We start from the raw sequence: 136,549 nt of genomic DNA on the forward strand, positions 1-136,549 counted from the left end.
CCACATATAGCATAAGTATCTTGGGGTATCACTAACCAAGGAAGTGAAAGATATATTTGAAAATAACTTTAAGGCTTCAAAGAAAGAAATTGAAGAGAAAAATGGAAGGATCTCTCATGCTCTTGGATTGAAAGGATCAACATAGTGAAAATGGCAATCCTAACAAAGTCAATCTATAGATTCAATTCAATCTATAGATTCAATGCAATCCCCGTCTAAATCCCAACAAAATTCTTCACAGACCTTGAGAAAACAATAATCAACTTTATATGGAAAAACAAAAAATCCAGGATAACCAAAACGATCCTACACAATAAAGGAACTTCCGGAGGCATTACCATCTCTGACATTAAACTCTATTACAGAGCCACAATAATGAAAACAGCTTAGTATTGGCATAAAAATAGAGATGTTGACAAGTGGAATAGAATTGAAGACCCGGATATTAATCCAAAAACCTATGAACTCCTGATTCTTGACAAAGGAGCTAAAATTATACAACAGAAGAAAGAAAGCATCTTTAACAAATGGCTCTGGCATAACTGGATGTCAACCTGTAGAAGAATGAAAATAGATCCATATCTAACACCATGCACAAAACTCAAGTCCAAATGGATTAAAGACCTCAATATAAATCCTACCACACTGAACCTAATAGAACAGAAAGAGGGAAATATTCTTCAATGCATAGGCACAGGAGACCACTTCCTACATATAACCCCAGTAGCACAGACAATAAGAGCAACAATAAATAAATGGGGCCTCCTGAAACTGTGGAGCTTCTGTAAGCAAAGAACACTGTCATTAAGACAAAAAGGTAACCTACTGAATGGGAGAAGATCTTCACCAACCCTGCATCAAACAAAGGTCTGATCTCCAAAATATATAAAGAACTCAAGAAACTAGACATTAAACTTCTGAATAACCCAATTAAAAAATGGAGAATAGAAGCACAGAGATCATAAATTCAAGATTATGCTTGGTTACACAGTAAGTTCAAGGACAGTTTGAAATAAGTGAGAACTTGTCTCAAAAAAAACCTGAAAATCAAGTTTTCAGGAAAATCAAGTTGTCAAGAAAAATGGAAACTAAAAAGGAAATGAGGAGAGGAGAGAAGAGGAGAGGGAAGAGATCACTATAATGGAGCAGAGATGCAGAGTGAGCCTGGGATGGGGCATATGTGGTTAGTTAGGTTGAATCAGAGACTGAGCCTGAAGGACCATGTCCTTGGGCAGTTACTCACCTGTCACCACCAGCTCCAGACTGTCACTACTTCGTGAAGATTCATCTCCCCTAAAGTATTCACAGTAGTAAAGCCCAGCATTACTCTGTATTATATTCTTCAGACTGAATTCAAACACCTCCTGGGCTCCCTGTGGGGTACCATCATACCACACAGTACTGGGTGCAAGACGGGATAGGCGCACAATGGTCGCTCCTGCAAGGATCCTGCAGAAGATGGTCACATCACTACCTTTGGAAACCACAGCTCCTGGAACTGCCCAGATGGAAGGCTGGGGTGGTGGCCCTGGAGAGACACAGGAAAAAGTGCTAATAAACCAATATCAAGAGAGCCACATTCTCAAGGACTACAGAGTAACTCCCACAACAATTGTAATCAACAAAATGCCCCACAGAGAAGCCCACAGGCCAGTATGGTGGGGACAATTCCTCAGTTGATGTCCCTTCTTGCCAGAGGACTCTAGCTTGTGTCCTGTTGAAAGAAAACTAAACAGGGAGAAGTGTCGTCATTTTCAGAATTGTGCTCTAGCCTAGTTCCAAAGGACTAATCATCTTTACTGTTCCCAAACAATGCCAGAATAACCCTCATACCTTATTGCTAACAGTGGCTTCTCTACTTGTGTCCTATCAGCCCAGGAATGAACCCTGTGGGCTGCCATTCTTATCACCAAATCGTCCCATTTCTCTGGGTTATTCAACAAGAAATCCATTCAAATCAATGACCTATGTCTGACTTTGTCTCTTGTGTCCATGAAAAACCCAAATACTATTCCCACCTTCAAAAAGCCTGGGAGCCTCTGAAAACAAATGAATTTCATCTATGCAACACACACACTAAACAGTATTTTATTCAACTCTGTCTCATGGATGACAAGCCTTAACATGAGCAGAATCTGTAAGAGAACAAGGCAAAGCCAAGGAGGGAAGAGACAGGACGAAAACGGAAAACAAATTCAAAATCAAATATCTATATCGTCAGGAGGACACATGTGTGCAGGTGCCCCCTCCTCTGTGCCATTTATTCAATATCCTTCTGAGACACATATCATGCAGGCATTACTGGAGCACAGTCGAGAATCCCCACCCCAGAGATGGCTACAGTAATAAGTATGGATCATTAAGTAAGTGTGCCAGTGGCTGCCAGTGAAAAATCCCTTCTCAGGATCTGCACAAGATGCTTCAAGCTCCTCCCATGCTACTCCCAGCCAACTTAGTTCCCCAGGGATAAAACAGGAAACAGACTCACCATACTGTGCCCAGGTCCTCTGCAACATTAAAAACACTGAAAATAGAGCAAAAGACTGATGAGGGAAATCTGTCCTGAGTTAGATCCCAGAGCTCAGAACAAAAGACCAGGTCCCCATGGACAGGCTGAAGTCAAGGAAGACTCCTCGGCAACCACAAGACCAGGTCTTCACAGAGGAAGAGTTCTATGAGAGGAGCCCAGGTTATAAAACTGGGACTCTGTATTCACTACCACAATAGCTAAAAATGATGACCCATGGCACACTTACCAAGTCCAGGAAGAGCAGCTCCAAGGACCATGGCAGTGTCTCGTGCCCAATCTCCACAGAAACAGAACACAGAACTGGTGATAGAGTCTGCACAGTGGGAAACAACTACGAGATAGAAGAAACTGTAGCCCGGAATGCTGTCAGGATGAGGACACCCAGTACAAACAGAAAGTGAATATGCTCTTTCTCAAGACTTGACGCTGACTCAATTCGACACCAAAGCTCAGGGCTAAGCAACAGTTCCTCTATATACTTCCTGTACTGTTTTTTTTTTTTTATCTTTGGTGCATTTTTATTTTTTTTTTTGGTTTTTTCAGCTTTTTTATTTATTTTAATACTTTTTAAAAAATAACAATCCAAATTCCCACTCCCTCCCCACAACATTCCCCCCTCCCATTCCAATCCTAATGAGAACAAGGCACCCTTCTCTGTGACAAGTCAAACGTCCTTCCTACTACATCTAGGTTGAGCAAGGTATACATCCGAAAAGAATAGGATCCCAAAAATGCCAGTACATGCAGAAGAGACAAATCCCAGTGCCACTGTCAGTAGCCCCTCAGTCTGCACAAACAGGCAACCACATTCAGAGGGACTAGTTTGATCCCATGCTCATTCACTCCCAGTCCAGTTGGAGTTTGTGAACTCCCATTAGCTCAGGCAAACTGTGTCAGTAGGTGAACCCCTCATGGCCATGACCTCATTGCTCATATTCTCACTCCTTCCACTCTTCAACTGAACCTTGGAAGCTCAGACCAGTTCTCTGATGTGTGTCACTGCCTCTGTTTCCATCTGTTGTTGAACGAAAGTTCTATAGTGATATTTAAGATAATCATCAGTCTGACTAGAGCATAAGGCCACTTCAGGCTGCCTCTTTTCTATTGCTTAGGGTTTTAGCTGGGGTCATCCTTGTAGATTCCTGAGCATTTTACTAGGGTCAGGTTTCGTGCTAATCCAAAATGGCTCCCTCAATCAAGACATCTCTTTCCTTGCTCTCCTATCTGTCCTTCCTGAATCTCGACTATCCCATTCCCTCATGTTCTCATCAACCCTCCCCTTCTTCCCTTCCTTCTACCTCCCCCCATCTCTAAGCTCCCAATTTTGTCATGCGATCTTGTCGGTTTCCAATTCCAAGGAGCGTCTATATATGATTTTCTTTGGGTTCAACTTATTACTTAGCTTCACTAGGATCAGGAATTACAGGCTAAATATCCTTTGTTTATGGCTAGTATCCACTTATGAGTAAGTACATACTATATTCATTTTTGAGGACTGGGTTACCTCACTCAGGATAGGGTTTTCTATTTCCATCCATTTGCATGCAAAATTCAAGATGTACTTTTTTTTTTACCACTGAGTAGTACTCTAATGTGTAAATGTGCCACACTTTCTTTATCCATTCTTCAGTTGAGGAGCATATAACTTGTTTCCAGGTTCTGGCTATTACAAATAATGCTGCTATGAACAAATCGAACAAATGCTTTTGTAGTATGATTGAGCAATACCAAGAGTGGTATTGCTGGATCCTGAGGTAGGTTGAGTCCCAATTTTCTGAGAAATCACCATACTCATTTCCAAAGTGGTTGTACAAATTTACATTCCCACCAGCAATGCATGATTGTTCCCCTTACTCCACATCCTCTCCAGCATAGGCTATCATTGGTGTTTTTGATCTTAGACATTCTAACAGGTGAAAAGAGGTATCTCAGAGTTGTTTTGATTTGCATTTTCCTGATAGCTAAGGAAGTTGAACACGTCCTTAAGTATCTCTTGCCTATTTGAAGTTCTTCTGTTGAGAATTCTGTTTAGTTCAGTACACGGTTTTTTAATTGGGTTATTTAGAATTTTAATGTCTAATTTCTTGAGTTTTTTATATATGTTGGAGATCAGTCCTTTGTCTGATGAGGGGTTGGTGAAGATCTTTTCCCATTCAGTAGGCTGCCTTTTTGTCTTATTGAATGTGTCCTTTGCTTTACAGAGGCTTCTCAGTTTCATTGGGTCCCATTTATTTACTGTTGTTTTTAGTGTCTGTGTTATCAGGGTTATACTTAGGAAGTAGTCTCCTGTGCCCATGCATTGAAGGCTACTTCAAACTTTCTCTGTTTTTATGCCAATACCAAGCTGTTTTCATGTAGCTCTGTAATAGAGTTTGAAGTCAGGGATGGTAATGCCTCTGGAAGTTCCTTTATTGTATAGGATTTTTTTGGCTATCCTGGGTTTTTTGTTTTTACATATGAAGTTGATTATTGTTCTTTCAAGGTCTGTGAAGAATTTTGTTGGAGATTGCATTAAATCTATAGATTGACTTTGGTAAAATTGCCATTTTTACCATGTGGATCCTACCTATTCAAGAGAATGGGAGATCTTTCCATATTCTGGTGTCTTCTTCAATTTCTTTCTTCAAAAACTTAAAGTTCTTTTCAAATAGGTCTTTTACTTCCATGGTCAGTGTTATTTTGTTATTTGTGGTGATTGTGAAAGACGATGTTTCTCTGATTTCCCTCTCAGCCCTTTTATCTTTTGTGTATAGGAGGGAGACTGATTTTTTTGAGTTGATCTTGTATCCTGCCACATCACTGAAAGTATTTATCACTGTAGGAGTTCTCTGGTAGAATTTTTGAGGTCACTTATATACACTATCATATCACTGCAATAATGAAATTTTGACTTCTTCTTTCCTATTTGAATCCCCTTGATCTCCTTATGCTGTCTTATTGCTATTGCTAGACTTCAAGAACTATGTTGAAGAGATATGAAGAGAGTGGCCAGCCTTGTCTTATTCCTGATTTTAGTGGAATCTCTTTCAGTTTCTCTCCATTTGATTTGATGTTAGCTGTCGGCTTGCTGCATATTGCTCTTATTATATTTAGATATGATCTTTGTATCCCTAATCTCTCCAAGACCTTTTTTATGAAGGGGTGTTGGATTTTGACAAATGCCTTTTCAGTATCTAATGAAATGATCATATGTTTTTTTTCTTTCAGTTTATTTATATGTTGGATTACATTGATAGATTTTCATATGTTGTACCAGCTCTACATCCCTGGGATGAAGCCTACGTGATCACGATGGATGATTTTTCTGATGTCTTCTTGGATTTTATTTGCCAGTATTTTATTGAGGATTTTTGCATACATGTTCATGAGTGGGATTGATTTGTAATTCTCTTTCTTGGTTGAGTCTCATGTGGTTTTGGTATCAGGGTAACTATAGCCTCATAAACAAAGTCTGGCAATGACTCTTCTGTTTCTATTATGTGGAACACTTTGATGAGTATAGGTATTAGCTCTTCTTAAAAGTTCTGGTAGAATTCTGCAATAAAACCATGCGGCCCTGGCTTATTTTGGTTGGGAGGCTTTTGATGACAACTATATTATGTTGATTTCAGCCCTCAATTTGATTATTTCCTGTCTTCTACTCCTCCTGGGTGAGTCTGCTTCTTTTTTTTTCTAGAGCTTTCAGGTGTGCAGTTAAGTTGCTAATGTGAGCTTTCTCTGTTTTCTTTGTGTGGGCACTTAGTACTACTAACTTTTCTCACATTAGCAACTTAAAGCAAAATAGAAACACAGAAAACAATACAAAGAGTCAATGAAACAAAGAGCTGGTTCTTTGAGAAAGTCAACAAGATTGACAAACCCTTTTCCAAACTAACCAAAAAGCAGAGAGAGAACATTCAAATTAACAAAATCAAAAATGAGAAGGGAGACATAACAACAGACACTGAGGAAATTCAGAGAATCATTAGGTCTTACTACGAAAGCCTGTACTCTTGTTGATTTTTTTAATTTAAGTTTATTTTCTTTTATTGAGCTACACATTTTCCTCTAAACCCCTCCTTGCCTCTCCCCTCCCCTTCAACCCTCTCCCAAGGTCCCCATGCTCCAAATTTACTCAGGAGATCTTGTCCTTTTCTACTTCCCATGTACATTATATGCATGTAGATTATATACTCTTAGGGTCTTCATTGTTGTCTAGGTTCTCTGGGATTGTGATTTGTAGGCTGGTTTCCTTGTTTATGTTTAAAAACACTTATGAGTGTGTACATGTGATAATTGTCTTTCTGGGTCTGGGTTACCTCACTCAATATGTTTTCTAGCTCCATCCATTTGCCTTCAAATTTCAATATGTCATTATGTTTTCTGCTGTGTAGTACTCCATTGTGTAAATGTACCACATTTTCCTTATCCATTCTTTGGTCAATGGGCATTTAAATTGTTTCCAAGTTCTGGCTATAACAAACAATGCTTCTATGAGCATAGTTGAGCCCATGTCCTTATGACACGATTGAACATCTGGTGTGGGAGGTTCTTCTGTCTATGTGTTGCTTTGGAGCCTGTCCTGGAACTAGCACTTATAGACTAGGCTGGCCTTGAACTCGCAGAGATCCACCTGCCTCTGTCTCCTGAGTGCTGGGATTAAAAAAGGGTAAAGTCTTTAAAGACATAGTACAGACAGTCATAGATTAAAAGGAATAAAGAAAAATAAACCACAAAAGATGGAAAATTCACAGAGAGTCTGGATTATGTATATTATTGTGCTTTCTTTTAATTTTTTGTCTGTGTAGGAGCTAAATACAGACAGACATTTCATTGTATGGGCTGCTAAGCTAAACCAGCATGTATATTATAAAGGTATCACAAATTCCAAATTTGGGTCAAACGATATGATGCTTTGGAAAAAGCAGTTCTTCTCTTGTTTCCACAGAGGATGAGAACCTGTGGATTGCTTCCAGACTGGTGTGGTTTGATAGTGCATGACCCCCTAAAAGTTCACCATGAACACCCTCAAAAAATTATTTTGCCCAACTGCTGACTGAGAAAAACCTAACACACAGGATACATCATGAGAGACCTGATTAACAGTGCTCATAAACAGCAGGAAGCAGTTTGGAGAAATTATGCAAATATTCCCAAATATTAATTTTAAATATTTCTTTACATATAAAGGGGGTATGATATAGATATGAATAATTTGCTTTGGTATAGATCTTGGCTTATTGATATAAATTTAAGGTAAATTTTATTATATGGTCTATGTATATTTCTGCCCTTCATTAAGGTGTTGTGATTGTGTAGTTCATTTTTAAAATGTACTGTATAATGATATGCAAGATATTCGTCAGTATTGCTCTACAATAGGGTCATTTCAGGTTCCCAATCCACAGCTGCACAAGGAACTAACTGGGAACCTCATCTTGGGCACTTGGGAGCCCCTCTAGGGTCAAGTCTCTTGCCCACCCTAAAGTGGCTCCCTTAACTAAGAATTGTGGTTCCGTGCTCCCCTATCCACCTTTCCTTTATCCCAATTCTCCTGTTTCCCAGGTCCCCCCTCCTTCCCTTCTACCTTTTCTTTCCCCACCTCCCCTTACCCCCATCCCACCCCACCCCCAAGATCCCATTTTCTCCCCGGAAATTTGGTCTACTTCCCTTAGCCAAGAGGACAACTATATGTTTTTCCTTGGGTTCACCTTCTTACTTAGCTTCTTTAGGTTCACCTATTGTAGACTCCGTGGACCTTATTTATGGCTAGAAACCAATTATGAGTGAGTACATCCCATATTCATTATTTCCATTATTATGATCTACGTATCAGACTTCTTTGCCTATCATCCTACTATAGTTTACCCAAGCCTGAGTTGACATAAGCCAAAGTAACACCAAATACTACAGAAATCAAGTATTTGACAAGACTTACTACCATAGACCCATTAAAGATGGAGATGCTAAACAAAGTAATTTAAAATTGGACATTTATTGTACATACCCCTCAAGACTCACAGAACATTGAAGAGGAGTGAGATAAAACAGAGTCAGGGGTTGTAGGGAGGAGAGAGGGCCTGCTTTTTGTCCCGTCCACCCAGCTAGCTTAACCCCCAAAATAACCACCAGAAATTGTATTAATTAAATTACTGCCTGGCCTATTAGCTCTAGCCTCTTATTGGCTAACTCTCACATCTTGATTAACCCATTTCTATTAAATCTGTGTATTGCCACGTGATTGTGGCTTATGGGCATGAGTCTAACCAGCATCTGTCTTGGGCAGGATAATCATGGCATCTGCCTGTCTCTGCTTTCTTCCTCCCAGAATTCTGTTCTGTCTTCCCCACCTACCTAAGATCCACCCTATCAACTAGGCCAGGTTACCTTTATAAGTAATTTGTCCTTTTTCCTTTGCAGCTCTTAATATTCTTTTCTTATTCTGTATGCTTTGTGTTTTAATAATTATATGGCAACGGGATTTTTTTTTTTATCCAGCCTATTCGGTGTTCTGTATGCTTCTTGAACCTTCATAGGTATATCTTTCTTTAGGTTGGGAAAGTTTTCTTCTATAATTTTATTAAATATATTTTCTGGACCATTGAGCTGCACTTCTTCTCTTTCTTCTACTCCTATTATTCTTAGGTTTGGTCTTTTTATTGTATCCCAGGGTTCCTGAATGTTTTGTGATGAGAGTTTGTTGGACTTGCTGTTTTCTTTGATCAATGTGTTTATTTTCTCTATGGTATCTTCAGAATCTGAGATTCTCTCTTCTAACTCTTGTATTGTGTTGGTTATGTTTGTTTCTGTAGACTCTGTTTGTTTACTTAAATTTTCCATGTCCAGCCGGCCCTCTGTTTGTGTTTTCTTCTTTGCCTCCATTTCAGTTTTCCAGTCTTGAACTCTTTCCATTATCTGTTTGATTGTTTTTCCTTGGTTTTCTAGGGTATCATTCGCTGATTTATTCAATTCTTCAAACTTTCTGATATATTTCTCATCCATTTCTATAAGGGTGTTTTTTACATGTTGTTTAAGGGCGTCAATCACTTTCATGAAGTCAATCTTTTCTACTTCTTGATTAAGGTGTTCATGTCCTCCCGTTGTGAGGTCGCTGGTTTCTGGTGGCTTCATGTTGCTTTTCAGCTTGTTGGGCGAATTCTTGCCTTGGCGTCTGCCCATCTCTTCTTCCAAATGCTCCCTTATGGATCTTCTTTTACTGGATCAGGTCTCCTTGCCTACCCAAAGCTGGCTCTCCCCAATGTTGGCTCTCCCAATGCTGGCTCTCCTAGTGCCCCAATGCTGGCCCTCCTGGCGCCGAGAGATCAGGCCTCTGTGCTGGTTGGGTAGCTCGTAAAACAAAGCACCTACCTTGCTTGGTGCAGGCAGGCCATAGAAGCAAAGGAACTCCCACCCGCTTGGGTGCCCCAAGGATTCGGACCCAGTGCACAGACAGGCTGGGCTGGGTGATGTTATGTGCCAAAAGAGGGTGGTGGGGTCGAAGTGGGGAGGGTTCTGGATGGAAGCTGGGTGGGCTAGGAAGAAAGAGGCAGTATGCAGGGAGGAGAGGCCCTGCAGAGAGCACAGGAAGCATAGGGGGCCAAGGAACCTCTGAGCTCCCAAGTGTCCAAGATGAGGTTCCCAGTTAGTTCCTTGGGCAGCTGAGGATTGGGAACCTGAAATGACCCTATCCTAGAGCAATACTGACGAATATCTTGCATATCATCATAGAATCTTCATCTGGTGATGGATAGAGATAGAGACAGAGACCCACACTGGAGCACTGGACTGAGCTCCCAAGGTCCCAAGGAGGAGCAGAAGGAGGGAGAACATGAGCAAAGAATTCGGGACCACGAGGCGTGCATCCACCCACTGAGACAGTGGAGCTGATCTACGGGGAGCTCACCTAGGCCAGCTGGACTGTGACTGAAAAAGCATGGGATAAAACCGGACTCTCTGAACATGGCGAACAATGAGGGCTGATGAGACACCAAGGACAATGGCAGGGGGTTTTGATCCTACTTAATGTGCTGGCTTTGTGGGAGCCTGCCAGTTTGGATGTTCACCTTCCTAGATATGGACGGAGGGGGGAGGACCTAGGACTTAACACAGGGCAGGGAACCCGGACTGCTCTGTGGACTGGAGAGGGAGGGGGAGAGGAGTGGGGGGAGGGGGAGAAGGGTGGGAGGAGGGGGAGAAGGTTGGGAGGAGGGGGAGACGGGTGGGAAGAGGGGAAGGGAAATGGGAGGCTGGGAGGAGGTGGAAACTTGTTTTTTGTTTATGTTTTTTTTTCTTTCTTCTTTTCACAATAAAAAAATGTACTGTATTTTACTGCTGAGTAATACTCTAATATGTATATATTCCATACTTTCTTCATCCATTCTTCCATAAATAAAGGACATTGAGCCTATGTTCCTAGAGAAGCTAAATAAGGTGAATCCAAAGACAAACACATAGGCATCCTCAGGAATATTAACCTTCATCAGGCGATGAAAGGAGACAGAGACAGAGACCCACACGGGAGCACCGGACAGAAATCTCAAGGTCCAAATCAGGAGCAGAAGGAGACGGAGCACGAGCAAGGAACTCAGGACCACGAGGGGTGCACCCACACACTAAGACAATGGGGATGTTCTATTGGGATCTCACCAAGGCCAGCTGGCCTAGGTCTGAAAAAGCATGGGATAAATCCAGACTAGCTGAACATAGCGGACAATGAGGAATACTGAGAACTCAAGAACAATTGCAGTGGGTTTTTGATCCTACTGCACGTACTGGCTTTGTGGGAGCCTAGGCAGTTTGAATGCTCACCTTAGGAGACCTGGATAGAGGTGGGCAGTCCTTGGGCTTCCCACAGGTCAGGGAACCCTGATTGCTCTTCGAGCAGATGAGGGGGGGGGGGGGACTTGATCGGGGGAGGGGGAGGGAAACGGGAAGCGGTTGTGGGGACGAGGCAGAAATTCTTAATAAATAAATAAATTAAAATAAAAAAAAAAAAAAAAAAATGTACTGTATAATTAAGAAATATATGTTAATGGATAATCATCTATAATAGTCAAGCTTCTAATCATGTTAGTTAGATTTACTAGATGTATGGAGATATATTTCAGCTAGACAGGTATTCTTCAAATCTTTCAGAGACCTTCAGAATATGGCATTTAAATATTTTAAAAAACTTAGGACTTTTCATGACAATGAGACACATCTGCTCCTGGCTGCACCAAGCAACTTCAAGAGGAAGATGGACATGGTAGAGGCTCCATATGGAGTTTGCTATCCATTTGGGAAAGAAACTGCTCTTTCCTGGACTGCTTATGGACATGCAGTACCCACAGAAAAATGACTGCTGAACTTGCTTAAAGGTGAGCTGGTCCTTCAGGGTTCCTGCTTCATGAAAAAGACTACCACACATTCTGCAGGACACAGAAGAAAATGACTGACAAACTGCCAATATAGGCAGAACTATCTTTGAAATTTCCTGCTTCAAGGAAAAGTCTGCTGGATACTATGGATCAGTAGGCTGAAAATGGATGCCCGATGGTACAGAAAAATTTTGGGTGACTGTCCAGGCAGTGAGATGTCTATGTCAATTCTAGAGTTTTGAAAGTTGTTTAAAATGTATTTCCTGTTTATTTAGGTAATATCATATCCTTCTGGAGTCTTTGTTGGAGTTGAAGAATTTATAGTTATAGCTACAGTTTTCCTAGTTATGATAAAAGATAAAATAGATACAAATATTGTAACTGTAATTCTTTTTTCTATATTTTTATTTTACTTTTATTTTTAATTTCTTTCAAAATTTCTACCTCCTCTCCTCCTCCCATTTCCCTCCCACTTCCCCCACTCACCCTCCCTCTCCCCCTCCAGTCCTAAGAGAAGGCAGGGTACCCTGCCCTGTGGGAATTCCAAGGCCCTCCCCCCTTCATCCAGGCCTAGGAAGGTGTGCATCCAAACAGACTAGGCTGCCAAAAAGCCAGTACATGCAGGAGAATCAAATCGCAGTGCCATTATCTTTGGCTTCCCAGTCATCCCCCATTGTCAGCCGCATCCTGAGAGTCCAGTTAAATCACATGATCATTCAGTCCCAGTCAGGCTGGCTTTGGTGAGTTCCTATTAGATCAGTCACACCATCTCAGTGGGTGAACGAACCCCTCGCAACCCTGACATCTTTGCTCAACTTCTCCCTCGTTCTGCTCTTTATATGGACCTTAGAATCTCAGTCCAGTGCTCCAGTGTGGGTCTCTGTATCTATCTCCATCCATTACTGAATTAAGGTTCTATGGTGATATTCAAGATATTCATCACTGTGGCTATGGGACAAGGCCAGTTCAGGCACCCTTTCCTCTACGACACAAGGACATCCTCTTGGACACCTGGGAACCCCTCTAGAGCCAAGTCTCTTGCCAACCGTAAAATTGCTCCCTTAGTTAAGATATCTTCTTCCCTGCTCCCGTATCTACCCTTCCTCCATCTCAACCATCCTAGTCCCCCAAGTTCTCCCCAATCCTCCCCTTTTTCCTTCTCTCTCCCCATCTCCCCATACTCCTACCCAACCCCCACCCACCTACTCCCAACTTTTGCATGGTTATCTTGTCTACTTCCATTATCCAGGCAGATAAATATATGTTTTTCTTTGGGTTCACCTTATTACATACCTTTTCTAGGATCGCAAACGGTAGGCTCAATGTCCTTTATTTATGGCTAGAATCCACTATGAGTGAGTATATACCATATTCATCTTTTGGGGTCTGGGTTACCTCACTCAGGATAGTGTTTTCTATTTAAATCCATTTGCATGCAAAATTTATGATGTCACTGTTTTTTACTGCTGAGTAGTACTCTAATGTGTATATGTGCCACGCTTTCTTTATCCATTCTTCCATTGAGGGGCACCTAGATTGTTTCCAGGTTCTGGTTATTACACATAATGCTGCTATGAACATAGTTGAACAAGTGCTTTTGTAATATGATTGGGCATCTCATAGGCATATTGCATGAGTGAAATTGCTGGATCCTGAGGTAGATTGACTCCCAGTTTACTGAAAAACTGCCAATGACAACCCATACTGGAGAAGATGTGGGGTAAGGGAAAGACTCATCCATTGCTGGTGGAAATGCAAACTTGTGCAACCAGTTTGGAAATCTGTGTGGCAATTTCTCAGAAAATTTGGAGTCAACCTACCTCAAGATCTAGCAATACCACCCTTGGGATTGAGATTCTCAATCATACTACAAAAACATTTGTTCAACTATGTTCATAGCAGCATTATTTGTAAATAGCCACAACCTGGAAACAACCTAGATGCCCCTCAATGAAAGAATGGACATCTAGAATTTTGCATGCAAATGGATGAAAATAAAAAAACACTATCCTGAGTGAGATAACTCAGACCCCAAAAAAATGAATATGGTATGTACTTACTCATAAATGGATACTGGCCATAAACAAAGGATATTGAGCCTATAGTTTCTGATCCTAGAAAAGCTAAGTAATAAGGTGAATCAAAAGAAAAAATATATCTAGACCAACCTTGAAACTGGAAACAGACAAAAATCACATAAAAAAAATTGGGAGAATGCGGTGGGGGTAGAAAGAATGGGAGAAGGGGAGGGTTGAGGAGAACATAAGGGAATAGGATAGTTAAAATGGAGCAAGGAAAGATATGAGAGCAAGGAAAGAGATATCATGATTGAAGAAGATATTATGGGGTTAGCAAGAAGTCTCGCTCTAAGAAAATACTCAGGAATCCACAAGGATGACCCCAGATAAGACCCTAAGCAATAGAGGATAGGGTGCCTGAACTGGCCTTGCCCTGTAGTCAGACTGATGATTATCTTAAATATTACTATTGAACCTTCATCCAGCAACAGATGGGAACAGAGACAGAGTCCCACATCATAGCACTGGACTGAGCTCCCAAAGTCCAGTTGAAGAGTAGAAGGAATAAGAATATGAGCAAAGAGGTCAAGACTATGAAGGGTTCATCCACTGAAACAGTTTACCTGAGCTAATAGGAGCTCACCAACTCCAGCTGGACTGGGAAGGAATAAGTATAAGACAAAACTAGTCCCTCTGAGTATGGCTGACAGTTGTGTGGCTGGGGTAGACTGAGGGGCCACTGGCAGTACTGGGCTCTATCTCTAATACATGTACTGGCTTCTTGGGAATCTATTCTCTTTTAATGTATACCTTGCTCAGCATAGATGTAGTAAGTGGGGAGGGGAGCCTTGGCTGTCCACTGAGCAATGTGCCTTACTCTCTCTTAGGATTAGAGGGGGTTGGGGTGGGAAGGAGTGGGAATTTTTATTGGTTTTTAAAAAAAAATAATAATACTAAAGAACTCAAGAAATAAGATACCAAAAATCTAAATAACCCAATTAACAAATGAAATACAGAACTAAACAAAGAATTCTCAACAGAAAAATTTCAAATGGGCAAAAGGTACTTAAGGACGTGTTCAGCTTCCTTAGCTATCAGGGAAATGCAAATCAAAACAACTCTGAGATACCTTCTTTCACCTGACAGAATGTCTAAGATCAAAAACACCAATGATAGCCTACACTGGAGAGGATGTAGAGTGAGGGGAACACTCATCCATTGCTGGTGGGAATGCAAACTTGTACAACCACTTTGGAAATCAGTGTGGTGATTTCTCAGAAAATTGGGAGTCAACCTACCTCAAGATCCAGCAATACCACTCTTGGAAAAATACCCAAGAGATGCCCAATCATACTACAAAACCATTTGTTCAGCTATGTTCATACAGCATTATTTGTAAATAGCCAGAACCTGGAAACAACCTAAATGACCTTCAACTGAAGAATGGATAAAGAAAGTATGGCACATTTACACATTAGAGTACTAGCCAGCTGTAAAAGAACAATGACATCTTGAATTTTGTATGCAAATGAATGGAATTAGAAAACACTGTCCTGAGTGAAGTATCCCAGACCCAAAAGATGAATATGGTATGTACAAACTCATAAGTGGACACTAGCTATAAACAAGAAATACTGAGCCTATAGTTCTTGATCCTAGAGAAGCAAAGTAATAAGGTGAAGCCTAAGAAAAACATATATAGATCCACCTGGAAAGTCGAAACAGACAAGATTGCCTGACAAAATTGGGAGTATTGGGGTCAGAAAAGAATAGAGGGTGAAAGGGGAAGAGAACAGGAGAAGGGGAGGGGTGAAGAGAACCTGAGGGAATAGGATAGTTGAGAAAGAGGAAGGACAGAAATGAAAGCGATGAGAGTAAGGAAAGCGATATCTTGATTGAGGGAGCTATTATATGTTTAGCAAGAAACTTGGCTCTAGAGAAATTCACAGAAATCTACAGGATGACACTGCCTAAGACCCTAAGCTATGGAGGAGAGGGTGCCTGAACTGGCCTTGCCCTGTAGTCAGACTAATGATTATCTTAAATATCACTATTGAACCTTCATCCAACAATTGACAGGAACAGAGACAGAGACCCAAATCAGAGCACTGGACTGAGCTGCCCAAGTCCAGTTGAAGAGTGGAAGGAGTGAGAATATGAGCAAAGAGGTCAAGACCATGATGGCTTCACCCACTGATACAGTCTACCTGAGCTAATGGGAGCTCACAAACTCTAGCCAGACTAAAAAGTAACAAGCATAGGACCAAACTAGTCCCTCTGATTGTGGTTGATAGTTGCATGGCTGGGGAAGACTGAGGGGGCAATGGCAGTGATACCAGGATTTATCCCTACTGCATGTACTGGCTTTTAGGGAACCTGTTGTTTTTGAGTGGATACCTTGCTCAGCCTAGATATAGTAGGTAGGGCCTTGAACCTTCCCCAGAGCAATGTGCCTTACTCTCTTCCAAGGATTGGATGGGGGTGGGATAGGAGGTTATGTGGAGGAAATGGGAGGACAGAGGGAGTGGTACTTGGATTGATATGTATGATAAATAAAAGATAGTTTTATTTTGGCATTTATGGTATGGATATGCTCATGTCAACAATGCAATTCACTCACATTCTGAAGTAGCATATCCACAGGATAACGGAGAATGAAGAGGAAGATAATTATATGCAGAGAAATGAGAAATGAGGGATGAGCACACAAAGATGTCCCACAGAAGACCAAAGCAAGATATGGGAATCTGCTGCTTGGAAGATCTCTCTTACAAACACCACACAAAGAATTATGAAATTCCAGTCATATCACAGGTATTGTACCACATCTCCAGACACTGAATATTTAGCAGAGAAATTACAACTCCTTTTAGACTCTTTATTGTCAGCATTTTGATGTGATATGGGATTCCCCTCTGTATGCTGTGAATATCATTGGTTAATAAAGGAACTGCTCTGTGCCTATAGCAGAGCTATAGGGGAACAGAGGTAGGTGGGGAAAACTAAACAGAATGCTGGGAGAAAGAAGGGTTGAGTCTGAAAGATGCCATGTAGCCCCACCGGAGACTGATGTCAGAACTTTAGCTGGTAAACCACAGCCACGTGGCCATACACGGATTAATAGAAATGGGTTAAATTAATATATAAGAGTTAGACAATAAGAAGCTAGAGCTAATGGGCCATGCAGTGATTTAATTAATACAGTTTCTGTGTGATTATTTTGGTGCTAAGCAGCTGGGAACCAAAAAGCAGCTCCCTCCTCCCAACATTGATGAGGTGTAGGAAGGGGTAGCTGGGCTCTCAGGTTAGGACTCTCTGAAGGCATCATGGGCTCTCTCTGCTGTTGCAAGCATCCAGCAGTAGAACCCCAAGACCTAACAGGATGACGATAGCCAGGATGAGCCGAATGTGATTCTCTAATCTGCAATCTGATGTAGAAGATTCTGTGGAGAAAAAAGAATTTAAAGTGTTATTTCAACAATATCAATTTATTTGTGGTTGTTTTTTCTCTAATAACCACTACATTTGGTCTTAGAATGAAATACGCCTCTACGTAAGTTATAGAAAGACCACTTCTGCCAACTACACAGAACTGTATGGACAGCTAAGTGTTTTGGTTGGACGAAGCAGGGGCAAATTAGATTACAAAATTTAGCCACTGCATCACTTTCTACAATGTCAGACTCAAAATATTATCATATCTCTTCATGACAAAGAACAAAAGGAAATACATGTTGAAGCTATACCAAAATCATTACAAACTATCTAGATTTGAATCAGTGCTATGATAATGTCAATCTGGCATTTCTGGTTCTAGTATATTCACTAGAACTAGAATCTGTGCTGCAACTTAAACCATTAACTACCTAGGACCCAGTTTGTATTTGCAAAGTGAAAGTTCATACTTGTGCTGATGTGTCTCTTAGCTTCAATTTCACAATGCAAATAGCAATAATCTAGTTGGTTTGATCAATACTAGATGTCTCTCTGTACTTCATGCTTGGACAATGTAGTCTGATAACGCTGGCTTCCTAAACTTTCCTATCTCCATCCTGTCTCTCCACACCCTTATTTCCTCCATTTGTCCCTTTTCTATTGTGTTTGACATTCTTTAGTTTTGATCCAATGTGTTTAACCAGAGCCATCTGTGTGATCATGAGTGCACAACTCTTCATGGACGTCTAGTAGGCTTGCGAATGGTTACACAGCCATGCCAGTGATGCCTCAATTTCCAGAAGCTGTCAGTGTGATGAGTTCATCAGGAGTGTGTCAGCAACTCTTTAGTCTTTCTCTTTAGTTGATGAGCTCAATATGAGGCAGCCTCGGTGGCAAGTGCAATTTCAAGGAGTTCATAATGGATTGGGTATCTCATGTCCACAAGGGGCAGTATATACCCCTTCTTACCATCTTTCAGCTTACTTTCTTTTCCTGACAGCCTTATCACACATGACAAGAACATAAGAGCATGGGTTAAATACTAGTCAAATTTCAGGATATGCTTAAAGAAAAGCAGCACTTTGCACAATGAATATACACTAATAAAAAGTTTTATGTGCAGACAATGAACTATGGACAACTACATGAAACAGAGAGCAAGACAGGTGGTATTTTAGAGGGAAGAGTACATCAGCTGATTGTCCAGAGTCAGAGATCAACAGTGAAAGCATATACAAGTAACATTATACAGTGTTAGTGCTTATGTTTAGGCATATATATAAACAAAATAAAAATTGGTGAAGATAGAGGCCATGAATTTGAAAAAGGGCAGATGTAGGAGGGTTTGGAGGGAAGAAAGGTAAGAAAGAATGTTACAATTGTATTATAATCCAGAAAAAGAATAAGTTTTGCCTGAACTTGTTGTGTGATAAATGGACATGAGAGGCAAGAAGAAAGTGGAGAGATAACTAGTGACCATGATAGTTGGAGAAAGGTGATGTTGGCAGGATGGGGGAAAAGGGAAGTGGTCTAGGGGTGTTTTTAGAAAAGGAAATATGGAATGTGGTGAAGAACCATGTGGGAGCAATGCAAAAGAGAACCAATAAATAATATATGTAAGAGGACACATGAAATCTCCTGCAATCAAAACCTGAGGTCAAGAGGATGCTTGGATATTGGCCAACTAGGAGCTCTGTTGAGATGATACCAGACGTCTAAGCTGAATGATGTCAAATACTCCATTAGTTACACAACCCAGGCTCATGAAGGTGCTTTAGACTGTAGAAGTAAAATTAATGGCCCTCAGAAAATAATTTATTTGGGCAGATGTCTAATTATGCATATTGCTTTTTCTTTTTGATGCTGTAATAAAGTGCTTGATTTATCTTAGACTTCTAGGTCACACTCTGTCATTGAGGGAGACTGCTCAGAAACACAAGCAGGAACCTGAAGCTTTAACCATGTATGGATACTGTTTGCTGCCTCCCTAACACTGGGGTCTTCCTCAGCTAATGTTAACTGAGGTATTGGCAGTCATATAGGAGACTGCTAAAATCATTCAATGACACAAACAAAAAAATGAATGACAGCCAGGAACAGTAATGCCTACACCTTTAATCCTAGCACTTAGGAAGCAGAGGCACACTCACCTCTGTAACTTTGAGGACAGTCTAGTCTACTTACAAAGTTCAAAAACAGCCAATACAACACAGTGAGGTCATGTCTCTAAAAAATTTTGAATGACAGAGAAAGATAGAAGATCAAGCCTCAGAGAAAAAGAAATTAACAGGCTTACACATTCTGGATAAGAGAAGTCTAACGCTGGAAGTCCCTTAAATAGACACTGACTTGAGTATTTTATAGAGCCCCTGGGTCCTCTCTTTGCCCTTCTATTCTGTTTGCCTACCCACATATGCATTCCCACCTTCTTTCTCCCAATACCTTTAGAGAATAAGAAGCAACCATGTCAGGGAGCCTTCCCTCATTTCCCTTTCTACCATTGTCCCTCTAACATACATGGACATTCTGCCACCTCCTAATAAATGGACTGAGGTGTTTGTTCCCAACTTCCCAGACCCAAAATAATCACTCAGAAACTATAGTATTTAAATCAGTGCTTGGCCTATTAGCTCTAGCTTCTTATCAGCTAGCACTTACATCTTAGTTTAACCCATTTCTTTTCATCTGTATTTCGCCACATGGCTGTGGTTTACTGGCAAGGTTCCATCTGGCGTCTGTCTCTGGTGGGGCTACGTGGCTTCTTCTTACTCTGCCTTCTTTCTCCCAACATTCAGTTTAGTTCTTCCCGCTCTGCTCTACACTATTACAGGCCAAGGCAGATTCTTTATTCATTAACCAGTAAAAGCAACACATATACAGAAGGACTTCCCACACCACTTAGGGCATTAGGCTGGGCTCTCACACATCAGCTAATTGTTTTTGAAAAAAACTACCACACAAACATACCTACAAGCCAATCTAATCTAGACAATTCCTTACTCGGGTATTTCCTCTCAGATGACTCAAGACTATGTCAAGTTGCACCAGCTAACTAGTGCAAACAGCAGCCACTCCTCCCCTTGATGACTGTTTACACACAAGCTCACCACACACTTTCCCATTCTTGGCTCTCTGGGACATTCATATTTAGTGTTCTGTTGTTGTATTTAGCTGCCTGACTTAGTGCAAGTAAAGTTATGTACTTGAGTAAAGGAAGCATGCTATCAGTTTTAGTTTGGCTTAAATATTTTATCCTTGGAAATTCCATATGTATATTTTTTTCAATCTGCTTTTGTTCTTTTCATACTTCATTTCCCATTCTCATCCCACACCCAGCTGCACCAAACACCTTCTTTATCCAACAAGTCCAATTCCATCCTTCACGTGTTATTTCTTTTTTCTGCCTCCTTGTGTCCACCCTTTCATACTTTACCCGTAGTTCTTTGGAAATGTCTCTGTGTCCCTAGTCTCCATACTTACAAGATGTCAACTCCACTGAAACTCTGAAACATCCAAATAACTGGATGAGCTTAGGATACAGAACTGAATCTGCCCTCTTCCTACATAACCTTACAAAGTCCTGATTCAAATTCCCTTTGTTCTCTTCTGCAAATGTCTTTGTATCTTCTCCGCTAGGGTGATGGCTATTCATGTGCAGCACTGTGCTCACAAAGTATGATATAAGACAAAGATGCAAGTCTTCCTGCATAAAGAAGCTAGCACAGAACCTTTCAAATTCTCTATCACTATTAACTAGCAAGGTGTATATGTGTTTCTCTGTGTGCAAGTGTATAAACTACAGTATAAACTACATTTGGGTACATGGCCAACAACTGTGTGGAATACAGTGTGGGAGGGAGAACTGTGGTTGGCATATAAAATGAATTTTTTTAAAAAATAAATTTTAAAAGAGGAAAAGCAAAATTAACACACAAAAATTGTTTCCTACATTTTCCACTGGACTGATGACTGTTCAAAGATGGCACCATGATGTCCAAATGGTGGTGGGACAGGTAAGTGTAGTACTCGTTCCTTGTAGTGGGAGGATGCTTCTTTGTTCCCCGCTGCCCCAACCATGAAATAATCACACAGAAACTATATTGTTTGCAATATAGTTTGGCCAATAGTTTAAGCGAATTTCTGACTTACTCTTATATCTTAAATTAACCCATTTCTATTAATCTGTGTATCACCAAGAAGTCGTGGCCAACTGACAAATTTCAGTGTGCTTCAGGACAGGTTTTTGTCCCTGACAGAGGCTACATGGCTTTTTGTGACTCAACCTTCTTTTCTCCCAGCATTCAGTTTAGTTCCCTCCTCCCCACACCTAGCTCTACTCTGCACTATCACAGGCCAAGGCAGCTTCTTTATTCATTAACCAATAAAAATGACACATATACAGAAGGACTGCCCATACCAGTTCCTCAGCAAGGAAACTTCCTTATGTAAAAGATAAGACCATTAAAAAGTTACATTACATATAATATTACAAATACAACAAACCAAGATGCAGAGTTGTGGCGCTCAGTCACAATGGCTACATCTACAAAACAACTAGTGAATTGTGAAAGAAGGGAAAGAAAGATTGTAGGAGCCAATGGATCAGGGAGTTTGTTGTGAGATTGTGTCTCCTACTAATATCAGAAGCAATACCCATAAAGTTTCCCCAACATGGCAACCTAAACATGAGCTGGATAAGGACAACAAGATAGACATGCCATAGTGGATGGGAGAAAGCCCATGAGGCCTCAGTCTACATAAATGACTATAAAGAACCTGGAATTCTGAGAGTGGAGAAATGGAATTCCCCAGGGAAGAGAACACGAATTGGTTATTCAATATCAAATGCTCATCTCTATAAACATACATATAATAACATTATACAGACTAAGCGGGTTATGCAAAAATATATTCATGTATATGCATATACACTGATGTACATATAATTAATGTAAAAATAAGCCATGGATTTGAAAGAGAACAAGGAAGGGTCCATGGGAAATTTTAGGGAGAAGGAAAGGAGGGGAGAAAATGATGTATTATAATCAAAAAAAGCAAAAAAAAATTCATGATCTCCTGAGATCTAAAAAAAACTATCATCAGGACGGGCGGTGGTGGTGCACACCTTTAACCCCAGCACTCGGGAGGCAGAGGCAGGCTAATCTCTGTGAGTTCGAGTCCAGCCTGTTCAAGAAGAGCTAGTTCCAGGACAGGAACCAAAAGCTACGGAGAAACCCTGTCTCAAAAAAAAAAAAAAAAACTACCATCAATCTCATGGAGAAACTAGCAGATACTCTTTCTATTTTTCTGTCACCATTGGCTAGTGATGTACTTGTCACACATATAACTCAGAAAGGAACATTCTGAAAGATGACTCTCATTATGAACAGATGAGGACATCTATTTCCCAGACGAATATGTCCCCAAAATAATATAATCAACACATAATGCTCAGAGCCCATAACACAAATAGAGCAATTTCAGTCAGAATAGCAGGGCAGTGTGCAGCATGTGGCACACAGAAGACATAAAGTGGAATTGATACATCCCACAAGGAATCCCTTGAGACCTCCTGTCTAAGAACAGAGATAAGAAACAAAAACCAGACATACTTACGTGGAATTGAAAACTCAAGCAGATCACTAGGCAGTGACCACAAGTAGGAAGTTTGTTTGTGAGAGCCAAAGCATCTGTAAGTCCTCTTGTTCCCAGGGCTCACAGGGGAGATGAGGAATGTGCTGTGGTCCTGACGTGAGCAGCTCTGGGGAAAGGAGGCACTTCCACCTCTGCAGAGGATGAAGATGTCAAAGGAAGGATGCGTGTGACAGAGGAGAGTCATATTTCTTTCTGAGATTTCCTGAGGTCCTGAATCAGCACTAAGGAATGACTTCTCATTGTAAACACCTGGAAATGGAAAAATATTAGCTGGTCTTTGTGACATGGTCGTTTAATCCTAGCACTCAGGAGGCAGAGGCAGGTGGATCATTCTGAGTTTAAAAACAACCTGCTTGTCTCCAGCTAAGGCTCCTAGTAATAGTGGAAAGGGTGATTGAACAGGCCATCTACTGTAATCAGATTGGTGACTACCCTAATTGTCATCAGAGAGCCTTCACCCAGTAACAGACGGAGGCACAAGCAGAGATCCACAGCCAAGCTCTGAACTGAGCCCTGGGAGTCCTCCTGAAGAAAGGGAGGAGTGATTGTTTGAGCCATGGGATCAGGGTCCTGATAGGGGAACCTATAGAGACAGTTGAACTGAGCTCATAGGAGCTCATGGACTCTGGAGCCTGTGTAGGACTGACCTAGGGCCCTCTGCATGTGTGTACTTTGATCTATTGCAAGACTCTTAGCAGTGAGATCAGGACCTGTTCCTAGCACTTAGCTGGCTTTTGGAACCTGTTCCATGCTGGATTACCTAGTCCAGCCTTAATGCAGAGGGAGGAGCTTGGTCCTACCTCAACTTGATGTGTCATGCATACTTTGTTCAAGAACATGGGAGGCCTGTCCCTTTCTGAATAGAGATGGGGAAGTTGATGAAGGGGTGCGTAAAGGGGAGCCTGTGGAAGGGAAAGGATGAGAGGAAGGAGGGAAAACTGTGGTTGGTATTTAAAAGAAACAAGAAAACTGTTAGATAATAAAAAAAAATTAAAAAAAAGAATGAGGGACCAGGCTCAGTAAATAAATAAATAAATAAAAACAATCTGCTCAATATTGAGGTTTCAAGAAGAGCCAGAATTACAGGATGAGACCCTATGTCAAAAAATTTATAAAAAGACTCTTGTCTTAGTTACGGCTTATATTGCTGCTATGAAACAACATGACCAAAAGTAAGTTGGGGAGCGAATATTTTATTTGGCCTACACTCCAGCATTGCTGTTCTTCATTGATAGAAGTGATGAGAGGAACTGAAACAGGGCAAGAGGCTAGGGGCAGGAGTTGATACAGAGGTCATGAAGGGGTGCTTCTTACTGACTTGTTTCCATGTCTTGCTCAGCCTGCTTTCTTACAAAAGTCAGGGCTGCCAGCCCAGTGATGGCACAACCCATCATGGGCTGGGCTCTCCACTGTTGATCACTACTTGAGAAAATGCCTTAGAACTTGTTCTTATGGAGGCATTACCTCAGTATGTCTACTTCCTCTCTGATGACTTAGCTTCTGTAAAGTTGATACAAAACTAGCCAGTACAATGCTGTTGTTTAAAACATGATGAAATATAAGCCTACAATTCAGAGTCTGACCAGAGGGAAGAAAAGATGAAGACAAAAGGGAACTCATTCAATGTTAATCAACAAGGATCACAAAATGTGTTTGGATTATTTTCCATAAACCAGGACCATAGAGAGGCTCTATGTATGTACAAAAGGCTGCTGTCAGTTGCCATGAACTCCATCCTTTAGGGGCTATAGTCACCATTCTGAAGGAAGCCTAGAACATGGTCAGCACAGAGGGAGGGTCACAAACCAAAACAGAGGGTCTAGGGTCGAATCTTGATTGGTTGCGTTCTTGCCTAATATATACACTGTGCCCAGTGTTCTGTGACCATCACCACATGAATGGTGTTATTGTCAATGTCTCTAATGACAGTGCTAAGAGAGTAGCAGCAAAGGGACCAGAAGATCAAAATGATGTTTGAACTCAAAGCAAGTTTAAGGCCAGTCTGAGATATGTAAGAATCTGTTTCAAAAAATATTATTAGGAAAAATGGAAATTGAAAAGGAAAGGATGGAAAGAGGAGAGGAAAAAAGAGAGGAGAGGAATAGCAAAGAGAAGAGAGGGAAGGGAGGGGAAGGGAAAGGAAGGGAATGAAGAGATCATTATATGGAGCAGAGATTCAGGACAGTGCTCATGATGGGGCATACGTGGTTCAGTGAGGTAGGCTTCCTGGACTAAATCTGAAGAAGTGTCCTTGAGCAGTTACTCACCTGTTATCACCAGTTCCAGATTGTTACTATTTCGTGACCATTGACTTCCATTAAAGTATGCACAGAAGTAAACCCCAGCATTACTCTGTGTTATATTCTTCAGACTGAGTTCAAACACCTCCTGGGCTCCCTGTGGGGTACCATCATACCACACAGTACTGGGTGCAAGACAGGCTAGACGCACAGTGGTCACTCCTGGAAGGGTCCTGCAGAAGATGGTCACATCACTGCCTGTGGAAACCACAACTCCTGGACTGACCCAGATGGAAGGCTGGGGTGGTGACCCTGGAGAGACACAGGAACAAGCACCAGTCAACTGATGTCAGGAGGTCCAGCTTTCCAAGGAGCTATAGAGTGGCTCCCACAACAACAACTACTAATCAAGAAAATGCCCCACAGACATGCTTACACACTAGTAGAGTGGAAGCAGTTCCTCACTGATGTTCCTTCTTTCCAGATGACTCTAGCTTATGTCATGTTGAAAGAAAACTAACCAGCACACCTCCAAAGTGAAGTCTCATTATTTTCAGAAATAAGCATCTGGTATATTTCAAAAGGCCTAATTATCTTTTCTGTTCCCAAACAATGGAAGAGTAAATCTTATACCTTAGTGCTATCAGGGGCTTCTCTCCTTGTCTCCTACAAGCTCAGTAATGAACCCTGTGGGTTGTCATTCTAATCACCAAACCTTCCCACTTTCCTGGGTAAGGTAAAATTCCATTAAATCACTGACCTATGTCTTACTTTGTCTCTTGCCTCCACAGAACACCCAACCTCTACGCCGAACTCCAATATCACATGAAGCCTGGGAGCCTCTGAAAATAAATGAATCCTTGGATCCACGTTTACCACCCCAATTCTCAGAAGCAGTTGACTCACAAACCCCATTCAAGTGCCCCATAATAGGACCTTCTGAAAGAGGCAGAGCTATCTGTGCCACCAGCATGAACCAGGAAGCTCTTTCTTAAAGGAACCATGCAGCTTTTCCTGCTAATGTTGAGTCAGGAAGCCTTCTCTTAAAGGTGCCACACCTCTGCTTGCCACCAACAAACAGCCTATCTAAAAACATACAGCTGCCAAGAAGCCCCAATTGACTCCCACTTTTGGGTCTAGAAGCCCTTTTTTATTATTCAAGCTTTCTTAGGCCCTGTGTGGATATTCTTGCCAAAAGTTTGGGTGCCATTTGTAAACTGAGACTGCATTTTCATTTTCTGGCTGCCCAGAAACTATATTAATTACAATATTATTCGACCAATGGTTCAGGCATATTACTAGCTAGTGCTTACATCTTAAATTAACCCATTTATATTGACCTATATATCACCATGAGGCTGTGGCTTACTGGTAAGATACCAGCATTTTCTCCTTCTGTAGCTACATAGTATCTGCTTGATTCCATCTCCTTTCATCCTCTATCTCTGCTTGAATTTTCCAAATTTCTTTATTCTGCCCTGCTGTATTGGGAAATAACAAGGCTACCTAGAAGATACAACAATTATATTTTCATTCATTATAAGGGAAATCTCACAAAAACAGGAACGAGAAGGCCAAGCTAAGCTGTACCACAAGGGAACACACAGAGAGCACACTTGGGCCTGTACCGTTTTTTCTCATGGTCTTAGCAAGCCACACCCTAAGTTGGTCCCAAATCTTAAAGATAATTGGTTAACCAAGCTTTCCCAACACCATGCCATAGGCCAAAGCAGCTTCTCAATTAACCAATGGCAATAAAACATAGTCACAGTATACAGAGGGGAATCCCACATCAGAATTCCATCTGTGCCATACACACATTAGACAGCATTCACTTCAACTCTGTCTTGTGGATGAAGCATCTTCCCAAGGGCAAAACTCAGTATGAGAGTCAGACACAGCCCCAGAGAGAGGAGGAAAAAGAAAAAATTGAAAATCAAATGTCTGCAGCTTCAGGAGGAAACATGTGTGTGCAGGTGTCCTCTCCTCTGTGACATTTGTTCCAATATCCTTCAGAGACACATATCTTGCAGGCTTTACTGGAGCACAGTTGAGAATCCCCATCCCAAAGATGGCTCCAATAGTAAGGACTGATCATTAAGTAACTGTGCCTATGGCTTATCAGAGGCCTTGAGTACCAGCCTCAGTACCCCCTCAGGGCTCAGAGTTGATGTCTATGGCAGACAAGAATCTGAGGGTAAAAAATTAACTCAACTACATTACCTCCGCATGTTCTTTATTTTTCATACAAGGGGAGAAAGTAAAGTGAAAGAGCATGGAGAAGAAGGAAGAGGAAAAGAAGATAGGAGGAAGAGGAGGAGGAGGAGGATCAGGAGGAGGAGGAGGATGAGGAGGAGGAGGAGGAGGAGGACAAAGAAGAAGAGGAGGAGGAGATAGAAGAGAAGGAGGAGGAGAAGGACAGTAAGGGGAAGAAGTAGTGAAGAAAAAAGAAGAAAGAGAAGAATAAAAGCTGTTCTCTACTAGGTTTCTAGTTTTTACAGACATAGTTGAAAATTTCCATAGGCAAGGACAATGATAATATGCATATCAAAATGATTTTTTTAAAAAAAAAAAAGGCATGTAGAACCAGACAAAGCAATACTCCAAAACAGGTGACACCACCCAGGAAAAAGCCAGCACTCAAGGGGAAGTAGTACCTGACATCCCAAACCATTAGATAAAGTTACTAAACAACCATGAATCCTGGCTTCACCCATTCTCCTCATCTAATCTCTTTTGTGATAACTAGCTTTGGAGACACCCAGATTTGTTGGTTAGCAAAGTGGGGCATGCCGCCTTCTTGCTCAGTGCCTGTCTTCTATGGAAATTTCTACATGGTCTGTTAGCAGGTAACCACGTGGCATTCACTCTATATAAATTTGACATCTAGAACAAAGAGTGAATGCCACCCCTCCAAGGCATCCTGGTGTGGGGGAATGGCCATGCAGAGATTACACTGCTGATGTGTTCTAGGAATGAATCCCATTTCGAAGGGAAGAATCATGGGTTTACAAGGGTTGCACAGATATGCCAGCAACTTTTCCAAAAGACAAGTGTTCCCACAGCTCTGTGAAACGGGTTATTCCATGTGGACGTGTATATATACTCTTTCGGTGGATCTGCCTATTGGTCTGTCAGCTGTGCAATCACTGTATAGTTTTGTGGGCTCCAACAGTGGCTGCCAATGAAAATTCCTTCTCAGGATCTGCATAAGATGCTTCAAGATCCTCCCATGCTACTCTGAGCCAAACTCAGTTTCCCATGGCTAAAATAGAGAACAGACTCACCATGCTGTGCCCAGATCTTCTGAACCATTAAAAACACTGCAAATAGAGCAAAAGACCTGATAAGACAAGTTTATCCTGGTATACAATGATCCCAACCCCAGAGCTCAGCTCAAAACTCAAAGGCCAGATGGACAAGTTGAGGCCAGGGAAGACTCCTCTGCAGTCAACAGGCCAAGTCTTCATAGAGAAAGTTCTATGAGAGGAGCCAAGGTTATAAATCTGGGATTCTTTTTTTTTAATTAATTTATTTATTTATTAAAGATTTCTGTCTCTTCCCCGCCACCACTTCCCATTTCCCTCCCCCTCTCCCAATTAAGTCCCCCCCCCACTCAGCCCGAAAAGCAATCAGGGTTCCCTGTCCTGTGGGAAGCTGGACCCATTACCACTTTGGCTAAAAAGAATGAACCTTGTCACACTTACCAAGTCCAAGAAGAGCAGCTCCAAGGACCATGGCAGTGTCTCATGCCAGATTTTCACAGAAACAGAATACAGAACTTGTGACATAGTTCACACTGTGGGACATACCCATGGGACAGAGCAGGCTAAAGGCCAGAATGATGACATCCAATGCAAAAGAGGAAGAGGATGTTCTTGCACAAGACCTGTCCCTGGCACCCTTCTACCCACAGCTCTAGGCTGGGAAACTGTTCCTCTATGCACTTACTATTCTGGCTTTTAATTCTCAAAGATAGAATTTAAAGGGCTAGGGGCAATGCTGTTCTCTGGTATTCCCATATGTGATGTAGGAGACTTATGGCCAATGCTTCAGAAAACGGTGAGATGCAGCCAGAAATCAATGAGCACAAATTCATAATCTACAGAACAGTTAGACTCTTCTTGATGGGACACTAAATCTGACAACCTAGATGGGAGGGGATGCCAGTGAAGATGCTGGGGACCAATGCTTCTGTAGTATGTGGATGCTCTCAGTCAATTTCCCTAATTATCAAACTGCATAACCAAAAACCTTCAAATGAGCGACAATACAAAAAATCATTTAAAAGCAGGTTATAGAATAAACAGAGTTCTCAGAAGAAATCCAAGTGGCTAACATCATTGGTTGCCTTCTTATTCTTTTGCTCTTTGGAGGCTCACCACCCAGCTTCCAAATACATCGCAAGGAGGTTTATTCTTTTTTTGAATGAATACCCAGTCTTACCTTGACTTGTTTCTATCCAGCTTTTCTTTTTAATTATTTCATTTAAATAACTTTTTATTTATTTTATATACCAACTAGTTTCCCCTCCCGCCCTTCTTCCCAGTGTCTCCCACTTCCTATCTACCTCCTCCCCTTCCAAGCCTCCCCTGTCTTCATTCAGAAAGAGACAGGGCTCCCATGGGCTTGAACAAAGCATGGAATGTCAAGTTGAGGCAGGACCAAGATCCTCCCCTTATGTCATGGTGGGGCCAGACAATCCAGCATGAAAAAAGGGTTCCCAAAAGCCAGCTAAGTGCTAGGAAGAAGTTCTGGTCTCACTCCTAAGAACTTTACAAACAGACCAAACTACACAACTGTCACACACATGCAGAGAGCTTACATCAGTCCCATGCAAGCTTCCTAACTGTTGATCCAGAGTCCATGAGCTCCCATGAGCTCAGGTCCAGTGTCTCTGTGGGTTCCCCTGTCATGACACCGCTGGTTCATACAATCACTCCTCAGTTTCTTCAGCAAGAATCCCTGAGCTCAATCCAATGCTTGACTGTAGATCTCTGCATCTGCTTCCATCAGTTACTGGATAGAGTATCTCTGATGACAGTATAGGGTGTTTACCAATCTAATTACAGGAAATGGCCAGTTAAGGCACCCTCTGAGCTATTTAGCTAGCTTTTTTTAACTTACATTATCCTGTCTGTCTTTTGCCTCTGGGCTTTTACCTTTCTCTATTTGGGTATACCTTGTCTTTCCTTCTTCCATGTATAGCTGGATGTCTGGCCCCTTCTTTCTTACTCTTCAATTTTCTTTTCTCTCTTATTCTCCTTCTATCTATTCTCTGTCTGCCAGCCCCATGTATCCTTTCCCCTGCCTTGCTATTGGCTATTTAGCTTTTTATTAGCCCCATCAAGTGTTTTAGACAAGCAAAATAAAACAATTTCAGTGAGTTAAATAAATGCAGCATAAAAAAATTACAAAACATCTTGCATTATTAAACAAATGTTTATAGCATAAACAAAAGTAACACAACTTAAAATAATTTTCTATTGTAGGATAAAAATATGTTCAACTTTAGGTATCACAGAAATTAAAATTAAAATTACTTTGGAATTTCATCTTACTCTAGTCATAATGACTGATTGAGAAAACAAAACAATTCCCTGGAAACACATTGGGAATAACAGAACAAGGTAACAGCCACCAACTCTAGCAGACAGTGCCAAGCTAACCCACAGGCCATACCTGCCAGAAAATCAGGTAGGCTGCCAGTGCATATTCAATTCTCTCTCTATTCCCCATTTCCAGTCTCTTAGTCTCATCCCCAGCATTACAACAAAACACACTTGGCAGCCCCCTTCACATCTCTCATGGATCCCAGAGATCTTGCCACTTTTAACCATCCTCCTATCACTCATTGCTTTGTCCCAGACCCCAACTTAAAAGGTGCTACCTCCTACTAACCCAAATGCATCTCCTACAAGTGCAACAAGTAGTCTGGAGACAGACCCACACATCTCCCACTACCACTGAGATCCTACCCCCACCCAAGTTTTACCCAAGCCCAGTCTCCCTTCCCTATCTGACCTATGGGATCACAAAGACTTTGTCCACCAACCTTCCTTTCCCCAACTTATTCCACTATTACAGCCTTCAAGTATTCCCTGTGAAGAAACCAGCTAAGCAGACCAGGAAAAGAGGCAACACATACCATCACACTCTCCAAAAAATACAGAAGTGTAATAGAAACCAAGAAACAATACACACACCCAATAAAGACAAACCCAGAAATCAACACATAGATCTAGAATCATCCCAAACCCAGATGCCTACACACCAGTGTAAAAGTACAATTAACAACAGACAGGGCAATATATCCCCCACTAGATTCCATTGATCAGTAGGCTCTGAATATCCAACAAGGCTAAAGCACAAGAAAAGATCTTTATGAAAACAACTTTATGAAGATGATAGAAGTCTTTAATGAGGAAATGAAAAATCCATTAAAAGTGAGGAAGACACAAATATATAATGTATAGAGGTAACCAGGGTCATGGGTTCAAGCCCCATGTTGGGTGCCAGTCACACTAGTTAGCCATAGAGGCTGGTGGTGCATACTTTTCATCCAAGCACTAGAGAGGAATATAAGGTAGGATGAGATAGGAACTCACCCTCTTTCAGTCTGAAAATTTCATAGAAATAAGAACTCTCTAGTGGCTTGAGAGATTTGGTTGTCTAATCTTCAGGTTGAGCCCCAATATCTGTCTCTGTATTTTAATCAATAGTGTTACAAAACACCAAAAATGTAACTTCTTGGCACCTCATTGGACATTCTCAAAAAATTGAGTACATATTCAGGCACAACACAAATTTCAACAGATAAGAAAAAATAGAAATAAGCCCCTACATCCTATCAGACCACCAGAAATTAAAGTTGGATATCAAAAATAACAGAAACAACAGAAAGCTGACAAACTCATGAAAACTGGAAAACCATCTATTGAAGGGAAAATGGCTCAAGACAGAAATAAATAAAGTCTTTCCAGAATTCAATGAAAATGAATACACAGAAAACCCAAACTTATGACAAAATTAAAGCAATGCTAATATCCTTCCAAGAAACATGAGTTTTTTGGACTGCAGGAATGTTAATCTGAATATTTCATTGTTGCAATAAGTCATGACCCCATAAACATGTTGTATGGAAAGGCCACAATTTTTGAGCTGTAGGGATTTTAAGCTTAATAATAAGAGAGACCTAGAGGGGTGATCTGCCCTGTGGCTAAGCTGCCATGCCACAAGCTGCAGAGGGGAGCAAAAGGCTGAAATTGAAAGCAGCTGCCTTGTGGATCTGACCAATCTTGTTGGCAGCAGTAGCAGTGGCAGGGACAGTTTGAGGAAACTCCTTCCATTTGCCTGTTGCACTGACAGTAATAAGAAAGCTCCCATAAAAATGGAGCTGGCAGAACATCAGTGAAGTGAGGGTAGAAGCTGAAGAAGTAGGCCATTAAGGCCTGGGGGTTTAATATGGCCTCTAAAATGCATCCATCTCAGGGGGAATTGACATGGATGGCTTGCTACCCATAGCTGAAACCATGGGGAAAAAAAAACAGCAACACCACAAGGCCTATAATGGGACGTCTTCCCCTATAGGTGGGGTGTAAAGCAGCACGAACACCACAGCACCCATAGGAAAGCATCCTCTGCCCACAGGTGGGGTACAACATCCTGACTGGATTTGGTCAGGGTGACTCAGAAGGCAGAGAGGCCAGAAGCCACTCCAAATGGCCATACACAGTGGGGTGGGGGAGAAAGAAAAATCTGAGGGACCCTGGGCCCCCAGTTGAATGTACTGCACAGTGTATGCAGTGCTAGCATGGAAGGACTGACCCTGGGTCAGTCTGGTCATGATTTTAACTAAGGAGAGCAATCCAGAGATGAATGTCAGCAAAGGGATCAACCGTCCGTAGTTGGGGGCTGCCTCCCTGTTTCTAGGAACACCAGAATATTGCTGGAAGCTCACTGGTCAATTCCTCGGGTTTGAAGATATTGTTAAGCTGACCAGAATCGAGGAAACTCACCAACTGAAGCTGGTGGTGTGCATAGAAATCACGTGTAGAAATTGTGCTCAGGTATATGGAACACGTGGCTGTTGTGGAAAAATACCGAGTTCTGGATCCCAACTCCAGGAGTGGGGAAAGGGGTGGGAGAGCCATCTGAGTCCTGCAACCAATGTACTGAGTTAAATAAAATGCTATGGATCCCCAAGTGGCTGCAGGAGCAGAAATGCTGCAGGTCCCCAAATGGCAGCACTGGGCATTGGGTCCAAGAGCAGCCAGTCCCAGGCAGGGACAGCACACAAAACTATGCCACAGGTCTTTGAAGGTGGTCCTGGGCAAGGAACCACAAGGCAGGTGAGAGACAGATGGATAGGCACACCATGCAGGGTGAGGTTGGATATTTATTTAGGAGGTTGTGGAAGGGAAGGGGAGAAGATAGAAGAGCAGAGAGAGAGAGAGAGAGAGAGAGAGAGAGAGAGAGAGAGAGAGAGAGAGAGAAGAGAAAGGACAGACAGAAATTGCCTCTTCACGGGGGAGATGGAAAAGGAAGGGTCTCAGGCCTCAGCAGATGGGGGAGGGAGTAGGCATGGCTTGTCTCTTAAAGAGACAAAACAGATCATTACATAACTCAAGCTCAGAAAGACAAGCATGGTATGTGCTCACTTATAAGTGGATATTGCTGGGCGGTAGTGGTGCATGCCTTTAATCCCAGCACTTGGGAGGCAGAGGCAGGCTTATCTCTGAGTTTGAGGCCAGCCTGGTCTAAAAATTTAGTTCCAGAACAGGGAAGGCTACACAAAGAAATCCTGTCTCAAAAAAATGAATATTAGGTGTAAAGTAAAGGATAAGTTGGCTGCAATCTACAGCCCAGGGAACCTAGGGAAAAAAAGGAGGGGCAAATGCATTTCCCTGGGAAGGGGAAATAGAAAAGATCTTCTGGGTAAATTGGGGGGATGAGGAATGAGAGCAGTGGGTATGGGAAGGATGGGAACATGAAGGATTGGGGTGATCTAGTTGGGGGTGAGACGGAGGGGGAGAGTCATGAAAGAGATGTCTTGATGTGGAAGGGGAATTTCAGGGTTAGGGAGAATGATGCCAGGGGAATTCCCAGGAATCCACAAGGATAACCCCAAATAATATGGCTAACAATAATGGAGAGGGTGCCTGAACTGGGCATCTCCTCTAGTTAGAATGGTGACTACCCAAATTGTCATCAGAAAGTTTTTATCTAGTAACTGATGGAAGAACTGATGGCAGAGATCCATTGCCAAGAATTTGGCACAGCTTCTAGTGTTTTGTTGAAGAGGGGGAGAAGGGTTGTACCAGCTAGTGGGCTCAAGGTCATGACAGAGTAACCCACACAGATGGCTGATCTGAGCTTATGGGAGTACAGGAACTCTAGACCAACAGCTAGGAAACCAGCGTGGGAGCAGTCTATGCCCTCTGTGTATGTGTGACAGTTGTGTAGATTAGTCTATTTGTGAGGATCCCACCAGTGGGACCAGGACATATCCCTGGAGATTCAGCTGGTTTTTAGGATCCTATTCCCCATGCTGAGCTGCCTTTCCCACTCTTGATGCAGGGGGAAGAGCTTGATCCTCCCTCAAATCGATGTGCCATGCTTTGCTGACACCCATAGGAGGCCTGCCTCTTTATGAATAGAGACTGAAGCAGAGTGTATGGGGGTATAGGGGGAGGTGGAGAGGACAAGGGGAGAGTGATGTGGTATTCCACTCCGTGTGCCATGAATACTATTGCTTAATAAAGAAACCACCTTGGCTTGTGATAGGGTTGAGTACAATCAGGTGGGGAAAACTAAACTCAATGCTGGGAGAAAGAAGGCAGAGCCAGTGAGACACCATGAAGCCCACAGAGCGGAAAAATGTGAGGTGCCAGATGTAACCTTGTCAGTAGGCCACAAGCCTCGTGGTAAAATATAAAATCATGAAAATGGATTAATTCTAAAGGTAAGAGCTAGCTAATAGTACATTTAAATAATTGGCCAATCAGTGATTTAAGTAATATAGTTTCTGTGTGATTATTTAGAATCTGGGAAGTTGGGAACAAATAAGCAGTCTCCATACAATAAGGAGAGAGCAAGGGGAGACTTTGGTTGGGATGTAAAATAAATTAATAAAATTAGTTAATAATTGTTTTAAAGAGTCTGAAGTTTTAGACATTTTCAACCTTCAAAGCCTGCACAAAATTCTCCAAAGGCATAGGAACTCCCTAGCACACAGTGAGGAGCACTGACAGTGAAGGGAAAGATGCTGGGTAGAGGTGATCACAGTGTTGAGTCGTGGCAGTGAAAAGCAGCTGTGATGACCAGGTGCACAAAAGCAGCTGTGATGGCCATGTCCACAAAAGCAGCTGTGATGGCCATGTGCACAAAAGCAGCTGTGATGGCCATGTGCACAAAAGCAGCTGTGATAGCCATGTCCACAAAAGCAGCAGTGATGGCCGTGTGCACAGAAGCAGCAGTGATGGCCATGTGCACAAAAGCAGCAGTGATGGCCATGTGCACAGAAGCAGCAGTGATGGCCATGTGCACAGAAGCAGCAGTGATGGCCATGTGCACAGAAGCAGCTGTGATGGCCATGTGCACAAAAGCAGCAGTGATGGCCATGTGCACAGAAGCAGCTGTGATGGCCATGTGCACAGAAGCAGCAGTGATGGCCATGTGCACAAAAGCAGCAGTGATGGCCATGTGCACAAAAGCAGCTGTGATGGCCATGTGCACAGAAGCAGCTGTGATGGCCATGTGCACAAAAGCAGCTGTGATGGCCATGTGCACAAAAGCAGCTGTGATGGCCAGGTGCACAGAAGCAGCTGTGATGGCCAGGTGCACAGAAGCAGCTGTGATGGCCAGGTGCACAGAAGCAGCTGTGATGGCCAGGAGCACAGAAGCAGCTGTGATGGCCAGGTGCACAGAAGCAGCTGTGATGGCCAGGTGCACAGAAGCAGCTGTGATGGCCATGTGTACAAATGCCAAGTCAAGGGAATGAAGCATGCAGGTTTGAATAAGGATGGTCCCCATAGGCTCATAGGTTTGAAAGCTTGGTCCCCAGGAAGGGACACTATCTGAAAGGATAAGGAACTATGGGGTAAGATTTGAGATTTCAAAAGCCTATGCCAAGTCAAAAATCTCCTGCTCTGCACATGGATGAGGCTGTAGTTCTCAGCTACTGCTCCAATGTCTCCCTGTGTACCGCCATACTTCTATGCCATGATGACAACGGACTAAACCTCTGATACTCTAATTAAGCCCCAATTAAATATTTTCCTTCAAAAGAGTTCCTTTGGTCATGGGGAAACTTCACAGCAATAAATAGTGACTAAGACAGATCTCTATACACTATGGGATTTTACTCAGCTGTAAAGAAAATGGCAATTTGCACGTATGCAGGCGGAGGTGGAAATCATTATACTAAGTGAATTAATCCAGACCTAAAATGACAAATGTTGCATGTTCTCACTTATTTGTGTATCTCAATGTGGTGTATTTACATGTGCTGCTGTATTTAATTTGACGTACCTGCTGAAGTATCCAGAGAAATAGAACGGGACCGTCAGTATGGTGAAAAAAACAATACTAAAGGAGGTGGCAGAGCACAACACAGATGATGGTGAAGGGAAATACAGAAAATGGGGAGGGGGAGTTGATCAGTAAGAGGATTGAGAACATAGGGCAGAAGGAAAGTACAGAATGTTTAGCTTTTAAAAAGATGTTTGAGCCAGGCAGTGGTGGCACATGCCTTTAATCCCAGCAGATCTCTGTGAGTTCAAAGCCAACCTGGTCTCCAAGATCTAGATCCAGAAAAGACCCCAAAGCTACAGAGAAACTCTGTCTTAAAAAAAAAGAATGTTTGAAAAAGCCATTAGAAATCCATAAAATTGATAAGCTTCCTAAATATTTCATGTATATATAGATGTATGTGTATACACATATACATATATCCATATAAAAGTATGTAACTGGGGTTAAGGGAATTAGTCTCCTCTAGTAGGAATTATATGAAATCAAAAGTCACTGTATGATTCTCAAAGATCTTAGAAGAGGGAGAAAAAGAAATGATGACAAAGTGTAAAAACTAAGATATCAGTGTGGGTAGAAAGAAAAAGAGCTAGAGGAGCGAGAAAGTACAGGAAAGCACTAGAAAAGTGATGAGTATAAAGTCTAATGCCACAAATGTAATAAAATATCTCAATTAATACAATTGCTGCTCAAAAGATAAATCTAAGAAAGAAGTGCTGTTCTTGACAAGAAAACTCACACTGAAGGATGGATGCTGCTCACAGGGTCAAAGGTGAAGGAGCGTAGTGAGAGAACAAGACAGAGTGGGGAACTCCTAGCATGAGCTGGGGTAGAGATGCAACATAAGCAGTTAATTTTAAGAATCTGGCTTGAGGGGAAAGACATCAAGAAAGAAGACTCAAGTGAAAGAAGTAAGGCTGGGGTCATGTGGACAGTAAGTACTCTCTCTTATGGAGATGCACAAGCAAATTGGGAACTCATTGAGCTGCTGATGTTATATATGTCAGGAATGGGGAGATAGGTTAGCTCCCATCATAGGGCTTCTCCATAGGAGAACGTCTAAGGCTTCAGTCAGCATGGATGAAGAAGCTGCAAATGGCACTTACTACACTCACTATCAATATCTACATAAGGACCAGGGGAAGGATTTGGCATTCCCAAGTGTCTAGGGGCGGGGGGTTGGAATCCATGACATGGATATGCTCATGTCAACAATGCAATTCACTCACGTTCCAAAGTAGCATGTCCACAGGATAGCAGGGAACAAAGAAGAAGAAGTCAATCATATGAAGAGAAATAAGAAATGAGGGATGGGAACTACACAGATATGCCCCACAGGAAATAGAAGAGAAAAACAGTCATCTGACACTTGGGCCAGCTCACCTTCAAAAACCACACAAAAAAATTCTGAAATTCCAGTCACATCACAAGATTTGTGCCACATCTCCAGACATTGAATACACAGCAGAGAGATCCAACTCCTCTTAGACTCTTTATTGCCAGCATTTTGATGAGGTGTAGGAAGGTGTAGCTAGGCTTTCAGGTTAGGACTCTGAAGACCTCATGGGCTCTCTCTGCTGCTCCAAGCATCCAGCAATAGAGACCCAAGACCTAACAGGATGATGATAGCCAGGATGAGCCGGATATAATTCTCTAATCTGTAATTTGACACTGTGGAGAAAAAAAATATTTAAAAATTTTATGTCAATTGTATCAATTTATTTGTTCATGTTTTTTCTCTAATGAAAACTACATTTGGTCTTAGAATACATCTCTACATGAGTTAGAAAGACCACTTCTGCCAAACACACAGACAACTAAGGAGGGGCTTTTTGGTTGGATGATCTTGAGGCAGATAGATTACAAAACTCAGCGACTGCAATTTCTACAATGTCAGAATCAGGCAAGGATCATATTTCTTCGCAGCAAAGCAATAAAAGACATGCATGTTGAACCTGTACCAAAATCATTACAGTCTATCTAAAGAGGATTGGTGCTGATTGCTAGGATACAGTTGCCATGGCTTTTTGGTTCTGGTATATTCACTAGAATCTGTGATACCGCTCTTCTCATTAACTACTTAGGACACAGATTGTATTTACAAAGTTAAAACTCATACTTGCACTACAGTTCTTAGAGAACACATCTGTGCCCCTAGTCTCCATACCCAAATGTCCCCTCCACTGAAACTCTGAAACATACCAACTCACTGGATAAGCTAAGGATACAGAGCTGAATCTTATCCATCATGGAGTCTGGATCTCTTCTCTCCCTATATAACCCTACAATTCCTGATTAAAATTCCTCTTGTTCTCTTCAGCAAATATCTTTATACCTTCTCCGCTACTGTGATGGCTATTCATATGTAACACTGAGCTCATAAAATGAGATATAAGACAAAGATTCAAATCTTCTAGAATGAGTAAATAACATAGGCACTCTCAAATTCTCTATCACTATTAGCTAGCAAGAGGTGTGTGTGTTTCTGTGTGGTCAAGTGTGCACACACTACAGTAGGTGACACAGTCAGGAACTGGGTAGAATACTACACATCATGATGTGTAATGATGTCTCTTCTACAAAAGGACATACCTGCATATGCCCTAATTTCACATAATTAACAGATAACCTTCAGATTCCAGAATACAGATGACATGATTCCAGACAGGAGAGTGGTGCACTCTGCAACATTCAACACACTGAAACACAGTGGAATTGCTGCATCCCACTTGACTGACATATCTTGAGAACTCTCTGAGTGCAGATATAAAAGGTTACTGTATGGCATGAGAACCTCAAGCGCTGAAGATACAATAGAAGAAATAGACTCTTCAGTCAAAGGAAACATTAAATCTAACAAAAGCTTAACCCAAAATATCCAGGAAATATGGGACACCAAGAAAAGACCAAACCTAAGACCAATAGGTATAGAAGAAGGAGGAGTTCAACTCAAAAGCACAGAAAATATATTTAATAAAATCATAGAAGAAAACTTTCCCAATCTAAAGAAAGATATGTCTATGAAGATGCAAGAAATAAGCTGGGGTAGTGATCCTAATATCTAACAAAATAGACGTCAACCTAAATCCAATCAAAAGAGACAAAGAAGGACATTTCATATTAGTCACAGGAAAAATTCATCAGGAGGAAATCTCAATACTGAACATCTATGCCCCAAATACAAGGGCACCATCATATAAAAGGAAACACTTCTAAAGCTTAAATCATACATTAAACCCCACACACTAATAGTGGGATACTTCAACACTCCACTCTCACCAATGGACAGGTCAGTCAGACAAAAAAATGAACAGAGAAATAAGGGAACAAACAGATATTATGATTCAAATGGACTTAACAGATATCTATAGAATATTCCATCCAAACAGAAAAGAATATACCTTCTTCTCAGCTCCTTATCAAAAAACAACCACATACTTGGTAACGAAACAAACCTCAACAGATGCAAAAAAAAAAAAAAATTGGAATAACCCCATGGCTTAAAACTAGAATTCAACAGCAACACTAATTCCAGAAAACCCACAAACATATGAAAATTAAACAATTCTCACCTGAATCAGCAATGACTCAAGGAAGAAATAAAGGGAGAAATTAAAGACTTCCTGAAATTCAATGAAAATGACCACACAACATACCCAAATTTATCGGGCATAATGAAAGCAGTGTTAAAAGGAAACTTCATAGTACTAAACACTTACATAAAGAAGCTGGAAAAATCCCACACTAGTAAATTAACAGAACATTTGAAAACTTTAGAACAAAAGAAAACTCACCCAAGAGAACTATACAGCAGGAAATAAACAAATTGAAAGCTGAAATCAACAAAATAGAAACATAGAAAACAATACAAAGGATCAATGAGACAGAGTTGGTTCTTCAAGAAAATCAAAAAAAAATAGACAAACCTTTATCCAAACTAACCAAAAGACAGAGACAGAATATCCAAATTGATAAAATCAGAAATGAAAGGGGGGACATAACAACAGACATGGAGGAAATCCAGAGAATTATCAAATCCAAAGAACCATCATCTACCATGATCAAGTCGACTTTATCCCAGAGATGTAGGGATGGTTCAACATATAAAAATCTGTCAATGTGATCCACCATATAAACAAACTGAATAACACCCACAGCCTCATGTACATACACCATATACCACTCACATTAAAAAAAAGAAGAAGAGAAACACAAAAGATGGTTGAATGATGAGCCATGTGAGAACTGACAGCAAAGAAGATCCCTGAAGAATTACTGCTCAAAAGAAACAGATGGGCTCTCTGTCTCACAAGGATAGATGTGAGGGGGATGAATGGATGCTTTCCAATTTGTAGCTCTGTTGAGATGTATGCTAAGTGTCTACAAAATATAAATCTCAAAAATCCCATTGTATATATAATTCTAAATATCACAGAGGATTTTTTGGATGCACCAGTAAAATTAAGCTTCATCAGCAAATACTACATGAAAGTAGATGTCTAAAAATGTGCAGACCCCAACAAGACCGCTGTACACCACCTGCTCACACAGAAACTCATCATGCATCATTCCCTTCTATATCCCACATGGAATTTCTCACTTGATATTTTCTATCCCAAGATTCTATCTCAAGTATGTTCCCAAGCTGAACTTCCATGGCCCTGCCCACTTTATTCCCCATACCTGAAACATGTTCAGTCTCTTAAAACCCCAAGACATCCCAAAGGACCAGGAGTTCTAAGATATAAAGAAATAAGTCCCCTCTATCGAGAAATGTAAGTTTTCTTCTGTTAATGTTTCCTACATTCAGCCAGACTTTGTTGACTCCCTGTGGGAGCCCTTACCATTTGGAAGGATTAGATGGGGTGGGATAGGAGGAAAATGAGGACGGGTAGGGGGAGGGGTGGAAGGGAGAACTGTGATTGGAATGTAAATAAAAAATTTTTTTAATTATTTTAAATTAAGAAAAGCAAAATTAACACTCAAAAAAATGTTTCCTCCATTCTCCACTGGACTGATGACTGTTCAGAGGTGGCACCATGATGACCAAAGAGTGGTGGGACAGTAAGTGTAATACTCGCTCCTTGTAGAAGGAGGAGGCTTGTTTGTTCCCAGCTGCCCAGACCATGAAATCGTCACACAGAAACTATATTATTTGCAATACTATTTGGCCAATAGCTTAAGCATTTTTCTGGCTTACTCTTATATCTTAAATTAACCCATTTCTATTAATTTGTATATTGCCACAAGGTCTTGGTCTACTGATAAAGTTTCAGTGGGCTCCAGCGCAGGTGTTTGACCCCAGTGGAGGCTACATGGCTTTTTGCAACTCCACCTTCCTTTATCTCAGCATTCAGTTTAGTTTCCTCCTCCCCACACCTAGCTCTACTCTACTCTGCACTATCACAGGGCAAGGCAGCTTCTTTATTCATTAACCAATAAAAGCAACACATATACAGAAGAATTTCCCACACCAGTTCCTCATCAAAGTAACTTCCTTATGCAAGAAATGAAAACCAAAAAAAATTACATTACATATATCATAGCAAATATAACAAACCAAAATGCAGAGTTGTGGAGCTCAGTCACAATGGATAAATCACAAAACAACTCATGCATTGTGAAAGAGGGGGAGGAAAGATTGTAGGAACCAATGGACGAGGGAGTTTGTTGTGAGATTGGGTCTCCTACTAATTCCAGAAGCAATATACATAAAGTTTCACCAATATGGCAACCTAAACAAGAGCTGGACAAGGACAACAAGATAGACATGCCATAGTTGATGGAGAATGCCCATGAGGCCTCACTCTACATAAATGACTATAAGGAACTAGGGATTCTGAGAGTGAGGGAATAGTCTTCCCCAAGGAAGAGAACATGAATTGGTTATTCAATACAAATGTTCAGCTTTGCAAACATACATATAATCACATTATACAGACTAAGCAGGTTATGACAAAAATATATTCATGCATATACACTGATGTGTATATGATTAATATAAAAATAAGCCTATCTGATCATTTCATTACATACTGAAAATGCATTTGACAAAATTCAACAAACCTTTATGATAAAGGTCTTGGAGATATTAGGGATACAATGATCATATCTAAATATAATAAAAGCAATATACAACAATCCAAGAGCCAATATCAAATTCAATGGAGAGAATCTCAAAGCCATTCCACTAAAATCAGGAACAAGACAAGGCTGTCTACTCTCTCCATATCTCTTCAAAATAGTACTTGAAGCTCTAGCAATAGCAATAAGACAACATAAGGAGATCAAGGGAATTCAAATTGGAAAGGAAGAAGTCAAATTTTGTTATTTACAGATTATATGATAGTGTACCTTAAGTGACCTCAAAGACTCTACCAGAGAACATCTACAGCTGATAGATACCTTCAGTGATGTGGCAGGATACAAGATCAACTCAAAAAAAATCAGTACCTCTTCTATACACAAAGGATAAAGAAGCAGAGAAGGAAATCAGAGAAACATCACCTTTCACGATAGCCACATATTGCATAAGTATCTTGGGGTATCACTAACCAAGGAAGTAAAAGATATATTTGAAAAGAACTTGAAGGCTTCAAAGAAAGAAATTGAAGAGAATACCAAAAAATGGAAGGATCTCTCATGCTCTTGGATTGAAAGGATCAACATAGTGAAAATGGCAATCCTACCAAAGGCAATCTATAGATTCAATGCAATCCCCATCTAAATCCCAAGAAAATTCTTCACAGACCTTGAGAAAACAATAATCAACATTATATGGAAAAACAAAAAATCCAGGATAACCAAAACGATCCTACACAATAAAGGAAGTTCCGGAGGCATTACCATCCCTGACAATAAACTCTATTACAGAGCCACAATAATGAAAACAGCTTGGTATTGGCATAAAAATAGAGATGTTGACAAGTGGAATAGAATTAAAGACCCGGATATTAATCCAAAAACCTATGAACTCCTGATTCTTGAAAAAGGAGCTAAAATTATACAACGGAAGAAAGAAAGCATCTTTAACAAATGGCTCTGGCATAACTGGATGTCAACCTGTAGAAGAATGAAAGTAGATCCATATCTAACACCATGCACAAAACTCAAGTCCAAATGGATTAAAGACCTCAATATAAATCCTACCACACTGAACCTAATAGAACAGAAAGAGGGAAATATTCTTCAATGCATGGGCACAGGAGACCACTTCCTACGTATAACCCCAGTAGCACAGACAATAAGAGCAACAATAAATAAATGGGGCCTCCTGAAACTGTGGAGCTTCTGTAAGGAAAGAACACTGTCATTAAGACAAAAAGGCAACCTACTGACTGGGAGACGATCTTCACCAACCTCACAACAGACAAAGGTCTGATCTTCAAAATATATAGAGAACTCAAGAAACTAGACTTTAAAATGCTAATTAACCCAATTAAAAATTGGGGCACTGAACTGAACAGAGAATTCTCAACAGAAGAAGTTCAAATGGCCAAAAGACACTTAAGGTCGTGTTCAACTTCATTAGCAATCAGGGAAATGCAAATCAAAACAACTTTGAGATATCATCTTACACCTGTCAGAATGGCTAAAGTCAAAAACACCAAGGATAACCTTTGCTGGAGAGGCTGTGGAGGAACGGGTACCCTCATCCATTGCTGGTGGGAATGCAATCTTGTGCAACCACTGTGGAAGTCAGTGTTTCAGTTTCTCAGGAAATTCGGGATCAACTTACCCCTGGACCCAGCAATACCACTCTTGGGAATATACCCAAGAGATGCTTTATCAAATGACAAAAGCATTTGTTCAACTATGTTCTTAGCAGTATTATTTGTAATAGCCAGAACCTGAAAACAACCTAGATGCCCTTCAATGGAAGAATGGATGAAGAAAGTATGGAATATATACACGCTAGAGTACTACGCTGCGGTAAAAAACAATGACTTCTTGAATTTTGCATGCAAATGGATGGAAATAGAAAACACTATCCTGAGTGAGGTGTCCCAGACCCAAAAAGATGAATATGGGATGTACTCACTCATAATTGGTTTCTAGCCATAAATAAGGACCACGGAGTCTACAAGAGGTGAACCTAAAGAACCTAAGTAAGAAGGTGAACCAAAGGAAAAACATATAGTTGTCCTCTTGGCTAAGGGAAGTAGACCAAATTTCCGGGGAGAAAATGGGATCTTGGGGATGGGGTGGGATGGGGGTAAAGGGAGATGGGGAGAGAAAAGGTAGAAGGGAAGGAGGGGGGACCTGGGAAACAGGAGAATTGGGATAAAGGAAAGGTGGATAGGGGAGCACGGAACCACAATTCTTAGTTAAGGGAGCCAGTTTAGGGTGGGCAAGAGACTTGACCCTAGAGGGGCTCCCTAGTGCCCAAGATGAGGTTCCCAGTTAGTTCCTTGGGCAGCTGAGGATTGGGAACCTGAAATGACCCTATCCTAGAGCAATACTGACGAATATCTTGCATATCATCATAGAATCTTCATCTGGTGATGGATAGAGATAGAGACAGAGACCCACACAGGAGCACTGGACTGAGCTCCCAAGGTCCCAAGGAGGAGCAGAAGGAGGGAGAACATGAGCAAAGAATTCGGGACCACGAGGCGTGCATCCACCCACAGAGACAGTGGAGCTGATCTACGGGGAGCTCACCAAGGCCAGCTGGACTGTGACCAAAAAAGCATGGCATAAAACCGGACTCTCTGAACATGGCGAACAATGAGGGCTGATGAGACACCAAGGACAATGGCAGGGGGGTTTGATCCTACTTAATGTGCTGGCTTTGTGGGAGCCTAGCCAGTTTGGATGTTCACCTTCCTAGATATGGACGGAGGGGGGAGGACCTAGGACTTACCACAGGGCAGGGAACCTGGACTGCTCTGTGGACTGGAGAGGGAGGGGGGAGAGAGGAGTGGGGGGAGGGGGAAATGGGTGGGAGGACTGGGAGAAGGGTGGGAGGAGGGGGAGAATGGTGGGAGGAGGGGAAGGGAAATGGGAGGCTGGGAGGAGGTGGAAACTTGTTTTTTGTTTATGTTTTTTTTTCTTCTTTTCGCAATAAAAACAAAGAAATAGAGAATAGAAGCAGAGAGATCATAAATTCAAGATTATGCTTGGTTACACAGTAAGTTCAAGGACAGTCTGAAATATGTGAGAACTTGTCTCAAAAAAAAGTGAAAATCAAGTTTTCAGGAAAATCAAGTTGTCAAGAAAAATGGAAATTAAAAAGGAAATGAGGAGAGGAGAGAAGAGGAGAGGGAAGAGATCACTATAATGGAGCAGAGATGCAGAGTGAGCCTGGGATGGGGCATATGTGGTTAGTTAGGTTGGATCAGAGACTGAGCCTGAAGGACCGTGTCCTGGGGCAGTTTCTCACCTGTCACCACCAGCTCCAGACTGTCACTACTTCGTGACGATTCATCTCCCCTAAAGTATTCACAGTAGTAAACCCCAGCATTACTGTGTATTATATTCTTCAGAGTGAATTCAAACACCTCCTGGGCTCCCTTTGGGATACCATCATACCACACAGTATTGGGTACAAGACAGGATAGACGCACAATGGTCACTCCTGGAGAGATCCTGTAGAAGATGGTCACATCACTACCTTTGGAAACCACAGCTCCTGGAACTGAGCAAATGGAAGGCTGGGGTGGTGGCCCTGGAGAGACACAGGAAAAAGTGATAATAAACCTATATCAAGAGAGCCACATTCTCAAGGACTACAGAGTAACTCCCACAACAATTGTAATCAACAAAATGCCCCACAGAGAAGCCCACAGGCCAGTATGGTGGAGACAATTCTTCATTTGATGTCCCTACTTGCCAGAGGACTCTAGCTTGTGTCCTGTTGAAAGAAAACTAAACAGGGAGAAGTGTCGTCATTTTCAGAATTGTGCTCTGGCCTAGTTCCAAAGGACTAATCACCGTTACTGTTCCCAAACAATGCCAGAATAACCCTCATACCTTATTGCTATCAGTGGCTTCTCTACTTGTGTCCTATCAGCCCAGAAATGAACCCTGTGGGCTGCCATTCTTATCACCAAATCGTCCCATTTCTCTGGGTTATTCAACAGGAAATCCATTCAAATCAATGACCTATGTATGACTTTGTCTCTTGTGTCCATGAAAAACCCAAACACTATTCCCACCTCCAAAGTTACACAAAGCCTCGGAGCCTCTGAAAACAAATGAATCCTATCTATGCAACACACACACTAAACAATATTTTATTCAACTCTGTCTCATGGATGACAAGCCTTAACAAGGGCAGAATCTGTAAGAGAACAAGGCAAAGCCAAGGAGGGGAGAGACAAGAGGAAAAGGGAAAACAAATTCAAAATCAAATATCTATATCCTCAGGAGGACACGTGTGCAGGTGCCCTTCCTCTGTGCCATTTATTCAATATCCTTCTGAGACACATATCATGCAGGCATTACTGGAGCACAGTCGAGAATCCCCACCCCAGAGATGGCTACAGTAGTAAGTATGGATCATTAAGTAAGTGTGCCAGTGGCTGCCAGTGAAAAATCCCATCTCAGGATCTGCATAAGATGCTTCAAGCTCCTCCCATGCTACTCCCAGCCAACTTAGTTCCCCAGGGCAAAAACAGAGAACAGACTCACCATACTGTGCCCAGGTCCTCTGCAACATTAAAAACACTGAAAGTAGAGCAAAAGACTGATGAGGGAAATCTGACCTGTTATAAACTAACCCAGATCCCAGAGCTCAGAACAAAACACCAAGTCGCAATGGACAGACTAAAGTCAAGGAAGACTCCTCTGCAGCCACCAGACCAGGTCTTCATAGAGGAAGAGTTCTATGAGAGGAGCCCAGGTTATAAAACTGGGACTCTGTATTCACTACCACGATAGCTAAAAATGATGACCTCTGTCACACTTACCAAGTCCAGGAAGAGCAGCTCCAAGGACCATGGCAGTGTCTCATGCCAGATCTCCACAGAAACAGCACACAGAACTGGTGATACAGTCTGCACAGTGGAACACAGCTACGTGATAGAAGAAACTGTAGCCCGGAATGCCTGTCAGGATGAGGACACCCAGTACAAAACAGAAAGTGGATATGCTCTTTCTCAAGACTTGACGCTGACTCAATTCGACACCAAAGCCCAGGGCTAAGCAACAGTTCCTCTATATACTTCCTGTACCTTTTTTAAAAAATCTTTGGTGCATTTTTATTTTTTGTTGGTTTTTTCAGCTTTTTATTTATTTTATTACTTTAAAAAAATACCAATCCAAATTCCCACTCCCTCCCCACATCATTCCTCCCTCCCATTCCAATCCTAAGAGAGAACAAGGCACCCTGCTCTGTGACAAGTCTAAGGCCCTCCCTACTACATTTAGGCTGAGCCAGGCATACATCCAAAAAGAATAGGATCCCAAAAAAGCCAGTACATGCAGAAGAGACAAATCCCAGTGCCACTGTCAGTAGCCCCTCAGTCTGCACAAACAGACAACCACATTCAGAGGGACGAGTTTGTCCCATGCTCTTTCACTCCCAGTCCAGTTGGAGTTTGTGAACTCCCATTAGCTCAGGCAAACTGCCTCAGTAGGTGAACCCCTCATGGCCATGACCTCATTGCTCATATTCTCACTCCTTCCACTCTTCAACTGAACCTTGGAAGCTCAGACCAGTTCTCTGATGTGTGTCACTGCCTCTGTTTCCATCTGTTGTTGGACGAAAGTTCTATAGTGATATTTAAGATAATCATCAGTCTGACTAGAGCATAAGGCCACTTCAGGCTGCCTCTTTTCTATTGCTTAGGGTTTTAGCTGGGGTCATCCTTGTAGATTCCTGAGCATTTTACTAGGGTCAGGTTTCGTGCTAACCCCATAATGGCTCCCTCAATCAAGACATCTCTTTCCTTGCTCTCCTAACAGTCCTTCCTGAATCTCGACTATCCCATTCCCTCATGTTCTCATCAACCCTCCCCTTCTTCCCTTCCTTCTACCTCCCCCCATCCCTAAGTTCCCAATTTTGTCATGCGATCTTGTCGGTTTCCAATTCCAACGAGCGTCTATATATGATTTTCTTTGGGTTCAACTTTTTACGTAGCTTCACTAGGATCATGAATTACAGGGTAAATATCCATTGTTGATGGCTAGTATCCACTTATGAGTAAGTACATACTATATTCATTTTTGAGGTCTGGGTTACCTCACTCAGGATAGGGTTTTCTATTTCCATCCATTTGCATGCAAAATTCAAGATGTACTCTTTTTTACCACTGAGTAGTACTCTAACTTGTAAATGTGCAACACTTTCTTTATCCATTCTTCAGTTGAGGAGCATCTAGCTTGTTTCCAGGTTCTGGCTATTACAAATAATGCTGCTATGAACAAATCGAACAAATGCTTTTGTAGTATGATTGAGCAATACCAAGAGTGGTATTGCTGGATCCTGAGGTAGGTTGAGTCCCAATTTTCTGAGAAATCACCATACTCATTTCCAAAGTGGTTGTACAAATTTACATTCCCACCAGCAATGGATGATTGTTCCCCTTACTCCACATCCTCTCCAGCATAGGCTATTATTGGTGTTTCTGACCTTAGACATTCTGACAGGTGAAAAGAGGTATCTCAGAGTTGTTTTGATTTGCATTTTCCTGATAGCTAAGGAAGTTGAACACGTCCTTAAGTATCTCTTGGCCATTTGAAGTTCTTCTGTTGAGAATTCTCTGTTTAGTTCAGTACACGGTTTTTTAATTGGGTTATTTAGAATTTTAATGTCTAATTTCTTGAGTTTTTTATATATGTTGGAGATCAGTCCTTTGTCTGATGAGGAATTGGTGAAGATCTTTTCCCATTCAGTAGGCTGCTTTTTTGTCTTATTGAATGTGTCCTTTGCTTATTGAATTTGTCCTTTGCTTCTCTGTTTCATTGGGTCCCATTTATTTACTGTTGTTTTTAGTGTCTGTGTTATCAGGGTTATACTTAGAAAGTAGTCTCCTGTGCCCATGCATTGAAGACTACTTCCAACTTTCTCTGTTTTTATGCCAAGCTGTTTTCATGTAGCTCTGTAATAGAGTTTGAAGTCAGGGATGGTAATGACTCTGGAAGTTTCATTATTGTATAGGAATTTTTGGCTATCCTGGGTTTTTTGTTTTTCCATATGAAGTTGATTATTGTTCTTTCAAGGTCTGTGAAGAATTTTGTTGGAGATTGCATTGAATCTATAGATTGACTTTGGTAAAATTGCCATTTTTACCATGTTGATCCTACCTATTCAAGAGAATGGGAGATCTTTCCATATTCTGGTGTCTTCTTCAATTTCTTTCTTCAAAAACTTAAAGTTCTTTTCAAATAGGTCTTTTACTTCCATGGTCAGTGTTATTTTATTTGTGGTGATTGTGAAAGACGATGTTTCTCTGATTTCCCTCTCATCCCTTTTATCTTTTGTGTATAGGAGGGTGACTGATTTTTTTGAGTTGATCTTGTATCCTGCCATATCACTGAAAGTATTTATCACTGTAGGAGCTCTCTGGCAGAATTTTTGAGGCCACTTATATACACTATCATATCATTGCAAATAATAAAATTTTGACTTCTTCTTTCCTATTTGAATCCCCTTGATCTCCTTATGCTGTCTTATTGCTAGACTTCAAGAACTATGTTGAAGAGATATGAAGAGAGTGGACAGCCTTGTCTTGTTCCTGATTTTAGTGGAATCTCTTTCAGTTTCTCTCCATTTGATTTGATGTTAGCTGTCGGCTAGCTGCATATTGCTCTTATTATATTTAGATATGATCTTTGTATCCCTAATATCTCCAAGACCTTTTTTATGAAGGGGTGTTGGATTTCGACAAATGCCTTTTCAGTATCTAATGAAATGATCATATGGGTTTTTTTACTTTCAGTTTATTTATATGTTGGATTACATTGATAGATTTTCATATGTTGTACCAGTTCTACATCTCTGGGATGAAGCCTACGTGATTATGATGGATGATTTTTTTTATGTCTTCTTGGATTTTATTTGCCAGTATTTTATTGAGGATTTTTGCATACATGTTCATGAGTGGGATTTATTTGTAATTCTCTTTCTTGGTTGAGTCTCATGTGGTTTTGGTATCAGGGTAACTATAGCCTCATAAACAAAGTTTGGCAATGACTCTTCTGTTTCTATTATGTGGAACACTTTGATGAGTATAGGTATTAGCTCTTCTTAAAAGTTCTGGTAGAATTCTGCAATAAAACCATGCGGCCCTGGCTTATTTTGGTTGGGAGGCTTTTGATGACAACTATATTTTGTTGATTTCAGCCCTCAATTTGATTATTTCCTGTCTTCTACTCCTCCTGGGTGAGTCTGCTTCTTTTTTTTCTAGAGCTTTCAGGTGTGCAGTTAAGTTGCTAATGTGAGCTTTCTCTGTTTTCTTTGTGTGGGCACTTAGTACTATTAACTTTTCTCACATTAGCAACTTAAAGCAAAATAGAAACACAGAAAACAATACAAAGAGTCAATGAAACAAAGAGCTGGTTCTTTGAGAAAATCAACAAGATTGACAAACCCTTTTCCAAACTAACCAAAAAGCATAGAGAGAACATTCAAATTAACAAAATCAAAACTGAGAAGGGAGACATAACAACAGACACTGAGGAAATTCAGAGAATCATTAGGTCTTACTACGAAAGCCTGTACTCTTGTTGATTTTTTTAATTTAAGTTTATTTTCTTTTATTGAGCTACACATTTTCCTCTAAACCCCTCCTTGCCTCTCCCCTCCCCTTCAACCCTCTCCCAAGGTCCCCATACTCCAAATTTACTCAGGAGATCTTGTCCTTTTCTACTTCCCATGTAGATTATATGCATGTAGATTATATACTCTTAGGGTCTTCATTGTTGTCTAGGTTCTCTGGGATTGTGATTTGTAGGCTGGTTTCCTTGTTTATGTTTAAAAACACTTATGAGTGTGTACATGTGATAATTGTCTTTCTGGGTCTGGGTTACCTCACTCAATATGATGTTTTCTAGCTCCATCCATTTGCCTTCAAATTTCAATATGTCATTATCTTTTCTGCTATGTAGTACTCCATTGTGTAAATGTACCATATTTTCCTTATCCATTCTTTGGTCAATGGGCATTTAAATTGTTTCCAAGTTCTGGCTATAACAAACAATGCTTCTATGAGCATAGTTGAGCCCATGTCCTTATGACACGATTGAACATCTGGTGTGGGAGGTTCTTCTGTCCATGTGTTGCTTTGGAGCCTGTCCTGGAACTAGCACTTATAGACTAGGCTGGCCTTGAACTCGCAGAGATCCACCTGCCTCTGTCTCCTGAGTGCTGGGATTAAAAAAGGGTAAAGTCTTTAAAGACATAGTACAGACAGTCATAGATTAAAAGGAGTAAAGAAAAATAAACCACAAAAGATGGAAAATTCACAGAGAGTCTGGATTATGTATCTTATTGTGCTTTCTTTTAATTTTTTGTCTGTGTAGGAGCTAAATACAGACAGACATTTCATTGTATGGGCTGCTAAGCTAAACCAGCATGTATATTATAAAGGTAAGACAAATTCCAAATTTGGGTCTAAGGATATGATGCTTTGGAAAAAGCAGTTCTTCTCTTGTTTCCACAGAGGATGAGAACCTGTGGATTGCTTCCAGACTGGTGTGGTTTGATAGTGCATGACCCCCTAAAAGTTCACCATGAACACCCTCGAAAAATTATTTTGCCCAACTGCTGACTGAGATGAACCTAACACACAGGATACACCATGAGAGACCTGATTAACAGTGCCCACAAACAGCAGGAAGCAGTTAGGAGAAATTATGCAAATATTCTCAAGTATTAATTTTAAATATTTCTTTACATATAAAGGGGGTATGATATAGATATGAATAATTTGCTTTGGTATAGATCTTGGCTTATTGATATAAATTTAAGGTAAATTTTATTATATGGTCTATGTATATTTCTGCCCTTGATTAAGGTGTTGTGATTTTTAAAATGTACTGTATAATTAAGAAATATATGTTACTAGATAATCATCTATAATAGTCAAGCTTCTAATCATGTTAGTTAGATTTACTAGATGTATAGAGATATATTTCAGCTAGACAGGTATTCTTCAAATCTTTCAGAGACCTTCAGAATACGGCATTTAAATATTTTAAAAACTTAGGACTTTTCATGACAATGAGACACATCTGCTCCTGGCTGCACCAAGCTACTTCAAGAGGAAGATGGACATGGAAGAGGCTCCATATGGAGTTTGCTATCCATTTGGGAAAGAAACTGCTCTTTCCTGGACTGCTTATGGACATGCAGTACCCACAGAAAAATGACTGCTGAACTTGCTTAAAGGTGAGCTGGTCCTTCAGGGTTCCTGCTTCATGAAAAAGACTACCACACATTCTGCAGGACACAGAAGAAAATGACTGACAAACTGCCAATATAGGCAGAACTATCTTTGAAATTTCCTGCTTCAAGGAAAAGTCTGCTGGATACTATGGATCAGTAGGCTGAAAATGGATGCCCGAATGGTACAGAAAAATTTTGGATGGCTGTCCAGGCAGTGAGATGTCTATGTCAATTCTAGAGTATTGAAAGTTGTTTACAATGTATTTCCTGTTTATTTAGGTAATATCATATCCTTCTGGAGTCTTTGTTGGAGTTGAAGAATTTATAGTGGGGTGCTGGGACCGAATCCGAACCGGGAGGACAAAGGGGTGGCCAGTAACTCCTTTGTTCCCATAGCCTGCCCGCAGCTAGCGGGGTGGGCCCTTTGTTCGCGAGCTGACCAAGCAGCACAGAGTTTCGATCTGGGCACCGAGTGAAACCTCATTGTGGAGAAACATCTCTGGGGAGTGACATCACTGGGAAGGTACATCAGTGGGCAAGAAGACCGGATCCTATAAAAGAAGATCCAAAGGGGAGTATTGGGAGGAAGAGATGGGCAGACGCCAATGCAGGAATTCTCCCAACAATCTGAAAAACAACACGAAACCACCAGAAGCCAGTGACCCCACAACAGGAGGACATGAACACCTTAATCAAGAAGAAGTAGAAAAAACTGACTTCATGAAAGTGATTGACACCCTTAAACAGCATATAAAAAACGCCGTTATAGAAATGGATGAGAAGTATAATAGAAAGTTCGAGGAATTGAGTAAATCAGTGAATGATACCCTAGGAAACCAAGGAAAAACAATCAAGCAGATAAAGGAAACAGTTCATGACTTGAAAACTGAAATGGAGGCAAAGAAGAAAACACAAACAGACGGCCGACTGGACATGGAAAATCTAGGTAAATGAATAGAGACTACAGAATCAAGTATAACCAGCAGAATACAAGAGATAGAAGAAAGAATCTCACATTCTGAGGATAACATAGAGAAAATAAACACTCTGATCAAAGAAAACAGCAAGTCCAACAAACTCTCATCACAAAACATTCAGGAAATATGGGACACAATAAAAAGACCAAACCTAAGAATAATTGGAGTAGAAGAAGGAGAAGAAGTGCAGCTCAACGGTACAGAAAATATACTTAATAAAATTATAGAAGAAAACTTTCCCAACCTTAAGACAGATGTACCTATGAAGGTTCAAGAAGCATACAGAACACCAAATAGGCTGGATCAAAAGAAAACATCCCCTCACCATATAATAATCAAAACACAAAATATACAGAATAAAGAAAGAATATTAAGAGCCGCAAAGGAAAAAGGCCAAGTTACTTATAAAGGTAAACCTATCAGACTTACACCTGACTTCTCTATGGAAACCATGAAAGCCAGAAGGTCCTGGATAGATGTTCTCCAAAAACTAAGAGACCACGGATGCAAGCCCAGACTACTATATCCAGCCAAACTTTCATTCACTATAAATGGAGAAAACAAAATTTTCCAGGACAAAACCAAATTTAAACAATACGTAGCCACAAATCCAGCCTTACAGAAAATAATAGAAGGAAAATCACTAACCAAGGAGTCCAACAATGACCACAATAACTCAGACATCTAGAGACTCTTCACCAGCGCAAATCAAAGAAGGAAAACACACAAACCCTACTACTTAAAAAGTGACCGGAGATAACAACCACTGGTCATTAATATCACTTATTATCAATGGGCTCAACTCACCTATAAAAAGGCACAGGCTAAGAGATTGGATAAGAAAACAGGATCCAACATTCTGCTGTCTACAAGAAACACACCTCAACCACAAAGACAGGCACCTACTCAGAGTAAAGGGCTGGGAAAAGGCTTATCAAGCAAAGGACCTAAGAAACAAGCAGGTGTGGCCATACTAATTTCTAACAAAGTTGACTTCAAACTTAAATCAATCAGAAGAGATGGAGAGGGACATTTTATACTCATAACAGGAGCAATTCATCAGGAAGAAGTCTCAATCCTGAATATCTATGCCCCTAATATAAAAGCACCCACGTACGTAAAAGAAACATTACTAAAACTCAAGGCAGCCATCAAACAGCACACACTAATAGTAGGAGACTTCAACACTCCTCTCTCACCAATGGACAGGTCAATCAGACAGAAACATAACAGAGAAATTAGAGAATTAATGGAGGTAATGAAGCAAATGGACTTAACAGACATCTATAGATTATTATACCCAAAGAGGAAAGAATATACCTTCTTCTCTGCAGCTCATGGAACCTTCTCGAAAATTGACCACATACTTGGTAACAAAGCGAACTTACACAGTTACAAAAAAATATTAGTAACCACCTTGTCTTATCAGATCAGCATGGATTAAAGTTAGAATTCAACAACAATGCTACCCCCAGAAAGCCTACAAACTCATGGAAACTGAACAGTCAACTACTGAACCATACCTGGATTAAGGAAGAAATAAAGAAAGAAATTAAAGTCTTCCTTGAATTCAATGAAAATAAAGAAACAACATACTCGAACTTATGGGACACTATGAAAGCAGTCCTGGGAGGAAAGTTCATAGCACTAAGTGCCCACCTAAAGAAAACAGAGAAAGCACATATTGGAGACTTAACAGCCCACTTGATAGCTCTAGAAAAAAAAGAAGCAGACTCACCTAGGAGGAGTAGAAGACTGGAAATAATCAAATTGAGGGCTGAAATCAACAAAATAGAAACACAGAAAACAATCCAAAGAATCAATGAAACAAAAAGCTGGTTCCTGGAGAAAATCAACAAGATTGATAAACCCCTATCCAAACTAATCAAACGAAAGAGAGAGAACACGCAAATTAATAAGATCAGAAATGAAAAGGGGGACATAACCACAGACACAGAGGAAATTCAGAGAGTCATTAGATCTTACCACAAAAGCCTGTATGCCACAAAACTGGAAAATGTAAAAGAAATGGACGCTTTTTTAGATAAATACCATTTACCAAAACTAAACCAGGACCAAGTGAACAATCTAAACAGACTTGTAAGTCGCGAAGAATTAGAAGCTGTCATCAAAAACCTCCCTACCAAAAAAAGACCAGGACCAGATGGTTTCAATGCAGAATTCTACCAGAACTTCCAAGAAGACCTAATACCTATACTCCTTAATGTATTCCACAATATAGAAACAGAAGGGTCATTACCAAATTCCTTTTATGAAGCCACAATTACTCTGATACCAAAACCACTCAAAGACTCAACCAGGAAAGAGAACTACAGGCCAATCTCACTCATGAATATCGACGCAAAAATCCTCAACAAAATACTGGCAAATCAAATCCAAGAACACATCCGAAAAATTATCCATTATGATCAAGTAGGCTTCATTCCTGAGATGCAGGGCTGGTTCAACATACGAAAATCTATCAATGTAATCCAGCATATAAATAAACTGAAAGAAAAAAACCATATGATCATTTCATTAGATACTGAAAAAGCATTTGACAAAATTCAACATCCATTTATGTTAAAAGTCTTGGAGAGATTAGGGATACAAGGGTCATACCTAAATATAATAAAAGCTATATACAGCAAGCCGACAGCTAACATCAAATTAAACGGAGAGAAACTCAAAGCCATCCCACTTAACTCAGGAACACGGCAAGGCTGTCCACTCTCGCCATACCTCTTCAATATAGTGCTTGAAGTTCTAGCAATAGCAATAAGACAACATAATGGGATCAAGGGGATTCGAATTGGAAAGGAAGAAGTTAAACTTTCGTTATTTGCAGATGATATGATAGTGTACATAAGCGACCCCAAGAACTCCACCAAAGAACTTATACAGCTGATAAACAGCTTTAGTAATGTGGCAGGATACAAGATCAACTCCAAAAAAATCAGTCGCCCTCTTATACACAAAGGATATGGAAGCAGAGAGGGAAATCAGAGAAGCTTAACAATTCACGATAGCCACAAACAGCATAAAATATCTTTGGGTAAATCTAACCAAGGAAGTGAAAGATCTATTTGACAAGAACTTTAAGGCATTGAAGAAAGAAATTGAAGAGGATACCAAAAAATGGATGGACCTCCCTTCCTCTTGGATTGGGAGGATCAACATAGTAAAAATGGCAATTCTACCAAAGGCAATTTATAGATTCAATGCAATCCCCATCAAGATCCCATCAAAATTCTTCACAGATCTGGAGAAGACAATAATCAACTTTATATGGAAAAACAAAAAACCCAGGATAGCCAAAACAATCCTATACAAAAAGGATCTTCTGGAGGCATTACCATCCCTGACTTCAAACTCTATTACAGAGCTACAGTAATGAAAACAGTGTGGTACTGGCATAAAAACAGAGAAGTCGACCAATGGAATCGTATAGAAGACCCAAATTTTAACCCACAAACCTATGAACACCTCATTTTCGATAAAGGAGCTAAAAGTATACAATGGAAGAAAGAAAGCATCTTCAACAAATGGTGCTGGCACAACTGGATGTCAACCTGTAGAAGAATGAAAATAGACCCATATCTCTCACCGTGCACAAAACTCAAGTCCAAATGGATGAAAGACCTCAATATCAGTCCGAACACACTGACCCTGATAGAAGAGAAAGTGGGAAATACCCTACAACAGATGGGCAAAGGAGATCGCTTCCTATGTATAACCCCAGAAGCACAGACATTAAGGGCAACATTGAATAAATGGGACCTACTTAAACTGAGAAGCTTCTGTAAAGCCAAGGACATGGTCACTAAGACACAAAGGCAACCTACTGACTGGGAGAAGATCTTCACCAACCCCGAAACAGACAAAGGTCTGATCTCCAAAATATATAGAGAATTCAGAAACTAGACTTTAAAATGCTAATTAACCCAATTAAAAAATGGGGCACTGAACTGAACAGAGAATTCTCAACAGAAGAAGTTCAAATGGCCAAAAGACACTTAACGTTTAACCAGAGCCATCTGTGTGATCATGAGTGCACAACTCTCCATGGACGTCTAGTAGGCTTGCGAATGGTTACACAGCCATGCCAGTGATGCCTCAATTTCCAGAAGCTGTCAGTGTGATGAGTTCATCAGGAGTGTGTCAGCAACTCCTTAGTTTTTCTCTTTAGTTGATGAGCTCAATATGAGGCAGCCTCAGTGGCAAGTGCAGTTTCACTGAGCTCGTAATGGATTGGGTATCTCATGTCCACAAGGGGCAGTATATACCCCTTCTTACCATCTTTCAGCTTACTTTCTTTTCCTGACAGCCTTATCACACATGACAAGAACATAAGAGCATGGGTTAAATACAAGTCAAATTTCAGGATATGCTTAAAGAAAAGCAGCACTTTGCACAATGAATATACACTAATAAAAAGTTTTATGTGCAGACAATGAACTATGGACAACTACATAAAACAGAGAGCAAGACAGGTAGTATTTCAGAGGGAAGAGCAAATCAGCTGATTGTCCAGAGTCAGAGATCAACAGTGAAAGCACATACAAGTAACATTATACAGAGTTAGTGCTTATGTTTAGGCATATATATAAACAAAATAAAAATTGGTGAAGATAGAGGCCATGAATTTGAAAAAGGGCAGATGTAGGAGGGTTTGGAGGGAAGAAAGGTAAGAAAGAATGTTGCAATTGTATTGTAATCCAGAAAAAATAAGTTTTGCCTGAACTTGTTCTGTGATAGATGGACACGAGAGGCAAGAAGAAAGTGGAGAGATAACTAGTGACCATGATAGTTGGAGAAAGGTGATGATGGCAGGATGGGGGAAAATGGAAGTGGTCTAGGGGTGTTTTAAGAAAAGGAAATATGGGATGTGGTGAAGAACCATGTGGGAACAATGCAAAAGAGAACCAATAAATAATATATGTAAGAGGACACATGAAATCTCCTCCAATCAGAACCTGAGGTCAAGAGGATGCTTGGATGTTGGCCAACTAGGAGCTCTATTGAGATGATACCAGACGTCTAGGCTGAATGATGTCAAATACTCCATTAGTTACACAACCCAGGCTCATGCAGGTGCTTTTGACTGTAGAAGTAAAATTAATGGCCCTCAGAAAATAATTTATTTGGGCAGATGTCTAATTATGTATTTTGCTGTTTCTTTTTGATGCTGTAATAAAGTGCTTGATTTATCTTAGACTTCTAGGTCACACTCTGTCATTGAGGGAGACTGCTCAGAAACACAAGCAGGAACCTGAAGCTGAAACAATGTATGGATACTGTTTGCTGCCTCCCTAACATTGGGGTCTTCCTCAGCTAGTGTTAACAGAGGTATTGGCAGTCATATAGGAGACTACTAAACTCATTCAATGACACAAACAAAAAAATGAATGACAGCCAGGAACAGTAATGCCTACACCTTTAATCCTAGCACTTGGGAAGCAGAGGCACATGCACCTCTGTAACTTTGAGGCCACTCTAGTCTACTTACAAAGTTCAAGAACAGCCAATACAACACAGTGAGATCATGTCTCTAAAAAAATGTTGAATGACAGAGAAAGACAGAAGATCAAGCTTCAGAGAAAAAGAGATTAACAGGCTTACACATTCTGGATAAGAGAAGTCTAATGCTGGAAGTCCCTTAAATGGACACTGACTTGAGTATTTTATAGAGCCCCTGGGTCCTCTCTTTGCCCTTCTATCCTGTTTGCCTACCCACATATGCATTCCCACCTTCTCTCTCCCAATTCCTTTAGAGGATAAGAAGCAACCATGTCAGGGAGCCTTCCCTCATTTCCTTTTCTACCACTGTCCCTCTAACATACATGGACATTCTGCCACCTCCTAATAAATGGACTGAGGTGTTTGTTCCCAACTTCCCAGACCCAAAATAATCACTCAGAACTATAGTATTTAAATCAGTGCTTGGCCTATTAGCTCTAGCTTCTTATCAGCTAGCACTTACATCTTAGTTTAACCCATTTCTTTTCATCTGTATTTCGCCACGTGGCTGTGGTTTACTGGCAAGGTTCCATCTGGCGTCTGTCTCTGGTGGGGCTACGTGGCTTCTTCTTACTCTGCCTTCTTTCTCCCCGCATTCACTTTAGTTCTCCCCGCTCTGCTCTACACTATTACAGGCCAAGGCAGATTCTTTATTCATTAACTAATAAAAGCAACACATATACAGAAGGACTTCCCACACCACTTAGGGCATTAGGCTGGACTCTCACACATCAGCTAATTGTTTTTGAAAAAAACTACCACACAAACGTACCTACAAGCCAATCTAATCTAGACAATACCTTACTCGGGTATTTCCTCTCAGATGACTCAAGACTATGTCAAGTTGCACCAGCTAACTAGTGCAAACAGCAGCCACTCCTCCCCCTGATGACTGTTTACACACAAGCTCACCACACACTTTCCCATTCTTGGCTCTCTGGGACATTCATATTCAGTGTTCTGTTGCTGTATTTAGCTGCCTGACTTAGTGCAAGTAAAGTTATGTACTTGAGTAAAGGAAGCATGCTATCAGTTTTAGTTTGGCTTAAATATTTTATCGTTGGAAATTCCAGATGTATATTTTTTTCAATCTGCTTTTGTTCTTTTCATATTTCATTTCCCATTCTCATCCCATGCCCAGCTGCACCAAACACCTTCTTTATCCAACAAGTCCAATTCCATCTTTCATGTGTTATTTCTTTTTTCTGCCTCCTTGTGTCCACCCTTTCATACTTTACCCATAGTTCTTTGGAAATGTCTCTGTGCCCCTAGTCTCCATATTTACAAGATGTCAACTCCACTGAAACTCTGAAACATCCAAATAACTGGATGAGCTAAGGATACAGAACTGAATCTTATCTGTCATGGAGGCTGGATCTGCCCTCTTCCTACATAACCTTACAAAGTCCTGATTCAAATTCCCTTTGTTCTCTTCTGCAAATGTCTTTATACCTTCTCTGCTAGGGTGATGGCTATTCATGTGCAGCACTGTGCTCACAAAATATGATATAAGACAAAGATTCAAGTCTTCCTGCATAAAGAAACTAGCATAGAACCTTTCAAATTCTCTATCACTATTAACTAGCAAGGGGTATATGTGTTTCTCTGTGTGCAAGTGTATACACTACATTAGGGTACATGGCCAACAACTGTGTGGAATACAGTGTGGGAGGAAGAACTATGATTGGAAAGTAAAATGATTTTTTAAATTAATTTTAAAAGAGGAAAAGTATCTGGGAGCCACTCTAGGTTCAAGTCTCTTGCCAACCCTAAGGTGGCTCCCTTAACTAAGAACCATGCTTCCGTGCTCCCCCATCCAACCTTCCTTCATCCCAATCCTCCCCCTTTCCCAAGCTCCCCCCCATTCTCCCCTTCTCCCTTTTCTCTCCCCATCTCCCCTTACCCCCATCCCACCCCACCCCCAAGATCTCAATTTTCTCCCCGGCAATTTTGTCTACTTCCCATAGTCAAGAGGACAACTATATGCTTTTCCTTTGGTTCACCTTCTTACTTAGCTTCTTTGGGATCACCAAGTGTAGACTCCGTGACCCTTGTTTATGGCTAGAAACCTACGTAATGTGCTGGCTTTGTGGGAGCCTAGCCAGTTTGGATGTTCACCTTCCTAGAAATGCACGGAGGGGGTAGGACCTAGGACTTACCACAGGGCAGGGAAATCTGACTGTTCTTTGGGCTGGAGAGGGAGGGGGAGAGGAGTGGGGGGAGGGCGAGAAGGGTGGGAGGAGGGGGAGGGAAATGGGAGGCTGGGAGGAGGAGGAAATTTGTTTTTTTTCTCTTTTCTCAATAAAAAAAAGTTAAAAAAAAGAGGAAAAGTAAAATTAACACACAAAAATTGTTTCCTACATTTTCCACTGGACTGATGACTGTTCAAAGATGGCACCTTGATATACAAATGGTGGTGGGACAGGTAAGTGTAGTACTCGTTCCTTGTAGTAGGAGAATGTGTTTGTTCCCCGCTGCCCAGACCATGAACTAATCACACAGAAACTATATTATTTGCAATATAGTTTGGCCAATAGTTTAAGCGAATTTCTGGCTTACTCTTATATCTTAAATTAACCCATTTCTATTAATCTGTGTATCGCCACAAAGTCGTGGCCCACTGACCAAGTTTTAGTGTGCTCCAGCACAGGTGTTTGTCCCTGACAGAGGCTACATTGCTTTTTGTGACTCCACCTTCTTTTCTCCCAGCATTCAGTTTAGTTCCCTTCTCCTCACACCTAGCTCTACTCTGCACTATCACAGGCCAAGGCAGCTTCTTTATTCATTAACCAATAAAAATGACACATATACAGAAGGACTTCCCATACCAGTTCCTCAGCATGGAAACTTCTTTATGTAAAAGATAAGACCATTAAAAAGTTACATTACATATAATATTACAAATACAACAAACCAAGATGCAGAGTTGTGGCGCTCAGTCACAATGGCTACATCTACAAAACAACTAGTGAATTGTGAAAGAAGGGGAAGAAAGATTGTAGGAGAAAATGGATCAGGGAGTTTGTTGTGAGATTGTGTCTCCTACTAATATCAGAAGCAATACCCATAAAGTTTCCCCAACATGGCAACCTAAACATGAGCTGGATAAGGACAACAAGATAGACATGCCATAGTGGATGGGAGAAAGCCCATGAGGCCCCAGTCTACATAAATAACTATAAAGAACCTGGAATTCTGAGAGTGGAGAAATAGACTTCCCCAGGGAAGAGAACACGAATTGGTTATTCAACATCAAATGCTCGTCTCTATAAACATACATATAATAACATTATACAGACTAAGCGGGTTATGCAAAAATATATTCATGTATATGCATATACACTGATGTACATATAATTAATGTAAAAATAAGCCATGGATTTGAAAGAGAACAAGGAAGGGTCCATGGGAAATTTTAGGGAGAAGGAAAGGAGGGGAGAAAATGATGTATTATAATCAAAAAAAGCAAAAAAAATTCATGATTTGTTGAGATCAAAAAAAAACTACCATCAGGCTGGGCGGTGGTGGCGCACGCCTTTAACCCCAGCACTCGGGAGGCAGAAGCAGGCGTATCTCTGTGAGTTCGAGGCCAGCCTGGTCTAGAAGAGCTAGTTCCAGGACAGGAACCAAAAGGTACGGAGAAACCCTGTCACGAAAATCAAAAAAAAAAAAAAAACTACCATCAATCTCATGGAGAAACGAGCAGATACTCTTTCTATTTTTCTGTCACCCTTGGCTAGTGATGTACTTGTCACACATATAACTCAGAAAGGAACATTCTGAAAGATGATTCTCACTATGAACAGATGAGGACATCTATTTCCCAGACGAATATGTCCCCAAAATAATATAATCAACACATAATGCTCAGAGCCCATAACACAAATAGAGCAATTTCAGTCAGAAGAGCAGGGCAGTGTGCAGCATGTGGCACACAGAAGACATAAAGTGGAATTGATACATCCCACAGGAATCCCTTGAGACCTCCTAAGAACAGAGATAAGAAACAAAACCAGACATACTTACCTGGAATTGAAAATTCAAGTGGATCACTAGGCAGTGACCACAAGTAGGAAGTTTGTTTGTGAGAGCCAAAGCATCTGTAAGTCCTCTTGTTCCCAGGGCTCACAGGGGAGATGAGGAATGTGCTGTGGTCCTGACGTGAGCAGCTCTGGGGAAAGGAGGCACTTCCACCTCTGCAGAGGATGAAGATGTCAAAGGAAGGATGCGTGTGACAGAGGAGAGTCATATTTCTTTCTGAGATTTCCTGAGGTCCTGAATCAGCACTAAGGAACGGCTTCTCATTGTAAACACCTGGAAATGGAAAAATGATATTAGCTGGTCTTTGTGACATGGTTGATCGTTTAATCCTAGCACTCAGGAGGCAGAGGCAGGTAGATCTTTCTGAGTTTAAAAACAACCTGCTTGACTCCAGCTACAGCTCCTAGTAATAGTGGAAAGGGTGCCTGAATGGGCCATCTACTGTAATCAGATTGGTGAGTACCATAATTGTCATCAGAGGGCCTTCACCCAGTAACAGATGGAGGCACAAGCAGAGATCCACAGCCAAGCTCTGAACTGAGACCTGAAGAAAGGGAGGAGTTATTGTGTGAGCCATGGGAACAGGGTCCTGATGGGGGAACCTATAGAGACAGTTGAACTGAGCTCATGGGAGCTCATGGACTCTGGAGCCTGTGTAGGACTGACCTAGGGCCCTCTGCATGTGTGTACTTTGATCTATTGCAAGACTCTTAGCAGTGAGATCAGGACCTGTTCCTAGCACTTAGCTGGCTTTTGGAACCTGTTCCATGCTGGATTACCTAGTCCAGCCTTAATGCAGAGGGAGGAGCTTGGTCCTACCTCAACTTGATGTGCCATGCATACTTTGTTCAAGAACACGGGAGGCCTGTCCCTTTCTGAATAGAGATGGGGAAGTGGATGGATGGGTGCGTAAAGGGGAGCCTGTGGAAGGAAAAGGATGAGAGGAATGAGGGAAAACTGTGGTTGGTATTTAAAAGAAACAAAAAAAAACTGTTAAATAATAAAAAAAATTAAAGAATGAGGGACCAGGCTCAATAAATAAATAAATAAATAAATAAATAAATAAATAAAATCTGCTCAAAATTGAGGTTTCAAGAAGAGCCAGAATTACAGGATGAGACCCTATGTCAAAAAATTTATTAAAAGGCTCTTGTCCTCAGAATCTGAGATTCTTTCCTCTATCTCTTGTATTCTGCTGGTTATACTTGATTCTGTAGTCTCTATTCGTTTACCTAGATTTTCCATGTCCAGCCGGCCCTCTGTTTGTGTTTTCTTCTTTGCCTCCATTTCAGTTTTCAAGTCATGAACTGTTTCCTTTATCTGCTTGATTGTTTTTCCTTGGATTCCTAGGGTATCATTCACTGATTTACTCAGGATAACCTTTGCTGGAGAGGCTGTGGAGGAAGGGGTACCCTCATCCATTGCTGGTGGGAATGCAATCTTGTGCAACCACTGTGGAAGTCAGTGTTTCGGTTTCTCAAGAAATTCGGGATCAACTTACCCCTGGACCCAGCAATACCACTCTTGGGAATATACCCAAGAGATGCTCTATCAAATGACAAAAGCATTTGTTCAACTATGTTCATAGCAGTATTATTTGTAATAGCCAGAACCTGGAAACAACCTAGATGCCCTTCAATGGAAGAATGGATGAAGAAAGTATGGAATATATACACGCTAGAGTACTACGCTGCGGTAAAAAACAATGACTTCTCGAATTTTGCATGCAAATGGATGGAAATAGAAAACACTATCCTGAGTGAGGTGTCCCAGACCCAAAAAGATGAATATGGGATGTACTCACTCATAATTGGTTTCTAACCATAAATAAGGACCACGGAGTCTACAATAGGTGAACCTAAAGAAGCTAAGTAAGAAGGTGAACCCAAGGAAAAACATATAGTTGTCCTCTTGGCTAAGGGAAGTAGACCAAATTTCCGGAGAGAAAATGGGATCTGGGGGGGGGTGGGATGGGGGTAAGGGGAGATGGGGAGAGAAAAGGTAGAAGGGAAGGAGGGGGGACCTGGGAAACAGGAGAATTGGGATAAAGGAAAGGTGGATAGGGGAGCACGGAACCACAATTCTTAGTTAAGGGAGCCACTTTAGGGTGGGCAAGAGACTTGACCCTAGAGGGGCTCCCTAGTGCCCAAGATGAGGTTCCCAGTTAGTTCCTTGGGCAGCTGAGGATTGGGAACCTGAAATGACCCTATCCTAGAGCAATACTGACGAATATCTTGCATATCATCATAGAATCTTCATCTGGTGATGGATAGAGATAGAGACAGTGACCCACACAGGAGCACTGGACTGAGCTCCCAAGGTCCCAAGGAGGAGCAGAAGGAGGGAGAACATGAGCAAAGAATTCGGGACCACGAGGTGTGCATCCACCCACTGAGACAGTGGAGCTGATCTACGGGGAGCTCACCAAGGCCAGCTGGACTGTGACCGAAAAAGCATGGCATAAAACCGGACTCTCTGAACATGGCGAACAATGAGGGCTGATGAGACACCAAGGACAATGGCAGGGGGTTTTGATCCTACATAATGTGCTGTCTTTGTGGGAGCCTAGCCAGTTTGGATGTTCACCTTCCTAGATATGGACGGAGGGGGGAGGACCTAGGACTTAACACAGGGCAGGGAACCCAGGCTGCTCTGTGGACTGGAGAGGGTGGGGGAGAGGAGTGGGGGGAGGGGGAGAAGGATGGGAGGAGGGGGAGAAGGGTGGGAGGAGGGGGAGAAGGGTGGGAGGAGGGGGAGAAGGGTGGGAGGAGGGGAAGGGAAATGGGAGGCTGGGAGGAGGTGGAAACTTGTTTCTTGTTTATGTTTTTTTTTCTTCTTTTCGCAATAAAAAAAAGGCTCTTGTCATAGTCACTGCTTATATTGCTGCTATGAAACAACATGACCAAAAGTAAGTTGGGGAGGGAAGGTTTTATTTGGCCTACACTCCAGAATTGCTGTTCTTCATTGAAAAAAGTGATGAGAGGAACTGAAACAGGGCAGGAGGCTAGGGGCAGGAATTGATACAGAGGTCATGAAGGGGTGCTTCTTACTGACTTGTTTCCATGTCTTGGTCAGCCTGCTTTCTTACAAAGTCAGGGCTACCAGCCCAGTGATGGCACAACCCATCATGGGCGGGGCTATCCACTGTTGATCACTACTTGAGAAAATGCCTTAGAACTTGTTGTTATGGAGGCATTACCTCAGTGAGTCTCCTTCCTCTCTGATGACTTAGCTTCTGTAAAATTGATACAAAACTAGCCAGTACAATGCTGTTGTTTTAAACATGATGAAATATAAGCCTACAATTCAGAGTCTGACCAGAGGGAAGAAAAGATGAAGACAAAAGGGAACTCATCCAATGTTAATCAACAAGGATGACAAAATGTGTTTGGATTATTTTCCATAAACCAGGACCATAGAGAGGCTCTATGTATGTACAAAAGGCTGCTGTCAGTTGCCATGAAATCCATCCTTTAGGGGCTATAGTCACCATTCTGAAGGAAGCCTAGAACATGGTCAGCACAGAGGGAGGGTCACAATCCAAAACAGAGGGTCTAGGGTCGAATCTTGATTGGTTGAGTTCTTGCCTAATATATACACAGTGCCCGGTGTTCTGTGACCATCACCACACGAATGGTGTCATTGTCAATGTCTCTAATGACAGTACTAAGAGAGTAGCAGCAAAGGGATCAGAAGATCAAGATGATGTTTGGACTCACAGCAAGTTTAAGGCCAGTCTGAGATATGTAAGAATCTGTTTCAAAAACTATTATTAGGAAAAATGGAAATTGAAAAGGAAAGGATGGAAAGAGGAGAGGAGAAAAGAGAGGAGAGGAGTAGCAAAGAGAAGAGAGGGAAGGGAAGTGAAGGGAAGGGAAGGGAAGGGAAAGGAAGGGAAGGGAAGGGAAGGGGAAAGGAAGGGAATGAAGAGATCATTATATGGAGCAGAGATTCAGGGCAGTGCTCATGAGGGGGCATACGTGGTTCAGTGAGGTAGGCTTCCTGGACTAAGTCTGAAGAAGTGTCCTTGGGAAGTTACTCACCTGTTATCACCAGTTCCAGATTGTTACTATTTCGTGACCACTGACTTCCATTAAAGTATGCACAGAAGTAAACCCCAGAATTACTCTGTGTTATATTCTTCAGACTGAGTTCAAACACCTCCTGGGCTCCCTGTGGGGTACCATCATACCACACAGTACTGGGTGCAAGACAGGCTAGACGCACAGTGGTCACTCCTGGAAGGGTCCTGCAGAAGATGGTCACATCACTGCCTGTGGAAACCACAGCTCCTGGAACGACCCAGATGGAAGGCTGGGGTGGTGGCCCTGGAGAGACACAGGAACAAGCACCAGTCAACTGATGTCAGGAGGTCCAGCTTTCCAAGGAGCTATAGAGTGGCTCCCACAACAACAACTACTAATCAAGAAAATGCCCCACAGACATGCTTACACACTAGTATATTGGAAGCGGTTCCTCAGTTGATGTTCCTTCTTTCCAGATGACTCTAGCTTACGTCATGTTGAAAGAAAACTAACCAGCACACCTCCAAAGTGAAGTCTCATTATTTTCAGAAATGAGCATCTGGTATATTTCAAAAGGCCTAATTATCTTTTCTGTTCCCAAACAATGGAAGAGTAAATCTTATACCTTAGTGCTATCAGGGGCTTCTCTCCTTGTCTCCTACAAGCTCAGTAATGAACCCTGTGGGTTGTCATTCTAATCACCAAACCTTCCCACTTTGCTGGGTAAGGTAAAATCCCATTAAATCACTGACCTATGTCTTACTTTGTCTCTTGCCTCCACAGAACACCCAACCTCTACGCCGAACTCCAATATCACATGAAGCCTGGGAGCCTCTGAAAATAAATGAATCCTTGGATCCATGTTTACCACCCCAATTCTCAGAAGCAGATGACTCACAAACCCCATTCAAGTGCCCCATAATAGGACCTTCTGAAAGAGGCAGAGCTATCTGTGCCACCAGCACGAACCAGGAAGCTCTTTCTTAAAGGAACCATGCAGCTTTTCCTGCTAAAGTTGAGTCAAGAAGCCTTCTCTTAAAGGTGCCACACCTCTGCTCGCCACCAACAAACAGTCTGTCTAAAAACATACAGATGCCAAGAAGCCCCAAATGACTCCCACTTTTGTGTCTAGAAGCCCTTTTTTATTATTCAAGCTTTCTTAGGCCCTGTGTGGATATTCTTGCCAAAAGTTGGGGTGCCATTTGTAAACTGAGACTGCATTTTCATTTTCTGGCTGCCCAGAAACTATATTAATTACAATATTGTTTGACCAATGGTTCAGGCATATTATTAGCTAGTGCTTACATCTTAAACTAACCCATTTATATTGACCTATATATCACCATGAGGCTGTGGCTTACTGGTAAGGTACCAGCATTTTCTCCTTCTGTAGCTACATAGTATCTGCCTGATTCCATCTTTTTTCCTCCTCTATCTCTGCTTGGATTTTCCAAATTTCTATATTCTGCCCTGCTTTATTGGGAAATAACCAGGCTAGCTAGAAGATAAAACAATTATATTTTCATTCATTATAAGGGGGAAACTCACAAAAACAGGAATGAGAAGGCCAAGCTAAGCTGTACCACAAGGGAACCACACAGAGAGCACACTTGGGCCTGTACCGTTTTTTCTCATGGTCTTAGCAAGCCACACCCTAAGTTGGTCCCAAATCTTAAAGATAATTGGTTAACAAAGCTTTCCCAACACCATGCCATAGGCCAAAGCAGCTTCTCAATTAACCAATGGCAATAAAACATAGTCACAGTATACAGAGGGGAATCCCACATCAGAATTCCATCTGTGCCATACACACATTAGACAGCATTCACTTCAACTCTGTCTTGTGGATGAGGCATCTTCCCAAGGGCAAAACTCAGTATGACAGTCAGACACAGCCCCAGAGAGAGGAGGAAAAAGAAAAAATTCAAAATCAAATGTCTGCAGCTTCAGGAGGAAACATGTGTGTGCAGGTATCCCCTCCTCTGTGCCATTTGTTCCAATATCCTTCCGAGACACATATCTTGCAGGCTTTACTGGAGCACAGTTGAGAATCCCCACCCCAAAGATGGCTCCAATAGTAAGGACTGATCATTAAGTAACTGTGCCTGTGGCTTATCAGAGGCCTTAAGTACCAACCTCAGTACCCCCTCGGGGCTCAGAATTGATGTCTATGGCAGACAAGGATCTGAGGGTAAAAAATTAACTCAACTACATTACCTCCACATGTTCTTTATTTTTCATACAAGGGGAGAAAGTAAAGTGAAAGGGCATGGAGAAGAAGGAAGAGGAAAAGAAGATAGGAGGAAGAGGAGGAGAAGGAGGAGGAGGAGGAGGAGGAGGGGGAGGAGGAGGACGAGGAGGAGGAGAAAGAAGAAGAGGAGGAGGAGATAGAAGAGAAGGAGGAGGAGAAGCACAGTAAGGGGAAGAAGTAGTGAAGAAAAAAGAAAAAAGAGAAGAATAAAAGCTGTTCTCTACTAGGTTTCTAGTTCTTACAGACATAGTTGAAAATTTCCATAGGCAAGGACAATGATAATATGCATATCAAAATCATTAAAAAAAAAGGCATGTAGAACCAGACAAAGCAGTACTCCAAAACAGGTGACACCACCCAGGAAAAAGCCAGCACTCAAGGGGAAGTAGTACCTGACATCCCAAACCATTAGATAAAGTTACTAAACAACCATGAATCCTGGCTTCACCCGTTCTCCTCATCTAATCTCTTTTGTGATAACTAGCTTTGGAGACACCCAGATTTGTTGGTTAGCAAAGGTGGGGCATGCCGCCTTCTTGTTCAGTGCCTGTCTTCTATGTAAATTTCTACATGGTCTGTTAGCAGGTAACCTCGTGGCATTCACTCTATATAAATTTGACTGCTAGAACAAAGAGTGAATGCCACCCCTCCAAGGCCTCCTGGTGCGGGGGAATGGCCATGCAGAGATTACACTGCTGATGTGTTCTAGGAATGAATCCCATTTCGAAGGGAAGAATCATGGGTTTACAAGGTTTGCACAGATATGCCAGCAACTTTTCCAAAAGACAAGTGTTCCCACAGCTCTGTGAAACGGGTAATTCCATGTGGACGTGTATATATACTCTTTCGGTGGATCTGCCTATTGTTCTGTCAGCTGTGCATTCACTGTATAGTCTTGTGGGCTCCAACAGTGGCTGCCAATGAAAATCCCTTCTCAGGATCTGCAAAAGATGCTTTAAGATCCTCCCATGCTACTCTGAGCCAAACTCAGTTTCCCATGGCTAAAATAGAGAACAGACTCACCATGCTGTGCCCAGATCTTCTGAACCATTAAAAGCACTGCAAATGGAACAAGAGACCTGATAAGACAAGTTTATCCTGGTATACAATGATCCCAACCCCAGAGCTCAGCTCAAAACTCCAAGGCCAGATGGACAGGTTGAGGCCAGGGAAGACTCCTCTGCAGTCACCAGGCCAAGTCTTCATAGGGAAAGTTCTATGAGAGGAGCCAAGGTTATAAATCTGGGATTCTGTACCCATTACCACTTTGGCTAAAAAGAATGATCCTTGTCACACTTACCAAGTCCAAGAAGAGTAGCTCCAAGGACCATGGCAGTATCTCATGCCAGATCTTCACAGAAACAGAATACAGAACTAGTGACATAGTTCACACTGTGGGACATACCCATGGGACAGAGCAGGCTAAAGGCCAGAATGATGACATCCAATGCAAAAGAGGAAGAGGATGTTCTTGCACAAGACCTGTCCCTGGCACCCTTCTACCCACAGCTCTAGGCTGGGAAACTGTTCCTCTATGCACTTACTATTCTGGCTTTAAATTCTCAAAGATAGAATCTAAAGGGCTAGGGGCAATGCTGTTCTCTGGTATCCCCATATGTGATGTAGGAGACTTATGGCCAATGCTTCAGAAAACGGTGAGATGCAGCCAGAAATCAATGAGCACAAATTCATAATCTACAGAACAGTTAGACTCTTCTTGATGGGACACTAAATCTGACAACCTAGATGGGAGGGGATGCCAGTGAAGATGCTAGGGACCAATGCTTCTGTAGTATGTGGATGCTCTAAGTCAATTCCCCTAATTATCAAACTGCATAACCAAAAACCTACAAATGACTGACAATACAAAAAAATCATTTAAAAGCAGGTGATAGAATAAACAGAGTTCTCAGAATAAGAAATCCAAGTGGCTAACATCATTGGTTGCTTTCTTATACTTTTGCTCTTTGGGGGCTCACCACCCAGCTTCCAAATACATCGCAAGGAGGTTGATTCTTTTTTTTGAATGAATACCCAGTCTTAACTTGGCTTGTTTCTATCCAGCTTTTCTTTTTTATTATTTAATTTAAATAACTTTTTATTTATTTTATATACCAACTAGTTTCCCCTCCCACCCTTCTTCCCAGTGTCTCCCACTTCCTATCTACCTCCTCCGCTTTCAAGCCTCCCCTGTCTTCATTCAGAAAGAGACAGGGCTCCCATATGCTTGAACAAAGCATGGAATGTCAAGTTGAGGCAGGACCAAGATCCTCCCCTTATGTCATGATGGGGCCAGACAATCCAGCATGGAGAAAGGGTTCCCAAAAGCCAGATAAGTGCTAGGAAGAAGTTCTGGTCACACTCCTAAGAACATTACAAACAGACCAAGCTACACAACTGTTACACACATGCAGAGAGCTTACGTCAGTCCCATGCAAGCTTCCTAACTGTTGATCCAGAGTCCATGAGCTCCCATGAGCTCAGGTCCAGTGTCTCTGTGGGTTCCCCTGTCATGACACCGCTGGTTCATACAATCACTCCTCTCTTTCTTCGGCAAGATTCCCTGAGCTCAATCCAATGCTTGACTGTAGATCTCTACATCTGCTTCCATCAGTTACTGGATAGAGTATCTCTGATGACAGTATAGGGTGTTTACCAATCTAATTACAGGAAATGGCCAGTTAAGGCACCCTCTGTGCTATTTAGCTAGCTTTTTTTAACTTACATTATCCTGTCTGTCTTTTGCCTCTGGGCTTTTACCTTTCTCTATTTGGGTATACCTTGTCTTTCCTTCTTCCATGTATAGCTGGATGTCTGGCCCCTTCTTTCTTCCTCTTCAATTTTCTTTTCTCTCTTATTCTCCTTCTATCTAGTCTCTGTCTGCCAGCCCCATGTATCCTTTCCCCTGCCTTGCTATTGGCTATTTAGCTCTTTATTAGCCCCGTCAAGTGTTTTAGACAAGCAAAGTAAGACAATTTCAGTTAGTTAAACAAATGCAGCATAAAAAATGCAAAACATCTTGCATCATTAAACAAATGTTTATAGCATAAACAAAAGTAACGCAACTTAAAATAATATTCTATTGTAGGATAAAAATATGTTCAACTTTAGGTATCACAGAAATTAAAATTAAAATTACTTTGGAATTTCATCTTACTCTAGTCATAATGACTGATTGAGAAAACAAAACAATTCCCTGGACACATTGGGAATAGCAGAACAAGGTAACAGCCACCAAGTCTAGCAGACAGAGCCAAGCTAACCCACAGGCCATTCCTGCCAGAAAATCAGGTAGGCTGCCAGTGCATATTCAATTCTCTCTCTATTCCCCATTTCCAGTCTCTTAGTCTCATCCCCAGCATTACAACAAAACATACTTGGCAGCCCCCTTCACATCTCTCGTGGATCCCAGAGATCTTGCCCCTTTTAACAATCCTCCTATCACTCATTGCTTTGTCCCAGACCCCAACTTAAAAGATGCTACCTCCTACTAACCCAAATGCATCTCCTACAAGTGCAACAAGTAGTCTGGAGACAGACCCACACCTCTCCCACTACCGCTGAGATCTTACTCCCACCCAAGTTTTACCCAAGCCCAGTCTCCCTTCCCTATCTGACCTATGGGATCACAAAGACTTTGTCCATCATCTTTCCTTTCCCCAACTTATTCCACTATTGCAGCCTTCAAGTATTCCCTGTGAAGATACCAGCTAAGCAGACTAGGAAAAAAGGCAACACATACCCATCACACTCTCCAAAAAATACAGAAGTATAATAGAAACCAAGAAACAATACACACACCCAATAAAGACAAACCCAGAAAATAACACATAGATCTAGACGCATCCCAAACCCAGATGCCCACAGACCAGTGTAAAAACAACAGCCAGGGCAATATATCCCCCACTAGATTCCATCGATCAGTAGGCCCTGAATATTCCAACAAGGCTGAAGCACAAGAAAAGATCTTTAGGAAAACAACTTTATGAAGATTATAGAAGTCATTAAAGAGGAAATGAAAAATCCATTAAAAGTGAGGAAGACACAAATATATAATGTATAGAGGTAACCAGGGTCATGGGTTCAAGCCCCAAATTGGGTGCCAGTCACACTAGTTAGCCATAGAAGCTGGTGGTGCATACTTTTCATTCAAGCACAAAGAGGAATAGAAGGTAGGATTAGATAGGAACTCACTCTCTTTCAGTCTGAAACTTTCATAGAAAAAGAACTCTCTAGTGTCTTGAGAGATTTTGTTGTGTAATCTTCAGGTTGAGCCCCAATATCTGTCTCTGGGTTTTAATCAATAGTGTGACAAGACACCAAAAAATATAACTTCTCAGCACCTCATTGGAAATTCTCAAAAAATTAAGTACTATTCAGGCACAACACAAACTTCTTTTTTTTTTACATTTAAGCTGCTGAATTTTATTTTTTTTTATTTTTTTATTTATTTATTAAAGATTTCTGCCTCCTCCCCGTCACTGCCTCCCATTTCCCTCCCCCTCCCCCAATCAAGTACCCCTCCCTCATCAGCCCGAAGAACAATCAGTGTTCCCTGCCCTGTGGGAAGTCCAAGGACCACCCACCTCCATCCAGGTCTAGTAAGGTGAGCATCCAAACTGCCTAGGCTCCCACAAAGCCAGTACATGCAGTAGGATCAAAAACCCATTGCCATTGTTCTTAAGTTCTCAGTAGTCCTCATTGTCCGCTATGTTCTGGAAGTCCGGTTTTATCCCATGCTTTTTCAGACCCAGGCCAGCTGGCCTTGGTGAGTTCCCAATAGAACATTCCCATTGTATCAGTGTGTGGGTGCATTCCTCGCGGTCCTGAGTTCCTTGCTCGTGCTCTCTCTACTTCTGCTCCTGATTTGGACCTTGAGATTTCAGTCTGGTACTCCAATGTGGGTCTCTGTCTCTGTCTCCTTTCATTGCCTGATGAAGGTTATTATTCAGAATGATGCCTATATGTTTTTCTTTGGGTTCACCTTCTTATTTAGCTTCTCTAGGATCATGAATTATAGGTTTAATGTCCTTTATTTATGGCTAGAAACCAAATATGGGTGAGTACATCCATGTCCCTCTTTTGGGGTCTGGCTTATCTCACTCAGGATAGTGTTTTCTGTTTCCGTCCATTTGCATGCAAAATTCAAGAAGTTATTGTTTTTTACTGCTGAGTAGTACTCTAATATGTGTATATATTCCATACTTTCTTCATCCATTCTTCCATTGAAGGGCATCTAGCTTGTTTCCAGGTTCTGGCTATTACAAACAATGCTGCTATGAACATAGTTGAGCATATACTTTTGTTGTATGATAGGGCATCTCTTGACTATATTCCCAAGAGTGGTATTGCTGGGTCCAGGGGTAGGTTGATCCCGAATTTCCTGAGAAACCACCACACTGCTTTCCAAAGTGGTTGAACAAGTTTGCATTCCCACTAGCAATGGATGAGTGTACCCTTTCTCCACAACGTCTCCAGCAAAGGCTATCATTGGTGTTTTTTTATTTTAGCCATTCTGACAGGTGTAAGATGGTATCTTAAAGTTGTCTTGATTTGCATTTCCCTGATTGCTAAGGAAGTTGAGCATGACCTTAAGTGTCTTTTCCCCATTTGAACTTCTTCTGTTGAGAATTCTCTGTTCAGCTCAGTGTTCCACATTATAATTGGGTTGATTAGCCTTTTACGGTCTAGTTTCTTGAGTTCTTTATATATTTTGGAGATCAGACATTTGTCAGTTGCGGAGTTGGTGGAGATCTTCTCCCAGTCAGTGGGTTGCCTTTTTGTCTTAGTGACAGTGTCCTTTGCTTTATAGAAGCTTCTCAGTTTTAGTAGGTCCCATTTATTCAATGATGCCTTTAAAGTCTGTGCTGCTGGAGATATACATAGGAAGTGGTCTCCTGTGCCCATGTGTTGTAGAGTACTTCCCACTTTCTCTTCTATCAGGTTCAGTGTGTTCAGACCTATATTGAGGTCTTTAATCTATTTGGACTTGAGTTTTGTGCATAGTGATAGATATGGATCTATTTTCATTCTTCTAAAGATTGACATCCAGTTTTGCCAGCACAATTTGTTGAAGATGCTCTCTTTTTTCCATTGTATACTTTTAGCTCCTTTATCGAAAATGAGGTGTTCATAGGATTGTGGGTTAAAGTCAGGGTCTTCTATTCGATTCCATTGGTCAACTTCTCTGTTTTTAGGCCAATACCAAGCTGTTTTCAATACTGTAGCTCTGTAATAGAGTTTGAAGTCAGGGATGGTAATGCCTCCAGACAATCCTTTATTGTATAGGATTGTTTTGGCTATCCTGGGTTTTTTGTTTTTCCATTAAAGTTGATTATTATCCTCTCAAGATCTGTGAAGAATTTTGATGGGACCTTGATGGGGATTGCATTGAATCTATAAATTGCCTTTGGTAGAATTGCCATTTTTACTATGTTGATCCTCCCAATCCAAGAGCCAGGGAAGTCCTTCAATTTTCTGTTATACTCCTCAATTTCTTTCTTCAATGCCTTAAAGTTCTTGTCAAATAGATCTTTCACTTCCTTGGTTAGAGTTACCCCAAGATATTTTATGCTATTTTTGGCTATCGTGAAAGGTGATGCTTCTCTGATTTCCCTCTCTGCTTCCTTATCCTTAGTGTATAGGAAGGCAACTGATTTCTTGGAGTTGGATCTTGTATCCTGCCACATTACTAAAGCTGTTTATCAGCTGTATAAGTTCTTTGGTAGAGTTTTTGGGGTCGCTTATGTATACTATCATATCATCTGCAAATAACGAAAGCTTAACTTTTTCCTTTCCAATACGAATTCCCTTGATCCCCTTATGTTGTCTTATTGCTATTGCTAGAACTTCAAGCACTATATTGAATAGGTATGGAGAGAGTGGACATCCTTGTCATGTTCCTGATTTTAGTGGGATGGCTTTGAATTTTTCTCCATTTAATTTAATGTTAGCTGTCGGCTTACTGTAAATAGCTTTTATTATATTTAGGTATGAACCTTGTATCCTTAATCTCTCCAAGACTTTTATCGTAAAAAGGTGTTGAATTTTTTTTAATTTATTTATTTATTAAGGATTTCTGCCTCCTCCCCGCAACCGCTTCCCATTTCCCTCCCCCTCCCCCGATCAAGTCCCCCTCCCTCATCTGCTCGAAGAGCAATCAGGGTTCCCTGACCTGTGGGAAGCCCAAGGAACGCCCACCTCTAACCAGGTCTCATAAGGTGAGCATCCAAACTGCCTAGGGTCCCCCAAAGCCAGTACGTGCAGTAGGATCAAAAACCCACTGCGATTGTTCTTGAGTTCTCAGTATTCCTCATTGTCCGCTATGTTCAGCTAGTCCGGATTTATCCCATGCTTTTTCAGACCCAGGCCAGCTGGCCTTGGTGAGTTCCTGATAGAACATCTCCATTGTCTCAGTGTGGGGGTGCACCCCTCGTGGTCCTGAGTTCCTTGCTCGTGCTCCGTCACTTTCTGCTCCTGATTTGGACCTTGAGAATTCTGTCCGGTGCTCCCATGTGGGTCTCTGTCTCTGTCTCCTTTCATTGCCTGATGAAGGTTAATATTCATGAGGATGCCTATGTGTTTGTCTTTGGATTCACCTTCTTATTTAGCTTCTCTAGGAACATGAATTATAAGCTCAATGTCCTTTATTTATGGCTAGAAACCAAATATGAGTGAGTACATCCCATGTTCCTCTTTTTGGGTCTGGCTTACCTCACTCAGGATAGTGTTTTCTATTTCCATCCATTTGCATGCAAAATTTTTTCTATTGTGTGCTTGGATTCAGTTTGCCAGTATTTAATATAAAATTTATGCATCGATATTCATGAGTGAGATAGGAATGTAAAAATCTTTCTTGGTTGGGTCTTTGTGTGGTTTTGGTGTCAGGGTACCTGTAGCTTCATAAAAGGAATTTGGCAATGACTCTTCTGTTTCTATATTGTGAAATACATTAAGGAGTATAGGTATTAGCTCTTCTTGGAAGTTTTGGTAGAATTCTGCATTGAAACCATCTGGTCCTAGGCTTTTTTTGGAAGGGAGATTTTTGATGACAGTTTTCAATTCTTCACGACTAACAGGTCTATTTAATCGTTCACCTGGTCTTGGTTTAGCTTTGATATATGGTACTTATCTAAAAAAATGTCCATTTCTTTTGCATTTTCCAGTTTTGTGGCATACAGGCTTTTGTAGTAAGATCTAATGATTTTGTAGTAAGATCTAATGATTCTCTGAATTTTCTCTGTGTCTGTTGTTATGTCCCCCTTTTCATTTCTGATCTTATTAATTTGCCTGTTCTCTCCCTGTCATTTAATTAGTTTGAATAGGGGTTTGTCAATCTTGTTGATTTTCTCCAAGAACCAACTTTTTGTTTCATTGATTCTTTGGACTGTTTTCTGTGTTTCTATTTTGTTGATTTCAGCTTTCAGTTTGATTATTTTCAGTCTTCTACTCCTCCTGGGCGCAACTGCTTCTTTTTTTTTTCTAGAGCTTTCAGGTGTGCTGTTAAGTCCCCAGTGTATGCATTCTCCATTTTCTTAAAGTGGGTACTTAGTGCTATGAACTTTCCTCTTAGGACTGCTTTCATCGTGTCCCATAGGTTTGAGTATGTTGTGTCTTTATTTTCATTGAATTCAAGGAAGACTTTAATTTCTTTCTTTATCTCTTCCTTGACCCAGGTGTGGTTCAGTAGTTGACTGTTCAGTTTCCATGAGTTTTTCGGCTTTCTGGGGGTAGCATTGTTGTTGCCTTCTAACTTTTGTCCGTGGTGATCTGATAAGACACAGGTGGACACTGGTTTTTTTTGTATCTGTGGAGGTTTCCTTTGTTTCCGAGTATGTGGTCAGTTTTCTAGAAAGTTCCATGAGCTGCAGAGAAGAAGGTATATTCTTTCCTATTTGGTGGAGTGTTCTATAGATGTCTATTAAGTCCATTTGCTTCATTACCTCCAATAATTCTCTTAATTCTCTATAAGGTTTCTGTCTGATTGAACTGTCCATTGGAAAGAGAGGTGTGTTGAAGTCTCCTACTACTAGTGTGTGTGGTTTGATGTCTGCCTTGAGTTCTAGTAATATTTCTTTTACATAAGTGTGTGCTTTTATGTTAGGGGCATAGATATTCAGGATTGAGACGTCATCCTGATGAATTGTTCCTGTTGTGAGTATAAAGTGTCCATCTCGATCTCTTCCAATTGATATTAGTTTGGTGTCAGTTTTGTTTGAAATTAGTAAGGCCACACCTGCTTTTTTCTTAGGACCATTTGCTTGAAAAACCTTTTCCCAACCCTTAACTCTTACTAGAAGCCTGTCTTTGTGGTTGAGATGTGTTTCATGCAAACAGCAGAATATTGGATCCTGTTTTTGTATCTAATCTCTTAGCCTGTGCCTTTTTATAGGTGAATTGAGACCATTAATATTAAGTGATATTAATGACCAGTGGTTGTTTACTCCGGTTATTCTTATTGTTTTTGGTAGTAGAGTCTGTGTGTCTCCCTTCTTTGAGTTGTGCTGGTGAAGGGTCGCTAGATGCCTGAGTTATTGTGGGCATTGTTGGACTCCTTGGGTTGTGATTTTCCTTCTATTACTTTCTGTAGGGCTGGATTTGTGGCTACGTATTGTTTAAATTTGTTCTTATCCTGGGATGTCTTGTTTTCTCAATTGATAGTGAACAATAGCTTGGCTGGGTATAGTAGTTTGGGTTTGCATCCATGTTCTCTCGGTTTCTGCAGTACCTATATCCAGGACCTTCTGGCTTTCTTGGTCTCCATAGAGAAATCAGGTGTAAGTCTGATCGGTTTACCTTTATAAGTTACTTGCCCTTTTTCCTTTGCAGCTCTTAATATTCTTTCTTTAACCTATTTATTTTGTGTTTTGATTATTATATGGTGAGGGGATTTTTTTTGATCCAGTCTATTTGATGTTCTGTATGCTTCTTGAATATTCAAAGGAATATCTTTCTTTATGTTGGGAAAGTTTTCTTCCATAATTTTGTTAAAAATATTTTCTGGGCCTTTGAGCTGTGACTCTTCTCCTTCTTCTATTCCTATTATTCTTAGGTTTGGTCTTTTTATTGTGTCCCATATTTCTTGAACGTTTTGTGATGAGAATTTTTTGGCTTTGCTGTTTTCTTTGATCAGCGTGTTTATTTTCTCTATGGTGTCCTCAGAATCTGAGATTCTTTCTTCTATCTCTTGTATTCTATTGATTATGCTTGTATCTGTAGACTCTGCTCATTGACCTAGATTTTCCATATCCAGCTGGTCCTCAGTTTGTGTTTTGTTCCTTGCTTCCATTTCAGTTTTTAATTCTTGAACTTTTTCCATTACCTGTTTGATCATTTTTTCTTGGTTTTCCAGGATATCATGTACGTATTTACTCATTTCTTCAAACTTTTTGTTAGACTTCTCATCCATTTCTATAAGGGCGTTTTTTACATGTTGCTTAAGGGACTCTATTGCTTTCATAAAGTCAATTTTTTCCACTTCTTCTGTGTTAGGGTGTTCAAGTCCTTCTGTTGTAAGATCATTGGGTTCTGGTATTTTCATTCTGTTTTTCAGATTGTTGGGAGAATTCTTGCCTTGGCACCTGCCCGTCTCCTCCTATCGATGCTATCTAATGGGTCTTTTAAAACAGGATCAGGTTTCCCTGTTGGCCAGGGGCTTCGCTTACAAAATGCCGTCGCTCCGTTTCCTGGTTCCTGCCACCACTCCGAAGGGTCTTCAGGAACAGGACGAGGCTCCCCGTTTGCCAGGGACCTCACCAACAAAAGGCCTATCTCTCTGCAGGCCAGCCACCAAAACAGAGAAACTCCCACTGCCCTCTGCCCTGAGCTCCCGACCCAGCACCCAAACAGGCTAAACTGGGTGATCTCCTAGCCCTGCGGAAGGGAGGGAGAGTGAAGGAGGCCCCTGGGTGCAAGCTGGGATGGGTAGACAAAATTGCCAGGGAGAAAATTGGGATCGTGGGGGTGGGCTGGGATGGGGGTAAGAGGAGAGGGGGAGAGAAAAGGTAGAAGGGAAGGAGGGGGGACTTGGGGAAACAGGAGGATTGGCATAAAGGAAGGTTGGACAGGGGAGCACGGAACCACAATTCTTAGTTAAGGGAGCCACTTTAGGGTGGGCAAGAGACTTGACCCTAGAGGGGCTCCCAGGTGCCCAAGCTGAGGTCCCCAGTTAGTTCTTTGGGCAGCTGAGGATAGGGAACCTGAAATGACCCTAGCCTATAGCAATACTGATGAATATCTTGCATATTATCATAGACCCTTCATCTGGTGATGGATGGAGATAGAGACAGAGACCCACACTGTAGCACTGGACTGAGCTCCCAAGGTCCCAATGAGGAGCAGAAGAAGGGAGAACATGAGCAAAGAAGTCGGGACCACGAGGGGTGCACCCACCCACTGAGACAGTGGAGCTGATCTATTGGGAGCTCACCAAGGCCAGCTGGACTGTGACTGAAAAAGCATGGGATAAAACTGGACTCTCTGAGCATGGCGAACAATGAGTGCTGATGAGAAGCCAAGAATAATAGCACGGGGTTTTAATCCTACGTAATGTGCTGGCTTTGTGGGAGCCTAGCCAGTTTGGATGTTCACCTTCCTAGACATGGACGGAGGGGGGAGGACCTAGGACTTACCACAGGGCAGGGAACCCTGACTGCTCTTTGGACTGGAGAGGGAGGGGGAAAGGAGTGGGGGAGGGGGAGAAGGGTGGGAGGAGGGGGAGAAGGGTGGGAGGAGGGGGAGGGAAATGGGAGGCTGGGAGGAGGTGGAAACTTATTTTTGTTTTCCTTTTCGCAATTAAAAAATAATATATAAAAAAAATGACAGAAACAACAGAAAGCTGACAAACTCATGAAAACTGGAAAACCATCTATTGACGGAAAAATGGCTCAAGACAGAAATAAATAAAATCTTTCTAGAATTCAATGAAAAAGAATACACATCAAATCCAAACTTATGGTAAAATTAAAGCAATGCTAATATCCTTCCAAGAAACATGAGTTTTTTGGACTACAGGAATGTTAATCTGAATATTACATTGCTACTATAAGTCATGACCCCATAAACATGTTGTATAGAAAAGCCACAATTTTTGAGCTACAGGGATTTTAAGCTTAATAATAAGAGAGACCTAGAGAGGTAATATACCCTGTGGCTCAGCCACTATGCCACAAGCTGCAGAGGGGAGCAAAAGGCTGGAATTGAAAACAGCTGCCTTGCGGATCTGACAATCTTGGCAGTAGTGGTGGCAGGGACAGTTTGAAGAAACTCCTTCCATTTGCCTGTTGCACTGACAGTAGTCAGAAAGCTCCCATAAAAATGGAGCTGGCAGAACATCAGTGAAGTGAGGGTAGAAGCTGAAGAAGTAGGCCATGAAGGCCTGGGGTGTTAATATGGCCTCTAAAATGCATCCATCTCAGGGGGAATTGACATGGATGGCTTGCTACCAATACCTGAAACTGTGGGGGAAAAAAACAGCAACACCACAAGGCCTATAATGGGACGTCTTCCCCTATAGCTGGGGTGTAAAACAGCACGAACACCACAGCACCCATAAGAAAGCATCCTCTGCCCCCAGGTGGGGTATTACATTCTGACTGGATTTGGTCAGGGTGACTCAGAAGGCAGAGAGGCCAGAAGCCACTCCAAATAGCCATACACAGTGGGGGAGGGGGAAGAAGGAGAGAAAAGAAAAAGAAAAAGAGAAAGAAAAATCTGAGGGACCCTGGGCCCCCAGTAGAATGTACTTCACAGTGTATGCAGTACTAGTGGGCAAGGACTGACCCTGGGTCAGTCTGGTCACGATTTTAGCTAAGGAGAGCAATCCAGAGATGAATGTCAGCAAAGGGATCAACCGTCCGTAGTTGGGGGCTGCCTCCCTGTTTCTAGAAACACCAGAATATTGCTGGAAGCTCACTGGTCAATTCCTCGGGTTTGAAGACATTGTTAAGTTGACCAGAATGGGGGAAACTCACCAACTGAAGCTGGTGGTGTGCGTAGAAATCACACTGTAGAAATCATGCTCAGGCATATGGAACACGTGGCAGTTGTGGAAAAATACCCAGTTCTGGATCCCGACTCCAGGAGTGGAGAAAGGGGTGGGAGAGCCATCTGAGTCCTTGAACCAATGTACTGAGTTAAATAAAATGCTATGGATTCCCCAACTGGCTGCAGCAGCAGAAACGCTGCAGGTCCCCAACCAGCGGCACTGGGCATTAGGTCCTAAGAGCAGCCAGTCCCAGGCAGGGATGGTGCACAAGACCATGCCACAGGTCTACTAAGGTGGTCCTAGGCAGGGAACCACAAGGCGGGTGAGAGACAGACAGATAGGCACACCATGCAGGGTGAGGTTGGATATTTATTTAGGAGGTTGTGGAAGGGAAGGGGAGAAGATAGAAGAGCAGAGAGAGAGAGACAGAGAAGGGAGAGAAGGGACAGACAGAAATTGCCTCTTCACGAGGCAGATGGAAAAGGAAGGGTCTCAGGCCTCAGCAGATGGGGGAGGGAGTAGGCATGGCTTGTCTCTTAAAGAGATAGAACAGATCATTACATAACCCAAGCTCAGAAAGACAAGCATGGTATGTACTCACTTATAAGTGGATATTGCTGGGCGGTGGTGGTGCACGCCTTTAATCCCAGCACTTAGGAGGCAGAGGCAGGCTTATCTCTGAGTTTGAGGCCAGCCTGGTCTAAAAATTTAGTTCCAGAACAGGGAAGGCTACACCAAGAAATCCTGTCTCAAAAAAAAAATGAATATTAGGTGTAAAGTAAAGGATAAATTGGCTGCAATCTACAGACCAGGGAACCTAGGGAAAAAAAGGAGGGGCAAATGGATTTCCCTGGGAAGGGGAAAAAGAAAAGATCTTCTGGGTAAATTGGGGGGATGAGGAATGAGAGCAGTGGGTATGGGGAGGATGGGAACATGAGGGATTGGGGTGATCTAGTTGGGGGTGAGACGGAGGGGGAGAGTCATGAAAGAGATGTCATGATGTGGGAGGGGCATTTCAGGGTTAGGGAGAATGATGCCAGGGGAATTCCCAGGAATCCACAAGGATAACCCCAACTAATATGCCTAGCAATAATGGAGAGGGTGCCTGAACTGGGCATCTCCTCTGGTTAGACTGGTGACTACCCTAATTGTCATCAGAAAGCTTTTATCCAAATCTGATGGAATCAGATGCAGAGATCCATTGCCAAGAATTGGGCACAACTCTTAGTGTTTTGTTGAAAAGAGGGAGAAGGATTGTACCAGCTAGTGGTCTCAAGGTCATGATAGAGTAACCCACACAGATGGCTGATCTGAGCTCATGGGAGTACAGGAACTCTAGACCAACAGCTAGGAAGCCAGCATGGGACCAACCTATGCCCTCTGTGTATGTGTGACAGTTGTGTAGATTAGTCTATTCGTGGGGCTCCAACCTGTGGGACCAGGACATATCCCTGGAGATTCAGCTGGTTTTTAGGATTCTATTCCCCATGCTGAGCTGCCTTTCCCAGTTTGATGCAGGGGGAAGAGCTTGATCTTCCCTCAAATCGATGTGCCATGCTTTGCTGACACCCACAGGAGGCCTGCCTCCTTATGAATAGAGACTGAAGCAGAGTGTATGGGAGTGTAGTGGGAGGTGGAGAGGACTAGAGGAGAGTGATATGAGATTCCCCTCTGTGTGCCATGAATACCATTGCTTAATAAAGAAACCGCCTTGGCTTGTGAAAGGGTTGAGTACAGTCAGGTGGGGAAAACTAAACTCAGTGCTGGGAGAAAGAAGGCAGAGCGAGTGAGACACCATGTAGCCGAAAGAGGGGAAAGATGCGAGGTGCCAGTTTGAACTCTGTCAGTAGGCCACAAGCCTAGTGGTAAAATATAAAATCATGAAAGTGGGTTAATTCTAAAGGTAAGAGCTAGCTAATAGTACATTTAAATAATTGGCCAATTGGTGATTTAAATAATATAGTTTCTGTGTGATTATTTAGGTTCTGGGCAGTTGGGAACAAACAAGCAGTCTCCATACAATAAGGAGAGAGCAAGGGGAGACTTTGGTTGGGATGTAAAATAAATTAATAAAATTAGTTAATAATTGTTTAAAAGAGTCTGCAGTTTCAGATATTGTCAACCTTCAAAGCCTGCACAAAATTCCCCAAAGGCAAAGGAACCCCCTAGCACACAGTGAGGAGCACTGACAGTGAAGGGAAAGATGCTGGGGAGAGGTGATCACAGTGTTGAGTTGTGGCAGTGAAAAGCAGCTGTGATGACCAGGTGCACAAAAGCAGCAGTAATGGCCAGGTGCACAGAAGCAGCTGTGATGGCATGTGCACAAAAGCAGCTGTGTTGGCCATAGGCACAAAAGCAGCTGTGATTACCATGTGCACAAAAGCAGCAGTGATGGCCAGGTGCACAGAAGCAGCTGTGATGGCATGTGCACAAAAGCAGCTGTGTTGGCCATAGGCACAAAAGCAGCTGTGATGACCAGGTGCACAAAAGCAGCAGTGATGGCCAGGTGCACAGAAGCAGCTGTGATGGCATGTGCACAAAAGCAGCTGTGTTGGCCATAGGCACAAAAGCAGCTGTGATGACCATGTGCACAAAAGCAGCTGTGATAGTCATGTGCACAAAAGCAGCTGTGATGACCATGTGCACAAAAGCAGCTGTGATAGCCATGTGCACAAAATCAGCTGTGATGGCCATGTACACAAAAGCATCTGTGATGGCCATGTGTACAAATGCCAAGTCAAGGGAATGAAGCATGCAGGTTTGAATAAGGATGGTCCCCATAGGCTCATAGGTTTGAAAGCTTGGTCACCAGGGAGGGACACTATCTGAAAGGATAAGGAACTATAGGCTAAGCTTTGAGATTTCAAAAGCCTTTGCCAAGTCCAGAATCTCCCTCTCTGAAAATGAATGAGGATGTAGTTCTCAGCTACTGCTCCAAGTCTCCCTGTGTACCGCCATACTTCTATACCATGATGACAACGGACTAAACCTCTGAGACTCTAATTAAGCCCCAATTAAATATTTTCCTTCAAAAGAGTTCCTTTGATCATGGGAAAACTTCACAGCAATAAATAGTGACTAAGACAGATGTCTATACACTATGGGATTTTACTCAGCTGTAAAGAAAGTTGCAATTTGCACGTATGCAGGCGGAGGTGAAAATCATTATACTGAGTGAATTAATTCAGACCTAAAAAGACAAATGTTTCATGTTCTGACTTATATGTGTATCTCAATGTGGTCAATTTACATGTGTTGCTGTGTTTAATTTGACATACCTGCTGAAGTATCCAGAAAAGTCTTTCGGGACCTTCAGTAGGGTGAAAAAAGACAATCCTAAGGGAGGCGGCATAGCACAACACAGATGATGGTGAAGGGAAATATAAAAAATGGGGAGGAATAGTTAATCAGTAAGAGGATTGGGAACATAGGGCAGAAGGAGAGTACAGAATGTTTAGCTTTAAAAAAGATGTTTGAGCCAGGCAGTGGTAGCACATGCTTTTAATCCCAGGAGATCTCTGTGAATTTGAAGCCAACCTGGTCTCCAAGATCTAGCTCCAGAAAATGCCCCAAAGCTACAGAGAAACCCTGTCTTAAAAAAAAAGGATGTTTGAAAAAGCCATATGGAAATCCATAAATTGATAAGTTCCTTAAATATTTCATGTATATATAGATGTATATATAGATATATTTATCCATATAAAATATATGGATATATATATATATATCCATATAAAAGTATGTAACTGGAGTTAGTCTCCTCTAGTAGGAATTATATGCAATCAAAAGTCACTGTATGATTCTCAAAGATCTTAGAAGAGGGAGAAAAAGAAATGATGACAGAGTGTAAAAACTAAGACATCAGTGTGGGTAGAAAGAAAAAGAGACAGAGGAGCGAGAAAGTACAGGAAAGCACTAGAAAAGTGATGAGTATAAAGTCTAATGCCACAAATGTAATAAAATATCTCAATTAATACAATTGCTGCTCAAAAGATAAATCTAAGAAAGAAATGCTGTTCTTGACAAAAAAAACTCACACTGAAGGATGCATGCTGCTCACAGGGTCAGAGGTGAAGGAGCATAGTGAGAGAACAAGACAGAGTGGGGACTGAGCTCCCAAGGTCCCAATGAGGAGAAGAAGGAGGGAGAACATGAGCAAAGAAGTCGGGACCACGAGGGATGCTCCCACCCACTGAGACAGTGGAGTTGAGCTATTGAGAGCTCACCAAGACCAGCTGGACTGTGACTGAAAAAGCATGGGATAAAACTGGACCCTCTGAACATGGCGAACAATGAGGGCTGATGAGACGCAAAGGACAATGGCACGGGGGTTTGATCCTACGTATTGTGATGGCTTTGTGGGAGCCTAGCCAGTTTGGATGTTCACCTTCCTAGATATGGACGGAGAGGGGAGGTCCTAGGTCTTACCATAGGGCAGAAATCCCTGACTACTCTTTGGACTGGAGAGGGAGAGGGAAAGGAGTGGGGGGAGGGGGAGAAGGGTGGGAGTAAGGGGCGTAGGGTGGGAGGAGGGGGAGGGAAATGGGAGGCTGGGAGGAGGTGGAAACTTGTTTTTTTCTCCTTTTCTCAATAAAAAAAAAGTATAAACAAAAAAAAAGACGGAGTGGGGAACTCCTAGCATGAGCTGGGGTAGAGATGCAACATAAGCAGCTGAGTTTGAGAATCTGGCTTGAGAGGAAAGATATCAAAAAAGAAATAAGGCAGGGGTCGTGTGGACAGTAAGTACTCTCTCTTATGGAGATGCACAAGCAAATTGGGAACTCATTGAGCTGCTGGTGTTATATATGTTAGGAATGGGGAGATAAGTTAGCTCCCGTCATAGGGCTTCTCCATAAGAGAACGTCTAAGGCTTCAGTCAGCATGGATGAAAAAGCTTCAAATGGCACTTACTACACTCACTATCAATATCTACATAAGGACCAGGGGAAGGATTTGGCATTCCCAAGTGTCTAGGGGCGGGGGGTTGGAATCCATGACATGGATATGCTCATGTCAACAATGCAATTCACTCACGTTCCAAAGTAGCATGTCCACAGGATAGCAGGGAACAAAGAAGAAGAAGTCAATCATATGAAGAGAAATAAGAAATGAGGGATGGGCACTACACAGATATGCTCCACAGGAAACAGAAGAGAGAAACAGGCATTTGACACTTGGGCCAGCTCACCTACAAAAACCACACAAAGAATTCTGAAATCCCAGTCACATCACAAGATTTGTGCCACATCTCCAGACATTGAATACACAACAGAGAGATCACAACTCCTCTTAGACTCTTTATTGCCAGCATTTTGATGAGGTGTGGAAGGCGTAGCAAGACTTTCAGGTTAGGACTCTCTGAAGACCTAATGGGCTCTCTCTGCTGCTCCAAGCATCCAGCAATAGAGCTCCAAGACCTAACAGGATTACAATAGCCAGGATGAGCCGAATGTAGTTCTCTAAACTGTAATTTGATGTAGAAGACTCTGTGGATAAAAAAAATTAAATTTTTATGTCAATCATATCAATTTATTTGTAGGTGTTTTTTCTCTAATGACAACTACATTTGGTCTTAGAATACATCTCTACATGAGTTATAGAAAGACCACTTCTGCCAAACACACAGACAACTAAGGAGGCTTTTTGGTTGGATGATCTCGAGGCAGTTAGATTACAAAACTCAGCTACTGCAATTTCTACAATGTCAGGATCAGGCAAGGATCTTATTTCTTCAGAGCAAAGCAATAAAAGAGATGCATGTTGAACCTGTACCAAAATCATTACAGTCTATCTAAAGAGGATTGGTGCTGATTGCTAGGATACTGTTGCCATGGCTTTTTGGTTCTGGTATATTCACTAGAATCTGTGATACAGCTCTTCTCATTAACTACTTAGGACACAGATTGTATTTACAAAGTTAAAACTCATACTTGCACTACAGTTCTTAGAGAACACATCTGTGCCCCTAGTCTCCATACCCAAATGTCCCCTCCACTGAAACTCTGAAACATACCAACTCACTGGATAAGCTAAGGATACAGAGCTGAATCTTATCCATCATGGAGTCTGGATCTCTTCTCTCCCTATATAACCCTACAATTCCTGATTAAAATTCCTCTTGTTCTCTTCAGCAAATATCTTTATACCTTCTCCGCTACTGTGATGGCTATTCATATGTAACACTGAGCTCATAAAATGAGATATAAGACAAAGATTCAAATCTTCTAGAATGAGTAAATAACATAGGCACTCTCAAATTCTCTATCACTATTAGCTAGCAAGAGGTGTGTGTGTTTCTGTGTGTTCAAGTGTACACACACTACAGTAGGTTACACAGTCAGGAACTGGGTAGAATACTACACATCATGATGTGTAATGATGTCTCTTCTACAAAAGGACATACCTGCATATGCCCTAATTTCACATAATTAACAGATAACCTTCAGATTCCAGAATACAGATGACATGAATCCAGACAGGATTGTGGTGCACTGTGCAACATTCAACACACTGAAACACAGTGGAATTGCTGCATCCCACTTGACTGACATATCTTGAGAACTCTCTGAGTGCAGATATAAAAGGTTACTGTATGGCATGAGAATCTCAAGCGCTGAAGATACAATAGAAGAAATAGACTCTTCAGTCAAAGGAAACATTAAATCTAACAAAAGCTTAACCCAAAATATCCAGGAAATATGGGACACCAAGAAAAGACCAAACCTAAGACTAATAGGTATAGAAGAAGGAGGAGTTCAACTCAAAAGCACAGAAAATATATTTAATAAAATCATAGAAGAAAACTTTCCCAATCTAAAGAAAGATATGTCTATGAAGATGCAAGAAATAAGCTGGGGTAGTGATCCTAATATCTAACAAAATAGACGTCAACCTAAATCCAATCAAAAGAGACAAAGAAGGACATTTCATATTAGTCACAGGAAAAATTCATCAGGAGGAAATCTCAATACTGAACATCTATGCCCCAAATACAAGGGCACCATCATATAAAAGGAAACACTTCTAAAGCTTAAATCATACATTAAACCCCACACACTAATAGTGGGATACTTCAACACTCCACTCTCACCAATGGACAGGTCAGTCAGACAAAAAAATGAACAGAGAAATAAGGGAACAAACAGATATTATGATTCAAATGGACTTAACAGATATCTATAGAATATTCCATCCAAACAGAAAAGAATATACCTTCTTCTCAGCTCCTTATCAAAAAACAACCACATACTTGGTAACGAAACAAACCTCAACAGATGCAAAAAAAAAAAATTGGAATAACCCCATGGCTTAAAACTAGAATTCAACAGCAACACTAATTCCAGAAAACCCACAAACATATGAAAATTAAACAATTCTCACCTGAATCAGCAATGACTCAAGGAAGAAATAAAGGGAGAAATTAAAGACTTCCTGAAATTCAATGAAAATGACCACACAACATACCCAAATTTATCGGGCATAATGAAAGCAGTGTTAAAAGGAAACTTCATAGTACTAAACACTTACATAAAGAAGCTGGAAAAATCCCACACTAGTAAATTAACAGAACATTTGAAAACTTTAGAACAAAAGAAAACTCACCCAAGAGAACTATACAGCAGGAAATAAACAAATTGAAAGCTGAAATCAACAAAATAGAAACATAGAAAACAATACAAAGGATCAATGAGACAGAGTTGGTTCTTCAAGAAAATCAAAAAAAAATAGACAAACCTTTATCCAAACTAACCAAAAGACAGAGACAGAATATCCAAATTGATAAAATCAGAAATGAAAGGGGGGACATAACAACAGACATGGAGGAAATCCAGAGAATTATCAAATCCAAAGAACCATCATCTACCATGATCAAGTCGACTTTATCCCAGAGATGTAGGGATGGTTCAACATATAAAAATCTGTCAATGTGATCCACCATATAAACAAACTGAATAACACCCACAGCCTCATGTACATACACCATATACCACTCACATTAAAAAAAAGAAGAAGAGAAACACAAAAGATGGTTGAATGATGAGCCATGTGAGAACTGACAGCAAAGAAGATCCCTGAAGAATTACTGCTCAAAAGAAACAGATGGGCTCTCTGTCTCACAAGGATAGATGTGAGGGGGATGAATGGATGCTTTCCAATTTGTAGCTCTGTTGAGATGTATGCTAAGTGTCTACAAAATATAAATCTCAAAAATCCCATTGTATATATAATTCTAAATATCACAGAGGATTTTTTGGATGCACCAGTAAAATTAAGCTTCATCAGCAAATACTACATGAAAGTAGATGTCTAAAAATGTGCAGACCCCAACAAGACCGCTGTACACCACCTGCTCACACAGAAACTCATCATGCATCATTCCCTTCTATATCCCACATGGAATTTCTCACTTGATATTTTCTATCCCAAGATTCTATCTCAAGTATGTTCCCAAGTTGAACTTCCATGGCCCTGCCCACTTTATTCCCCATACCTGAAACATGTTCAGTCTCTTAAAACCCCAAGACATCCCAAAGGACCAGGAGTTCTAAGATATAAAGAAATAAGTCCCCTCTATCGAGAAATGTAAGTTTTCTTCTGTTAATGTTTCCTACATTCTGCCAGACTTTGTTGACTCCCTGTGGGAGCCCTTACCATTTGGAAGGATTAGATGGGGTGGGATAGGAGGAAAATGAGGACGGGTAGGAGAAGGGGTGGAAGGGAGAACTGTGATTGGAATGTAAATAAAAAATTTTTTTAATTATTTTAAAATAAGAAAAGCAAAATTAACACTCAAAAAAATGTTTCCTCCATTCTCCACTGGACTGATGACTGTTCAGAGGTGGTACCATGATAACCAAAGGGTGGTGGAACAGTAAGTGTAGTACGTATTCCTTATAGTGGGGGACACTTGTTTGTTCCCAGCTGCCCAGACCATGAAATAGTCACACAGAAACTATATAATTTGCAATACTGTTCAGCCAATAGCCTAAGCATATTTCTGGATTACTATTATATCTTAAATTGATCAATTTCTATTAATATGTATATTACCATGAGGTAGTGGCCTACTGACAAATTTCAGTATGCTCCAGCACAAGTGTTTGTCCCCAATAGAGGCTACATGGCTTTTTGCAACTACACCTTCTTTTCTCCCAGCATTCAGTTTAGTTCCCTCATTCCTCCACCTAGCTCTACTCTGACCTACCACAGGCCAAGGCAGCTTCTTTATTCATTAACCAATAAAAGCAACACATATACAGAAATATTTCCTACACCAGTCCCTCATCAAGAAAATTTCCTTATGCAAGAGATGAAGACCATTAAAAAGTTACATTACATATACAATTACAAATACAACAAACCAAAATGCAGAGTTGTGGAGCTCAGTCACAATAGATACATCTACAAAACAAGTCGTGCATTGTGAAAGAGGGGAAGAAAGATTGTTGGTGCCAATGGATCAGGGAGTTTGTTTTGAGATTTGTCTCCTACTAATGTCAGAAGCAATATATATAAAGATTCACAAACACAGCAACCTAAACTTGAGCTGGACAAGGACAACAAGATAGACATGCCATAGTGGATGGGAGAAAGCCCATGAGGCCTCAACTCGACATAAATGACTATAAGGAACTAGGGATTCTGAGAGTGAGGGAATAGTCTTCCCCAAGGAAGAAAACATGAATTAATTATTCAATACCAATGCTCAGCTCTACAAACATACATATAATCACATTATACAGAATAAGCAGATTATGCCAAAAATATATTCATGAATATACACTGATGTATATATAATTAATGTAAAAATAAGCCATGGATTTGAAAGAGAACAAGGAGGGGTACATGGGAGGGTTTAGGGAAAGGGAAAGAAGGGGAGAAAATGAAATATTATAACCAAAAAGGTTAATGAAAAAAAACAGGTTGATCTCTTGAGATCTAAAAAACTGTCATCAATGGAAAAATCAGCAGATACTCTTTCAATTTTTCTGTCACCATCGGCTAGTGATGTACTTGTCACACATGTAGCTCAGAAAGGAATATTCTGAAAGATGATTCTCATTATGAACAGATGAAGACAACTATTTCCCAGATGAATATGTCCCCAAAATAATAAAATCAACACATAATGCTCAGAGCCCATAAAACAAATAGAGCATTTTCAGTCAGAAGAGCATGTGGCACACAGGGGACATAAAGTGGAATTGATATATCCCACAGGAATCCCTTGAGACCTCCTGTCCAAGATAAGAAACAAGAACCAGACATACTTACCTGGGATTGAAAACTCAAGCAGATCACTAGGCAGTGACCACAAGTAGGAACTGTGTTTGAGAGAGGCAAAGCATATGTAGGTCCTCCTGTGCCCTGGCCTCACAGGGGAGATGAGAAATGTGTTGTGGTCCTGACGTAAGCAGCTCTGGGGAAAGGAGGCATTTCCACCTCTGCAGAGGATGAAGGTGTCAAAGGAAGAATGCGTGTGACAGAGGAGAGTCACATTTCTTTCTGAGATTTCCTGAGGTCCTGCATCAGCAGAAAGGAATGGCTTCTCATTGTAAATGCCTGGAAGTAAAAAGATTCTATTAGCTGGTCTTTGTGACATGGGCCTTTAATCCTAGCACTCAGGAGGCAGAAGCAGGTAGATCTTTTTTAGTTTAAAAACAACCTGCTTGTCCCCTGCTAAGGCTCCTAGCAATAGTGAAAAGGGTACCTGCACTGGCCATATACTGTAATCAGATTGGTGACTACCCCAACTGTCATCAGAGAGCCTTCACCTAGTAACTGATGGAAGCAGATGCAGAGATCCATAGCCTAGCACTGTTCCCAGCTCTGGAAGTCCCCTGAGAAAGAGGGGAAGTATTGTATGATCCAGAGGGTCAGGGTCATGATGGGGGAGCCCACAGAGATAGCTGACCTGAGTTCATGTGAGACCATGGACCCTGGACCAACAGTTAGGGAGCCTGCATGGGAGCAGCCTAGGCACTCTGCATGTTGTGTAGTTGTGTAGTTTGGTCTGTTTGTAAGGCTTCTAGCAGTGAGATCAGGAACTGTCCCTGGCACTTAGCTGACTTTTGGGAACCTGTTCCCATACTGGATTACTTTGCCCAGGCTTGATATAGGGGAGGAGCTCAGTCCTACCTCAATTTGATGTGCCAGACTTTGTTCAAGCCCATGGAAGGTCTGCCCCTTTCTGAATGGAGTCAGGGGAAAGGTGGATGGCAATAGGGGTAGACGGGAGTTGGGGAGATTAAGGGCATGAACTATTAATTAAATAAAATACGTTTGAAAAATAAAGGGGGGCTGAGAGGTCTGAGGATCCCGTAGGGAGTGCTCCTGCCACTGGGGCTTATTCTTATCCTCCCATCCTGACTCCCAAGCCTGCCTGCCTTTTCATCTGCTAGGTCCACGGAGCAGCCCAGGCACCCTCCAATTCCCTGGGCTTTTCTGGGCATTCAGCAGGGTGTGTTCCAGGCTGCCGGCTTTCTTTACCATGTTTCACCCTGCCCCCAAGCACTCCTTTTCATCTGCAAGGTCCTTGGATCTCCCAACTCAGCCTGCCATAGGGCTGAGGGGTCCAGGGAGCCAGCAGGGAGTGCTCCTGCCACTGGGGCTTCTTTATATCTTCCCATCCTGCCTCCCAAGCCTGCCTTTTTGTCTGCAAGGTCCTTGGAGCCCAGCAAAAGTCCCTGCACCAATGCTGAGCAGATCCAGAGAGGAAGAGATGAGCAGGTGCCAATACAAGAATTCCTTCGAAATCCTGAAAAGCAACATGATAACACCAGAATCCAGTGAACACACAACAAGAAGATTTGAACATCCTAAAGCAAAAGTAGAAGAAATCTACTTTAAATGTAACCTTATGAAAATGACGGAGACCTTTAAACAGGAAGTGAAAAACTCCCTTAAAGAAATAGGAGAAAAGGCAAACAAAAAGCTAGAAAAAAATTAATAAATCCCTCAAAGATACCCAAAAAAAAAAAAACAAAAAAAAACAGGTGAAGGAAACAGTTCAAGACTTGAAGAGCAAAATGGAGGTAATAAAGAAAATACAAACCAAGGATTGGCTGGATATGGAAAATTTGAGTAAACAAACAGGTACTATGAGACAAGTATAACCAACAGAATACAAGGGATAGAAGAGAGAATCTCAGGCACTGAGGATACAATAAAGGAAATAGACTCATTGATCAAAGAAAACAGCAAATCCAACAAATTCTTAACACAAAACATCCAGGAAATCTGGGACACCATGAAAAGACCAAACCTAACAATAGTAAGAGTAGAAGAAAGGGAAGAAAGCCAGCACAAAGGCACAGAAAATATATTCAACAAAATTATAGAAGAAAACTTTCCCAACTTAAAGAGAATATTTATATGAAGGTTCAAGAAGCTTACAGAATGCCCAATATACTGGATCCAAAAAAAAATCCCTTCGCTAGTAATAATCAAAACACAAAACATAAAGAATAAAGAAAAAATGTTAAGAGCTGCAAAGGAAAAAGGACAAGTAACATATAAGGTAAACCTATCAGAATTAAACCTGACTTCTCAATGGAAACCATGAAAGCCAGAAGGTCTTGGATAGATGGGCTGCAGACACTAAAAGACCATGGATGCAAACCCAGACTACTATACCCAGCAAAGCTTGCATTCACCATTGATGGAGAAAATAAGATATTCCAGGACAAAAACAGATTTAAACAAGACATAGCCTTTCAGAATGTACTAGAAGAAAAATCACAACCAAAGGAAGTCAAAAATACCCATAATAGCACAGACATCTGGCAACCCTCCACCAACACAACTCAAAGAAGAGAAACACACAAAAACTACCACCAAAAAAAATAACCGAAGTTAACAACCAATGGTCATTAATACCGCTTAATGTCAATGGACTCAATTCACCTATAAAAAGGCACAGGTGAAGAGAATGGATACAAAAACAGGATCCAACATTCTGCTGTTTAGAAGAAACACACCTCAACCTCAAAGACAGACACTACCTCAGAATAAAGGGTTGGGAAAAGGTTTTCCAAGCAAACGGACCTAAGAAACAGGCAGGTGTGACTATCCAAAAACTTAACAAAATTTATTTCAATTAAAATCAATCTGAAGAGATGGAGAAGACATTTTATACTTGTAACAGGAACAGTTCATCAGGATTGATGACGTCTCAATCCTGAATATCTATGCCCCTAATGTAAAAGCACCCAAAAATGTAAAAGAAACATTACTAGAACTAAAATCACACATCAAGCCCCACACACTAATAGTAGGATATTTCAACACTCTTCTCTCACCAATAGACAGATCAAACAGACAGAAACTTAACAGAGAAATAAGAGAACTAACAGATGGAAGGAATCAAATGGACTTAACAGACATCTATAGAACATTCCACCCAAACAGGAAAGAATATACCTTCTTCTCAGCATCTCATGGAACCTTCTTGAAAATTGATCACATACTCAGCAACAAAGCAAGCATCCACAGATACAAAATAATTGGAGTAAACACCTATGTCTTACTGGATTACCATGGAATAAAATTAGAATTTGAAAACAATTCCAACCCCAGAAAGCCCACAAACTCATGGAAACTAAACAGTCAACTACCAATCCACCACTGGATCAAGGAAGAAATAGAAAAAGAAATTAAAGACTTCCTTGAATTCAGCGAAAATGAAGACACAACATACCCAAACCTTTGGGACACTATGAAAGCAGTGCTAAGAGGAAAGTTCATAGCACGAAGAAAATGGGAAAAGCTCACATTAGAGACTTAACAGCACGCCTAAAAGCTCTAGAAAAAAAAGCAGGCTCACCCAGGAGAGTAGAAGACTGGAAATAATCAAACTGAGGGCTGAAATCAACAAAATAGAAACTCAGAAAACAACCCAAAGAATCAATGAAACAAAGAGCTGGTTCTTTGAGATAATTAACAAGATTGACAAACCCTTATCCAAACTAATCAAAAGGCAGAGAGAGAACACTCAAATTAACAAGATCAGAAATGAAAAGAGGGACATAAACAGAGACACAGAGGAAATTCAGAGAATCATTAGATCTTACTACAAAAGCCTGTAGCCCACAAAAATGGAAAATGTGAAAGAAATGGACATTTTTTATATAAATACCAGATACCAAAATTAAATCAAGACCAGGTGAACAATTTAAATACACCTATAAGTTGCGAAAAAATAGAAGCTGTCCCAATGAAAAAGAGCCCAGGACCAGATGGTTTTAGTGCAGAATTCACCAGAATTCCAAGAAGAGCTGATACCTATACTCCTTAATGTGTTCCACATAATAGAAACAGAAGAATCATTGCCAACCTCTTTTTATGAAGCTACAGTTACTCTGATACCAAAACCACATAAAGACTCAACCAAGAAAGAGAATTACAGACCAATCTCACTCATGAACATCGATGCAAAAATTCTCAATAAAATATTGGCAAACCAAATCCAAGAACACATCAAAAAATCATCCATTATGATCAAGTAAGCTTTATCCCAGAGATGCAGTGCTGGTTCAACATATGAAAATCTATCAATGTATCCATCAGATAAATAAACTGAAAGAAAAAAACCTATCTGATCATTTCATTAGATACTGAAAATGCATTTGACAAAATTCAACAAACCTTTATGATAAAGGTCTTGGAGATATTAGGGATACAATGATCATATCTAAATATAATAAAAAGCAATATACAACAATCCGAGAGCCAATATCAAATTCAATGGAGAGAATCTCAAAGCCATTCCACTAAAATCAGGAACAAGACAAGGCTGTCTACTCTCTCCATATCTCTTCAAAATAGTACTTGAAGCTCTAGCAATAGCAATAAGACAACATAAGGAGATCAAGGGAATTCGAATTGGAAAGGAAGAAGTCAAATTTTTGTTATTTGCAGATTATATGATAGTGTACCTTAAGTGACCCCAAAAACTCTACCAGAGAACATCTACAGCTGATAGATACTTTCAGTGATGTGGCAGGAAAAAATATTAAAAAGTGATAGACTAAAAAAAATAAGTCATATAAAGATGGAATATACACAGAGAGTCTGGATAATGTGTTTTATTGTGTTTTCCTTGACATTTTTTGACTGTTAATGAGTTAACTTCAGAGAGATATTTGATTGTGGGGGCTACTAAGCTAAAACAACATAAAGTTATCTTGACTTCAAAAAAAAATCAGTAGCTCTTCAATACACAAAGGATAAAGAAGCAGAGAAGGAAATCAGAGAAACATCACCTTTCACGATAGCCACATATAGCATAAGTATCTTGGGGTATCACTAACCAAGGAAGTGAAAGATATATTTGAAAATAACTTTAAGGCTTCAAAGAAAGAAATTGAAGAGAAAAATGGAAGGATCTCTCATGCTCTTGGATTGAAAGGATCAACATAGTGAAAATGGCAATCCTAACAAAGTCAATCTATAGATTCAATTCAATCTATAGATTCAATGCAATCCCCGTCTAAATCCCAACAAAATTCTTCACAGACCTTGAGAAAACAATAATCAACTTTATATGGAAAAACAAAAAATCCAGGATAACCAAAACGATCCTACACAATAAAGGAACTTCCGGAGGCATTACCATCTCTGACATTAAACTCTATTACAGAGCCACAATAATGAAAACAGCTTAGTATTGGCATAAAAATAGAGATGTTGACAAGTGGAATAGAATTGAAGACCCGGATATTAATCCAAAAACCTATGAACTCCTGATTCTTGACAAAGGAGCTAAAATTATACAACAGAAGAAAGAAAGCATCTTTAACAAATGGCTCTGGCATAACTGGATGTCAACCTGTAGAAGAATGAAAATAGATCCATATATAACACCATGCACAAAACTCAAGTCCAAATGGATTAAAGACCTCAATATAAATCCTACCACACTGAACCTAATAGAACAGAAAGAGGGAAATATTCTTCAATGCATAGGCACAGGAGACCACTTCCTACATATAACCCCAGTAGCACAGACAATAAGAGCAACAATAAATAAATGGGGCCTCCTGAAACTGTGGAGCTTCTGTAAGCAAAGAACACTGTCATTAAGACAAAAAGGTAACCTACTGAATGGGAGAAGATCTTCACCAACCCTGCATCAAACAAAGGTCTGATCTCCAAAATATATAAAGAACTCAAGAAACTAGACATTAAACTTCTGAATAACCCAATTAAGAAATGGAGAATAGAAGCACAGAGATCATAAATTCAAGATTATGCTTGGTTACACAGGAAGTTCAAGGACAGTTTGAAATAAGTGAGAACTTGTCTCAAAAAAAACCTGAAAATCAAGTTTTCAGGAAAATCAAGTTGTCAAGAAAAATGGAAACTAAAAAGGAAATGAGGAGAGGAGAGAAGAGGAGAGAGAAGAGATCACTATAATGGAGCAGAGATGCAGAGTGAGCCTGGGATGGGGCATATGTGGTTAGTTAGGTTGAATCAGAGACTGAGCCTGAAGGACCATGTCCTTGGGCAGTTACTCACCTGTCACCACCAGCTCCAGACTGTCACTACTTCGTGAAGATTCATCTCCCCTAAAGTATTCACAGTAGTAATGCCCAGCATTACTCTGTATTATATTCTTCAGACTGAATTCAAACACCTCCTGGGTTCCCTGTGGGGTACCATCATACCACACAGTACTGGGTGCAATACGGGCTAGGCGCACAATGGTCGCTCCTGCAAGGATCCTGCAGAAGATGGTCACATCACTACCTTTGGAAACCACAGCTCCTGGAACTGCCCACATGGAAGGCTGGAGTGGTGGCCCTGGAGAGACACAGGAAAAAGTGCTAATAAACCAATATCAAGAGAGCCACATTCTCAAGGACTACAGAGTAACTCCCACAACAATTGTAATCAACAAAATGCCCCACAGAGAAGCCCACAGGCCAGTATGGTGGGGACAATTCCTCAGTTGATGTCCCTTCTTGCCAGAGGACTCTAGCTTGTGTCCTGTTGAAAGAAAACTAAACAGGGAGAAGTGTCGTCATTTTCAGAATTGTGCTCTGGCCTAGTTCCAAAGGACTAATCATCTTTACTGTTCCCAAACAATGCCAGAATAACCCTCATACCTTATTGCTAACAGTGGCTTCTCTACTTGTGTCCTATCAGCCCAGGAATGAACCCTGTGGGCTGCCATTCTTATCACCAAATCGTCCCATTTCTCTGGGTTATTCAACAGGAAATCCATTCAAATCAATGACCTATGTCTGACTTTGTCTCTTGTGTCCATGAAAAACCCAAATACTATTCCCACCTTCAAAAAGCCTGGGAGCCTCTGAAAACAAATGAATTTCATCTATGCAACACACACACTAAACAGTATTTTATTCAACTCTGTCTCATGGATGACAAGCCTTAACATGAGCAGAATCTGTAAGAGAACAAGGCAAAGCCAAGGAGGGAAGAGACAGGACGAAAACGGAAAACAAATTCAAAATCAAATATCTATATCGTCAGGAGGACACATGTGTGCAGGTGCCCCCTCCTCTGTGCCATTTATTCAATATCCTTCTGAGACACATATCATGCAGGCATTACTGGAGCACAGTCTAGAATCCCCACCCCAGAGATGGCTACAGTAATAAGTATGGATCATTAAGTAAGTGTGCCAGTGGCTGCCAGTGAAAAATCCCTTCTCAGGATCTGCACAAGATGCTTCAAGCTCCTCCCATGCTACTCCCAGCCAACTTAGTTCCCCAGGGATAAAACAGGAAACAGACTCACCATACTGTGCCCAGGTCCTCTGCAACATTAAAAACACTGAAAATAGAGCAAAAGACTGATGAGGGAAATCTGTCCTGAGTTAGATCCCAGAGCTCAGAACAAAAGACCAGGTCCCCATGGACAGGCTGAAGTCAAGGAAGACTCCTCGGCAACCACAAGACCAGGTCTTCACAGAGGAAGAGTTCTATGAGAGGAGCCCAGGTTATAAAACTGGGACTCTGTATTCACTACCACAATAGCTAAAAATGATGACCCATGGCACACTTACCAAGTCCAGGAAGAGCAGCTCCAAGGACCATGGCAGTGTCTCGTGCCCAATCTCCACAGAAACAGAACACAGAACTGGTGATAGAGTCTGCACAGTGGGAAACAACTACGAGATAGAAGAAACTGTAGCCCGGAATGCTGTCAGGATGAGGACACCCAGTACAAACAGAAAGTGAATATGCTCTTTCTCAAGACTTGACGCTGACTCAATTCGACACCAAAGCTCAGGGCTAAGCAACAGTTCCTCTATATACTTCCTGTACTGTTTTTTTTTTTATCTTTGGTGCATTTTTATTTTTTTTTTTGGTTTTTTCAGCTTTTTTATTTATTTTAATACTTTTTAAAAAATAACAATCCAAATTCCCACTCCCTCCCCACAACATTCCCCCCTCCCATTCCAATCCTAATGAGAACAAGGCACCCTTCTCTGTGACAAGTCAAACGCCCTTCCTACTACATCTAGGTTGAGCAAGGTATACATCCGAAAAGAATAGGATCCCAAAAATGCCAGTACATGCAGAAGAGACAGATCCCAGTGCCACTGTCAGTAGCCCCTCAGTCTGCACAAACAGGCAACCACATTCAGAGGGACTAGTTTGATCCCATGCTCATTCACTCCCAGTCCAGTTGGAGTTTGTGAACTCCCATTAGCTCAGGCAAACTGTGTCAGTAGGTGAACCCCTCATGGCCATGACCTCATTGCTCATATTCTCACTCCTTCCACTCTTCAACTGAACCTTGGAAGCTCAGACCAGTTCTCTGATGTGTGTCACTGCCTCTGTTTCCATCTGTTGTTGGACGAAAGTTCTATAGTGATATTTAAGATAATCATCAGTCTGACTAGAGCATAAGGCCGCTTCAGGCTGCCTCTTTTCTATTGCTTAGGGTTTTAGCTGGGGTCATCCTTGTAGATTCCTGAGCATTTTACTAGGGTCAGGTTTCGTGCTAATCCCAAAATGGCTCCCTCAATCAAGACATCTCTTTCCTTGCTCTCCTATCTGTCCTTCCTGAATCTCGACTATCCCATTCCCTCATGTTCTCATCAACCCTCCCCTTCTTCCCTTCCTTCTACCTCCCCCCATCTCTAAGCTCCCAATTTTGTCATGCGATCTTGTCGGTTTCCAATTCCAAGGAGCGTCTATATATGATTTTCTTTGGGTTCAACTTATTACTTAGCTTCACTAGGATCATGAATTACAGGCTAAATATCCTTTGTTTATGGCTAGTATCCACTTATGAGTAAGCACATACTATATTCATTTTTGAGGACTGGGTTACCTCACTCAGGATAGGGTTTTCTATTTCCATCCATTTGCATGCAAAATTCAAGATGTACTTTTTTTTTTTACCACTGAGTAGTACTCTAATGTGTAAATGTGCCACACTTTCTTTATCCATTCTTCAGTTGAGGAGCATCTAACTTGTTTCCAGGTTCTGGCTATTACAAATAATGCTGCTATGAACAAATCGAACAAATGCTTTTGTAGTATGATTGAGCAATACCAAGAGTGGTATTGCTGGATCCTGAGGTAGGTTGAGTCCCAATTTTCTGAGAAATCACCATACTCATTTCCAAAGTGGTTGTACAAATTTACATTCCCACCAGCAATGGATGATTGTTCCCCTTACTCCACATCCTCTCCAGCATAGGCTATCATTGGTGTTTTTGATCTTAGACATTCTGACAGGTGAAAAGAGGTATCTCAGAGTTGTTTTGATTTGCATTTTCCTGATAGCTAAGGAAGTTGAACACGTCCTTAAGTACCTCTTGCCTATTTGAAGTTCTTCTGTTGAGAATTCTGTTTAGTTCAGTACACGGTTTTTTAATTGGGTTATTTAGAATTTTAATGTCTAATTTCTTGAGTTTTTTATATATGTTGGAGATCAGTCCTTTGTCTGATGAGGGGTTGGTGAAGATCTTTTCCCATTCAGTAGGCTGCCTTTTTGTCTTATTGAATGTGACCTTTGCTTTACAGAGGCTTCTCAGTTTCATTGGGTCCCATTTATTTACTGTTGTTTTTAGTGTCTGTGTTATCAGGGTTATACTTAGGAAGTAGTCTCCTGTGCCCATGCATTGAAGGCTACTTCAAACTTTCTCTGTTTTTATGCCAATACCAAGCTGTTTTCATGTAGCTCTGTAATAGAGTTTGAAGTCAGGGATGGTAATGCCTCTGGAAGTTCCTTAATTGTATAGGATTTTTTTGGCTATCCTGGGTTTTTTGTTTTTACATATGAAGTTGATTATTGTTCTTTCAAGGTCTGTGAAGAATTTTGTTGGAGATTTCATTAAATCTATAGATTGACTTTGGTAAAATTGCCATTTTTACCATGTGGATCCTACCTATTCAAGAGAATGGGAGATCTTTCCATATTCTGGTGTCTTCTTCAATTTCTTTCTTCAAAAACTTAAAGTTCTTTTCAAATAGGTCTTTTACTTCCATGGTCAGTGTTATTTTGTTATTTGTGGTGATTGTGAAAGACGATGTTTCTCTGATTTCCCTCTCAGCCCTTTTATCTTTTGTGTATAGGAGGGAGACTGATTTTTTTGAGTTGATCTTGTATCCTGCCACATCAATGAAAGTATTTATCACTGTAGGAGTTCTCTGGTAGAATTTTTGAGGTCACTTATATACACTATCATATCACTGCAAATAATGAAATTTTGACTTCTTCTTTCCTATTTGAATCCCCTTGATCTCCTTATGCTGTCTTATTGCTATTGCTAGACTTCAAGAACTATGTTGAAGAGATATGAAGAGAGTGGACAGCCTTGTCTTATTCCTGATTTTAGTGGAATCTCTTTCAGTTTCTCTCCATTTGATTTGATGTTAGCTGTCGGCTTGCTGCATATTGCTCTTATTATATTTAGATATGATCTTTGTATCCCTAATCTCTCCAAGACCTTTTTTATGAAGGGGTGTTGGATTTTGACAAATGCCTTTTCAGTATCTAATGAAATGATCATATGTTTTTTTTCTTTCAGTTTATTTATATGTTGGATTACATTGATAGATTTTCATATGTTGTACCAGCTCTACATCCCTGGGATGAAGCCTACGTGATCACGATGGATGATTTTTCTGATGTCTTCTTGGATTTTATTTGCCAGTATTTTATTGAGGATTTTTGCATACATGTTCATGAGTGGGATTGATTTGTAATTCTCTTTCTTGGTTGAGTCTCATGTGGTTTTTGTATCAGGGTAACTATAGCCTCATAAACAAAGTTTGGCAATGACTCTTCTGTTTCTATTATGTGGAACACTTTGATGAGTATAGGTATTAGGTCTTCTTAAAAGTTCTGGTAGAATTCTGCAATAAAACCATGCGGCCCTGGCTTATTTTGGTTGGGAGGCTTTTGATGACAACTATATTTTGTTGATTTCAGCCCTCAATTTGATTATTTCCTGTCTTCTACTCCTCCTGGGTGAGTCTGCTTCTTTTTTTTCTAGAGCTTTCAGGTGTGCAGTTAAGTTGCTAATGTGAGCTTTCTCTGTTTTCTTTGTGTGGGCACTTAGTACTACTAACTTTTCTCACATTAGCAACTTAAAGCAAAATAGAAACACAGAAAACAATACAAAGAGTCAATGAAACAAAGAGCTGGTTCTTTGAGAAAATCAACAAGATTGACAAACCCTTTTCCAAACTAACCAAAAAGCATAGAGAGAACATTCAAATTAACAAAATCAAAAATGAGAAGGGAGACATAACAACAGACACTGAGGAAATTCAGAGAATCATTAGGTCTTACTACGAAAGCCTGTACTCTTGTTGATTTTTTTAATTTAAGTTTATTTTCTTTTATTGAGCTACACATTTTCCTCTAAACCCCTCCTTGCCTCTCCCCTCCCCTTCAACCCTCTCCCAAGGTCCCCATGCTCCAAATTTACTCAGGAGATCTTGTCCTTTTCTACTTCCCATGTACATTATATGCATGTAGATTATATACTCTTAGGGTCTTCATTGTTGTCTAGGTTCTCTGGGATTGTTATTTGTAGGCTGGTTTCCTTGTTTATGTTTAAAAACACTTATGAGTGTGTACATGTGATAATTGTCTTTCTGGGTCTGGGTTACCTCACTCAATATGTTTTCTAGCTCCATCCATTTGCCTTCAAATTTCAATATGTCATTATCTTTTCTGCTGTGTAGTACTCCATTGTGTAAATGTACCACATTTTCCTTATCCATTCTTTGGTCAATGGGCGTTTAAATTGTTTCCAAGTTCTGGCTATAACAAACAATGCTTCTATGAGCATAGTTGAGCCCATGTCCTTATGACACGATTGAACATCTGGTGTGGGAGGTTCTTCTGTCTATGTGTTGCTTTGGAGCCTGTCCTGGAACTAGCACTTATAGACTAGGCTGGCCTTGAACTCGCAGAGATCCACCTGCCTCTGTCTCCTGAGTGCTGGGATTAAAAAAAGGTAAAGTCTTTAAAGACATAGTACAGACAGTCATAGATTAAAAGGAATAAAGAAAAATAAACCACAAAAGATGGAAAATTCACAGAGAGTCTGGATTATGTATATTATTGTGCTTTCTTTTAATTTTTTGTCTGTGTAGGAGCTAAATTCAGACAGACATTTCATTGTATGGGCTGCTAAGCTAAACCAGCATGTATATTATAAAGGTATCACAAATTCCAAATTTGGGTCAAACGATATGATGCTTTGGAAAAAGCAGTTCTTCTCTTGTTTCCACAGAGGATGAGAACCTGTGGATTGCTTCCAGACTGGTGTGGTTTGATAGTGCATGACCCCCTAAAAGTTCACCATGAACACCCTCAAAAAATTATTTTGCCCAACTGCTGACTGAGATGAACCTAACACACAGGATACATCATGAGAGACCTGATTAACAGTGCCCACAAACAGCAGGAAGCAGTTTGGAGAAATTATGCAAATATTCCCAAATATTAATTTTAAATATCTCTTTACATATAAAGGGGGTATGATATAGATATGAATAATTTGCTTTGGTATAGATCTTGGCTTATTGATATAAATTTAAGGTAAATTTTATTATATGGTCTATGTATATTTCTGCCCTTCATTAAGGTGTTGTGATTGTGTAGTTCATTTTTAAAATGTACTGTATAATGATATGCAAGATATTCGTCAGTATTGCTCTAGGATAGGGTCATTTCAGGTTCCCAATCCACAGCTGCCCAAGGAACTAACTGGGAACCTCATCTTGGGCACTAGGGAGCCCCTCTAGGGTCAAGTCTCTTGCCCACCCTAAAGTGGCTCCCTTAACTAAGAATTGTGGTTCCGTGCTCCCCTATCCACCTTTCCTTTATCCCAATTCTCCTGTTTCCCAGGTCCCCCCTCCTTCCCTTCTACCTTTTCTTTCCCCATCTCCCCTTACCCCCATCCCACCCCACCCCCAAGATCCCATTTTCTCCCCGGAAATTTGGTCTACTTCCCTTAGCCAAGAGGACAACTATATGTTTTTCCTTGGGTTCACCTTCTTACTTAGCTTCTTTAGGTTCACCTATTGTAGACTCCGTTGTAGTAATAGGGGCGGCAGGGCTGCGTCCCCCACACCCGGCCGCCCACTCGGCTAGCTTATGCCCAAAATAATTACACAGACACTGTATTCTTTTAAGCACTGCTTGGCCCTTTAGCTCTAGCACTTCCAGGCTAATTCTCACATCCCAATCAACCCATCTCTAATAATCTGTGAGAACCGGTCTTACCGGGAAGATTCTAGCCTAGTCCATCCTGGGTCGGAGCTTCATGCCGGGAGCGGGGCATGGCGTCTCTCTCAGGCGTCTGCTTCCTAGAGGAGAGCTGTCAAGTCTCTGACCTCACTTCCTCTTCCTCCCAGCATTTTGTTCTGTTTACTCCTCCCACCTATCCTCTAACCAATAAAATGGGCCAGGGCAGTGCCTTTATTAGCCAATGACCTTCCTCCATCACTCCGTGGACCTTATTTATGGCTAGAAACCAATTATGAGTGAGTACATCCCATATTCATTATTTCCATTATTATGATCTACGTTTCAGACTTCTTTGCCTATCATCCTACTATAGTTTACCCAAGCCTGAGTTGACATAAGCCAAAGTAACACCAAATACTACAGAAATCAAGTATTTGACAAGACTTACTACCATAGACCCATTAAAGATGGAGATGCTAAACAAAGTAATTTAAAATTGGACATTTATTGTACATACCCCTCAAGACTCACAGAACATTGAAGAGGAGTGAGATAAAACAGAGTCAGGGGTTGTAGGGAGGAGAGAGGGCCTGCTTTTTGTCCCGGCCACCCAGCTAGCTTAACCCCCAAAATAACCACCAGAAATTGTATTAATTAAATTACTGCCTGGCCTATTAGCTCTAGCCTCTTATTGGCTAACTCTCACATCTTGATTAACCCATTTCTATTAAATCTGTGTATTGCCACGTGATTGTGGCTTATGGGCATGAGTCTAACCAGCATCTGTCTTGGGCAGGATAATCATGGCATCTGCCTGTCTCTGCTTTCTTCCTCCCAGAATTCTGTTCTGTCTTCCCCACCTACCTAAGATCCACCCTATCAACTAGGCCAGGTTACCTTTATAAGTAATTTGTCCTTTTTCCTTTGCAGCTCTTAATATTCTTTTCTTATTCTGTATGCTTTGTGTTTTAATAATTATATGGCGACGGGATGTTTTTTTTTATCCAGCCTGTTCGGTGTTCTGTATGCTTCTTGAACCTTCATAGGTATATCTTTCTTTAGGTTGGGAAAGTTTTCTTCTATAATTTTATTAAATATATTTTCTGGACCATTGAGCTGCACTTCTTCTCTTTCTTCTACTCCTATTATTCTTAGGTTTGGTCTTTTTATTGTATCCCAGGGTTCCTGAATGATTTGTGATGAGAGTTTGTTGGACTTGCTGTTTTCTTTGATCAATGTGTTTATTTTCTCTATGGTATCTTCAGAATCTGAGATTCTCTCTTCTAACTCTTGTATTGTGTTGGTTATGCTTGTTTCTGTAGACTCTGTTTGTTTACTTAAATTTTCCATGTCCAGCCGGCCCTCTGTTTGTGTTTTCTTCTTTGCCTCCATTTCAGTTTTCCAGTCTTGAACTCTTTCCATTATCTGTTTGATTGTTTTTCCTTGGTTTTCTAGGGTATCATTCGCTGATTTATTCAATTCTTCTAACTTTCTGATATATTTCTCATCCATTTCTATAAGGGTGTTTATTACATGTTGTTTAAGGGCGTCAATCACTTTCATGAAGTCAATCTTTTCTACTTCTTGATTAAGGTGTTCATGTCCTCCCGTTGTGAGGTCGCTGGTTTCTGGTGGCTTCATGTTGCTTTCAGCTTGTTGGGCGAATTCTTGCCTTGGCGTCTGCCCATCTCTTCTTCCAAATGCTCCCTTATGGATCTTCTTTTACTGGATCAGGTCTCCTTGCCTACCCAAAGCTGGCTCTCCCCAATGTTAGCTCTCCCCAATGCTGGCCCTCCTGGTGCCCCAATGCTGGCTCTCCTGGCGCCGAGAGATCAGGCCTCTGTGCTGGTTGGGTAGCTCGTAAAACAAAGCGCCTACCTTGCTTGGTGCAGGCAGGCCATAGAAGCAAAGGAACTCCCACCCGCTTGGGTGCCCCAAGGATTCGGACCCAGTGCCCAGACAGGCTGGGTTGGGTGATGTCATATGCCAAAAGAGGGCAGTGGGGCCGAAGTGGGGAGGGTTCTGGATGGAAGCTGGGTGGGCTAGGAAGAAAGAGGCGGTATGCAGGGAGGAGAGGCCCTGCAGAGAGCCCAGGAAGCATAGGGGGCCAAGGAACCTCTGAACTCCCAAGTGCCCAAGATGAGGTTCCCAGTTAGTTCCTTGGGCAGCTGAGGATTGGGAACCTGAAATGACCCTATCCTAGAGCAATACTGACGAATATCTTGCATATCATCATAGAATCTTCATCTGGTGATGGATAGAGATAGAGACAGAGACCCACACAGGAGCACTGGACTGAGCTCCCAAGGTCCCAAGGAGGAGCAGAAGGAGGGAGAACATGAGCAAAGAATTCGGGACCATGAGGCGTGCATCCACCCACTGAGACAGTGGAGCTGATCTACGGGGAGCTCACCAAGGCCAGCTGGACTGTGACTGAAAAAGCATGGGATAAAACTGGACTCTCTGAACATGGCGAACAATGAGGGCTGATGAGACACCAAGGACAATGGCAGGGGGTTTTGATCCTACTTAATGTGCTGGCTTTGTGGGAGCCTAGCCAGTTTGGATGTTCACCTTCCTAGATATGGACGGAGGGGGGAGGACCTAGGACTTAACACAGGGCAGGGAACCCGGACTGCTCTGTGGACTGGAGAGGGAGGGGGAGAGGAGTGGGGAGAGGGGGAGAAGGGTGGGAGGAGGGGGAGAAGGTTGGGAGGAGGGGGAGACGGGTGGGAGGAGGGGAAGGGAAATGGGAGGCTGGGAGGAGGTGGAAACTTGTTTTTTGTTTATGTTTTTTTTCTTTCTTCTTTTCGCAATAAAAAAATGTACTGTATAATTAAGAAATATATGTTAATAGATAATCATCTATAATAGTCAAGCTTCTAATCATGTTAGTTAGATTTACTAGATGTATGGAGATATATTTCAGCTAGACAGGTATTCTTCAAATCTTTCAGAGACCTTCAGAATATGGCATTTAAATATTTTAAAAAACTTAGGACTTTTCATGACAATGAGACACATCTGCTCCTGGCTGCACCAAGCAACTTCAAGAGGAAGATGGACATGGTAGAGGCTCCATATGGAGTTTGCTATCCATTTGGGAAAGAAACTGCTCTTTCCTGGACTGCTTATGGACATGCAGTACCCACAGAAAAATGACTGCTGAACTTGCTTAAAGGTGAGCTGGTCCTTCAGGGTTCCTGCTTCATGAAAAAGACTACCACACATTCTGCAGGACACAGAAGAAAATGACTGACAAACTGCCAATATAGGCAGAACTATCTTTGAAATTTCCTGCTTCAAGGAAAAGTCTGCTGGATACTATGGATCAGTAGGCTGAAAATGGATGCCCGATGGTACAGAAAAATTTTGGGTGACTGTCCAGGCAGTGAGATGTCTATGTCAATTCTAGAGTTTTGAAAGTTGTTTAAAATGTATTTCCTGTTTATTTAGGTAATATCATATCCTTCTGGAGTCTTTGTTGGAGTTGAAGAATTTATAGTTATAGCTACAGTTTTCCTAGTTATGATAAAAGATAAAATAGATACAAATATTGTAACTGTAATTCTTTTTTCTATATTTTTATTTTACTTTTATTTTGAATTTCTTTCAAAATTTCTACCTCCTCTCCTCCTCCCATTTCCCTCCCACTTCCCCCACTCACCCTCCCTCTCCCCCTCCAGTCCTAAGAGAAGGCAGGGTACCCTGCCCTGTGGGAATTCCAAGGCCCTCCCCCCTTCATCCAGGCCTAGGAAGGTGTGCATCCAAACAGACTAGGCTGCCAAAAAGCCAGTACATGCAGGAGAATCAAATCGCAGTGCCATTATCTTTGGCTTCCCAGTCATCCCCCATTGTCAGCCGCATCCTGAGAGTCCAGTTAAATCACATGATCATTCAGTCCCAGTCAGGCTGGCTTTGGTGAGTTCCTATTAGATCAGTCACACCATCTCAGTGGGTGAACGAACCCCTCGCAACCCTGACATCTTTGCTCAACTTCTCCCTCGTTCTGCTCTTTATATGGACCTTAGAATCTCAGTCCAGTGCTCCAGTGTGGGTCTCTGTATCTATCTCCATCCATTGCTGAATTAAGGTTCTATGGTGATATTCAAGATATTCATCACTGTGGCTATGGGACAAGGCCAGTTCAGGCACCCTCTCCTCTACGACACAAGGACATCCTCTTGGACACCTGGGAACCCCTCTAGAGCCAAGTCTCTTGCCAACCGTAAAATTGCTCCCTTAGTTAAGATATCTTCTTCCCTGCTCCCGTATCTACCCTTCCTCCATCTCAACCATCCTAGTCCCCCAAGTTCTCCCCAATCCTCCCCTTTTTCCTTCTCTCTCCCCATCTCCCCATACTCCTACCCAACCCCCACCCACCTACTCCCAACTTTTGCATGGTTATCTTGTCTACTTCCATTATTCAGGCAGATAAATATATGTTTTTCTTTGTGTTCACCTTATTACATAGCTTTTCTAGGATCACAAACGGTAGGCTCAATGTCCTTTATTTATGGCTAGAATCCACTATGAGTGAGTATATACCATATTCATCTTTTGGGGTCTGGGTTACCTCACTCAGGATAGTGTTTTCTATTTAAATCCATTTGCATGCAAAATTTATGATGTCACTGTTTTTTACTGCTGAGTAGTACTCTAATGTGTATATGTGCCGCACTTTCTTTATCCATTCTTCCATTGAGGGGCACCTAGATTGTTTCCAGGTTCTGGTTATTACACATAATGCTGCTATGAACATAGTTGAACAAGTGCTTTTGTAATATGATTGGGCATCTCATAGGCATATTGCATGAGTGAAATTGCTGGATCCTGAGGTAGATTGACTCCCAGTTTACTGAAAAACTGCCAATGACAACCCATACTGGAGAAGATGTGGGGTAAGGGAAAGACTCATCCATTGCTGGTGGAAATGCAAACTTGTGCAACCACTTTGGAAATCTGTGTGGCAATTTCTCAGAAAATTTGGAGTCAACCTACCTCAAGAACTAGCAATACCACCCTTGGGATTGAGATTCTCAATCATACTACAAAAACATTTGTTCAACTATGTTCATAGCAGCATTATTTGTAAATAGCCACAACCTGGAAACAACCTAGATGCCCCTCAATGAAAGAATGGACATCTAGAATTTTGCATGCAAATGGATGAAAATAAAAAAAACACTATCCTGAGTGAGATAACTCAGACCCCAAAAAAATGAATATGGTATGTACTTACTCATAAATGGATACTGGCCATAAACAAAGGATATTGAGCCTATAGTTTCTGATCCTAGAAAAGCTAAGTAATAAGGTGAATCAAAAGAAAAAATATATCTAGACCAACCTTGAAACTGGAAACAGACAAAAATCACATAAAAAAATTGGGAGAATGCGGTGGGGGTAGAAAGAAAGGGAGAAGGGGAGGGTTGAGGAGAACATAAGGGAATAGGATAGTTAAAATGGAGCAAGGAAAGATATGAGAGCAAGGAAAGAGATATCATGATTGAAGAAAATATTATGGGGTTAGCAAGAAGTCTCGCTCTAAGAAAATACTCAGGAATCCACAAGGATGACCCCAGATAAGACCCTAAGCAATAGAGGATAGGGTGCCTGAACTGGCCTTGCCCTGTCGTCAGACTGATGATTATCTTAAATATTACTATTGAACCTTCATCCAGCAACAGATGGGAACAGAGACAGAGTCCCACATCATAGCACTGGACTGAGCTCCCAAAGTCCAGTTGAAGAGTAGAAGGAATAAGAATATGAGCAAAGAGGTCAAGACTATGAAGGGTTCATCCACTGAAACAGTTTACCTGAGCTAATAGGAGCTCACCAACTCCAGCTGGACTGGGAAGGAATAAGTATAAGACAAAACTAGTCCCTCTGAATATGCCTGACAGTTGTGTGGCTGGGGTAGACTGAGGGGCCACTGGCAGTACTGGGCTCTATCTCTAATACATGTACTGGCTTCTTGGGAATCTATTCTCTTTTAATGTATACCTTGCTCAGCATAGATGTAGTAAGTGGGGAGGGGAGCCTTGGCTGTCCACTGAGCAATGTGCCTTACTCTCTCTTAGGATTAGAGGGGGTTGGGTGGGAAGGAGTGGGAATTTTTATTGGTTTTTAAAAAAAATAATAATACTAAAGAACTCAAGAAATAAGATACCAAAAATCTAAATAACCCAATTAACAAATGAAATACAGAACTAAACAAAGAATTCTCAACAGAAAAATTTCAAATGGGCAAAAGGTACTTAAGGACGTGTTCAGCTTCCTTAGCTATCAGGGAAATGCAATTCAAAACAACTCTGAGATACCTTCTTTCACCTGACAGAATGTCTAAGATCAAAAACACCATGATAGCCTACACTGGAGAGGATGTAGAGTGAGGGGAACACTCATCCATTGCTGGTGGGAATGCAAACTTGTACAACCACTTTGGAAATCAGTGTGGTGATTTCTCAGAAAATTGGGAGTCAACCTACCTCAAGATCCAGCAATACCACTCTTGGAAAAATACCCAAGAGATGCCCAATCATACTACAAAACCATTTGTTCAGCTATGTTCATACAGCATTATTTGTAAATAGCCAGAACCTGGAAACAACCTAAATGACCTTCAACTGAAGAATGGATAAAGAATGTATGGCACATTTACACATTAGAGTACTAGACAACTGTAAAAGAACAATGACATCTTGAATTTTGTATGCAAATGAATGGAATTAGAAAACACTGTCCTGAGTGAAGTATCCCAGACCCAAAAGATGAATATGGTATGTACAAACTCATAAGTGGACACTAGCTATAAACAAGAAATACTTGGCAGAGGCGGAGCGGCGCGGGGCAGAGGCGGAGCGGCGCGGCGGCCAGACGCTCAGAGGCGGAGCGGCGCGGCGGCCAGACGCTGCGGAGCAACACCACATACAGGAAGAGGCTTTCGGGGACCAGCGCAGCCACAGACCCAAGCGGCGGGGACAGGCGTGCAATAAGGAGAGCAGATCGCCCTACTACAATTGAATCAAAGAGGTAGGCTTTTGGTTGGCCAGGTCACTGGCACAAGGGGAGCCTGGTCCTGTCCTGAAGATCCTTCGGAGGGGTGAGAGGGTTCTTGGCCTTCAGCAGGAACCACGAAAGAGAGTGAGGGCATTTTGTAAGCGGAGCCCTTGGCCAGCAGGGAAACCTGATCCGGTTTTTAAAGGACCCATTGGATAGGATCAATAGGAGGAAATGGGCAGGCGCCAAGGCAAGAATTCACCCAATAATCCGAAAAACAACATGAAAACATCAGAACCCAATGATCTTACAACAGAAGTATTTGAACAACCTAACACAGAAGAAGTGGAAAAAATCGACTTTATGAAGATAATAGAGTCCCTTAAACAACATGTAAAAAATGCCCTTATAGAAATGGATGAGAAGTATAACAAAAAGTTTGAAGAAATGAGTAAATATGTACATGATACCCTGGGAAACCAAGAAAAAACCATCAAGCAGGTAATGGAAACAGTTCAAGAATTGAAAACTGAAATGAAGGCAAAGAAGAAAATACAAACTGAGGACCAGCTGGATATGGAAAATCTAGGCCAACGAGCAGAGTCTACAGAAACAAGTATAATCAATAGAATACAAGAGCTAGAAGAAAGACTCTCAGATGCTGAGGACACCATAGAGAAAATAAACGAACAGATCAAAGAAAACAGCAAAGCCAACAAATTCTCAACACAAAACATTCAGGAACTATGGGACACAATAAAAAAACCAAACCTAAGAATAATAGGAATAGAAGAAGGAGAAGAGTCACAGCTCAAAGGCCCAGAAAATATTTTCAACAAAATTATGGAAGAAAACTTTCCCAACTTAAAGAAAGATATTCATTTAAATATTCAAGAAGCATACAGAACACCAAACAGACTGGATCAAAGAAAAACATCTCCTCGCCATATAATAATCAAAACACAAAATATACAGGTTAAAGAAAGAATATTAAGAGCTGCAAAAGAAAAGGGGCAAGTAACTTATAAAGGTAAACCGATCAGACTTACACCTGACTTCTCGATGGAAACTATGAAAGCCAGAAGGTCCTGGATAGAGGTTCTGCAGAAGCTAAGAGACCATGGATGCAAACCCACACTACTATACCCAGCCAAGCTATCGTTCATTATCAATGGAGAAAACAAGACATTCCAGGATAAGAACAAATTTAAACAATACGTAGCCACAAATCCAGCCCTACAGAAAGTAATAGAAGGAAAATCGCAACCCAAGGAATCCAACACTGCCAACACTGCCTATAATAACCTGGCATCTAATGACCCTTCACGAGCACATCTCAAAGAAGGGAGACACACAATCTCTACTACCAAAAGCAATAAGAATAACCGGAGTAAACAACCACTGGTCATTAATATCACTTAATATTAATGGGCTCAATTCACCTATAAAAAGGCACAGGCTAAAAGATTGGATATGAAAACAGGATCCAACATTCTGCTGTTTGCAAGAAACACATCTCAACCACAAAGACAGGCACCTACTCAGAGTAAAGGGTTGGGAAAAGGTGTTTCAAGCAAATGGTCCTAAGAAAAAAGCAGGTGTGGCCATACTAATTTCTAACAAAACTGACTTCAAACTAAAATCAATCAGAAGAGACCGAGACGGTCACTTTATACTCATAACAGGAACAATTCATCAGGAGGACGTCTCAATCCTGAATATATACGCCCCCAATATAAAAGCACCTACTTATGTAAAAGAAATATTACTAGAACTCAAGGCAGACATCAAACCACACACACTAGTAGTAGGAGACTTCAACACACCTCTCTCTCCAAGGGACAGGTCAATCAGACAGAAACCTAATAGAGAATTAAGAGAATTGTTGGAGGTAATGAAGCAAATGGACTTAACAGACATCTATAGAACATTCCACCCAAATAGGAAAGAATATACCTTCTTCTCTGCAGCTCATGGAACCTTCTCAAAAATTGACCACATACTTGGTAACAAAGGAAACCTCCACAGATACAAAAAAATATCAGTGTCCACCTGTGTCTTATCAGATCATCACGGATTAAAGTTAGAAGGCAACAACCACGCTGCCCCCAAAAAACCGACAAACTCATGGAAACTGAACAGTCAACTACTGAACCACCCTGGGTCAAGGAAGAAATCAAGAAAGAAATTAAAGTCTTCCTTGAATTTAATGAAAATAAAGGGACAACATACTCAAACCTATGGGACACAATGAAAGCAGTGCTAAGAGGAAAGTTCATAGCACTAAGTGCCCACTTAAAGAAAACAGAGAATGCATACATTGGGGACTTAAAAACACACCTGAAAGCTCTAGAAAAAAAAGAAGCAGATGCGCCCAGGAGAAGTAGAAGACTGGAAATAATAAAACTGAGGGCTGAAATCAACAAAATAGAAACACAGAAAACAGTCCAAAGAATCGATGAAACAAAAAGCTGGTTCTTGGAGAAAATCAACAAGATCGACAAACCCCTATCCAAACTAATTAAACGACAGAGAGAGAACACGCAAATAAATAAGATCAGAAATGAAAAGGGGGACATAACCACAGACACAGAGGAAATTCAGAGAATCATTAGATCCTACTACAAAAGCCTGTATGCCACAAAACTGGAAAATACAAAAGAAATGGACATTTTTTTAAATAAGTATCATATACCAAAGCTAAACCAAGACCAGGTGAATGATCTAAATAGACCGGTTTCTCGCGAAGAATTAGAAATGGTTATCAAAAATCTCCCTTCGAAAAAAAGCCCAGGACCAGATGGTTTCAATGCAGAATTCTACCAGAACTTCCAAGAAGAATTAATACCTATACTCCTTAAGGTATTTCACAATATAGAATCAGAAGAGTCATTGCCAAATTCCTTTTATGAAGCTACAGTTACCCTGATACCAAAACCACAAAAAGACCCAACCAAGAAAGAGAATTACAGACCGATCTCACTCATGAACATCGACGCAAAAATTTTCAATAAAATACTGGCAAACCGAATCCAAGAACACATAAGAAAAATTATCCATTATGATCAAGTAGGCTTCATCCCAGAGATGCAGGGCTGGTTCAACATACGCAAATCTATCAATGTAATCCACCATATAAATAAACTGAAAGAAAAAAACCATATGATCATTTCACTAGATGCTGAAAAAGCATTCGACAAAATTCAACACCCCTTTATGATAAAGGTCTTGGAGAGAATAGGGATACAAGGGTCCTACCTAAATATAATAAAAGCTATTTACAGCAAGCCAACAGCTAACATTAAATTAAACGGAGAAAAACTCAAAGCCATCCCACTAAAATCAGGAACACGACAAGGATGTCCACTCTCTCCATACCTCTTCAATATAGTGCTTGAAATTCTAGCAATAGCAATAAGACAACATAAGGAGATCAAGGGGATTCGTATTGGAAAGGAAGAAGTTAAGCTTTCATTATTTGCAGATGATATGATAGTGTACATAAGCGACCCCAAAAATTCTACCAAAGAACTCCTACAGCTAATAAACAGCTTTAGTAATGTGGCAGGATACAAGATCAACTCCAAAAAATCAGTTGCGTTCCTATACACTAAGGATAAGGAAGCAGAGAGGGAAATCAGAGAAGCATCACCTTTCACGATAGCCACAAATAGCATAAAATACCTTGGGGTAACCCTGACCAAGGAAGTGAAAGATCTACTTGACAAGAACTATAAGTCTTTGAAGAAAGAAATTGAAGAAGACACCAGAAAATGGAAAGACCTCCCTTGCTCTTGGATTGGGAGGATCAACATAGTAAAAATGGCAATTCTACCAAAAGCAATCTATAGATTCAATGCAATCCCCATCAAAATCCCATCAAAATTCTTCACAGATCTGGAGAAGACAATAATTAACTTTATATGGAAAAACAAAAAACCCAGGATAGCCAAAACAATCTTATACAATAAAGGATTGTCTGGAGGCATTACCATCCCTGACTTCAAACTCTATTACAGAGCTACAGTATTGAAAACAGCTTGGTATTGGCATAAAAACAGAGAAGTCGACCAATGGAATCGAATAGAAGACCCTGACATTAACCCACAAACCTATGAACACCTGATCTTCGATAAAGGAGCTAAAAGTATACAATGGAAAAAAGAGAGCATCTTCAACAAATGGTGCTGGCAAAACTGGATGTCAATCTGTAGAAGAATGAAAATAGATCCATATCTATCACCATGCACAAAACTCAAATCCAAATGGATTAAAGACCTCAATATCAGTCCGAACACACTGAACCTGATAGAAGAGAAAGTGGGAAGTACTCTACAGCAAATGGGCACAGGAGACCACTTCCTATGTATAACCCCAGCAGCACAGACACTAAGGGCATCATTGAATAAATGGGACTTCCTGAGGCTGAGAAGCTTCTGTAAAGCAAAGGACACTGTCACTAAGACAAAAAGACAACCCACTGACTGGGAGAAGATCTTCACCAACCCTGCAACTGACAAAGGTTTGATCTCCAAAATATATAAAGAACTCAAGAAACTAGACCGTAAAAGGCTAATCAACCCAATTATAAAATGGGGCACTGAGCTGAACAGAGAATTCTCAACAGAAGAAGTTCAAATGGCCAAAAGATACTTAAGGTCATGCTCAACTTCCTTAGCGATCAGGGAAATGCAAATCAAGACAACTTTAAGATACCACCTTACACCTGTCAGAATGGCTAAAATAAAAAACACCAATGATAGCCTTTGCTGGAGAGGTTGTGGAGAAAGGGGTACAATCACCCATTGCTGGTGGGAATGCAAACTTGTGCAACCACTCTGGAAAGCAGTGTTTCGGTTTCTCAGGAAATTCGGGATCAACCTACCCCTGGATCCAGCAATACCACTCTTGGGAATATACCCAAGAGAGGCCCTATCATACAACAAAAGTATATGCTCAACTATGTTCATGGCAGCATTGTTTGTAATAGCCAGAACCTGGAAACAACCTAGAGGCCCTTCAACGGAAGAATGGATGAAGAAAGTATGGAATATATACATATTAGAGTATTACTCAGCAGTAAAAAACAAGGACTTCTTGAATTTTGCATACAAATGGATGGAAATAGAAAACACTATCCTGAGTGAGGTAAGCCAGACCCAAAAAGAGGAACATGGGATGTACTCACTCATATTTGGTTTCTAGCCATAAATAAAGGACATTGAGCTTATAATTCATGTTCCTAGAGAAGCTAAATAAGGCGAATCCAAAGACAAACACATAGGCATCCTCAGGAATATTAACCTTCATCAGGCGATGAAAGGAGACAGAGACAGAGACCCACACGGGAGCACCGGACAGAAATCTCAAGGTCCAAATCAGGAGCAGAAGGAGACGGAGCACGAGCAAGGAACTCAGGACCACAAGGGGTGCACCCACACACTAAGACAATGGGGATGTTCTATTGGGATCTCACCAAGGCCAGCTGGCCTAGGTCTGAAAAAGCATGGGATAAATCCGGACTAGCTGAACATAGCGGACAATGAGGAATACTGAGAATTCAAGAACAATTGCAGTGGGTTTTTGATCCTACTGCACGTACTGGCTTTGTGGGAGCCTAGGCAGTTTGAATGCTCACCGTACGAGACCTGGATAGAGGTGGGCAGTCCTTGGGCTTCCCACAGGTCAGGGAACCCTGATTGCTCTTCGAGCAGATGAGGGAGGGGGACTTGATCGGGGGGAGGGGGAGGGAAATGGGAAGCGGTTGCGGGGACGAGGCAGAAATCCTTAATAAATAAATTTAAAAAAAAATAAATAAAATACATAAAAAAAAGAAATACTGAGCCTATAGTTCTTGATCCTAGAGAAGCAAAGTAATAAGGTGAAGCCTAAGAAAAACATATATAGATCCACCTGGAAAGTCGAAACAGACAAGATTGCCTGACAAAATTGGGAGTATTGGGGTCAGAAAAGAATAGAGGGTGAAAGGGGAAGAGAACAGGAGAAGGGGAGGGGTGAAGAGAACCTGAGGGAATAGGATAGTTGAGAAAGAGGAAGGACAGAAATGAAAGCGATGAGAGTAAGGAAAGCGATATCTTTATTGAGGGAGCTATTATATGGTTAGCAAGAAACTTGGCTCTAGAGAAATTCACAGAAATCTACAGGATGACCCCTCCTAAGACCCTAAGCTATAGAGGAGAGGGTGCATGAACTGGCCTTGCCCTGTAGTCAGACTAATGATTATCTTAAGTATCACTATTGAACCTTCATCCAACAACTGACAGGAACAGAGACAGAGACCCAAATCAGAGCACTGGACTGAGCTGCCCAAGTCCAGTTGAAGAGTGGAAGGAGTGAGAATATGAGCAAAGAGGTCAAGACCATGATGGCTTCACCCACTGATACAGTCTACCTGAGCTAATGGGAGCTCACAAACTCTAGCCAGACTAAAAAGTAACAAGCATAGGACCAAACTAGTCCCTCTGATTGTGGTTGATAGTTGCATGGCTGGGGAAGACTGAGGGGGCAATGGCAGTGATACCAGGATTTATCCCTACTGCATGTACTGGCTTTTAGGGAACCTGTTGTTTTTGAGTGGATACCTTGCTCAGCCTAGATATAGTAGGTAGGGCCTTGAACCTTCCCCAGAGCAATGTGCCTTACTCTCTTCCAAGGATTGGATGGGGGTGGGGTAGGAGGTTATGTGGAGGGAATGGGAGGACAGAGGGAGTGGTACTTGGATTGATATGTATGATAAATAAAAGATAGTTTTATTTTGGCATTTATGGTATGGATATGCTCATGTCAACAATGCAATTCACTCACATTCCAAAGTAGCATATCCACAGGATAACGGAGAATGAAGAGGAAGATAATTATATGCAGAGAAATGAGAAATGAGGGATGAGCACACAAAGATGTCCCACAGAAGACCAAAGCAAGATATGGGAATCTGCTGCTTGGAAGATCTCTCTTACAAACACCACACAAAGAATTATGAAATTCCAGTCATATCACAGGTATTGTACCACATCTCCAGACACTGAATATTTAGCAGAGAAATTACAACTCCTTTTAGACTCTTTATTGTCAGCATTTTGATGTGATATGGGATTCCCCTCTGTATGCTGTGAATATCATTGGTTAATAAAGGAACTGCTCTGTGCCTATAGCAGAGCTATAGGGGAACAGAGGTAGGTGGGGAAAACTAAACAGAATGCTGGGAGAAAGAAGGGTTGAGTCTGAAAGATGCCATGTAGCCCCACCGGAGACTGATGTCAGAACTTTAGCTGGTAAACCACAGCCACGTGGCCATACACGGATTAATAGAAATGGGTTAAATTAATATATAAGAGTTAGACAATAAGAAGCTAGAGCTAATGGGCCATGCAGTGATTTAATTAATACAGTTTCTGTGTGATTATTTTGGTACTAAGCGGCTGGGAACCAAAAAGCAGCTCCCTCCTCCCAACATTGATGAGGTGTAGGAAGGGGTAGCTGGGCTCTCAGGTTAGGACTCTCTGAAGGCATCATGGGCTCTCTCTGCTGTTGCAAGCATCCAGCAGTAGAACCCCGAGACCTAATAGGATGACGATAGCCAGCATGAGCAGAATGTGATTCTCAAATCTGCAATCTGATGTAGAAGATTCTGTGGAGAAAAAAGAATTTAAAGTGTTATTTCAACAATATCAATTTATTTGTGGCAGTTTTTCTCTAATAACCACTACATTTGGTCTTAGAATGAAATACATTTCTACGTAAGTTATAGAAAGACCACTTCTGCCAACTACACAGAACTGTATGGACAGCTAAGTGTTTTGGTTGGACGAAGCAGGGGCAAATTAGATTACAAAATTTAGCCACTGCATCACTTTCTACAATGTCAGACTCAAAAAATTATCATATCTCTTCATGACAAAGAACAAAAGGAAATACATGTTGAAGCTATACCAAAATCATTACAGACTATCTAGATTTGAATCAGTGCTATGATAATGTCAATCTGGCATTTCTGGTTCTAGTATATTCACTAGAACTAGAATCTGTGCTGCAACTTAAACCATTAACTACCTAGGACCCAGTTTGTATTTGCAAAGTGAAAGTTCATACTTGTGCTGATGTATCTCTTAGCTTCAATTTCACAATGCAAATAGCAATAATCTAGTTGGTTTGATCAATACTAGATGTCTCTCTGTACTTCATGCTTGGACAATGTAGTCTGACAACGCTGGCTTCCTAAACTTTCCTATCTCCATCCTGTCTCTCCACACCCTTATTTCCTCCATTTGTCCCTTTTCTATTGTGTTTGACGTTCTTTAGTTTTGATCCAATGTGTTTAACCAGAGCCATCTGTGTGATCATGAGTGCACAACTCTCCATGGACGTCTAGTAGGCTTGCGAATGGTTACACAGCCATGCCAGTGATGCCTCAATTTCCAGAAGCTGTCAGTGTGATGAGTTCATCAGGAGTGTGTCAGCAACTCTTTAGTCTTTCTCTTTAGTTGATGAGCTCAATATGAGGCAGCCTTGGTGGCAAGTGCAATTTCAGGGAGTTCATAATGGATTGGGTATCTCATGTCCACAAGGGGCAGTATATACCCCTTCTTACCATCTTTCAGCTTACTTTCTTTTCCTGACAGCCTATCACACATGACAAGAACATAAGAGCATGGGTTAAATACTAGTCAAATTTCAGGATATGCTTAAAGAAAAGCAGCACTTTGCACAATGAATATACACTAATAAAAAGTTTTATGTGCAGACAATGAACTATGGACAACTACATGAAACAGAGAGCAAGACAGGTGGTATTTTAGAGGGAAGAGCACATCAGCTGATTGTCCAGAGTCAGAGATCAACAGTGAAAGCATATACAAGTAACATTATACAGTGTTAGTGCTTATGTTTAGGCATATATATAAACAAAATAAAAATTGGTGATGATAGAGGCCATGAATTTGAAAAAGGGCAGATGTAGGAGGGTTTGGAGGGAGGAAAGGTAAGAAAGAATGTTACAATTGTATTATAATCCAGAAAAAGAATAAGTTTTGCCTGAACTTGTTGTGTGATAAATGGACATGAGAGGCAAGAAGAAAGTGGAGAGATAACTAGTGACCATGATAGTTGGAGAAAGGTGATGTTGGCAGGATGGGGGAAAAGGGAAGTGGTCTAGGGGTGTTTTTAGAAAAGGAAATATGGAATGTGGTGAAGAACCATGTGGGAGCAATGCAAAAGAGAACCAATAAATAATATATGTAAGAGGACACATGAAATCTCCTACAATCAAAACCTGAGGTCAAGAGGATGCTTGGATATTGGCCAACTAGGAGCTCTGTTGAGATGATACCAGACGTCTAAGCTGAATGATGTCAAATACTCCATTAGTTACACAACCCAGGCTCATGAAGGTGCTTTAGACTGTAGAAGTAAAATTAATGGCCCTCAGAAAATAATTTATTTGGGCAGATGTCTAATCATGTATATTGCTGTTTCTTTTTGATGCTGTAATAAAGTGCTTGATTTATCTTAGACTTCTAGGTCACACTCTGTCATTGAGGGAGACTGCTCAGAAACACAAGCAGGAACCTGAAGCTTTAACCATGTATGGATACTGTTTGCTGCCTCCCTAACACTGGGGTCTTCCTCAGCTAATGTTAACAGAGGTATTGGCAGTCATATAGGAGACTACTAAACTCATTCAATGACACAAACAAAAAAATGAATGACAGCCAGGAACAGTAATGCCTACACCTTTAATCCTAGCACTTAGGAAGCAGAGGCACACTCACCTCTGTAACTTTGAGGACAGTCTAGTCTACTTACAAAGTTCAAAAACAGCCAATACAACACAGTGAGGTCATGTCTCTAAAAAATTTTGAATGACAGAGAAAGACAGAAGATCAAGCCTCAGAGAAAAAGAAATTAACAGGCTTACACATTCTGGATAAGAGAAGTCTAATGCTGGAAGTCCCTTAAATGGACACTGACTTGAGTATTTTATAGAGCCCCTGGGTCCTCTCTTTGCCCTTCTATTCTGTTTGCCTACCCACATATGCATTCCCACCTTCTTTCTCCCAATACCTTTAGAGAATAAGAAGCAACCATGCCAGGGAGCCTTCCCTCATTTCCCTTTCTACCATTGTCCCTCTAACATACATGGACATTCTGCCACCTCCTAATAAATGGACTGAGGTGTTTGTTCCCAACTTCCCAGACCCAAAATAATCACTCAGAAACTATAGTATTTAAATCAGTGCTTGGCCTATTAGCTCTAGCTTCTTATCAGCTAGCACTTACATCTTAGTTTAACCCATTTCTTTTCATCTGTATTTCGCCACATGACTGTGGTTTACTGGCAAGGTTCCATCTGGCGTCTGTCTCTGGTGGGGCTACGTGGCTTCTTCTTACTCTGCCTTCTTTCTCCCAACATTCAGTTTAGTTCTTCCCACTCTGCTCTACACTATTACAGGCCAAGGCAGATTCTTTATTCATTAACCAGTAAAAGCAACACATATACAGAAGGACTTCCCACACCACTTAGGGCATTAGGCTGGGCTCTCACACATCAGCTAATTGTTTTTGAAAAAAACTACCACACAAACATACCTACAAGCCAATCTAATCTAGACAATTCCTTACTCGGGTATTTCCTCTCAGATGACTCAAGACTATGTCAAGTTGCACCAGCTAACTAGTGCAAACAGCAGTCACTCCTCCCCCTGATGACTGTTTACACACAAGCTCACCACACACTTTCCCATTCTTGGCTCTCTGGGACATTCATATTCAGTGTTCTGTTGTTGTATTTAGCTGCCTGACTTAGTGCAAGTAAAGTTATGTACTTGAGTAAAGGAAGCATGCTATCAGTTTTAGTTTGGCTTAAATATTTTATCCTTGGAAATTCCATATGTATATTTTTTTCAATCTGCTTTTGTTCTTTTCATACTTCATTTCCCATTCTCATCCCACACCCAGCTGCACCAAACACCTTCTTTATCCAACAAGTCCAATTCCATCCTTCACGTGTTATTTCTTTTTTCTGCCTCCTGTGTCCACCCTTTCATACTTTACCCGTAGTTCTTTGGAAATGTCTCTGTGCCCCTAGTCTCCATACTTACAAGATGTCAACTCCACTGAAACTCTGAAACATCCAAATAACTGGATGAGCTTAGGATACAGAACTGAATCTGCCCTCTTCCTACATAACCTTACAAAGTCCTGATTCAAATTCCCTTTGTTCTCTTCTGCAAATGTCTTTGTATCTTCTCCGCTAGGGTGATGGCTATTCATGTGCAGCACTGTGCTCACAAAGTATGATATAAGACAAAGATGCAAGTCTTCCTGCATAAAGAAACTAGCATAGAACCTTTCAAATTCTCTATCACTATTAACTAGCAAGGTGTATATGTGTTTCTCTGTGTGCAAGTGTATAAACTACAGTATAAACTACATTTGGGTACATGGCCAACAACTGTGTGGAATACAGTGTGGGAGGGAGAACTGTGGTTGGCATGTAAAATGAATTTTTTTAAAAAATAAATTTTAAAAGAGGAAAAGCAAAATTAACACACAAAAATTGTTTCCTACATTTTCCACTGGACTGATGACTGTTCAAAGATGGCACCATGATGTCCAAATGGTGGTGGGACAGGTAAGTGTAGTACTCGTTCCTTGTAGTGGGAGGATGCTTCTTTGTTCCCCGCTGCCCAAACCATGAAATAATCACACAGAAACTATATTATTTGCAATATAGTTTGGCCAATAGTTTAAGCGAATTTCTGACTTACTCTTATATCTTAAATTAACCCATTTCTATTAATCTGTGTATCACCACGAAGTCGTGGCCAACTGACAAATTTCAGTATGCTTCAGGACAGGATTTTGTCCCTGACAGAGGCTACATGGCTTTTTGTGACTCAACCTTCTTTTCTCCCAGCATTCAGTTTAGTTCCCTCCTCCCCACACCTAGCTCTACTCTGCACTATCACAGGCCAAGGCAGCTTCTTTATTCATTAACCAATAAAAATGACACATATACAGAAGGACTGCCCATACCAGTTCCTCAGCAAGGAAACTTCCTTATGTAAAAGATAAGACCATTAAAAAGTTACATTACATATAATATTACAAATACAACAAACCAAGATGCAGAGTTGTGGCGCTCAGTCACAATGGCTACATCTACAAAACAACTAGTGAATTGTGAAAGAAGGGAAAGAAAGATTGTAGGAGCCAATGGATCAGGGAGTTTGTTGTGAGATTGTGTCTCCTACTAATATCAGAAGCAATACCCATAAAGTTTCCCCAACATGGCAACGTAAACATGAGCTGGACAAGGACAACAAGATAGACATGCCATAGTGGATGGGAGAAAGCCCATGAGGCCTCAGTCTACATAAATGACTATAAAGAACCTGGAATTCTGAGAGTGGAGAAATGGAATTCCCCAGGGAAGAGAACACGAATTGGTTATTCAATATCAAATGCTCATCTCTATAAACATACATATAATAACATTATACAGACTAAGCGGGTTATGCAAAAATATATTCATGTATATGCATATACACTGATGTACATATAATTAATGTAAAAATAAGCCATGGATTTGAAAGAGAACAAGGAAGGGTCCATGGGAAATTCTAGGGAGAAGGAAAGGAGGGGAGAAAATGATGTATTATAATCAAAAAAAGCAAAAAAAAAATTCATCATCTCCTGAGATCTAAAAAAAACTATCATCAGGACGGGCGGTGGTGGTGCACACCTTTAACCCCAGCACTCGGGAGGCAGAGGCAGGCTAATCTCTGTGAGTTCGAGTCCAGCCTGTTCAAGAAGAGCTAGTTCCAGGACAGGAACCAAAAGCTACGGAGAAACCCTGTCTCGAAAAAAAAAAAAAAAACTACCATCAATCTCATGGAGAAACTAGCAGATACTCTTTCTATTTTTCTGTCACCATTGGCTAGTGATGTACTTGTCACACATATAACTCAGAAAGGAACATTCTGAAAGATGACTCTCATTATGAACAGATGAGGACATCTATTTCCCAGACGAATATGTCCCCAAAATAATATAATCAACACATAATGCTCAGAGCCCATAACACAAATAGAGCAATTTCAGTCAGAAGAGCAGGGCAGTGTGCAGCATGTGCCACACAGAAGACATAAAGTGGAATTGATACATCCCACAAGGAATCCCTTGAGACCTCCTGTCTAAGAACAGAGATAAGAAACAAAAACCAGACATACTTACGTGGAATTGAAAACTCAAGCAGATCACTAGGCAGTGACCACAAGTAGGAAGCTTGTTTGTGAGAGCCAAAGCATCTGTAAGTCGTCTTGTTCCCAGGGCTCACAGGGGAGATGAGGAATGTGCTGTGGTCCTGACGTGAGCAGCTCTGGGGAAAGGAGGCACTTCCACCTCTGCAGAGGATGAAGATGTCAAAGGAAGGATGCGTGTGACAGAGGAGAGTCATATTTCTTTCTGAGATTTCCTGAGGTCCTGAATCAGCACTAAGGAATGACTTCTCATTGTAAACACCTGGAAATGGAAAAATATTAGCTGGTCTTTGTGACATGGTCGTTTAATCCTAGCACTCAGGAGGCAGAGGCAGGTGGATCATTCTGAGTTTCAAAACAACCTGCTTGTCTCCAGCTAAGGCTCCTAGTAATAGTGGAAAGGGTGATTGAACAGGCCATCTACTGTAATCAGATTGGTGACTACCCTAATTGTCATCAGAGAGCCTTCACCCAGTAACAGACGGAGGCACAAGCAGAGATCCACAGCCAAGCCCTGAACTGAGCCCTGGGAGTCCTCCTGAAGAAAGGGAGGAGTGATTTTTGAGCCATGGGATCAGGGTCCTGATAGGGGAACCTATAGAGACAGTTGAACTGAGCTCATGGGAGCTCATGGACTCTGGAGCCTGTGTAGGACTGACCTAGGGCCCTCTGCATGTGTGTACTTTGATCTATTGCAAGACTCTTGGCAGTGAGATCAGGACCTGTTCCTAGCACTTAGCTGGCTTTTGGAACCTGTTCCATGCTGGATTACCTAGTCCAGCCTTAATGCAGAGGGAGGAGCTTGGTCCTACCTCAACTTGATGTGTCATGCATACTTTGTTCAAGAACATGGGAGGCCTGTCCCTTTCTGAATAGAGATGGGGAAGTTGATGGAGGGGTGCGTAAAGGGGAGCCTGTGGAAGGGAAAGGATGAGAGGAAGGAGGGAAAACTGTGGTTGGTATTTAAAAGAAACAAGAAAACTGTTAGATAATAAAAAAAATTAAAAAAAAGAATGAGGGACCAGGCTCAGTAAATAAATAAATAAATAAAAACAATCTGCTCAATATTGAGGTTTCAAGAAGAGCCAGAATTACAGGATGAGACCCTATGTCAAAAAATTTATAAAAAGACTCTTGTCTTAGTTACGGCTTATATTGCTGCTATGAAACAACATGACCAAAAGTAAGTTGGGGAGGGAAGGTTTTATTTGGCCTACACTCCAGCATTGCTGTTCTTCATTGAAAAAAGTGATGAGAGGAACTGAAACAGGGCAGGAGGCTAGGGGCAGGAGTTGATACGGAGGTCATGAAGGGGTGCTTCTTACTGACTTGTTTCCATGTCTTGCTCAGCCTGCTTTCTTACAAAAGTCAGGGCTACCAGCCCAGTTATGGCACAACCCATCATGGGCTCGGCTCTCCACTGTTGATCACTACTTGAGAAAATGCCTTAGAACTTGTTCTTATGGAGGCATTACCTCAGTATGTCTACTTCCTCTCTGATGACTTAGCTTCTGTAAAGTTGATACAAAACTAGCCAGTACAATGCTGTTGTTTTAAACATGATGAAATATAAGCCTACAATTCAGAGTCTGACCAGAGGGAAGAAAAGATGAAGACAAAAGGGAACTCATTCAATGTTAATCAACAAGGATCACAAAATGTGTTTGGATTATTTTCCATAAACCAGGACCATAGAGAGGCTCTATGTATGTACAAAAGGCTGCTGTCAGTTCCCATGAACTCCATCCTTTAGGGGCTATAGTCACCATTCTGAAGGAAGCCTATAACATGGTCAGCACAGAGGGAGGGTCACAAACCAAAACAGAGGGTCTAGGGTCGAATCTTGATTGGTTGAGTTCTTGCCTAATATATACACTGTGCCCAGTGTTCTGTGACCATCACCACATGAATGGTGTTATTGTCAATGTCTCTAATGACAGTGCTAAGAGAGTAGCAGCAAAGGGACCAGAAGATCAAAATGATGTTTGAACTCAAAGCAAGTTTAAGGCCAGTCTGAGATATGTAAGAATCTGTTTCAAAAACTATTATTAGGAAAAATGGAAATTGAAAAGGAAAGGATGGAAAGAGGAGAGGAGAAAAGAGAGGAGAGGAGTAGCAAAGAGAAGAGAGGGAAGGGAGGGGAAGGGAAAGGAAGGGAATGAAGAGATCATTATATGGAGCAGAGATTCAGGGCAGTGCTCATGATGGGGCATACGTGGTTCAGTGAGGTAGGCTTCCTGGACTAAATCTGAAGAAGTGTCCTTGAGCAGTTACTCACCTGTTATCACCAGTTCCAGATTGTTACTATTTCGTGACCATTGACTTCCATTAAAGTATGCACAGAAGTAAACCCCAGCATTACTCTGTGTTATATTCTTCAGACTGAGTTCAAACACCTCCTGGGCTCCCTGTGGGGTACCATCATACCACACAGTACTGGGTGCAAGACAGGCTAGACGCACAGTGGTCACTCCTGGAAGGGTCCTGCAGAAGATGGTCACATCACTGCCTGTGGAAACCACAACTCCTGGACTGACCCAGATGGAAGGCTGGGGTGGTGACCCTGGAGAGACACAGGAACAAGCACCAGTCAACTGATGTCAGGAGGTCCAGCTTTCCAAGGAGCTATAGAGTGGCTCCCACAACAACAACTACTAATCAAGAAAATGCCCCACAGACATGCTTACACACTAGTAGAGTGGAAGCAGTTCCTCACTGATGTTCCTTCTTTCCAGATGACTCTAGCTTATGTCATGTTGAAAGAAAACTAACCAGCACACCTCCAAAGTGAAGTCTCATTATTTTCAGAAATAAGCATCTGGTATATTTCAAAAGGCCTAATTATCTTTTCTGTTCCCAAACAATGGAAGAGTAAATCTTATACCTTAGTGCTATCAGGGGCTTCTCTCCTTGTCTCCTACAAGCTCAGTAATGAACCCTGTGGGTTGTCATTCTAATCACCAAACCTTCCCACTTTCCTGGGTAAGGTAAAATTCCATTAAATCACTGACCTATGTCTTACTTTGTCTCTTGCCTCCACAGAACACCCAACCTCTACGCCGAACTCCAATATCACATGAAGCCTGGGAGCCTCTGAAAATAAATGGATCCACGTTTACCACCCCAATTCTCAGAAGCAGTTGACTCACAAACCCCATTCAAGTGCCCCATAATAGGACCTTCTGAAAGAGGCAGAGCTATCTGTGCCACCAGCATGAACCAGGAAGCTCTTTCTTAAAGGAACCATGCAGCTTTTCCTGCTAATGTTGAGTCAGGAAGCCTTCTCTTAAAGGTGCCACACCTCTGCTCGCCACCAACAAACAGCCTATCTAAAAACATACAGCTGCCAAGAAGCCCCAATTGACTCCCACTTTTGTGTCTAGAAGCCCTTTTTTATTATTCAAGCTTTCTTAGGCCCTGTGTGGATATTCTTGCCAAAAGTTGGGGTGCCATTTGTAAACTGAGACTGCATTTTCATTTTCTGGCTGCCCAGAAACTATATTAATTACAATATTATTCGACCAATGGTTCAGGCATATTACTAGCTAGTGCTTACATCTTAAATTAACCCATTTATATTGACCTATATATCACCATGAGGCTGTGGCTTACTGGTAAGATACCAGCATTTTCTCCTTCTGTAGCTACATAGTATCTGCTTGATTCCATCTCCTTTCATCCTCTATCTCTGCTTGGATTTTCCAAATTTCTTTATTCTGCCCTGCTGTATTGGGAAATAACAAGGCTACCTAGAAGATACAACAATTATATTTTCATTCATTATAAGGGAAATCTCACAAAAACAGGAACGAGAAGGCCAAGCTAAGCTGTACCACAAGGGAACACACAGAGAGCACACTTGGGCCTGTACCGTTTTTTCTCATGGTCTTAGCAAGCCACACCCTAAGTTGGTCCCAAATCTTAAAGATAATTGGTTAACAAAGCTTTCCCAACACCATGCCATAGGCCAAAGCAGCTTCTCAATTAACCAATGGCAATAAAACATAGTCACAGTATACAGAGGGGAATCCCACATCAGAATTCCATCTGTGCCATACACACATTAGACAGCATTCACTTCAACTCTGTCTTGTGGATGAAGCATCTTCCCAAGGGCAAAACTCAGTATGAGAGTCAGACACAGCCCCAGAGAGAGGAGGAAAAAGAAAAAATTGAAAATCAAATGTCTGCAGCTTCAGGAGGAAACATGTGTGTGCAGGTGTCCCCTCCTCTGTGACATTTGTTCCAATATCCTTCAGAGACACATATCTTGCAGGCTTTACTGGAGCACAGTTGAGAATCCCCACCCCAAAGATGGCTCCAATAGTAAGGACTGATCATTAAGTAACTGTGCCTATGGCTTATCAGAGGCCTTGAGTACCAGCCTCAGTACCCCCTCAGGGCTCAGAGTTGATGTCTATGGCAGACAAGAATCTGAGGGTAAAAAATTAACTCAACTACGTTACCTCCGCATGTTCTTTATTTTTCATACAAGGGGAGAAAGTAAAGTGAAAGAGCATGGAGAAGAAGGAAGAGGAAAAGAAGATAGGAGGAAGAGGAGGAGGAGGAGGAGGACAAAGGAGAAGAGGAGGAGGAGATAGAAGAGAAGGAGGAGGAGAAGGACAGTAAGGGAAAGAAGTAGTGAAGAAAAAAGAAGAAAGAGAAGAATAAAAGCTGTTCTCTACTAGGTTTCTAGTTTTTACAGACATAGTTGAAAATTTCCATAGGCAAGGACAATGATAATATGCATATCAAAATCATTTTTTTTAAAAAAAAAAAAAGGCATGTAGAACCAGACAAAGCAGTACTCCAAAACAGGTGACACCACCCAGGAAAAAGCCAGCACTCAAGGGGAAGTAGTACCTGACATCCCAAACCATTAGATAAAGTTACTAAACAACCATGAATCCTGACTTCACCCATTCTCCTCATCTAATCTCTTTTGTGATAACTAGCTTTGGAGACACCCAGATTTGTTGGTTAGCAAAGTGGGGCATGCCGCCTTCTTGCTCAGTGCCTGTCTTCTATGGAAATTTCTACATGGTCTGTTAGCAGGTAACCTCGTATATAAATTTGACATCTAGAACAAAGAGTGAATGCCACCCCTCCAAGGCATCCTGGTGTGGGGGAATGGCCATGCAGAGATTACACTGCTGATGTGTTCTAGGAATGAATCCCATTTCGAAGGGAAGAATCATGGGTTTACAAGGGTTGCACAGATATGCCAGCAACTTTTCCAAAAGACAAGTATTCCCACAGCTCTGTGAAACGGGTTATTCCATGTGGACGTGTATATATACTGTTTCGGTGGATCTGCCTATTGGTCTGTCAGCTGTGCATTCACTGTATAGTCTTGTGGGCTCCAACAGTGGCTGCCAATGAAAATTCCTTCTCAGGATCTGCATAAGATGCTTCAAGATCCTCCCATGCTACTCTGAGCCAAACTCAGTTTCCCATGGCTAAAATAGAGAACAGACTCACCATGCTGTGCCCAGATCTTCTGAACCATTAAAAACACTGCAAATAGAGCAAAAGACCTGATAAGACAAGTTTATCCTGGTATACAATGATCCCAACCCCAGAGCTCAGCTCAAAACTCCAAGGCCAGATGGACAGGTTGAGGCCAGGGAAGACTCCTCTGCAGTCACCAGGCCAAGTCTTCATAGAGAAAGTTCTATGAGAGGAGCCAAGGTTATAAATCTGGGATTCTTTTTTTAATTAATTTATTTATTTATTAAAGATTTCTGTCTCTTCCCCGCCACCACTTCCCATTTCCCTCCCCCTCCCCCAATTAAGTCCCCCCCCCACTCAGCCCGAAAAGCAATCAGGGTTCCCTGTCCTGTGGGAAGCTGGACCCATTACCACTTTGGCTAAAAAGAATGAACCTTGTCACACTTACCAAGTCCAAGAAGAGCAGCTCCAAGGACCATGGCAGTGTCTCATGCCAGATTTTCACAGAAACAGAATACAGAACTTGTGACATAGTTCACACTGTGGGACATACCCATGGGACAGAGCAGGCTAAAGGCCAGAATGATGACATCCAATGCAAAAGAGGAAGAGGATGTTCTTGCACAAGACCTGTCCCTGGCACCCTTCTACCCACAGCTCTAGGCTGGGAAACTGTTCCTCTATGCACTTACTATTCTGGCTTTTAATTCTCAAAGATAGAATTTAAAGGGCTAGGGGCAATGCTGTTCTCTGGTATCCCCATATGTGATGTAGGAGACTTATGGCCAATGCTTCAGAAAACGGTGAGATGCAGCCAGAAATCAATGAGCACAAATTCATAATCTACAGAACAGTTAGACTCTTCTTGATGGGACACTAAATCTGACAACCTAGATGGGAGGGGATGCCAGTGAAGATGCTGGGGACCAATGCTTCTGTAGTATGTGGATGCTCTCAGTCAATTTCCCTAATTATCAAACTGCATAACCAAAAACCTTCAAATGAGCGACAATAGAAAAAATCATTTAAAAGCAGGTTATAGAATAAACAGAGTTCTCAGAAGAAATCCAAGTGGCTAACATCATTGGTTGCTTTCTTATTCTTTTGCTCTTTGGAGGCTCACCACCCAGCTTCCAAATACATCGCAAGGAGGTTTATTCTTTTTTTGAATGAATACCCAGTCTTATCTTGACTTGTTTCTATCCAGCTTTTCTTTTTAATTATTTCATTTAAATAACTTTTTATTTATTTTATATACCAACTAGTTTCCCCTCCCGCCCTTCTTCCCAGTGTCTCCCACTTCCTGTCTACCTCCTCCCCTTCCAAGCCTCCCCTGTCTTCATTCAGAAAGAGACAGGGCTCCCATGGGCTTGAACAAAGCATGGAATGTCAAGTTGAGGCAGGACCAAGATCCTCCCCTTATGTCATGGTGGGGCCAGACAATCCAGCATGAAAAAAGGGTTCCCAAAAGCCAGCTAAGTGCTAGGAAGAAGTTCTGGTCTCACTCCTAAGAACTTTACAAACAGACCAAACTACACAACTGTCACACACATGCAGAGAGCTTACATCAGTCCCATGCAAGCTTCCTAACTGTTGATCCAGAGTCCATGAGCTCCCATGAGCTCAGGTCCAGTGTCTCTGTGGGTTCCCCTGTCATGACACCGCTGGTTCATACAATCACTCCTCAGTTTCTTCAGCAAGAATCCCTGAGCTCAATCCAATGCTTGACTGTAGATCTCTGCATCTGCTTCCATCAGTTACTGGATAGAGTATCTCTGATGACAGTATAGGGTGTTTACCAATCTAATTACAGGAAATGGCCAGTTAAGGCACCCTCTGAGCTATTTAGCTAGCTTTTTTTAACTTACATTATCCTGTCTGTCTTTTGCCTCTGGGCTTTTACCTTTCTCTATTTGGGTATACCTTGTCTTTCCTTCTTCCATGTATAGCTGGATGTCTGGCCCCTTCTTTCTTACTCTTCAATTTTCTTTTCTCTCTTATTCTCCTTCTATCTATTCTCTGTCTGCCAGCCCCATGTATCCTTTCCCCTGCCTTGCTATTGGCTATTTAGCTTTTTATTAGCCCCATCAAGTGTTTTAGACAAGCAAAATAAAACAATTTCAGTGAGTTAAATAAATGCAGCATAAAAAAAATTACAAAACATCTTGCATCATTAAACAAATGTTTATAGCATAAACAAAAGTAACACAACTTAAAATAATTTTCTATTGTAGGATAAAAATATGTTCAACTTTAGGTATCACAGAAATTAAAATTAAAATTACTTTGGAATTTCATCTTACTCTAGTCATAATGACTAATTGAGAAAACAAAACAATTCCCTGGAAACACATTGGGAATAACAGAACAAGGTAACAGCCACCAACTCTAGCAGACAGTGCCAAGCTAACCCACAGGCCATACATGCCAGAAAATCAGGTAGGCTGCCAGTGCATATTCAATTCTCTCTCTATTCCCCATTTCCAGTCTCTTAGTCTCATCCCCAGCATTACAACAAAACACACTTGGCAGCCCCCTTCACATCTCTCATGGATCCCAGAGATCTTGCCACTTTTAACAATCCTCCTATCACTCATTGCTTTGTCCCAGACCCCAACTTAAAAGTTGCTACCTCCTACTAACCCAAATGCATCTCCTACAAGTGCAACAAGTAGTCTGGAGACAGACCCACACATCTCCCACTACCACTGAGATCCTACCCCCACCCAAGTTTTACCCAAGCCCAGTCTCCCTTCCCTATCTGACCTATGGGATCACAAAGACTTTGTCCACCAACCTTCCTTTCCAAAACTTATTCCACTATTACAGCCTTCAAGTATTCCCTGTGAAGAAACCAGCTAAGCAGACCAGGAAAAGAGGCAACACATACCATCACACTCTCCAAAAAATACAGAAGTGTAATAGAAACCAAGAAACAATACACACACCCAATAAAGACAAACCCAGCAATCAACACATAGATCTAGAATCATCCCAAACCCAGATGCCTACACACCAGTGTAAAAGTACAATTAACAACAGCCAGGGCAATATATCCCCCACTAGATTCCATTGATCAGTAGGCTCTGAATATCCAACAAGGCTAAAGCACAAGAAAAGATCTTTATGAAAACAACTTTATGAAGATGATAGAAGTCTTTAATGAGGAAATGAAAAATCCATTAAAAGTGAAGAAGACACAAATATATAATGTATAGAGGTAACCAGGGTCATGGGTTCAAGCCCCATGTTGGGTGCCAGTCACACTAGTTAGCCATAGAGGCTAGTGGTGCATACTTTTCATCCAAGCACTAGAGAGGAATATAAGGTAGGATGAGATAGGAACTCACCCTCTTTCAGTCTGAAAATTTCATAGAAATAAGAACTCTCTAGTGGCTTGAGAGATTTGGTTGTCTAATCTTCAGGTTGAGCCCCAATATCTGTCTCTGTATTTTAATCAATAGTGTTACAAAACACCAAAAATGTAACTTCTTGGCACCTCATTGGACATTCTCAAAAAATTGAGTACATATTCAGGCACAACACAAATTTCAACAGATAAGAAAAAATAGAAATAAGCCCCTCCATCCTATCAGACCACCAGAAATTAAAGTTGGATATCAAAAATAACAGAAACAACAGAAAGCTGACAAACTCATGAAAACTGGAAAACCATCTATTGAAGGGAAAATGGCTCAAGACAGAAATAAATAAAGTCTTTCCAGAATTCAATGAAAATGAATACACAGAAAACCCAAACTTATGACAAAATTAAAGCAATGCTAATATCCTTCCAAGAAACATGAGTTTTTTGGACTGCAGGAATGTTAATCTGAATATTTCATTGTTGCAATAAGTCATGACCCCATAAACATGTTGTATGGAAAGGCCACAATTTTTGAGCTGTAGGGATTTTAAGCTTAATAATAAGAGAGACCTAGAGGGGTGATCTGCCCTGTGGCTAAGCTGCCATGCCACAAGCTGCAGAGGGGAGCAAAAGGCTGGAATTGAAAGCAGCTGCCTTGTGGATCTGACCAATCTTGTTGGCAGCAGTAGCAGAAGCAGGGACAGTTTGAGGAAACTCCTTCCATTTGCCTGTTGCACTGACAGTAATAAGAAAGCTCCCATAAAAATGGAGCTGGCAGAACATCAGTGAAGTGAGGGTAGAAGCTGAAGAAGTAGACCATTAAGGCCTGGGGGTTTAATATGGCCTCTAAAATGCATCCATCTCAGGGGGAATTG

General features: G+C 41.3%; 2 protein-coding genes across 3 annotated transcripts; both read right to left on the minus strand.

The window, feature by feature from the left end:
* Nucleotides 1-17,115: 17,115 nt before the first annotated feature.
* LOC121449692 (leukocyte immunoglobulin-like receptor subfamily A member 3) lies at nt 17,116-101,041 on the minus strand. 2 transcript variants are annotated; one of them, XM_041654320.1, is made up of 8 exons: nt 100,912-101,041; nt 100,644-100,679; nt 99,399-99,683; nt 93,156-93,443; nt 28,504-28,539; nt 25,244-25,528; nt 22,938-23,225; nt 17,116-17,329 (listed from the first exon to the last, which is right to left on the minus strand). In XM_041654320.1, exons 1-8 carry the CDS (start codon nt 100,940-100,942, stop codon nt 17,211-17,213), a joined length of 1,368 nt encoding a protein of 455 aa, XP_041510254.1. In that variant the 5' UTR covers nt 100,943-101,041; the 3' UTR covers nt 17,116-17,210. The 2 variants fall into 2 exon arrangements, with proteins under 2 accessions (XP_041510254.1, XP_041510255.1); XM_041654321.1 differs by lacking the exons at nt 93,156-93,443; nt 99,399-99,683; nt 100,644-100,679; nt 100,912-101,041 and adding exons at nt 46,134-46,418; nt 47,384-47,419; nt 47,662-47,807.
* A 19,954-nt stretch (nt 101,042-120,995) lies between these two features.
* Nucleotides 120,996-132,786, minus strand: LOC121449833 (leukocyte immunoglobulin-like receptor subfamily A member 5). Its single transcript, XM_041654505.1, has 5 exons — nt 132,756-132,786; nt 132,338-132,373; nt 129,135-129,419; nt 126,831-127,118; nt 120,996-121,224 (listed from the first exon to the last, which is right to left on the minus strand). The coding sequence occupies exons 1-5, from the start codon at nt 132,784-132,786 to the stop codon at nt 121,106-121,108; spliced, it is 759 nt and encodes a 252-aa protein (XP_041510439.1). The 3' UTR covers nt 120,996-121,105.
* Between the last annotated feature and the right edge of the window lie 3,763 nt (nt 132,787-136,549).

Source organism: Microtus oregoni, unplaced genomic scaffold (assembly GCF_018167655.1).
Source record: "Microtus oregoni isolate MIOR12 unplaced genomic scaffold, Mior012 000006F_ref0000085, whole genome shotgun sequence".
In the NCBI taxonomy this organism is placed as follows: Eukaryota; Metazoa; Chordata; class Mammalia; order Rodentia; family Cricetidae; genus Microtus; species Microtus oregoni.

Excerpts from the sequence above, each read along its gene's own strand:
- LOC121449692 (XM_041654320.1), bottom strand. The coding sequence starts at position 100,942 with ATGGTCCTTGGAGCTGCTCTTCCTGGACTTG. Across the intron at positions 100,680-100,911 it reads AGCTGCTCTTCCTGGACTTG|TGTTTTTAATGTTGCAGAGG; the intron begins GTAAGTGTGCCA and ends CTCTATTTTCAG. Across the intron at positions 93,444-99,398 it reads TCTGGAGCTGGTGGTGACAG|GCATTTACAATGAGAAGCCA; the intron begins GTGAGTAACTGC and ends TTTTACTTCCAG.
- LOC121449833 (XM_041654505.1), bottom strand. The coding sequence starts at position 132,786 with ATGGTCCTTGGAGCTGCTCTTCTTGGACTTG. Across the intron at positions 132,374-132,755 it reads AGCTGCTCTTCTTGGACTTG|TGTTTTTAATGGTTCAGAAG; the intron begins GTAAGTGTGACA and ends CTCTATTTGCAG. Across the intron at positions 121,225-126,830 it reads GCTTGAGTTTTCAATTCCAC|AATCTTCTACATCAGATTGC; the intron begins GTAAGTATGTCT and ends TTTTCTCCACAG.